A 121,896-nucleotide genomic window follows, 5' to 3' on the forward strand; every position below is an offset into this window, starting at 1 on the left:
TCTCTGCTGCCTCAAGGGCTCCCACTCAGCAGGGTTACAGGTTCTTTCCCTCCATCCCCATCTCCTTGATGAGTTCAGTGTTCCCTCAGAGTGTGGAAGCGAGCAGGCTGCTCTGGCTTCTGGCACCTTCCACAGATGCACCCTGTGCCCTGTTCCTCAGGGTTGCAGCAGTGGCATCTGGGTGCTGGAGCTGGGAGGTTTGGGAGCTGCTGGATATTTCTCTGGAAGTTTGTCAGCCCTGTGGCACAATGCCAGCCACTGGAACACGCCTGGAGACAGCAGAGTGGCCTGGTGACTATCTGGTGACTACCCCTGGTGCCTTTGGCTGGGCTGGGCTGCAGCAATGCCCAGGAGAGGAGGGTGGACACCCTTCTCACCCAGCCCTGTGTCCAGTCCTGGGGACAACACTGCCAGCCTGCCCAGGCAAATCCTTTAGCTTTCTGAACGGCTCTAGCAACACCTGGCACAGTAAATGAGGTTTGACTGGAATTTACTGCAGGAATCAGCAGTAGAAACCAAGTATAGCACTGTGAGCTGCAATACTGTAGGGCAAACCCTAATGCTCTTTGAAAGAACATTATGCATCCTCATGCAGAATGAATGTTCTCTTCTGTACATCCTAGTGCTGCAAATAGTTTCCTCCAAGTCTGATATGAAACAAATTGCATTTTTGGGTGATGAAGTGTGCAAGGACTCTTGGTAGCTTAGATAGTAAGAGACACAACACTTGTAGCTCTGACTTCAAACTAAGATGGGTGAAAGATGAGAAAGAGGACAAAAACTTGCTTCTATTGCTTTCTTTTCCACTAGGGAAAATTGAAATGTGTGGACAGAGCCACTGAACCCATTAGAATTCTGTGTGTCACTAGGAGCATGCTGAGACCTTGTCTCATGCCCACAGGTCCTTGCCCTGAAAGTAAGGTCAAAGCTGTTGCTGAGGAGCTCCTCTCATTCACATCATGCTTTGAAAATAAAGCAAAAGACAGATTAGGGAAATTGTAAGGGTTTAGATACGAGGCTACCCTCTCTAGACCCTCTTGTAGACTGCCCTAGATGATTGTTTAGTAGAAGTTTTCTTAAGTACACTCACTAAAACAGATCTCTCATCTGTGTAATAATCCTATTTTATTTCAGTTCTATTTTCTTATTTCCTATATTTCTTATTTCTTACTTAAAAAAACATGAAGCTGTAGGCTTTATGCTCTAGGTCACCTGTAGATTAAGGGCCTAATAGAGGCATTGGAGTGAAATTTTATGGCCCTTGTTTGTGATTGAAGGAGTTCATAAAATTTCCTCCATGTCTCTGAATATAATGTATCCTATAGTATCTTTCTAAAATATATGGTTTTCCCCTGAAAAATCTCTTTGAAGTTTGCTATCAGAGAAAAATCTCTCTGTTAGCTATTAAACATAAAATTGGCTACAATATCTCTCATCTATCAATTTATTGCATTGCTATTGATGGAACTGCTATTGTAATTAATAACTTCTGCCTTCCTTGTGTATTCCAGTGCATATTATAAATTAATATACAAAGAAGGAGCAGGCAAACTTTGCAGTTACATACAGCTGAGTGTAGCACTTTGGGATGTTACTTTGTGTGTTTTACTTACATGCAAATGTGACAGAAACTTAGAGTGGTTGGAAAATAATTCAACATTATATATATGGTGTGTCATATGTAATATTTATATATATATACACATATGTGTATATAGGCCTCTCTGGTTCATCTTGAAGGAAGGCTTGGGGCACAGAGGAAGAAAACTGTTCCAGTGAATTCCATGTTTTATTTTGGTAGGGATGTTTTTGGAGGTGCATATGCTCCATGTCAGAAAGAAGAAAAGATATTTCCCTTTACATCAGACAATTTTTCACAGGAAGTCTTTCACATTACTGTTTTTTTTCTTTACTGGATAAAACATGTGGGTTTATATTGTGGGAATGTCTCTGTATGTCTCATTTGAAAGAAATCAAATAATCACATTTGCAGCACCAGGAAACTAACAAAAACAGGTTGTGAAAATCTAAGTAGTCTGGAAAAAACACTGTTATCAGGAATACTCTTACATGTGAAAAGAGATAGCCTGTGTGTTCTAGTGGGTCTCTGTAGAGCTGATTGAAAAATTAAATTTCCATTTTACAAAAACTCTGAATATTTCAGCATTTTTTTTAACTTAGGGCAAAAGTTCTGCATATCACCACTTTTCATCAAAAAGCCACAGGCTGACATCTCTAATAAAATGGTTCATGCAGAAAGATGTTTCTGTATTTCTAGGTTTTGCAGCTGCATTTGGAGTCTCCTGTCACGATTGGGATGCTTATAATGAAAAATAGAGCCTGACATGAAGAAGCAGCAGAGTTTTGCATTAGACTTTTAGGATGCACTGGAAAATTATTTCAAGGAATGGAAAAAGAAGCAAGGTGTCAGTGAGATGGTTGTGATTCTGTTGCACTACAATAGCCCAGAAAACCCACAATTCTTACTCTACACTCAGCATTAAAGGAACTCCTTTTCTTCTCTGAAGTTTGTGTTGTTATTTGAGACCCTGACCATTCTCAGGATGCTTTTTAGGATCTTCCACTGCAAGAGTGGGATCTATTTATCAGTTGATTGATCTGCTGGTGGTGCTACCACATAGCAATCAAATTGAATTGAAAAATGTGATCTTTTTCTTACAGGTGAATTATTTGCATATGAATTTGAGAGCTAGTACTCTCTTTACTATGATCAGTCTTACATCTAGCTAAGTAATATCTTGCATAGCCATAGGGTTCTTCCTTAGTAATCAGCATTATTACTAAACATCAAAATTTCTACTTATTATCAGCTCACACTTAGACTGTTGCTCTGTAATAGCATTGCTGAGTTGTGTAGGTTTGGTTTAAAAGTACCTGTACAGTGCTGAGCTGGTTTTATATCTGAGGAACACCTTTAAAAGTACCTGTACAGTGCTGAGCTGGTTTTCTATCTGAGGAACACCTTTAAAAGTACCTGCACAGTGCTGAGCTGGTTTTCTATCTGAGGAACACCTTTAAAAGTACCTGCACAGTGCTGAGCTGGTTTTCTATCTGAGGAACATCTTTAAAATACCTGTACAGTGCTGAGCTGGTTTTCTATCTGAGGAACACCTTTAAAAGTACCTGCACAGTGCTGAGCTGGTTTTCTATCTGAGGAACACCTTAAGATGGTTGGGAGGTACTTGGAAGTAAGTACTGAGAGACTGAGGAGGTGAGGCAGAGAGTTAGTATTGGGGACAGGGAAAGGCAAGGTTCATTTTAGGATGTCAGGAGATACATAAGAACACAGAGATGGGGCAGATAGAATGGAGAGTGGATTTTTCAGATAGCACTGTGTGCAGTGTGCTTTCCTGCTTGATTACTTTTTTTAAAAGAGCCCCAAAGTTTATTTCTAGGCTTCACATAGGTCTTTGGTTGTTTTTTATCAACCTTCCTCTACTAGTGATGCTTGTGGTAGTCTCTCATACTGTTTTATGGTGTGCTTGGATGTCTAGTTCATGTTATGTAAACCATAAAGTCTCTTTTTTTTACCTAACAAGAAGTGAAACTCACAATGATACCCTAAAAAAAAATCATACAGAAGAATTATCACTTCATTAAACAGTCTGAAAAAATAACATTTGTTATGTCTTATTTAAACACAAAGAAGAAAATAGAAGAGAAAACAGCCTATCTTAAATGATGGGCTCGAGCACAGGTTTACCCTCTCACATATTGGATTGATCAGATCTCTGCTGTACACTGCTTCCAAGAGGATGTGATAGTATGAACAGGGGTGGCCAATGTTTCTGGTGTTGTAGCTTTTGTTCCTGTTTTGTTCTGTTTGGTTTTCCCCAATAAAGTCTATTTTGTAATGTTTTCATTGAATCTCTAAAATGAGCATTAAAGTGTTTTGAGGGTATTCATCTGTGGCTGAATGAATATATAAATATATGTAAATGTTCCTCCATTACAGCTTTTGATTGATAACATAGATGGCAAAGAAAGTTGATGAGGAAGTAAGAGATGTGTCTGTTAGATACAAAAATCTGGGAAGTCATTTTCCCAGCTCCCTGAAAACCAGCCCACTTTTCAGTGAAGCACTCCAAAGCAGTTTCACAAGCCTTGCATTTAATATGAATTACTGTGCTGTTTTATCTAAGCTGAGAAGTCAAGTAAAAGATTCATATGAAGTTTTATGGAACTAGTGAGTTTCTTCACTCTGGTTATGGAGCCAGTAAAATTCACCCTAGCAGGAAATATCAGTTTTGAAGCAAAATTGGTCAAGGTAGCCAGAAGTCTGGATTTCATTGCTATATTTTCCTTCCTCTTAGAAGTCATGCTGGCTATAAAATGGTTATACTATTTCTCCTGAACAGAAATGTAGGACATTGTTTACTCATTCCAACTGGCATTATAAAACTCCAAAATGGCCTTTCTTTAGATAAGAGGGTGTTATTGTAAATTATAAAAAATAATACATTGAGAGATGTATAATCATCTGTATTTCTGGCACTAATATTCACTTTCTACCTGCAAGGAGATTTGTTTTGCTGCCTCAAATTGTGTGTTAGGCACAAGTTTGCCATACTTATTATCTCACATGTAGTGAAGACTTTCAACTTGTGAACCATTCTTGTAGAATTTCTTCCTATTTCTGCAACAAACTCTGTGAAAAACTGAGGTCATTAGTCAAGCCACTACCTGGCAGACTATATCACCCCTTCCAAATCTTCTGTTGAGGTACTTAGATTTATTTTTTTGTGTGTCAGTGTAATCTCTAAAAAAGGGGCAAGCCTGTTTTGGGCTTTTGCTATGAGAACAGATCAAATTGCATAATAAAGGTGTTGAACCTACTAATTTGCACATCAGCATGAGCCTCAGATTGTAGAAAAGGCATTTCTGTCATCAGGGGGGTTTCCCCTCAAACCTCTGCTTGCAGTGTATTACAGCGGTTTTCTGGGGTTCCAGGATGAGGGAAGAGACGACAACGTTGACTCCATGTATCAGAAGGCTTTGATTTATTATGATATGATATATAAGATATAAAAACTATACTAAAAGAGTAAAGAGAAAGGTTTCACTACAAGGCTAAGCTAAGAATAGCAAAGAATGTGTAAACTGAAGTCTTCTCAGCCCGAGACGGGCCGAACAGGTGAATTGTGATAGGCTCTTAATTGCAAACAGTCTGACGGGGCCAATCACAGATTTTCCCGTTGCATTCCACAGCAGCAGATAAGAATTGTTTAGTTTGTTCCGAGGCTTCTCAGCTCCCAGGAAAGGAAAAAATCCCAAGTAAAGGATTTTCCATAAAATATGTTGGCAACATCTCACCCTTTTAATTTTAGTAAATTAAAAAGAAAATGCAATCAAAAGATCAATCAAATGCTGGTGTAGAACCATCAGGGAAATTCTTCACCTGCAAAACACCAAATTCCCATCACATCACCAAAACAATCTTAAAATAGAAGAAAATGCAAAAACAGTCCAAGGAAAGTTCATTGCTTCAAGTCCAAACAGCTGAGTTTCAGGAAAAAGTCCAAACTGAAGATGTTCCTCTTTGACAGTGCAGAAAAGTCCCTTTTGGTCCTGAAACAGGCTTGCGAAACTTTCTGAGCTGCTAGCTCGTTCAACCCTTTTTATTTAATTTATTTTTTTTTTTTTTTTTGAAAGAGCAGTAGCAGACAATGACCCACTGAGGCCCCAAACAGGCTGGTCCACCAGCCACCATTTGCGGGGGGCCCTGCACCCCGTGGAGGGAACAGGGACCCCAAACCCGGCTCACAGAACGGTGGCCCAGGTCCAGGCGGAGGGAAGAAGGCCCCCAAACCCAACAGGCGCTGGCCGGGAGGCCCTGGCCTGGGGAACCGAGCCAAACAGCCCAGACCCGGTCCACGGAGCGGGCTCTGTGTTCTCTCAATCCGGCACACAGCTGCCGATATCCGGGCAGCCCGAGTGACCGAACGCTTCATCCCCGCTGAACCGGCGCAGACCAGCAGCTGGGGAAGAAAAGCTTTCCAAGGGAACAACACCCCAGATCTGGGGGTGCTTTGTCCCCACAGCAGATGAGCGATGCTCACTTTGCACTGTGTCTCCTGCCTCTGCATCGCAAATGCAAAAGATGTTCCCACTTTCTGCCCCTCGGTACCACCCCCTGCGGGCTGGGGACCGGAGACAGAAGGCTCAGGAGCCTCCTCCCCCACGCCGCAAGGGCGCGCAGGGGGAGTCAGGCATTCCAACCCCCAGCGGGAAACCCCGAACCAGACCCGGGTCAGCCCGCGAAAAACACCGAGTTTGAAAGCAAGCAGGCGGCCCGATCTTGCTCTCAGCTGTCCAGCCACACCCCCCACATGGAGGGGCAAGCCTGAGTCCCCTTCCCCCGTCCCATCTCCCCTCGCAGGGGCAGCCTCGGGACAGCCCGAAAAGCTCAGGGGGAGGGTCCCGGCTGATGGCGGGCGCCGCGGCGGGCGCCGCGGTCGGGTCCGATGACGGTTCCGCTGGGAGTCTCTCAAGCCCAGCCCCCTCCACCGGCGCGGCAGGCGAGGGACCGACTCCCGCGGGAGAGGCTGCAGGTCCCGACTCCGGGACGGGCTGCTGTCCATCGTCGCTGCTGTTGAGTGTGTCGCCTAGCAACGCGGGCGAAGCCTCAGAGGGTGGTGCTTTCGTCCCGGAACTGCTGACAAGCTCTGTTGCAGGCGATGGATCCACCCCCGCCGGAGGCGGGCCCACGGGAGGAGCTGCAGGTCCCGGCCCCTCCTCTGGGGCGGGCAGGGGCGGGGCCCTTGGCCCCGGTTCTGGTGACAGAGCCAACCCACCTCCCCCCCGAGAGGAGCGAGGGGGGGGCGGTGCCGTCGGCGCGGAATCCAAGGTCGCAGAAAAAAACTTCTCTTCTGCCGCGGGCAAAGCGTCGCCCCCCCACTCCGATTCGGGGGGGCTGGAGACTTCCAGGCAACGGATTCGGACAGGCTTGCCTTTTTCCAGCTCCAGCGAGAAGGGAGACAAGCCCCGTGCATTTGCAATCCATTGATATGCAGACGCTTTCCGTTTCAAAACTGGGAAGAGAGTTCTGAAAGGCTGGTAGATCGAAGGAAAACCGAGTCCCCGGTAGAAAAGATCTCTGATAATGAATTCCATGCATTCCCAAACATATGAGTCAAAGGCATACAGCACATCAGAGAAAAAACCATGGTGTTTTGCCCACCGGAAAAACTCATAGAAATGTGTCGTTAGCATAGGAATGCTGTCCTCATCACCCCATTTTCGCCAGAGGTCAATAATTTTCTCCTCTGAGGGAGAGAATGGAACCTCCGTCTCCGTAGGCACCCTCTGCCATAACCGAATCTGCCTCACACGAAGGGCAGCATTTTCAGGAAAGGCAGTGGAAACAGTACCTTGCGACAGTGTGCTCTGGGCTTCAGCAGGCTGCTCTGTGCCGCGAAGACACCTGGACATCTTGTCTCGGAGACTTTCCAAAAGGTTCTCTCTGTGGCCAGCTTCGGCTGTGAACTCTGCCCAATTTCAGGATCTCTGGTTCTTCAGCTTCTGGCGAGAAGCCACTTCTGTGGCGATGTCCCTTTATTCAGTTGGGGTCACCATATATTTCAGTGGTTTTCTGGGGTCCCAGGATGAGGGAACAGACAAGACAGTTGACTCCATGTATCAGAAGGCTTTGATTTATTATGATATGATATATCAGATATAAAAACTATGCTAAAAGAATAAAGAGAAAGGTTTCGCTACAAGGCTAAGCTAAGAATAGCAAAGAATGTGTAAACTGAAGTCTTCTCAGCCCGAGACGGGCCGAACAGGTGAATTGTGATAGGCTCTTAATTGGAAACAGTCTGACGGGGCCAATCACAGATTTTCCCGTGGCATTCCACAGCAGCAGATAAGAATTGTTTAGTTTGTTCTGAGGCTTCTCAGCTCCCAGGAAAGGAAAAATCCCAAGTAAAGGATTTTTCATAAAATATGTTGGCAACAACAATGTGTCACTGTCTTAGGAGCAGTGCCCATTTGTGGTGGGTTAGGCTGTGATTTTAGTCACTGGTGGCAGTGGCCAAGCCCCAGTTTTGAAATGCACTGGAGTGAAAATTGATTGAAATTCAGCATGGTGAAAGAATGCTATATATAACATGGCACTGAGACAACCTGAACCTCCCTCTAATTTACCTGTGTCTGGCTATACCAAAACTGAATTCTTTTGCATAAAAAGGCAGATTTTGCTGTCTAGCTCTATTTCTCATTTTGATACCACAAGTCAGAACCATACTGGCAAAACTACCAAGGCAGGGGTATAGCTCTTCAGTATCACAAACATCAGTGTAATTGGGTGGCAAATGAAGTCACCTTTTTGTAGGTGAATAATCAATTAGAAGTGAAGTGAGTACTGACATTCAAAGTTCCCTTGCACCACATGAGCCTTGTTAAATGATCATGTGTGCACTCCAAAAACCAGGTGCAGTTGTTATGTGTGTATTAGCTACTGTCACTGTCATATTTTCTGAAAAATCCCCTTGCCCAGGATTCTCTCCTGGGGGGCTGAGAAGCCTCAAAGAAAAAGGAAAACCAATATTACCTCATTTTTCTCTCCTGTGTTTTGCTGCTTTGGAATGTGGTTGGAGATTGTTTATCCAAGATGTGAATTGTTTTTACTTAATGACCAATCCCAGTCCAGTTTGTCAGGACTTTGAAGAGTCAGTCACAAGTTTTTCATTAGTACCTTATTAACCCTTCTGTCTGTATCCTTTCTCTATTCTTTAGCATAGATAATATAATATAATATAATATAATATAATATAATATAATATAATATAATATAATATAATATAATATAATATAATAATATAATATATAATATAATATAATATAATATAATATAATATAATATAATATAATATAATATAATATAATATAATATAATATAATGATAAATTAGCTTTCAAGGAACATGGAGTCAGATTCTCAATTCCTCCTTCATCCTGGGGACCCAGCAAACACCAGAAGCTACAAGTAGTTTTTTCTGAGGTTGTTTGAGTTCATGCTTTCTAACTTCCATTTGCTGTGGGATAAGGGCATGCATTATTGTTGAGTGGTAAAGTACTGAGCTGTGTGCTTTGGTCACTTGCCCTTTAGAGAGATTTCATTTGCTGCCTGGTGTGGTGGTGGGCTTGATAGGTCACAGCCTGTGCTGATTAGTTTGCCTCCATGCCTTCTTTTCCTTTAAGCTCCTGTGTGTTTATCTTAGGTACTTTTCTTATAGAATCAGGTGCACAAATTCCTCCATTCTTCCAGCTTGAACTCAACCCCCATTTTTTTGGGTGCCTGTTAAGAACTGTCTTAAAGAGCTCTCTGGTTTAGAGATCATCTTATCAGAATCCTCTGAAAAAATGATTCCATAAAACTTGAGTCATAAAGGCTGGCTATGGCTAAAGGCTTGGAATTTTGATATGTAATACTTTAGTACTTGTATATAGTGAAGCATCACAGGTTTAGTATTGAATGCCAAAGTCTCTGTAAGAGTATTGGAAGGAAAAAAAAAAAAAGAAAGTTTAAGAATAACAACTAAAGATTCTTTCCTACTTGCAGATTCTGCATAGTTCCTTGACACTTAAATTGCTGTCATGCACAAGAGTTCAGGGAGATCTCATAAACACATTTTCATGTCAGATTTGGTGATATTTTTCATTTGCATAAAAAGATAGATAAGACTCTATGCAAGACAACCATGTGTAGAGCTATTTATATGTATGTCCAGGTTCTAATAGCAGAAGTAATTTGAATTATTCACTTTCATTGCCTTAATATCCTGAAAACATCTCAAAATTGTCATTTACCACTCCTTTGCTGCTCTATCCAGTGCCCTTACAATGAATATGTCTGTGTATGCAGAGAGAGCTCCACTAAAACACATGTATGCACATGCTGGGTAGACATTCATTTCTTTGAGTGTTAAGGCTTTTAGGTATCTGTTGTTTCCATTTTCATGTCTCCAAAGCTTTTATGTGAATTTTTCCAGCACATTTCTCATTATTCTCTCGACTTTTACTCTACTGAATGGCTGCAGCTTCCAGACATATAACCTGAAAAGTCCTGGGAGAATTTACATGAAGACAATAAAACCAAGGAAATGGAAACCACAGAATGTAATTTTTTTTCAGTCTTTGCTGAGAAACTCATTGGTTAATATTTACAAATGAATCTGATTTTCCATTTCAACATCCTTTTCACTGTGAAGCAAATGTGGGAGAGGAGACTGGGATGGTCAGAAACATTTTTGAAGTGAGGAGGAGCTTATATGTGAATCTCATTAAGGTTAAAAGATTTTACTTTTCTCCATCCCAGCATATCAAGAAGAACATCCCATTGAAAAAACAATATAAATGTGTGAATCAAGGAAATGTTTATGCAAATTTGAAGGGATTTTTCTTCCTGTTTAAGTGTTTTTTTGTTTGTTGGGTTATTTATGTAAACACATACAAGGGAATATTGGATTCTGTTATCTACACTCATATTGTTATCTAAAAGCAGATTATTAAATCTCATACAGCCACTTCTAGGATCAATAGTTCAGTAAAACCATTTTGGTTTCTGTTGAGAGCTGCTTGTTAATTGCAAGTTGTGGGCCTGTCTCAAAAATGCCTCGAGCAGTTTAAGTTTTTTTCCTAACTCCAGAGTTTTTAACTTAATGGTGTTCTTTAAGAAGTTTTTTTTCCACTTTTTTACTGAAAAAAAAGGTACTTAATTAGTAAAAAGGCCCAGAACCCCAAATGTTTGTACCTGTGGATGGGCTGAAGATGAATTTCTAGAACTAAAGGGAAATTCTAAAAGAAAAGTCTGATTTAGTAAAGGTTTTTTTTTCCTGTTGTTTTGTTTGTTTGTTTGTTTGTTTGTTTTTTGGGGGGGAAGTGTTTGTTATTAAAATGTAGCAGTAGCCCAGTATTAAACCTGAAAATAAAATTCATATTAATTGCATTTGTTATAACAAAAAATTGGAGCTTTTGTGTGTATCCAAAAAGCATGACAATATAGGGGACACATGGAGCACAAAATGCTAGTTCAGAGATGCTCTGGAAATGTTTGTACCTGTGGATGGGGTGATGGGTGAAGATGAATTCCTAGAGCTAAAGGAAAAGTCTAAAAGAAAACTCTGATTTAGTAAAAGGGTTTTTTTTCTGTTGTTTTGGGGTTTTTTTGGGAGGGGTGGTGTTTTTTATTTTTGGGGGTTTTTTGGTGTAAAAAAAGTAGCAGTGGCCCAGTATTAAACTGGGAATATTAAAATTCATATTACAATAAAAATAATAAAATTCATATTATAAATAATAAAATACTTAAATTCATATTGTAATAAAATAATAAAATTCATATTATTTCTACTTGTTATAGCAAAAAGAGAAAAAACTACTCTAAGTAGAAACTACTGTTGAAAGTATCATCATATTTCTTGGTATTCAATAACTTTTTGTATTTTGAGAAAAATATATCGGTAACTTCATCAAGGAATAATTACTCTCTCAGAAATGTACTTGAGTTTTTTATTCTGTGCAGAGAAAATGACATGAAACAATGAAAAATATTCTGTCTGATTTTCTCTCTGTGAAATGCTGATGCTCAGCAGCATTTGAAAGAGTGTGGGATTATGTTAAATGGCAATTTAGAACTCTTGGGGGCTGGAATTGGTAGAAGAATTGGAATTTGTAGAAAAGAATTGGATCTAATAGTTCTTAGAAAATGGACAATATGGATCAAACCTTCCAGACACAGCTTGCTGCTGCTGAGCTGCTCTACAGCACCTAAGGGAGTTGGGCACCTTGCCACAACAGCAAGGCAATGGGAAGCAGATGCCTTGAGAGCTCTTGGACATTTCTGCATTGAGAGAGATGTTTGTGTCCAGGTTAGGGATCCTCATTCATGCAGGGGGAGCATCCTGGGCATCTGGCAGCAGCCAGGATTGATGTGGGAAACTCAGCAGTTTGTAATCTGGGTGGGACTTGCCCAAATCCTGCAGTGAATGGATGCTGTGAACAGAAATGGTTTATCCAAGGAAATGGTCCAGAGCATGTCCAAGGCAGTAATCTGAGTAATTCTTTAATCTCAGAATACAGTTTGCTTCTATTTTTTTTGGTCTTTGCTATCAAAGCAGTGATTTCACTACAAATGAGAGGTTAGAATTTTCTATTAAAGGAAACTATGAAATAAAACTATTTGGGCTAAAACCAAAATGTTCATTAACATGAAATCAGTATGGTTTATCTATTCTATTCAAAGGACTTGGGAAAGAAAAAAGGTTGAGATCCATGGTTCAAAGCTACCATTTCTCTTGCTGGTGTGCAAAGAACCAGAGAAGACATGGAACTGGAAATGCAGAGACTGTCTGCTGGGATGCAGTGCTTCCTCAGAGAATAGGCTGATATTCAGAATAGAAAATGTTTCTTTCTCCTTTTGCTTGCCATATATTCAGGGTGTTTTGTTTATTTTTCTGGATTTCTAATAGCATTTTGTTCTTCCTAGTTTCCAAATCTTTGCTTTTACAGGTTTTGAAATCACTCCCATGGGAAAACTTTACAATGTGTGTATTTAGGCTTCATGGCAAGCATGTAAGGTTCAAGTTTTACAGAAATTATTGTTTCTAGGTAATTTGTGCTGTGAATTGATGCCTTTTGCCTGACTTGCTACTACAGCCAATGCATGTGTCTCAGACAACTTGAATTAACCAATACTTGGGAAGTACTGACAAAGATATTGGTGCAAAATAACAATATGGATCTTACTTAATTTTTAATTTTTTATTTTACATGTGGTTTACATTTCTAAGTTGCAAATAGTAACTTCAGTCCTGTTCCAAGCTTGTCTCAGTTATATTAATGGACATAAACACACATTTAATCCACAAGGTTTGGTCATGGATTTCCCACTAAATTTGTCTCCAAAGTCATTCAGCAGCCCAGTTCTTAACAGCTCACTGAACACACCCAGTGAGCTGTAACTGGTCTGCCACATTCAGCAAAATTAGTGGAATTGTGCCATTTCCCAGGGGAGGGTGATGTTCCACTTCAGAAAACTGGGAGACTCTGTAGCCTTTTACTTAATTTTTACCATATCTTTTCCAGGAAAGCTATTCCAGACTCTCTTTCTTGAAAATCTACCTGTTGTGAGTCTGACATTCTTTGTACTTGCTAAGGAGTGCAATTCTTTGTACTTTCAAAGAAATCTAACCTTTTGGTTTCAGTCACTTTTGAATTAATTCCCTTTTGAATTTCATTCATTTTTGAATTTGCTCTTGGTTTCGTTCACCTTTGGATTCATTCACTTTTGAATTTCATTCATTTTTGAATTTCCTTCATTTTTGAATTTGTTATGACCTGCCCCAGAAGAGAAGGGCAGCCCAGGTTCTTGTTACTCTCTCCCTTGGGGTGGATTAGAATGAAACCCTGAATGATCAGGTTTATTTACACATGTGTGTGTGTGTAGGGTTTATTTTAGCCCAATTTGAAAGGAGGTCTGTAGCTCTCTTGGTTATTATTGTCTATTGTAATACAGCAATATAAAAATAACACTTGAAAAGCTATAAAGGAAAAAAATGAAAGTATAAGAGAAGAAAGATACCCATGGATCCAGCAAAGATTGTTGCAATTTCATCCTGCCTTGGTCTGAGTGATCCTCACAGTCTGTACAGGGCTGGGGAGAGCCCATGGGACACAGAAGTTCAGTTGGTCACTGTGGGCTCAGATCCAGGTGGGAGTTTTCCCCTGGATGCTGTAGCACTGTGGAGCACAGGGCACTTTGGGGTCTCTGTTAGTTCAGGACACCTTTAGGACATGGCACTGCCTCTCCCATCAAAGGCATAAATCCATTCAGGTCTGCATGTCAATGCAGCAGCACTCCTTTCAGAGGGGAGTTTTCTCTCCTCAGCCAGTTATGTCAGGGATTGATGTGATACAAAGATTGGCATGATAAAAAGCACTGTCCCACCTTGAAGGACCTGCTTCTTATCAGCCTCTTCTCTTCTTTGGCAGTTTGTAGCTCCCAGCTTCTGCACCTCCTCTGCACCTGGGCAATTTCTTTCAGCATGTCTGCAAAAGCTTTGGAAAATGGCTGTTTTTTGAGTCATTAACTATTAACATTTCAGTCTCACAGCACTTCTTCTGATTTTCCTTTTATAGTAACTCATGCAGAAGCAGACAGTGAACTTAGCCTATTCATAGGATATAAAATATCATTATATCTTCTACTTAGGAAACCTATTTATTATTAGGTTAACAATCTAGTTTTTATTATGGAGTAATAAAAAATAAAGTAAGCCTAAGAACATTATAATTTTTATCTCAGTCCAGGAAGACTTCAGGTATGTTACAGCAGATGCATGTCACCAGTTATGCCATGGTAGAACATTGCATCCTTTTGTTTGCCATACATTTTTTCTGTAGATGAATATTTCACATCCATAGCTCTGAGGGTGGAAATGGAGGTCCTGATGATGGATTTAGACCCCAGCAGGTGTGTTTATCAAGATTGCAGTATTTCAGATTGCTGTTTTTCCTGTTGTTGTTGTTGTATGAAGCCTGAGGGCCACAAATGCACAGCACCATATCTGGTGGCAAATTCCATATGGAATTACCAACACCTCTGACTGTCATATTGTCACAGACATGTTTTATGAAAAATCCTTTTGTTAAGATTTTTCCTCCTGAGAAGCTGAGAGGCTTCAGAAAGGAAATGTAAACAATGATTATCTGCTGTTGTGGAATGCTACAGGTGCATCTGTGATTGGAATCATCTGGTTGTTTTTAATTAATGGCCAATCCCAGTCCAGCTGTCTCAGACTCTAGTTAGTCACAAGATTTTATTATCATTTCTTTCTGTCTCAGACTCTAGTTAGTCACAAGATTTTATTATCATTTCTTTCTATTGCTTGCTTGCCTTCTGATGAAATCTTTTCTTCTATTTGTTTGTATAGTTTTAACATATAATTTCCATTTAATATAATATATATAATAAAGTAATCAATCAGCCTTCTGAAACATGGAGTCAAGATTCTCATCTTTTCTCTCATGCTGGGACCCCTGCAAACCCCACCACATTATATCATTCAGATAATCATTCTAAATATTTAGTCTCACTTCTTTGGTTTATTTGGTTCCTATTTCTTTTTACTCATCAGACCTACAATATTTTGTGCAAGTATTTTTTTTTTTTACTAATAATTTGTTGAATTATTCATTTAATTAATTTGTGGGCTCTTTGCATGGAATTGTGGCAGGTGAAGAAATAGAAATGTCCTAAGTTTAAAGATCACACAAGATAAGTTTTAATACTGGAATTAGGACTCTGATTTTATTTGTAAGCATGGCTATAACATTCACAAAGTTGAAAAAACTAGCTTTCTGTCTCTTTCTCTCCTCATTATTGGTTTGGAGCATTTGATTTTAAAGTTTTTCTGCAATTTGATCTTACTAAAAGTTTCTCAATGCATTTCAGCAACATTTGTCATTATTGGGGGAGCTGGGTAACCAATCCCATCATTGCTTGTAATTCAGCCTGTGACAGGAGCAGGAATCAGAACAGCTTCAGGCAACCTCTGTTAGAAAAACATGCCCAAGGCATTTGGCTATAGCATTAAAAATGCATCAGGCTCTCCCACGAGGAATACTAAATGTGTGCACTGTTGAACAAAACCAACTCTTTATTTTGACCTTGGTAGGGTTAACAGAATAAGGAATCATTCCCAGTGAAGGAAAGGATAAAGTGGAAAAGGATGATCTGTGGATTGCAGGTGCTGAAGTAACACCCTAAAAATAGAAACACTAGGGTTTTGTCAGCAATTAGCTGTTCCCTAATCATCTCTCAGATTGTGACCCTGGGAATTCCCTCCTGAAGGAAAAGTGTCCTTACATGGGGTATAAAGTCATAGAGATGATTTTGCTATTGATCAACCTCTTCACAACGTGAATGCTTGTAAAAGAGGTAATACACTAAAAAAGTAATATTTTTAATTTGTTGACCCTTCAGTCTGTGACATCAAAATGTTTAATATTGCCTCACAACCCACATGGGGTATACTTGATAATCATGTTATAGATTATAACTCTGAAGCATCTGGAAGATTGAATAACTTTCCCTTAATAACTTAAATACTTTGAGATCACACACATATTTTTTGTTTTGGTATGACAGCAAGTGATAACCAGAGCCAGGATTATTCCCAAACCCCCTTATTTCCCTTCTCTATCAGCATTTTACCAGATATGTGGCTTGCAGGAGAAGGAAGAAGAAAAGAGAGAAGAGAAATAAGTGCAGGGTGCTTCTATAAATCAACTTAATAAATCAAGGCTATCTCTGTACAATTGTTGGTGTCCACTGGCATCAGACTTCTTTAGGAGATTATGTTTTATGGATGTCTATTCTACAGATGGGAAAATGAAAATAAAAAGTGCTTTAGCAAAACTGACAGAACAGATACATCTGCAGAGGTGGGAAAAGGAACTGAACCTCCCAACCTCACAAGACAGGAATAACTTATTAAATGAGCTGGCATTCACCCTGTTTCACTTGGCAGCATGGTGTGGTGCAGAGGGAATGGTGTTCTTTCCATTAGGAATGCTTTGATGATGACACTGTTAGGGAAGAATGAAAAGGAATGCTGGACCTGAAGCATTCCTTAAGGTACAGGATTGGTGCTTGAGCTGTGAGTTGGAAAAAAGGTCCTGGAAAAAACCAGCAATAGAGATAGTATGTCAACAATAGCTTCTGAGGAAGCTTAATTGGGAATGTTGGTGGAGAAAGTGTAGGGTTAAGGGATAAATGCTGAACAGCTGTGTCAGGAGCACCAGGAAAAGACTGGGAGATCTGTGAAGGCAGATTGGGAAGAAAGTCAGACTTGCAGAGACCTAAGCATGCACCTAACTTTCACCTGTAAGGACCCTCCTGCCTCTCTTCCTTTACATTGCTAGGAAGGAAATTTTTAATTTCCCTTTTACAAGGCAGGTTTATTACAAATTACACATTTTGGGACTGTGCTTTATCACTTTGAATAGGGTAGAATTTTTTGCTTCACAGACAAAGGAACGTGAGAAAAATAGAACTGAACTTGTGAGATAGCCAAAGCATCTTCTGATTTAAGGGGCTTTGATATGGAAACAGGATCCTAAATTGGACTGCAGAAGTTGTCCCAGGGACTGGGGTAGTGGAGTTTGATGAAATTGTTTTCATTAGGTAGTCAGTAGGGAAGAAAGACATGTTTGTCTCACATAAATACCTCTGAATGCCACCCATTTTCTTTGGGATTGACCTTAGCATTTTCATCTAGAGGTATCAGATCAGTACCTCTCCTGCTGAAATACATGATCCCCATTCAGTAAATGTTGAAATTGTGTCTCTGACAAGTATAGACTGCAGTGGTCTGGGAAAATACCAGTGTGGTTATGATGAAGCCAGGCAGACTTTGAATTGAGTCCATAAACTTCTCTGTAAGAAGAGATTTAAAACTATGTCTGGTTATGGTAATAAACATATATAATATAATATGGTTATCTGCAGTTCTTTCAGATTGGAATAACTGCTGATAATTTTGTTCTTAGGGACCAAGCTCAAAAAAAGCCTCATCTGGTTTTATTGATGGCTGTTTCACTGAAAGGGACAGAACTGGGACCTGGTTAACTATAAACCCAACAAGCTATTTTCATACAAAGCCCAGTAACAAAGGGAATAAGTTAAAGGGAAGAAAAATTAAAACAATGAATCTTGATGGCTAAAGGGAAATGTGGATCTGTGTCAAGAGAAGGAAGACATCCAAAATGAAAAGAAAAGGAAGGCAGGCAGGAATCTGACCAGCCAGGGGGGAAGTGGGTGGGCAGGCATTATTACTCTGTTAGAACATTTTCTATTGAAAATAATTGTTGAGTTCTTAAAAAACTGATTGGTCTTCTGCTACTCTTGGTCTGGAAATTTTGCAAGTTTCAAGAAACTGCAATATGTGCATCAGAACTCTTTGTGAATTACCTCTCAAGCACAGCATTCACCTGTTAATTCCTATGAAAATTAGTTTTTGTATTTTGATTCAGCTACTATAAAAGAAGGTGATAAAATTATTCCAAAACACTTACAAGAAGACGGTGTGGCAGTGATAGCTGTTTAGATTCTCTTTTTCTCACTGCTCTTCTTGTGTTAGCAGTTAAAATCCAGTGTTTCTATGTGACCTCACACAGCACCCTATTTTAATGGTTTGTCCATTCCAAGGAGAGACCAACCACAAAATCTAGATCTCATGGAAAATATAAGGAGGAGGCAGAGATGATCCCTTCATTTACATTTGGGCTGGTTCTGACAGATATCCCAGATTAAGTTGCTATGTCTTTATCACTTTCAATGGCTGCATTGTCTTGTGAGGAACACAGTGTAGTATGAGCTGTAGTTAAAAAAAACTAGAGTTCTGTATGTGAGGGTATCATTGATCTCACTCCTAGAAGGAAGGAGTTAGGAGTTAGGAGGCCTATCCAATAAATGTAGGGATTTAAATCACCTCTATCCATGTAGTAACTGAGGGTTTAAGAAAAAATTGATAATAACTGTCTGCTTCATTTCTATTTAAGGCACAGTTTGTTTAGGGACAGATTATTGTGCTTTGTCAGCCAGAACATATGTGGCCTGGTAATTCTTATGTAGTTGTGCATATCAACTGCATGCTCTTATAAATGACACTCAGCCAAATAATACCATTCTGTATAAATCAGAATGGTGAGCACTTATTCTACAATATTTGTCCCAGTGATGCTCATACCTGGATCTTCTGAGCAGTCTGTGTATGCTGGTGCACAGTCCATCAATCCAAACATCACAGAAATCTTATTTATTGCATCAAATTTCATCCAGGTGTTTTCTGTGACACTAATGAAGGTTACTCCAGAAGATTAGAAGTAGGTAGTAAATATGATGCAGAGGAAACAGTTGTATTTGGGCTTGAAATGATGAAAACTGGCTTCTCATAGATTACAACACTCAGTTTCATATTTAAGATTAAAACCAAAGTTTCATTAAAATGGTAATTGTTTTTAATTGTGTATAATTCTATAGATAGAAGCACAATTCTTGCATAATAAGTTTACAAGATGGAAGGACAAAACATACTGCTTTTATGGTAAAGGAGTAGCTTGAAGTTTGTTCATAGAGCTTTAACATGAGTGTTACAGTGCAGCTTGGATGAAAGTTCAGTTGGCTGTGAAGTCACTGTGTGTGTTGAACAGAATTATAAGAGGATGGAATTAACTTACAGCTTATTTTCATGGTAATGAAAATAGTAAAGGATGAACTGAAACAATTTTAAATTCTACCCATTTCATTTTTTTCCACTATTCCTAAAACTACCATGCAAAATTGCCACACATTCTGAGATTTTTACATAACATTCCAACTGTTTTAGGAAAAAAATTAAAAGAAGGTGTATCTGACACCAGTTAGTGCAATGTATTTCAGTGAGTTCCATAAAGTTGTATTTACTGATCTCAGGCCTGCAAAGCTATTGACTACTCTCCCTTTATTAAAAGTCAAGGAAAACATGGAAATCTGTGGCAAGGTAAGGACTATAACATTGCAGCAATACTGGATGATTTATAAAACACGTTCTGCACTCATTGTGGCTGCTCATATTCTAACAAGATGACTCAAGTACCAGCAGTTTTTAGTCACCTCTGAACTCTCTTTTTTGAATGCTAACTTCTGTGGCCTGTACTGAAAGAACTAAGCAAATCTATTTCTGCATTCCAAACTTATTTAATTTTCAGTTAAATGATTTAATTATATGGTCCCTTTAATGGCAAAAAAGCAAGAAAATGAGCAGGTGTGATATTCTCAACTCAATACAGACTTTATGCAGCATTCCTGCTACACAACTCAGTTGTTCCCTCCCATCTCTTCTCTCTTAGTTGACCAAGGTATGTCCTGTTTAATGTTTGTGCTTTAGGAGTTGATACTGAACTGGGCTTCCAGTGGTCAATTTCAATGTATCTGTTATATTTGGCTGATTTTCTCTGGTCAGTTGTGACACTGTCAATTGCACATGGAAGGAGGAGTGTTTGGGAAATCTGGAAAATTATCAGGAAAGTGGGATCAGCAGCTATGACAAGTCAGATGTGTGTATCTCTGCCTGCTGAGAACTTCATCCTCTGCTCTACTTTTACTTTTTATTCTACACCCTCCACTGTTTTTCTCTTGGCCTCTTTTCCTCCTCCCACTCAGGGACTGCTGCTTCAGCTCCCTGGGCATTGAGAAACCTTGATCTGGGTAATTTTTCTCTCCCATTTGTAAATGACCTGCAAGGTACCTTCATGAGAAAATCCTGATCATGTCACAGCACGATACAGCACTCACAGGTCATCAGAGGTGGGGATTATAAGACATTTTTTAGGAAAGGCTGAGGAACTACACAGATAAAATGAGCCATTGTGGTCATCCTTGCTGACTTTGTGCTCCAGAATTTAATCTCCAAATATCTATACATCAAGGTTTAGACATGCAACCAAGTGAATCTATCATAATCTTTAATCCTGAATTTTTGTCCTAAATCATAGGAAGCCCATGACATCTTTAGATAGAATTTGCTGCATCTCAGCCAATATTAATTAATATTAATTAATACACAGTATTATTTAATGCATCTCAGCCAGTATTAATTAATCAGTATTAATTCTCACACACACACTTATTATGAGAATTAATTTTAACAGTAGGAAAGGAATATAATCTAGATGACAAGATACAGAACCATTTTGTTGTGGTATTAACATTGTTCAGCTTTCCTACATGCACATATGACTTCCAAATATGCTTTGTCTTTCTCCCTCTCCTTTCCTCTGTCTGTCTTTAAATCACTGTTTATCCACATACCCATTCATCCTCTTATTTGTTTGGAAGTATGCTCTTAAGAGTATTGTCAGAACATTTGGACACAGGAGGGGTTGAAAGTGTGAGGAACTGAGATTAATTGTGTGGAGGATGAATGAAAATTTGGCTAGGAAATTTTGTGTATTTTCTCTGCAAAGGTAGGCAATGATGTTACTGAAATAACCTTATGCAGAAAATGTGTTTCTGTTGGGGCTCCAAAGTTACTGTATCAAATTTGAAAGCCAAATTCTAACATTAGAGGGTGGAAGAAGTGTGAATCTCAGCTCAGTCATAATTGTGCTGGTGCTCCTGAAGCTTCCACAGCATTCCCATGATGGACATTTCAGATGCATCCTTGGCACTGTGTTTCTGTCCCTCTGGCTGGAGTAAGATTTGATCTAACCCTCAGTTTTTGGTCTAACCCTCAGTTTTTGGTTTTTCTTGTACTGGATGTTACATACTGCTTGTGTACTATCAATCCTCAATACAAAAAGATACATAAAGTATCCATGAGAACTCTCCTATCCATGAGAACTCTCCTGCTATTGGATTATCCTGTGGTACAGACTGACCATGCAAAGGAGCACACAACCAACTTCAGCTTCAAAATCTTACAGCTGCCTTCCTACTGGTCCTATGGAAATGCTCACACAAGATTTCCTGCATGGGATCTGGAAAAGCCTCAGCTTCACTCCCTGTGCAGAATTGCTCCTCAGCTTCGCAGGAATCTTGGAACTTCAAGAGAACATGAACCATGAGAAGCTTCCAGTCAGGAGAATGTTTTTCAGCTTCTCTAGAAATTGGCAGGATTTTAAGTACAAGGGACATTTTAACAAAATTTGTCTTCTTGTCTCAAGGTGGTTCTTATATTGAGTTGACATAAATTGGATTTGAATTGCTGCTCCTTATTAAGTAACAAATAAAATCTTTCTCAAGGTCAGGTAAAAAATTGTAAGATAATCAAGTGGATGCAGGAATCTGCTCAGCAGCTCACCATCAGTTCCAACCCAGTGCATTTTTAGGATATATTTTTAGGGCTTTTTTTTCCTCCTTTTTTTTCCTGAGAGAAAAAAAAAAAAAAATTGGATGAGCCAATGAAAACAGTCATGCCCAGGGGCATTAAAATTTTGCTAAGTGGATCAAAACTAGGAAGTAAAAACTGGATCAAAACTAGGAACTGGATTATAGGAAGTAATTTAATTCTGTGCTGTTACTCACATGGTAGATGTCTAGAGCTCACCATAGTTAACTATATCAGCATGCTGATGAATGGCTCTTATTTAAGTAGCACTCATCACAGCAGTTAATAGTCCACCAGAAGAGCATAATAATAGTATAGGGATACAATAAATTACAAGAGAGCATTTGATTGGCCAGGAATGAATATCTATTATTCAGAGAATAGGAATTTGCTTGTAGGGCAATTATTGAGAAAAAGCCCAGCATTAATTACACAAATCAAGTTTTCCCAGCAGATCGGTGTACAAAGAAATGAATGTAAATAAAAATAAGGGTTAGTTTGATGGGCCTTTCAGCAATCAAGTTAAAACAATTCTTTCAGTATAATATACATGTGTTTTGGTCAGAACAATTGAATTAAGTGACTCTACACTGAAAAAGAAAAATAAGTGCAGTGCTCATCTGGAACACTCTTACTGAAAGTGATAGCATGATACCATTAGGAAACTCAACAAGACACTCTACATTCATGCATTAAGAGAAGTCTGAACATCTGTTTCCCACTATTGAATTCACAAAAGGGGCTTTGCTGGGCAGGGAATAAGTGAACAAACAATGGCTGGAGAAGGTTATCTCTGACATTTCACAAACTGTTGAAGCATCACAAAAATGACGTAACGTGAGAATGAAATGTCTGAAATAATGGTCTGCTAAAAGTTAGCTTGGCAAATGAAGCACAGATAGCAAGAACAAGCCAAACCTCTACCCATCACTCTTTAAAATGTGTGCAATGAATGATCAGTTTATGAACAGCATGCTTTTTTTATTGAAGACGTACAAGGTGGCATGAAATGGTTTTGGAGAAATATGCAATAAAGAAAGTTTCACCAAATATTTCTCTAGCCATTAAAAAAAAAAAGTGACAATTAAAAGATGTGTCTGTAAGTGTTAAAAAATTCCAGACATAATAGTCAAGTGAAAGAAAAAACAGGGTTTTATCTTGGATGTGACATTTTCTTTTCTTCTTTTCTTTCCATTTCCACAACCACGAGTCTTGGAAAGGGAGCAATAATAAAAGATAAATGGAAGCAAGAATCAACTCGCTGCCAAGGGCTGTAATACAATACCTCAGCATTTCAAGGGTAAATCAGTGTGAACTGCGTTTGTCGTCCCTCTGAAAAAACGAAATATTAAACTTCCGTTCAGTCAATGCGGATTGCTCAAGGGTAGGAAATCGGTGTCAGAGGGGGAAGAAAAAAAAAAAGGAAGGTGGGGGAAAATGAGCGGGGAGGAGGAAGTGTAAAAAAAAAAAAAAAAACCAACCAAACAAAAAAACGCCTAAAACAACAACGACACAAACAAACAAACAAAAACCCCAAACCAAAGCTAGGTTTCCCAAGGAGAGCATCGAGCAGAGCGGAGGAGGAGAGGCAGCGCAGCTGCTCCCAGCCCGCTCCGCCGCGCTCGGGGGACGGCGGCGGCTGCGGGAGGCGGGCGGGCAGCGAGCGCGGCCCCGGAGCCCTGCCTGGGCCAAGGGGAGAGCCCTGTCCGGGCCAAGGGGAGAGCCCTGCCCGCTTCCCCCGGGTCAGGAAGGGCAGCCCTGCCCGGGCCAAGGGGAGAGCCCTGCCCGCTTCCCCCGGGCCAGGAAGGGCAGCCCTGCCCGGGCCAAGGGAGGCAGCCCTGCCTGCTCCCCCCAGCCGAGGTGGGAGCTCTGCCTGCCTGCCCAGCCGATGTGGGAGCCCTGTTCATCCCCCCCAGCCAAGGTGGGAGCCCTACCTGACTGCCTAGCCAAGGTGGGAGCCCTGCCTGCCTGCCCAGCCGAGGTGGGAGCCCTGTTCATCCCCCCCCACCCGAGGTGGGAGCCCTGCCTGCCTGCCTGCCTAGCCAAGGTGGGAGCCCTGCTCATTCCCCCCTAGCCAAGGTGGGAGCCCTGGCTGCTTGCCCAGCCGAGGTGGGATCCCTGCCTGCCTGCCCAGCCGAGGTGGCATCCCTGCCTGTTCCCCCCCAGCCTAGGTGGGAGCTCTGCCTGCCTGCCAAGCCAAGGTGAGAAGCCCTGTTCATTCCCCCCCAGCCTAGGTGGGAGCCCTGCCTTCCTGCCCGCCCCAGCCCAAGCAGGAGCCCTGCCTGCCGGCTCCCCCCTCCCTTCCTCCCTACCAAGGTGGGAACTGTGCCTGTCTGCCTGCCCGCCCCGGCCAAGGTGGGAGCCCAGCCCTGCCTGCCCTGCGGCGGGCTCGCTGTCAGCCTTACGGCGGGGCTCGCCGCGCGGGCTCCTTTAAATTGAGGGCGTTTCGTGTGTCTCGCCGGCTGCTCTCGGGTTTAAAGAGAAAGGGGCCACGGCGAAGCGGGAAGGTGATCTTTGCCCGGCGGCTCTTCGGTGGGGAGTAGGTGCTTTTTGTTTCCTTCCCTCCCAGTCCTGGGCAGGCTGCGGGGGGTACTGGGGGAGCAGCAGGGCTCGGCTCGGCTCGGCACGGCGGGGGTGGCTGCAGCCGCTGGCTGCTTGGGGGGTTCGAGGGCTTTGGTGAGGGTTTTTTCCCTCCCGCTCTCTGCCGTGGGAGTGTGAAAGCATGGCGGAGGCGGAATGAGAGCGTGCGTGGGTGTGTGGCGGAGGTCCACGCGTGCCTCTCCCGGGGCTCAGCGCCGTGAGGATGCGGGTGGCTGGCGGTGAGCCCCGGGCATCCCACAGAGAGCCGGGGGCTGCGGCGGCTTTGCTTGGTCCTGCCCCCGAGGGGCAGAGCCGGGAGCAGCGCTTCCAGCACTCATGGCAAAGCCATTAGCTCAGCCCGGCTGCGGAGGGGCCCCGAGGAGGACAAACGCATCGGACTCCGCGGCGGGTGAGAGCGGGGCGGGCAGGGAGGGATGGGGGGTGGCTCTTACTCACTGTGCACTCACCCCCGGCCCCAAGCTCTGGTTTATCTTTATGGTTTCTCTAGGCAGCCCTGGGGTGCCGGTGGTGCGAGAGGAGGAGGGCGGGTTGGTGCGGGGCTGCGGCGGCGGCGGGCGGAGGCGGCCGAGCTCCGCCGGGCGCTCCCGGCCCCTCCGCCGCCCCCCGAGGCGGGAGAACGGGACCCGTCTTGTGCCAAAAGCCGCCCTTGCTTAGCCCAGGGCTCTTGGTTTGCTCTTCAGGCTCTAGAGTCAAATCTCCGGGGACGGAGTTTCACTTTTAAGAAGGCTCTGTTTCTTCTAGGTGTAAGCAATGGAGGCTGCTGTTATCTGGGATTGCTGTGCGCATCCCGGGGCAGTGGTGACATCTGAGCCTGCTGGCTCTACGCGCTCTGTTTCTTCACTAACGTTCTAGGTGTAAGCAATGGAGGCTGCTGTTATCTGGGATTGCTGTGCGCATCCCGGGGCAGTGGTGACATCTGAGCCTGCTGGCTCTGCGGGCTCTGTTTCTTCACTAACGTTCTAGGTGTAAGCAATGGAGGTTGCTGTTATCTGGGATTGCTGTGTGCATCCCGGGACAGTGGTGACATCTGAGCCTGCTGGCTCTGCGCGCTCCTGGGGGACTGCAGCTCCTGGGACAGGAGGACGGATGCATTGCAGGCTCCCAGTGCAGCTTCAGCATGCTTCTGCCATTACTTTGCCATGAAAAAGGAACGAATTATTATTGGTTTTCCATGTACATTATGTATTTTTTGTTTCATTGCACAGCAGATGCTGTGCCAAGTGTAACAGCTTTGTGAGGGTTTTGTGACATGGATTGTGATTTAATTGAAGTTTCTAAATAGGCCATTCCTGAATCCATGCTCTATGGTGCCATGGGCCATCTATCAGGATTATACTGCCCTTGCTGGAACCATGGTCAAACTTACATGGAGGTGGTGAAGTGCTGAAGAGTCAATGCTATCCTCAAGTTCTAGCTGCCACTTACTTTATCCTGCTGACTTATTTGGTCACTTTATTTATTTTACCTACAGTCTTATTTAAATTGGCACACTTACTATGCACAGTACCTCTTCAACTGCACTTTACACCTCTCAGTTAAACTTAACACTAATTTCAGGACAGGATTTAGAAATGGAACATCATAATTAAAAGCCAAGCTGATGATTGGAAGTCAGCTTGTAGTACTGTCTGCATAGTGTCCTTACAGCAAGAGGCACTTCTACTCCTTGTGAGATGTGATATGTCAGTTTAAATATGTATTTTATTTTCTGACAGGTGGAGGTTGAAACTTCTTTTGTACTAATTTTTAATGGCTATTTTGCTTAGACAATCAGAAAAACATATAGTAAGAGCCATGGAGAGAGGAATCAGCTTCAAAGGTTTTAGACAGTGTTAGGCTCATTTTCCAGAAGTTATAATTTTATGAGCAAGTAGACATTGAATGTTCCTAAAGTTTTGTTTTAGGAGCATTCAATTTGTCTGTGTGAGAAAGACTTTCTGCTTTCCTTTTGGTAAAGGAGACATTATCAGGGGAATAAAATTGTTTCTACTAGGCACAGTCCTGAGAATGTCTAGGCTTCAATGATTTGAGCAGATTTTTAAGTGCAGTTAACTTTGTTTTGGTCTGGCTTCAGACCAAGGTCCTTACAGGTATAAACTATTAGTAAGCTGTTTTGCCAAGCTCTCCATCCTCGCCTCAAAGTGCTGCACACACTTGTAATGTGTATTCATAATGTAAAGGACAAAGGCTTCTTGTGATTAAAACTTACTCTATCAGTGTAGATCACATTTTGATGCAAGCCATGAGAAATTCTAATTGATTAATGAGTTTCAGATGGTGGTTCCCCTTCAGTGCCCCTCCCCCTGCTCCTAATGTACAGCATGTTCCAAGTTAAAACTCAGAAACCTTGGGCTAAATTGGTTGTGGTATAGTTTATAAGGATAATAAAATATCTAGAAAATTTAAATTTCCTTATGAAGATATGCTGCTGTGTTTGTCAGCTTGTGTTTTATCTGCTTGTTTATAGCAGTGGGCAAAGTTAAGATGACATGTAAGGTACCTGTCTGATAATGCAGATAAGAATGACCTGTTGTTTCTTATAGAAGGGAAAGCTCTGCAAATAGCTCTCAAAGAGGAAATATGCAAGGTAGTGGCAGAACGACTTTAAAAATGATTGTGTTTGTTTTTATGTATGTGAAAGGACAAAAGGAGAGTGATTACTCTTTAGTAAACAGGAAATTGGAGGTGGTAAAGACTGACTAAGTAACATCTAACAGTGAGTGGCAAGTCTCTGGGTTCTTTCTTACTGTTTCTTTCAGTCCATTTTTAGCATTTCAAGAAAGGGAGCTTTCACAGTTTCATTTGGGAAAGTCATTCCACTGTCTAGCAGATCTCACCATGGGGAACAGTTTCCTGACATTCAAAAATGAAAAGTTTTCAGTTATTTTTGTGGCTCTCAAAGGAAGGCATTCATGTATCTTTTTTCCACCTCTTTCTGCATGTATGTGTGTATATACACATATGAATATATGTGTGGAAAAACAAGAGCAATCTTTAGTCTGTGAACTGATGTTATACTCTCCAATCTGACACAGGAAAACTGAAATAAGTTTTAAAATGTGAATGTATTTATCCTTGCTTCTGCCATGTCTATAAAACTGGCACTTGATGATGTGAAGGTGGTGATTGCAATATAGGTCCCAAGTTGTGGGCAGCTTCATTTCTGCTTGCACAATTATGCATTTTGTTCTGCAGCTCAATCTATTTATGAACACTGAGTCTCACCCCTTTTTTGCACTCAGCTTGCTGTTACAGTTAGTGAATGATGCACACAATCCACTTAAACTCTAGTAAAATTTCAAAAGTTCTGTTCTTTTCCATCTGCTTGAGGTGATTAGAGCTAGCAGGGAGATCCAGCAGAGACCCTTGCCAGATACACTCATGAGCTCTGTTCTGGCTTTTGATCCTGGGTCTCCTCTCCTTCCAGGCTGGCTGCTTTCCAGTAGCATTACCTTCTCTCTGAGACAGCAGGAGATTGTCTGTATTTATAGCTGATACCCCTCTGTCAAAGCCAATGTGCAGTCTGGTGCTCGAGTTCCAGCTCCTTCAGAGGAAAACGTGCTGCTCTTGTCTCAGTTGCTGTCTGTTTCCTCTATCACTGACACTAAAGCAGTTGCACAGTTGTGTGCTGGATGTTTAGTTTCTTCTACACCCAGTGGCTAATATGCTTCCTCAATCATGTAATAACAGATTTCATTGCACAAGGTCAAAGCCTGCCTTTAATCCTGATAAGATTTATGAAAAAGACTCTTTGAGCCCAGGGTCTGAGGCAGAGTTATGACATCTTCTGTTCCAGTTGTTCCAGCTTTGCAGAGCAGCTGGGCCACTGAGCTGGCATGTGTGCAGATGTTCAGTCCTGGATGGCTCTGGTTTGGCTGCCAGCTGCACAGAGCCAGTCCCTGACCTTGCCTGCTGGGCAAGAGTGCCTGGAGGGGCCAAACCCAATCTCAGTGTCCCTGTCAGCTCCTCTGCAAAGGGCACATCATGCAGCACCTTTGCATCAGAGCTGATCTGATTGGTCACTGTAGGGAAGTCTGCATTTGCTTTATATGATGGATCTTTCCCCTCCATAGACATTTTTAATTTGTTTTTATTCTTTTCTAACTGAATACAAAGAAAAAAAATGCTTGTTTCACTGAATGCTTCATTTCCATGCTAATTCTTAAGTCAAGCCATCAAGAGCAAGTGACTCAGCAAGACTTCTTCATTCCTGACCTGGAAGGATTGCATGTGGGAGCAAGCTGGGAGAAATGCTTCAAGCCCCTTTTTGCTTGAGAATTAATGCACATTTAATTGGGAACCAGGTTGAAGTGACAGTGAAACTCATGTGGTGCAGAGGGCCCTGCATGGCCAGCAGCTACTCAGTGTAAGCTATGCTGGAGCTGGATGGGTAATTTGGAGTAAAAACCTGTTGGTTTGCATGATTATCTAGCAGGCTGGAGCACATGTATTTTCTTTGGATGTATATCTATGCATACATGCAAGCTTTTATATATATACATATCTTTTTTCCTCCCTTTTCATACTTGGTTGAAGAAAATAATCACAATTTTACAGGTAGGGAGGGTGGTTGGAATAGGAAAGGGAATTGAATCTGGGGATCTGCAACTGTGAGTGCTTCATTGTGCATCCAGTTTTACTTTCTAGATCAAACAGTCTTTGCCTCCTGTGTGTTTTGAGTACAGTGTATCATTCTTGATTCCTTTTTTCCTACCCCTCAACCCCAACAAAAGCCAGTAGGAGCACAGAAGATCACTTGTTTGATTCTCATTGCTTTCACCTGATGATCACTGATAACAATCATCAGATAGTGTAAGGTTACACTGCTGGCAAAATACAAGCAATGAACTGCAATAAACAGATAACTAAATGCACTACTGTAAACCCAAATAAGAACTTCACTGTTCAGTGGGAGCAAGCAGAGAGAAACAGGACCTTTGAGTGTGTTGAATCTGATACACATTTCTGGGTGTACTGTAAACCATCCCACACTGAATTCTTCATCTAGACAATGAGGCTAAGAATTTGAGACATCATCCTCTTATTGAGAGAGGCTGAAAAAAGGGTTGTGCTACCTAAATATGAACTGTAACAAACCAGGATGAAAAGAAGTCAAAGACTGTTCCTCATCTACATTCTGAATGGTAGGGGGAAGCAGTTGCTTTAAAGCATTTAGAGGTAAGTTTTGAAAATGCTTCTGCATATCACGTCAGCCTCAGCAGTTTACAGAGAAGTGTAACATTCTATAAAATATTTGTCATGTTTGTGTTGGCTAGTTTTAAACAGCTGGATATATGGTGACTCGATGTTGCTGTTAGAAAATAGATGAGGAAACCCAATATTTTTTGGCTACTTGGTTCATACTTTGTCTGCCAAAAGGAAAGGATGAAATAGTTGTTGGGGCCAGAGCCTTGCCTCAGCTGTGGTGATGTGTCCTTGAAAGCTGCTGTCTACCTCTGGTGCAAGTTAGTCCATCCCTCTGGCCAGATTCCTCACTGAGAAATTATCAAAAACCTTTTCTTCAGTTCACTAAAAAAAATAAATCTATTAAGACATTTTAAGGAAGAGATTTGAAGGTGTCTGAGTGATGAAACAAGGGCCTGGCCTTCGCCACAGGGAGGATCTTCAAACAGATCTTGAAGGAGCTCAGTTCTGCATTGCTGTCACCTTCACAGAACTCTCACATTTTGGCTTCTTCCTGGACCCCAGCTACTGTGTGATGGAGTTCTAATCAGCATCTAATAAGTACAATTTGATGAAGTAGATGAACTTTTTATTGAAGCTTGGGTACTTCAGTACTGAGCTGTTGTGAAGGCTGAAGTTGAATTAAAGAGATTCAGTAGCAATGAGTGTTTGCATGAAGGATAATTCAGAGCTTGAAAGTTTCTGATGCTTGCTGTTTGATAACTGATTTCCAGTTTAACTTGGAGAGTTTGTGACAGGAGATGCTCTGCTCCTCGAAAGCTGAGTTTTAATTTTTTAATAATTAATTTTAAAGTCCAAGGGAGGAATTTTGTGGGTTTTACTGAAGTGTAGGGCAGTTTTTCTGAAAAGTAGTGGAGAAGTGAAAAATTTTGGAGTTTTTTTGGAAATGAAATCAAAGAAAATTTACACAGAGGTAAGGTTGGCTTGTATGTGATTTATCTGTGCTTTTTCAGGCTCTTCATCAGCATTAACTTTCTCATTCCTCAGACCTCACTTTGCATGCCCACTTCACAAATTAGTGCATACATAATTTTCATTCAGGACTTCAATTTCAAGCCCACTTAGTCCCAGTATAGAGATGCAATAATAATTTTCACCTTCTAGAGTGAAAATGATCGATGCATCTCTATATTTCTATCTCATTTTCACCTTCATTTTGTCACCTGTCTGTCTGGCTTTTGTTATCTTTCCAGTTTCTCATCCTGAGGAGGTGTCTGATGAAAGCTGCCCTTAACTCAGAATACCCTTCTTGTCCCTCTGTTTTCTTCTTACTTACCAGAGTTACTGAGGGACTCTTGCATCCTCCAAAATCTTTGTTCTCACACTTTTCTTCCTTAATGAGTCTCAAAATTTTCTTGGGACTTTACACAGCCTGATTGCCGAGTTAGGTCAATATGAAATACACTTAAAGACAATGCTGTATTTTAGAGGCAAACTGAAATAACATCCCTATTCCCCCAGTTCTCTACTCTGCATTTCCACAGAAAGAGGCCTGAAGTGTAAACAGACTGCAGTGCTTCTTCCACAGACTCTTGTGGAAACCCAGACTGCTTCCATGGAGCTGCCTAAGAAGCCTTCCTTCTGTTTTGTCTTGTCTTAAAGAGATGAGACCCTGGAGTTCCTTCAGCCCCAGCAGTGCCAGCAGCCTGTATTGTGTCTGGGTGACTGTCAGCCATCTCCTAATGCTGGGGATTAATTAGCCCCAGCTTCCCATGGAGCACTTCATATCCATGGTCCTGCAAGTGATGAAGTGGGGTGAAAGAAAAGGGTATTGCCTGATGTTTTCTTCTTTCTTCTTCACTGCCCAGCTCAGCGTGTGTGTGTGCACCAATTTTTACCCTTCTAGCAGGGCACACCCTGCGTGGAGTTTCCTGATTCATATTGCTCTGAGCATCCCTGAAATACAAATAACAATACATTTGGGTTGGAAGGCACCTCCAAGTGTCATCCAGCCCAGCTCCCTCCACAAAGCATGTATGACAGGTGAAATTATTCCCAGTGAAGAGATGCAGGGTATAACTGGCTCCTTTAGTGAAATAGTTCTGCTTTTTCTGTTGTATTTTTTCAATTTGTATGTAAAGAGAAACAAATTGCAGGATTTTCCCAAATATTTAGATACATCCACTTAGGAATGAGAACTTTCTTTTTCTTTTTTTCTTTTTTTACCACTGTCATTGCAGAAGTAATTCAAGAGAAAAAAGTTATTTCACTTCTGGCTCTCACTGTATCAGTGGAGGTTGTAGACCCCAGAAAATGGTCAAAATTATTTGAAGGCTCTTTCTGGAAAGCAAGTGTGTGATAGATACTTGGTCTTTCCCCTATAATCTTTGATGACAACTGGTGTCAGTTGTCTGTCTTGCCTCTGATTCTATCCAAAATGATTTGAAAGAGTAATTTACGTGGTTCTGAGTAAAGAAGAGAAACTTTAAATATGTTGTCATTGAAATTCCTTAGCTGTTGGTAGCTTCTAGTCTGAATCACTCTATTTTGAGAGTGACAGTCCAGATTGATTTTTGCAGAGCTAACAGTCCAGGCCTTTTCCCTCCCCTCCCTTGCAGCCTGCCCTAAATGAGCAGGTATGATTTGAGTTTAATTAACCAGGAAGCCATAAATCCAAGCTGACATTTTTACAAAGTCAGTTTCACAACAGAGCTGTGCATGAGTTAAGTACTTTGGTCTGCTTTAAAATCCTCTGCCTTCAAAGAAACTTTGATACATAAGGATTTTGTTTTGTTAGAAAAATGTAAAAACTACTCATAATTCAGAAATTTGTGTGTATAGAAGAGAATAAATCTTTGTTATGTATGTTTTTGCTTCTCCCCAACTGAAAAAAATTTGTCTAATTTCAGTAAGAAGTATATTTGTAGTGAAAGCTGTGCCTATCTCAAGGGCAAGCTAAACTCCAGGACTTGGGGTGAGGTACTGTCACAAAGAGCTTATGCAGACCTTTTGCAAACATGGAGTTTAGTTACACAGAGTAGGCTGAAAAATGCTGAAGTATTTTAGTACAAGTATTAAGATATCCCAAATACCATTACATACATTTGGAAAAATCAGTTACAGCACAGTTTTATGGAAGGGCAAATTGTTTTTTTTAACTTTTAGTAAATATTGTCTTTTCTGACATGGAAATTGGTTTCAGTATTTTTGTTATTCGGGCCATAATGGATAGGATAATAAATTGGTTTTTTTTTCTGATGTTGTTTTTAAGGTCACAAATATTTCTTACCTGGAATGAAAGGTACTCAAAGGACAGAGGGAAAATGTTTGCAGATTCATAAATTGAAGGCAGTTGACATGTCTTACTACAATTGGTGTGGAAAATAGCCAAAGGACTCTTCCTTGTGGGTCTCACAGTCACTAAATATCTGTCTGGTGCCACCTGTACGAGACCTTGTGTGGTGTTTGAGGGTTCCCAGGATGAGGGAAGAGATGAGAATCTTGACTCCATGGTTCAGGAGGCTGATTTATTATATTATGATATATATTATATTAAAAGAAAATAATATATTAAACTATACTAAAGAAAGAGAAAGGAGACATCAGAAAGCTGAAAAGGAATGAATAATAAAATCTCGTGACAGACTCAGAGTCCAACACAGCTGGCTGTGATTGGCCATTAATTAAAAACAATTCAGGTGCATCCAATCCAAGATGCACCAGTTGGTGAGCAACCTCCAGCCCACATTCCACAGCTATCAGATAATTATTGTTTACAGTTTGTTTCTGAGGCCTCTCAGCTCCTCAGGAGAAAAATCCTGGCAAAGGGATTTTCATAAAATGTGTCAGTGACAACCTTGTGTCTGCTGGTTGGTCTAGGCTACAGCCTCCAGGCAAGGAAGTATTTCAGCTCATTGCTCCAAGATCCTTTCAGAGAGGGAAAAACAGCCTTGCACACTTCTGTCCCAGGTGGAGAACAAACCCTTGAGACTCAGAGATAGGTCCAGCAGTGGCTCCTGCGACTGACACCCTTTAATACATCATGAGTTCAGAATTAGTTGTCTTAACCGAAAAGTTTCAGTAAATCATCAGTGAAGCAGAGGAGAATTTGGGAAGTGGCAAGTGTGAGTGCCCAACAGTAGCTGTTCTGCTGCTTTCTGAAGAAATAATGCTATTGAGTCAATATACTCAGTGTAGTTTTTTCTTGGATCATTTGGAAGCTGTAAATAGCCTCTTTCCATTTGGTTACAGCATTTATTAATTGTTAATAAGTTTGTTGTAGGAGCACAATTTGGTTGTTGCCATGTTTTTCCTGGGTATGATCCAAAAATCTCTGAAGCTCTCTAGTTAATCTGAATTGGTGTTGCGTGTTGGGTCAGGCACCATAGTGAGTTGTTAGCTTTGTGCAAAATGTTTATTTTCATTTGATTTTAATAATTCCTTGCAGAACATTATGTTGTGTTGGCAACATGTAGCTTGGTGAGTACAAATGAAGTTAACATTTATCTGTATGGTTTAATCACTTACAAAAAAATCCATTAACAAAACAAAGTTTTGGTCGCTGATGTGTGCAACCATGTATTAGATCCACCTCTGTTGTAGTGTGTTTTTATACTTTGTATTACTTTGAAGTAGTTTGGTTTTTGTATCCCTGTATTTTTCCCAAGTTTATCCCAGGCTGTACCCCCTTCCCTTTACCTATAGAATTCCTCTCCTTGATGAGATCATCCCCAAATCCCCACCCTGGCTCTCTGTCAATCACTCAGCATCCCATCCCCTCCATCTAGAAGCTTTGGTCCAAGACATTGAGTGATTAGCCAGAGGCCAGGGGTCAGCCCCCTGAGACTTGTTTTATACACTGAGTGTCCTGAGTGTCTGTCCCTTAGTGCCCATCCCTTGGGTCATCTATTGGTTGGTAAAACGTCATCTACTTTTGGTTTCCACCTCCCTTTAAATGTAACCTTGGCACATCTCCCCCTGGGCTCTCAGAGGAGGCCCCCCCCTAGAGGTGCAGGAGCTCCCCAGAGCTCCTCAATAAAACCTTGGATTTACCCCTGCTAAGAGTCAGCCCTTTCTTCCCCCGATGTCTCTGGTGTCTCCTCTGCTGCAAAGGTGACTGGCCCAGCCGCCCTCAGCACCCTCGGGGCACGAGAGATGTCTCCCCACTGTTGGCCATGTCGGGGTTGTCCCCCGGTGTCTGCCCACTCGGGGCTGGCTGGGGGTCCCTGCGAGGCTCCAGGGGGACAGAGACACATCTCTAGGCACACAATTACTGTTGGCATGATTGAATCACAGAATGGTTCAGCTTGGAAGGGACCTTAAAGACGCCTCATTCCAGCCCCTTCCCTACCACGGCTAGGACACCTTCCGTCGGCCCAGGCCGCTCAAAGGCCTGTCCAGCCTGGCCTCGAACCCTTCCAGAGACAGGGGCTGTGTTCTGGTTGGGATTATCTTCTACAATTCTGAACATGGAGCGCGTGAGACTTTAATTGGTGTAACGAAGAACTTTTTTTTATTTCTTTTGGCATGGTTTTGTGACCAGGGGACGACAGGCTGAGCCATGTGCACTGCCCTGAGCCCGAAGGCGCGCGGGCCCGGCCTCTCCGACATGCACCAGTACAGTCAGTGGCTCGCCAGCAGACACGAGGCCAACCTGCTGCCAATGAAGGAGGATTTGGCCCTCTGGCTCACAAACCTACTGGGTAAGGTACAAAAGGATGGAATGCACGTGCTGGGCACTGTGAGCTGGGAATTCACATTTCTTTGTGTTTCAAAAATGAAGTTATGGTTACTTATTATAACACAAATATTAGCAAGGTTAGAAAAGCTGATGAGTCATTTGCCTCCACTGTGTTTCTGTCAGAAGCATAACTGAACATTATACATTCTGTGTTTAGTTTTCTTTCAAATTTCATTGTAATTTTATTTTTTTTGCAAGTTTTTTCTGTACCTGTACCACGAAGCTGAATGATACTAATTGCTGCCTTCACCTATGCCTTCTGTTTTTATGATGGGCCTGCTGAAGAGCATGGGGTAGTGACTTGGGCAGAAGGAACCTTTTAATAGCTCTTCTCTGACCAAGAGGTCTAGTAATTATTATTGCTGCCCAAGGCAGTGCATGCTGAAACTTGTGGTAGCCTGTGCATAGAGGAGTTTGGAGATTTACTGCTGTGCATCTTGGTGTATGAAGACAAAGCTTGCTGTTGTCAGAAGAGAGTGCAAACCAAAATTGAGGGGAAAAAAAAAATCAGGTGCATATAAAAAAGAGCAAATGAGATTGTCCCTTTCCTTCCTGCCAGGGACAATACTTTGAGATGTGCAAATTACTCAAGAAGGTGGAATTTGGAAATTATGAGCTGGGAAATAGTTTGTTGTTTGCTGAGAACACTCAGGGAAAAAGTCTTTCATATGATCTCTGTAAATACAGAGGATACTACCAAAGAAATAGATGACTTAGAGAATACCTCGTCCTAAGGGAGACATGCCTGTAACTCCTCTCATTAAATAAAGGCAAGAAAAATATTTCAGAAGCTCTGTTTACATGAAACTTTAGTTGATGGGATTTTGGAAGAAAACTTGGTGTGCATGGTTTGGGAGGGTTTATTTAATTTTTAAAAAACAATTCTGAAAATCTGTTCTGGTGAGACGTGGGCAGTGTCTTGCCATGGCAAATGCTGTAGTTAAACCATCTCAGTGATATCACACAGTAACAGAGTGTATCCAGTGTCTTTCATCAGCACATTCTATATTGCTCTATTTCCTCTTTTTTAAGAGAAAGAAAAGGAAATATCACTTATGTCATGACAGATGTGATCAATAAGCACAATGTCAACAGAACACAATATTTTGCAGGTAGACAATACCAATTTTTGAATTGAGTTATGAACCCACAGCTGCAAAAGTGGCAGGTGTTTTAAATGACTTATTTGTATGGTACTTCCATTTAAATTAGTGTGTTTTGAATATAAATTTGTCTATGCAAAACCAGAACAAAATTCAGAACTTTTACATTCCAGTTACCACAAGACAGCCATCCAAGGGACTTTTTTGAATTGGAAGCAGCACATTCCATTAAGGATTCAATATATTGTTTAAATGTTTTGAACAATGAAGTTTTAAGTGATCCACTCTAAAACAAATAGAAGATTGCTTGCAGTTTGTAACAGAGTTCTCCCAGTGATAAGTTTAGGAATGAGGTCACTCTTTGAGCAAGAAAGGAGCAACCAGCAGGAGGTTCTGAAATGCCAACTGTAATTAAATATCTGATTTTTCATATGGACACCAAGACTAAATGGGCACAACCTTCTTTTTTTTAATTAAGCAGCATATACAGTTCATTTGCTTAATGCATTCCCCCACACCTTCTTGCACCAAGCTCTCCTCTTCTCAGAGTTTGTGCTGATGAATTGAAATTCTAGGGTTTTGTTAGAGTGCTTTGAATTCCTATGTGGACATTGTTATTCAAATTAATAATTCAATTCAATTAAAATTCACATTCAAAATAAATGAAGTGTGAATTAAAATAATTATTATTCATAAGAGTATATCAACTCAGAATTCAAATTTGGTTTAATTACTGCATAATTTGGATAAACTTTAAATAGAGGAGGTGTGTGTGAGGCTGCTGCTGTACAGTAAAATAGAAATTAATATACAGCATGCATTTTCCAGCATCCAAAAGGATAGAAGAATATGGAAGGCTTTTTTTGTTTGTTTTGGGTTTTTTCCTGTCTACATGGAAGAAATAATGTATTTTGAATTAATGGGCAGTAGATCTTTACATGCATGGATGTGCAAGTAACACGGAGCAGATAATACTGTGTGTATCCACATCCTAGCTTGCTCTGTCTGTGTCTTGTGTGGCTTCATTGTAAGTGGCCTTATTGCAGTTTTCATGCAACAAGATTACTCAATTTAAAAGGGAAATTATTATGTATTTCATTTATCTTTTGCCATTTTGTTTCATTTATATTTTTGTCATTCATCTGCACTAGGACTTAAAAAGGATTAATTTCTTTTCAAAGAAATATAGCTTAAAAAATAGTATTTTAAGGAAATACAGGGCTGAAACTCTTTGAGGCAGTTTGATCAAGTGATGTTTTTTAGGAGATTTTTGTGGAGAGACAGTCATGTTCTATGCAGTGTAACTGGAATTTGGAATGGTGATGGTTTTGCAGCAGCATAGCCTGATGTGTTTCAAAACCCACAAAAACCATTATTGGGATATTGCACTTTATAGTATGAATGGAGTGTTCTGTTATCAGATAGAAAGTAGGAATAGCTAGAATTTGACCTTACCCAGTTGATAAATTTAGAAAAGTGAGATACATGGTGCGGCTGGAAAATAACATTGGAAGAATTTTTTAATCCTGAGACTTTGCATATTTAATTTACCATGGACATTGTTGTGGGGGTTTTTGTTTAGTAATCACCAGTACTTTTGTGTGCACTTTGCTAATTATTTTTTGGAACCATGTCAGAGAAACTCAGAGCTTCTGAGAGGACAGTTCATCTTTACAGCTCCATTGCTGAATGGATTTTAGCTGTCTGTACTCTGGGGGATGGAAAAAGGACATTGCAGATGAAATCCATGTGTCAGATAGGATTAAATCATATGATATTGTACATTAGAGCATTTTCAAAGTGGGACATGTGGTTTGTCTGCTGGAAAGGGAGAGTGCAGCCATAGATGTTGTGTCTCCCGTCCTCGCTTCTCTCCATTGAGCTTTGGTGTCTCAGTCAAGTGGCAGTGACAAAGCCAACAAGATGTGTTAATCTAGCTGACTTGCAAGTCAGAATGATCTCTGAGCCTTGTTTCTATTGGGTATAGAGCTTATGAAGCATTTGGGAATGCTTTCACTTCTGACAGACTCCAAATTTGGTAGATTTCTTACTTTAGTAGAATGTTCTTGTGGACACTGAAGAGGATTCAGAGTCACAATGCTGCAGAAATTAAATTCTGCATATTCTGCATCTGGACACTGCAGTGCTTCTACAATTACACAGCCACCAGAAGAGCTCAACTACTGACTGATGAGAGATGAGAGAAGCTCCCCACACTATAAAAGCAGTGTAACAGCAGGCAGCCAAACACACAAAGTCATGTTACATCAGTGACCTCAATAAAAAGGTGTTCACTGTATCACTGTACACTGAAAATCACGGCAAGATAACCCAGGGCAGCAAGTCTGCAAGAAAACCTTTCATGTGGTTTTGGTTTGTACATGTAATAACTGAAGATTCCAATAGTTCCCATCTAAATCCCCCTCTTCAACCTTTCTGCTTGAATTAAGAAATGCTAGTTATCCTTAAACTCACTGGCTCTGTGAAGCAGGCTCCAGATTTCATAATTTCAGTTCTCTTTCACCCTGAGCAAGGTGCATATGGGAATTAGCACCCTTGGGCCACAGAACTCTTCCAGTAGAGGCAAAATGGCCATTTGAAAGATTTGCTTGTCTGCTTTACTCTCTAGTATTGTCTTGTTTTCTTTTGTGTGTCTGCAGAAGCAGATTGGCTGACATGAGGAGGAGTGGGGCTCCTCTCCAGCCTGTAGGACAGGTACAGAGAGATGGCTTCCTTGTTTCCTCTTGGACAGTTTGGTTTTGTGGACCTCTAATCTTTTTCCCCATTCCCAGAGTTTATTTACAAGCTGCAGAGGGTTATATTGTCTTTTTATTCCATCCAGCTTCATTTAGCACGTGGGACTGACTACACCTCGGGCATATGTTGGGTTCCAAGGTGTCAGTCCTGTTCAGGGCTTCAGAAGCTCAGAGGTGAGGGCCCAGGGAATGCAGGATGCTGAGAAATCTGACATGTAAACACTGACCATTCTTTGATGCATGTAAAAGTTTCTTGGGTGCAAAAGTGAAGGAGACTTGGAGGAAAGGAACAGAGGTGAGGATGTTAGGAGAGGCATCAAGTTGAAGACAAGGCTGAGTATTTAAAAGGTTGAAGGAATGTACAGTTTGAAGTTGGAGAATAGTGAGTCTTCTGCAAGGGAACTGTTTTTCTTTGATTCTGAATTGAATCTGTGTCAGCCTAGTGTCCTTGCTCACCTTGTTGCCTGAGAGCATTCTGTAGCAGAACATTTTCAACATCAGTTTGTTCAGATTGATCCAGTGGGAAATTCGGGTTTAATTGTGTGAGTATCAAGGTATTTACAGTACTGATACCTCCAGTGATTCTCTGGCACTGATATAGTTTCTTACTTAGCTGAGTTATTTTATAATTTTCTTTATAATCAGCATGCCTTTGGAATTTTTTATATGTCCCATTTCAAGTAAGTACTAATGTCTCAGTGCTTTCAAAATTATTTCTCCTGCTGTCAGCTATTGTAGAGAACAGAGCAGTGTTGTCAGAAAAGAACCAGTTTTGCATATGCTTAGTCACTGACCTTGGTTTTCTTTATTTTTATCACATTTTGTTGTCTTGCATTTATATGTGAATTGAGAGGGTCAGGAGCAATTGTTTCAGTAGGTCCTCAGTATTGTAGATGTTTCAGAGATTCCCTTGAGTGCAATATTTCTGTTTGTAAATGACTGGTTTTGTGTTACTACACAAAATATACAATTAAAATAGTCCATCAGCAAGTTGTGAGGCTGGAGTCAGTCTTGCCCTGTAGTTATCACACCAAGTGTGATGGAGGAATTGACCAGATTTGGGTTCCTGGGTCTTTAAGCCCATCTCTTCTTCTGAAGGCTCTGGGTGTTTGAGACCCATAGGGAAAACTTCATCCTCTTAAGCACACACCTAAGGCAAGAACTCTCTTCTATTATTTCTTCATGAACCTCCAGTCTGGTTTTATTAGGTCCCCCAGCCCTGGGTGACCTTAGAGATAGATGCTCACAGTTTGCAAGTGGTAGGAGTTCAGGTGCAGCTGTTTGACTTTTTGAGGGGACTTTTTCTGGTGGTTGTGGTGAGAGGGAGGGTAGGCAGCCCTTGAGAGGTTTCTGAAAAAATATTCCTGGATTTTCTTCTCATACTTGCAGTGTTGTTTTTTTATTATACTTAATGTTATTACCATTCTGTAAAAACATTGCAACTGCTTTCTGGTAATTACAGGGGGAGTTGTACATTTTTAATGGAGTTTGATGTTTTTTCCATACAAATACACGGAGCAGTTTTTTTCCTCAGGTTATGAACATTACTCTTACTTGAATCAATCCATTTCTACTGTTAAATATGTCAGCGTGTCTGTTTCAGCAAAGAAATGCCACCTTATGAAGCCATAAAATACAGTGAACTGAAAGCTGACACCTAATACACTTTTCATTGGAGACAGATGTTCGATGCAAAACTCATTCTTTCAGATTTCATAAAGGCAAATAGAACTCAAATAATCCAGTTTAGTGCACAGTATGCAGTGACCAAACTGCTAATGCAAGTCAGCACTTAAAATAATATAAATAGATTGTTAAATAGCAGAAGAAGATAAAATTAATGATATTTTGTTTTTTACAAAGATGTAAAAAAATTTGGTTAAGGGTTTTATAACATTCTGTTATTATGAAATGGTGCATCTGTATAGCATAGGAAAGAAGAGATGTAGAATGTGTGTGGGGGGTTGTTTGTGTTTGTGAAAATTTTGCATTGCAAAGCAAAATAAAAATTTTTAGTCTGTTAAAGATACTTAAAATTAGTTAAAGACACTTAAAATAAATTTTTTAGAAGAGAAGGAGTGTATTATAAAAAGTAATACTCAAGCAGTTTCTGAAGCATTGTTATTTTTAAAATTTATCTTTCTGGTGGCTTTAGAGTATTTTATAAAAATGCTGATGGGGCAAATGGGAAAATATGTCGGCTAGAATGGTGGCAAAGTCTTTTGAGATGCTGGGCTGTTCAGTTTTTTTTTGTGTCTGGGCTATTATAGTTTCGTTCCTGGCTTCATTTGATCTGGAGATATGGCAAAAATATTATCAGTTAGGCATAAGCTAACTCTGCATGTCTGCAGTGCTGCTGCTGCTCTTTTGCCTGGAGAAGTCATTTATGCACACAGGAGCTATAAAGTGGGCTGCATGGCAAATAGAAACAAGTGGGAATAAAACAGGGAAATTCTTCATGTTAAAAAGATATTTCTGAAGTAAAATGTGTTAGGAAAAAAACAAGTTTAGCTTCAATGAAAAACAGAAGTGTGCTGTATCTGATGGTTTGCTGCAACAATCTTTATCATTTTTATCTTAACCTACCGAACTGAAAGAACTCACATTTTGGGTTTTGCCCAAAAGATGCTAAAGTATCTCAAAATTCTCAGACAAGGGCCTAGAGCAATCAGCTTTCCTGTAGCATTTTTAAAATCTTACTGCTTTATGATGCTGCTATCTTCAGTATTGTGACATGGAGTATCAATGGTTACAATGTATCAGCAAGAAGTTCAGTACTAATGCATATACTTCATTTTTGTTACTTTTGAATGTTATTTTCCCCCTCTCTTCTTAGCAAAAAGATATGGGAAAGCTTTTCCTCTTTTGTTTGACAAAAACTTGCAGTGAACCTATTCTAAACAGGTTAATATTTTCAATTCCAGACATCTCATGGAAGCAGGAGTGGATGTGGATGGGATGAGGAACCAGTCTCACTTCAGTTTTTAAATATTCTTCTTTTTTCTTTTTTGGCACTCTAGACTATTGTTGCTAATGCATGCTGTGTAACAGCCTATGAAAAATGAGTTAGTAGTGTTATTTCCTAAATGGCATATTTAAATACTGGAGGGAAAAAAAAATGCTGTCATAATTGGAAGAACAAGAATTATTCCTTGATGTTCTCTGGATATGAATATAAGTTAAAAGGGCTGAAAAATACAGCAGCTTGTCAACATAGTGTCCAAAGTAAAGGGAAATTTTTGGTAGAAATGTGAAAATGAAAAACTCTGAATAGGAAATGGGAATATTTTTACTGAAGATTGTGTTAAGATCCTGGATGTTTGGTCTGGGGTGGTAAATGATTCCCTTCCCATCTGGGGTCGGCATGCAATCTCCTCATGGCACAGGTGATTCCCTCTTCCAGGGGGATGTGATTTCATTGCTGTGTGAGCTTGTCTGCAGAAGAGAGGACAGCTCCTGGCAGCTGAAGCGCTGTCATGTAGCCTGATGTGAGAATTGATGTAGTTTATAAGCAGGGGATTTTAGGTTTGTGCTTTTAGTGCAAGTTTTGATCTGTGTGGCAAGTAGATGTATAATGTGAAATTTTATTCTCTATTATTTTGTTATGTACCTAACTGTACTTCTGAAAAAGAACATTCATAGGATCATTGCAGTCACTGTCTTCTCTACTTCTTGCAGGATCAAGATGTAAGAGTCTACTAAAAATACACCACCCTTTCCTTTTTGAGATGGTTTTCTACTTCTCTAACAAAATCAACTCTTAACAATTCATGCTATAACTGCACATGCACACTGGTGTAAACCATTTTCCTGCTGTACTCTCTCTTTTAAAACATAAGTAAAGTGAAATGCACAGGGTTGGATATGCTGGAACTATTTTTCAAATATCACATGCCTTCCCAAAAAGAGCATGTTTTTTTTCATAATTTTCTGTATATCTGCCAGTAAAGTAGTATTGAGGTTATTCCTAAAATATTCAAAGTAATGCAAGTTTTTCAGTTAAAGTTTTTTCATTTTTTTAAATTTTATTTCTCTTTTTACATAAATGCAGTCTATATCATTGCATGCTTTCTGCCATGCTAACTTTCTGTTTAATGTTCAGGTAGAGAAATAACAGCAGAAACCTTTATGGAGAAATTGGATAATGGTGCCTTGCTTTGCCGGCTAGCTGAGACCCTGCAGGAGAAATTTAAGGAAAACAGCTTTGATGCAAACAAGCCTGGCAAAGTAAGTGTTGATCAACACTCTAGCATTTAATATCAGTCTCTGATGTATCCCACCATTTTGGTAATGAGGGTTTTTTTGAACAGTTTTATATGTGGAGATTCTGCAAATGGGTGGGGAGGAAATTGCTCTGTGTAGAAAAGTTGCAGTATGAAATGGATGGAAATAATGTTTATTTGGTATTTATTGAAGTATCTATGCAAAGCAGTTACTCAAAAAGTACTTGTAATATGTGGGCAATAAGAATAAACCAGATCTAGCAGTGGAATGTGGTAGGCAATAGTAAAAATATGATCCTTGTGTTTATTTTCAAGGGGAATATTAAGTAGCTGTGGGAGGTGTCTTCTCCTCCAAGAACAGCTCTAGGGAGACCAATAATAAAACTCTACTGTTAGTTTTGGTGCCTTGAGTTTAAAGATTCTGTTGATGTACTGGGAGAGGTTTCAGTAAAGAGTTGAAGGAATTGTATGGAAAACTTAGAAAATACTTACGAGTTTTGGAAGGATCCATTTAAGGACTTGTTTGAACACAACCTTGCTTTAATTTAAACTATTCTCCTGGGAGAATCTTACTGGGAAACATTCAAGAGTGCAGCAGGTTCTTTTATTGGAGAAGTAGAATCAAATGGTTGACACATTAACACAATCAATGTGAAACTGTTCTTACATTGTTTGGTTGCATTCAGGTGCATCTTCCTTGAAAGCTAAACCAGGCAAATAGAGAACAGGCAAAAAAGAGCCCAAGAAGAGAAATCACATAATGCGTTTTCTGCTCTTGATGTTTCATAACTTGTCTGTAGCAGGAATTAGGGCATGGCATAAATTTTGTCAGCTGATCTGAGAACTGACAGCCTTGTGTCAGTTGCACCTGTGTAAGTTGTTTTTCTTGGTTCCAAGTTCATAATTGCTGTTGTAGAAGAAATTGTCTGCCATATTTCCTACTTCAAATCATAATCAGGTCTTCTTTAATAGAAGTATTGGGTGGCTTTGGAGTTCCTCTTCATAATATGGTCTGGCTTGTCTTCACCCAAGTGTCATAGTAGCTTTCAAGTGAGAAAACACACAGGGCAGTCTTTATGATTGAGCCTAGGAACTAGCTAAGCAGAAGGAAGGGTTACTTGTACTGTTTTTTTGTGTTCTAAGTTACATTAGAAGACAATTGGACATTTGCAGTCCCATATGGTCATTATTTGTGGTCATTATTTGGATTTGTTGGTCTTTATTTATCAGGCCAGTACAACTGACAATGCATTTAAAGGGAAAAAAAATGTACCTCACTGCTATTTTCTCAATGTTTGTTATTTCATGCTTAGTAAGAATTCAAAGAAATGGCAGAATAATAGATTTGCATCATTGTATACTATTAGGGAGCTATTTATCCCTTCAGATTTTGATTCCCTGTATAGCACTCTTGGGCAATAGGACTGGTTTTCACGGTGAGAAATCTGACTTTGCAGTGCCAAGAACATTTCTGAGGAGATAATGCTGTATGAAATTTAGCATAGAAAGGATTCCACGATCCTCCCCGAATCATTTTTATGCATTTCATTAATAGTAGATGTGGAATCTCGAAGCCATTTGACCCTTGCTCTGCACAGGATAACAGAAACATGTTCTTTCCCCAGGGTGCCCTGATGGCTTCACTGGCAGCTGGGAGAAGCCACTGATTTCTGTGCAGTTCAGCCTCTGTCAAAATAGATAACTAACTTTTCTAACCATATATGTAACTTGGAATTTTTTTAGATAGAAGCAGCTGTATAATGATAATGACATAAAATGAGCCAGAAGGATCAGTTTGCCTGCTGCAGGAGTGAGGAAGTCATGATAAGGATATGGTTCATGGAGGGAGTGTGTGTCATCCTAACCAAGGCCTTCCACAAGCTTGAAGATCTGGTCAGCTTTCATAAGCAAAGCTTTACCTTCTATGGGAACTTGTTCCTATGGAAAAGCTTCATGTAATATTTTGGGTTTAGTTTTAGATGATATATTCTGCTCTGATTGATATGTACTACTGATCATGAATTCATTGTGAAGCTCTTTGGGGCTGTCTGGCCAGTTTAGCAACAATAGCAACAGATTAAAAAGGCATTAAAAGCTAATATTACAAGCACTGAGTCATCAGGTTTTTTGCCATAATTCCCTAAATTCATATTGCAGTACTCTACAAAATAGCAGAGCTTAAATCGTATTGCTTCTGGTTTAATAGCTTGTGCAATAAGTTTCAAGTCAATGTCAGTTTTTCAGTTGGTTTGTTAACCAAACTGTATCATTCCCTTTCTTATTAGTGAGCATTAACCTTCCTTCAGATTTCAGGAATCCCCTAGGCCAGCATCAGCTATTTTGAGTGTGGAGTAAATTGGGAAAACAGACGTCAAAAAAGTTCCCAAAATATTGTGTTTTCCAAATCTGGAAGGACGATTGTCATGTTGATATCAACACTTTTTTGTCATGTGGAAACACTTGTGGATACTGGGGACATTTTCAAAATACACAGGAAACTACTGGAAATGTGACTTTGGGGATAGAGCTTGAAGAGGCTGTAAAGGAGATTAAATGGATGGTGATGAAGAAGTAGTCTTCTTTCCTTAAGACTCAGAGGCAGGCAAAAAAGGCATAACTTTTTATGCATGAAGGAAATAATGGAGTTGCTTTTTGTGAGTGATTGGATAGGTTAGGATTGAGTGTGGAAAGAGGGGCACGTGATGGAGCTGGCAAAATCAGGAATGGTGTGGTAAATGGTCAGTTTCTGTACAAAAACTATGGGACATTGAATGGAGCTGATGGAAGCCAAACAAGAAAAAGGGAGACCTTGTTTACATACAAATGGGAAAATTCTTGTCAAGGAGTCACCATGATATTTTCTGAAAAATCCCTTTGCCAGGATTTTCTCCTGGGAAGCTGAGAAGCCTCAGAGAGGAATGAAAACAATAATTATCTGCTTGCTGCTCCTGTGTTTGCTGCTTTGGAATGTGGCTTGGACATTGTTTACCAACAGGTGAATGTTTGGTTGTTTCCATGTGAATTGTTTTAATTCAGTGACCAATCACATCCAGCTGTGCCAGACTCTCTGACTCAGTCATGAGTTTTTACTATTCATTTTTTTCTAGCCTTCTGATGTATTCCTTCTCTTTCTTTAGTATAGCATTCATTAATATAATATCATAAAATAATAAATCAGCCTTCTGAGGACCTGGAGTCAAAATTCTCATCTCTGACCTCATCCTGGGGATCCTTACAAACACCACAGCAAGGAATGTTTAAATTGAATAAATGTAAAAGTACATACTAAATAAGGTATGGGAAGAGAGATCTTTTGGAAGGCTGAATGCACAGAAACCCCACCCAGAGGAGGAAGTCCCTATAGCTGAAAAGTATTAGAATAAGGGTCACTCATAGGTTCTGTGTGTTATTGTTTCTTGGGCATGGGTATCCTGCTGGCTGTGCCAGTGGACAAAGGGAAATTATCACAAGAGTCAAACTTCTAAGAAATTACTTTGAATTATATTTGGATTTTTTGTTTACGTAGAAAGCCTTTTTAGGACTGAATCCCTGCATCTAAAAATACCACCTGGGCCAAAGTCCTCTTTGATATTCGTTTTTCAGGAGAGTGATGTGGAATGTAGAGCACAGGGGTTTGGCAGCCTCTGGTGCTGTTCAGGCAGTCTCTGCACGCTGCTGTTGTGAGCCTAATGCCATAATAAGCACCCTTAGATATCATAATGACTCTGGCTGCTTTGCAGTTTGAGTGGTTCATGTTCAGTAATAAGAATATTAAAAACATTTCAGTTTCTAGAGAGGAAGCATTTAAAAATTCTTCATTTCAGAAGATGTTAGGTCCTAGGATTCTTTTGCAAATCCCAGAATGTGGCATTCATATTTTCTGGAAAAATCCCTTCACCGAGGATAATTCTCCTGGGAAGCTGAGAGGCTTCAGAGAAAAAGGAAAACAATAATTAACTGATTTGCTCCTCCTGTGTTTTGCTGCTTTGGAATGTGGTTGGAGTTTGTTTACACACAGGTGATTGTTCCATTGGTTTCATGTGAGCTGTTTTCACTCTTTGGCCCATCAGGGCCAAGCTGTATTGGGACTCTGGAAAGAGTCACAAGTTTTCATTATGATCTTTTTAGCCTTCTGTCAGTATCCTTTCTCTATTCTTTAGTACAGTTTAGTTTAGCATTCTTTAATATAATGTAATATCATAAAATAATAAATCAGCCTTCTGAGAGCATGGAGTCAGATCCATCATTCCTTCCTGCACAGGGCACCCCACAAGTACAGTCCCAGAAGACAATGTTCTTCATTGTTAAGCAGCTAAACCATGCTTCAAAAGCTGATAATTCTGAAAGCATTGATGTTGTATCTGATCCTTTGCTACAAACAGACAAAAGTTTTGAGTCTTAGATGAAAAAGGGTTTTTTTAACAGGGAAGTCAGTTTGACTATATAATGTATTTCCTAAGAAGTAATTTTTTTCCTCTTTCTAGAGATTTTTAGAGTAATCATTCTAATAATGTACATTTATAAAATGACAAGGAGATAACTGGCATCAATCTTAATAAATGCTCAAGATTTGTGTAGTAGTAAGTTGTTGAAACTACCTGTGCTGGTGCTAATGGAAGACTGTCTTGAAACTACAGACTTGTTATAGCAGCAGCTATTCCATGAGAGTAATTAATGTTGCACTAGGCCATTTTCTAATTTTCTCCCACTGACTTGCATTTCTTCTCCACAGTTTCCTGTCAGTATTTTACTTTTTCTGACAGATAGTTAAGTTGAGAATTTCACAGCTGCACAAATAAATCCAAAGCATCAAGACATATGCAATATGCACAGAGCCCACATTTGATTTGGTTTGGCTTAGTTCAGTAAGACCAGTAAAAAATATTTAAAAATAAGCATAAATAAACTGTGTTAATTGTTGTCACCATTTTTGTTGGCAGGGCACAGTAGTGTGCCCACCATCCTTGATATATTTACAAATACTCCACTTAAAACTATGTCTTCATGGAGCAGGTTGGAGGTGAATTATCTTTGAGAGTCATGTTATGCATTTTAAGAGTTACAATTAAAAGAAATATTCAGAATTAGATCTGGAATCTGGATCTTGCTCTTAGACCCCAGATGGCCAAAGTCTGATCTAATCAACATGGTGGTTTTATTTAGACTGAAGGCTTCAGTTTTTTAAGATTATCTGTGTCCTATAGGTGGGATGAATGTGTGGTGTTCTGTAAACTTGGTGCCTCGAACCTGTCTGCCCAGTGCAAAAGGCTTCAGCTGCATCAGTGATGTCAGGTCCCCTCTGTAAGTTACAGATCTGACTCTCCAGTTGAAGATTTCATGAATAGGGCTGCATCCATTGTTAAACTGTGAACAGATCCTTTGTGGTCTGGAGCAGCAATCTGCTTTCCTGGACTTATTTTGCAATACAAGCTCATGGAGCCAACTTCTAATCATATACATGATGGATATGACTCTCAGTTACTTGGGAGGATTGAAAAACAACAGCGTTGTCCTTTTGTGTATTAATCTTTCTAGTGGCAGACTGATGTGGAGGTGAGAGGGAAAGAATGATCTTGCAAAATGATTCACAAGTGCTGATCCATCTAGAAGGAATGATTTCCACAAGACTGTAAAGCTGCTTTTTGGAGGACTCTGTATGTTTCTCAGACATGTCAATAGCTTGCTCCTTCAGCTGGTTTCTTGCAGATATTGAAGGATTTGTCTGCAGTAGGTCACATGCACAAACCTTCTGTGCCTCAGCTAATACTCCTGCTAATAATAAACTAAAGTTTATGCTTGCAGGAGGATTGCATAGTACAGTAGACTGGTGCTGCTCATCAGACTACGAAAGCAGATTTCTGAACAATCCCAGGATATTGTGTGTTTGTCTGCTTGGCATGTTCCAGGTGAATCCACTGAAGAACTACTTAAAAAGGTTTTAAATGCACTTCAAGCCATGCACTGTGTTGGAAGCAGAGCTGTGCAATCCTGGAGGCAGCACCAAGACATCTGGATTGTTCTTCTCATTGATATTTGTCCTTGGGAAGGCATGCTTTGTTCCCTGGTTTGGCTGAAGAGCAGTGGATGTGAACTGGCCTTGCTCTTTTCAGTGATTCTCCTGCATCCCCCTTTCTCTGCTCCTGTTTAGCATTGCAGAAATAACAAGAATTTGCATCACAAGCTAATTGTCAGGGAAAAAGCAGGGCAGATTTAAGTATTTAACTACTTGGTAATCCAACTTTGGAAAATATAATGATTTGGACTGCAAATCAGGCCATGAGGACCAAATTTTGATTTCCAGTAATATAATTTAACAGCAGAACACAGGGTTTTTATCCCAGAGAGTTTTAATTTACATTGACTTTATATGGAATGCTAATACTTAAACACTTCATAACATTTATGTTAAACCTTGATGTTTTCATAACATTTTTGCCATTACTTCAATACATGTATTAAATCTAGGGATGGCATATTTTCTGAGGGAAATTTATAAAAAGCCATTTTTAGATTTTCTGGATTCTGCCTCTTATATGAAATGCATTGTTATGTTCCTGTTACTTATTTAATTATTTAAAGCAAACTAGAGACATCTTTGTAACAGATCTTTCTATTTGGCTTTTTATTTAGACTACTAGGAATAGTCTGGAAGAGAAATGTAACAGACACTTGTGTGGAAATTACCTTATAACTTGAGAAAACAACATAATTTAGACCAACTGCCTTCAGTTTACAGTGCAATTCTTAAGTCTAAGTTAGTGGTAGCAGTTCTCTGGGAATAATGAATAAGGAAGAGCTACAGAATTTGATGCAATTACCAATAGTGACTCCTGAACCAAGAAAAGCCAAAAATTCTGAAGCAATGGGAACATAAGTAATTACTGCAATGCAGAAGAAGAAAACAAAGTCCCTTTGAGGCACAGACATCAATTTATAGCTGCCATAATTATGTTTGTTTATTTAAATAAATATTCAAATTTGTGTTTCTTTATGTAAATCAGCCCCAAAGGCTTCAAGGATGCAGTAAAGCTTTGCTCTTAACTTGAGGCTGATTTAAGGCTGATTTAGAAATTTTGTTGTATAGATAAAAGCTCCACCATGTTTTTCTAATCAGGAAAGTTTTTAAGTTCCACACCTGTTTAGAATTCCCTGGGCTCTAGCAGTTTCCTTGTGGTTTTTAATGGGAAAACATACAGGAATTCAGATTCTTTATCATAAAGACAAATATGCATTTTTTTTTTTCAAAAATTACCATCCAGGGCTTTGGAGCATCAGATTTACCTGCAGGGAGGTTCATGCTAAATTCTTCCTGAAGGTTTTCAGCATCTGCATGAACATTCCATCTTTGTTAAACATCTGAAAATTCAGAAATCAAACAGATAAAGCATCTCAAAAAATTCTCTATTTCTTTAGCCTGTCTAGATATTTCAGAGTCTTTCTTGACACTTGCCTCATGGGAGTGCACAAGTGCACCATTTGGAACTAATCTTGCAGCAAAGGGCTGGAAAACCCTCATCTTGTTTTGCACTCAGAGTGTCATAAAATGTGAGATTGATCATTGGGAGAAAACCAGGTGGAAGAGGAGGCATAATGATAATACCCACCATTATCAAGGAATCTGAATAGCTTCTTACATTTTTTATTTAGACTGACAGTGAAAGGCTATTCACTACAATTCCATAGATCAAAGTAATATTTGTTATTTGACCACACTGTCAGTGAAAATGTGGAAACCTTCTTCCATAAGAAATTTTAGAACCTGTAATGTGTTTTGATGAACTTCAACCATGTAGTAAGAATTTTTTGGAAGCATTTTCCTTAGCTTGGGTTTTTCTGGAATAATTAAGGGATAAAATTATTTTGAAATTGCTATTACTAAAATTAGATGCTTTTGCCAAAATTTAGTGGGTTTTATGCTTTATTTTGAGAGAATCATGTCCCCTTTAGGAATGTGATATTTGATAAAACATAATTTGATAATGCATAAGATGCTTTTAAAAATATGTCCCATGAAAATCCACATGATTTACAGATGTCACCATTTATATCTCATGGAAATACTTTCACATCTCATGGAATAATTGGTGCTTATAGGCATGTTCATTCACAAGTTGTGCTGTGTGACATTGCCACGCAGAAATGTGATTCTCCTGTTAATTGCAATCCTCCAATTTTTTTCTCATTTAGTTGTAATAAAAATGAGGCAAATTCAGAAACTAGGATTTCTTTTGTGTCCTTCAACTACTCTTCGCTAATTCAGCTCTGACTTCTGAGGTTGTGATGGGGAAAAGCTCAGGATCATCTACCAAGGATAAGGTGTAATTGCCCTCTGAAGGAGCAACTGTGAGAATTGCCACATTCTGTTCTAATCAAATGCTTTGGAAGAAGCCCATTATGAAATGCCAATTTAAAAAATCCTCATCTAAATGTTCATTTTGAAACCCAGAGATCTGAGGAAAAAACATTTATTGAATGTGGTTGAACTACTGAGCCCCTGTTTTCATGGATACTGTAGGGAGGTCTTTGCCATGGCTTACCCTTGTGCCTCTCTCTTATTGTCTCTGTTTATAAAATCTTAATACACTTAGAAAAAAAATTAATTCAAGTCTCTTTCTTGAATGCTATCTCATTTTAGTCACTATTTAATGCTATTATAGCATTAGGAAAAAATCAAACCACCACTGATTTTTGCATTTAGCATGCTAGCATTTTCAGAGAGTAGCAGTAATGGCTTTTAATTTTTGGTTTGCCAATTTGCAAACCCCATGCATGTCTGGAGTTTGCAAATTATTCCTTCAAGCTTTTGGAAGACTGTTGATAAAAGTGAACTTGTCAGTAGGCATGGATGTGTTACAGATGTAGATGTCTAGAAGTTTTAAAAGACAATTTATCAACCTCCCATATTGTATTTGCAGGGAGGAATGATGGCTCTGATTCCATGTGCTCAGAAGGCTCATTTATTACTTTATGATATTATATTATAATAAAGAATGCTATACTAACTATACTAAAGAATACAGAAAGGACACTTACTGAAGGCTGAAAAGATAATAATGAAAACTCCTGACTCTTTCCAGAGTCCTGACACAGCTTGGCCCTGGTTGGCCAAAGAGTGAAAACAACTCCCAGCAGAATGCAATGGAACAATCACCTGTGTGTGAACAATCTCCAAACACATTCCACATGAGCAAAACACAGGAGAAGCAAATGAGATAAGAGTTGTTTTCCTTTTCTCTGAGGCTTCTCAGCTTCCCTGGAGAACAATGCTGGGCAAAGGGATTTTTTCCAGACAATGTGGATGCTGCACTCCCCAAGTCTTTGGACCAGAGTGGCCGAATCCCACCCTCAGTTACACAGGTGGAGTGGGAAGGAGCAGTGTCTGACCTCTGCTGAGGTGGGCTCTGTTGTGATGCTCCATGAGCTGTGCTCTGCAGTGCAGGACCCCTGGCTGTGATCTCTGTGCTCCCCAGGGTGAGCCAGCCCCTGGGGGTGGCCTTTCGGCTCTGACAGACCTGGGGATTTGGCCTCAAGGTGTTGAAATGCACACATCCTTAGACTACATTTAAATTACTTATTAGTCAACTAATGAAACGTGCTGTAGCTGGTGAATGAAGCTTCTGCCGTGCTGCTTTCTGACATTATTTACTTCTGGATATTCATTGCCTGTGGGTTGAATAGTCTCTTGTATTCCTTGGATTTCTGGCACACTGCTAGAAGTAAAAGCTGCATTGTTTCTGTGAAACTAGTTTTTCATTGCTGTTAACACTATCTTTTTTGATTAACCAATTATTTGCTTTTGTGTGATGAGTATCTTTGTCTTGGACAGAGAACTTAGAAGAAAAAAGACACTAAAAATGCTTAACTTTTAAAATTATATTGTTAAATTAAGTTTTTTTCCATATATGATTACTCTTAAAAAATTAACACTAATGCCACATGGAAGAATGTGTTCTACTTTGACTCTTAATAACGTGGTTAAAGCATTAATTTAGCCCTGCAGTTATTTCAGTGTTGAAGTCTGTATATTTCTATCAAGCCTTGATGATGTTAATTATTTTTATTGACATATTGTAAATACGTTAGGGATTCCAAAGTATTCACAACTGTTGCCTTAGAATCTAGAAAGTTGATAATGACTGATTTTTGGCTTTTGATGAACTCTGTGGTTATTATATAGGGTAAAAGTCTGGTCAACACATCATCTGTAAACTTGAAATCCAATTTCTTATTCCTATTCCATTAAAATGACATGATATGACAATGTAAATACCGTGTTTCACTGAAGGACAATGGTTTACTGCTTGTTAAGTGAATTGCTTAGGGGTGCTTGCTTTGTTGAATCTTCAAAGTTATTTTTCATCAGTCTAGAAGTTGTTCTTAGTTCTAAGTCTGTGAAAAAGTTTGGCTTTTTTTTTTTTTTTTGTCTCCTAAACCTTCAGAACTTCCATGTTGAGTTTTCATATTCTAAATTTGCGCTGGGGTTTAAATTCTATTTTGCAGCTTTAGGAGGGCTGAGGGGTTTATATTTCTTTTCTTAATTGTTTATTTTAGTGAGAAGTGTTTAATTTTAAATTCTATTTCCACATTCTGTTTTACATGTGCATTTAGCATATTCTTTTGACTGTTGGTCCAGTTGATTAAGAACACTTGAGCAAAATGAGGAAAGAATTGAAGGATGAAAAGGATTGGTACTGGCCACAGAGCTATGTGAAAAGGCAAATGGTAGAAAGTTTTGAAATAATACATGTTCTATCTTGCTGATATAATCACATTTCAGTAGGAATTTATGATCACATAACACTGAATGGCCTAGCAAGACACCAGAGCAGTTAGTACTGCATAGCCTAATTTCCCCCCCAAACCCCCATGTTGGTTAATGTAGGTCATCAGGAGATAAAAGCAAATTTTTCCTGTGAGTACCTAGTGACTGTAACCCTCTTTCATAGCAGACACATGCCTCATAATTTTCTTTTTATTCAAGCATAAATGATAGTTCAAAATGTCCTGAAATCATATGTTCAAAGAGGGAAATATGGTGAACAACTTCAAAATATGGGTCAAGTCTAAGTCTGCCATAAGTAAATGGGGATTTGAGCATGTGTTGGTGAACTCATTTTGAAAAAGCAGTACAAAAAATCCATTTTTCCATGTGATTTCAGAGCATCCATGTAAGAGAGTCCCTTTTGGATTTAGAAGTGAACCTGACAGCATTTTTCCAGGATTGCATCATATGTTTCACTCTCACTTTCACATCCTGTATTAAACCACATGCATGCACGTCAACAAGACAAGATTGTAAAAGGAGTGTGACTGGGGAATTGTTTTCCTGATACTTGATAGGAGTAATTGCAGCCACTGCTGCTTCAAAGCAACTGTGGTCATACTATACTATGTCAACAAAAGTCAGTTTTGCCATGTGGAAACCTAATTATTTCAGAATGATCTGTTAGAAAGCACTTTTGAAATAGTCAGGCCATTTATACAACTCAGTAAAAAATATTTGTGCATGAAACTTTTCTTGAATAAAAGCTTTCATGTGTTATGGTTTGAACAGTGCAGTGACAGTTTTGGAAATATTCAAAAAGTAGACTTCTGTTTAAGAGGTGGTAGGAAAATTTAGTAGGTGATTAGAAAATATGAGTATTTCCCTATAATTTGTGTGATAAACCTGGTAGGGCTATTGCTGAATAGAAAAGAGGGTGGGATTTTGTGCTGTTCTCTTCAGCAAGACCATAATACTATGGAAAGGGGATGAAACTTATATATTTTAGTGAAATCATGCAATGTCTGGGATATTTGTCTGTGTAGTATTTGCTCCAGAAAACGACTCGAAGCTTTTTTGGTCATTAAATTGTGTAGCTGTTGTTCACAACAATATCTTTGTTTTTACATGTGGCTGGTTGTCACTTCTGAGCTGTTCAGGACATCTGTTAATCAAACTTTTTTTCTGTCACTATGAAATTAAGAATATTTCACATTTGCTTAGTGAAGTGTGATGTTCTGTACCTACACTCTTACTGTTTGCTGTAAGTACCTTTTACTACCAGAAAGGTGCTTTTGAAAGACACTGTGAAAGAATGCTGTAAGTTTCATGAGTGTCTAAGCTTCATAGTGAAGCTGGGTCAAATGATGTGTTTAAAAGTCTTAGTTGTCAAGGCATAGAATTTTAATTTATGTGTATGAAATTTCAGGTGATTACTGACACATAAACCATCTGTTCTGAATTGCTCTTCTTGAAAGAAATTCCATGTTCAGTCCCTGCAATATACACAAATCAAAAGATACAAAACATTTAGAACCAGATTTATCCATGTGCTGTTAGTCCTGGGGAGCAGCAGTGACCCAAGGGTCTCTGAGGGGTTTCTGCATTCCTGCCACTGCAATGCCTTCCCAGTGGCTCCTTGGGAGTGAGGCAGTGCAGGCTCTCCTGGCTGTCTCCTCACTCCTTCTCCAGGCTGCTCTGCTCCTGCTGTGGGCTCTGTGCTGCCCCACAGCAGCTCCTGCTCTCCAGGACCATGCTGAAGGCTCAGGGCCAAGGAGAGCAGATGGGCTGTGCCCACACTGAGCCTGAATCCCCACTGGATGCCAGATGGCAGCCACCAGGCACACACACAAGAATTTCTTTGTTGTGTTGTTTACTTTGGGTTTTTTTTGTTGTTGTTCTGGGGTTTTTTTGTTGTTCAGTAGTTCTAAGGTAATCTAAGTGGTTTATTACAGACTTCCAGAGCAGTGTTCAGTATCCTTAGCAGGATTTCAAAGAACATAGGCTATTTGTTATGGTTGTCTCAGGACAAAGCAGATGAAGGTACAGAACTGTCTAGAGCTGTGTGGAAGCAAACAAACCCAGTATGATGTCACTAGCCCTTCTGAGCTGTTCCTGGCATCAGAAACAGAATTTTCTTTTCTTGGAGAAGACTTACTTGTTTTCTGGAAAGGTAAACCTGAGAACATGGACACTGTGGAAAAATCCAGAGATGAGAACTGAAGAGGGAACTGAGAGGTGACAAGATTTGACACTGCAGGTCTGCTCTTACACATACTTTAATTATATCCTTTTCTCCTTTCCCTTCTCTCTGAAGTTCTCATGCACAACTCTGCCAGTGCCAGGAATACTGGAGCTGGCTTCTTGGCATCTTGTTCCTGTCACAGTGCTGTTCATCCATAATGGAACATCCAGAATTCTTGCTTTTAATTTGATGTAATAAACCAAAAATTACAAAGAGTAGAATAGTTTCAGATATCATTTATTTGTCTCCTTATGTTGACTTTTAAATCAGTTGATTCAACATCCCTGTATCACTTCAGATAATCTGGTCCAAGCAGAGATTATATGGGAAAAGAATTTCATTCTGTTTGATTTTCTTATTTTTAAACCAATTTAGAGCTGCTGATAATTTGATTCAGTGAGAATATGATCAAGTATGATGTATGTACAGTGGATGTTTTGTGTAACTGGATTGATAGAGGGCTATGAAATGTCATCTCTTTGTACCTACTGACAAGATGGAGTTAAAGTACCGAGTATTTCTGACTCCACTGAAGCACTAAAACACACAGAATAATTTTCAAGACTTGAGGGAATCAAAATACTTTAATAATTGTGACCAGCCTCCCTGGGACCCTGACCTGCACCTTCTGCCCATGGCCCAGAACCTTCCTTTTGGCTCAGCCCCTCTTCTTGCCAGAGCTGTGTTGTGAGCAGACATTCTCCAGCCTGCCTGCCTGCTTGGTTCCATGGCCAGGTCAGCGGAACCCATCCTGGTTTCATGGCCAGGTCAGTGGAACCCAGCCTGGTTTCATGGTTAGATCAGTGGAGCCCAGCCTGGTTTCATGGCTGGGGCAGTGGAACCCGGCCTGGTTTCATGGCCAGGTCAGTGGAACCCAGCCTGGTTTCATGGTTAGATCAGTGGAGCCCAGCCTGGTTTCATGGCCGGGTCAGTGGAGCCCAGCCTGGTTTCATGGCCAGGTCAGTGGAACCCAGCCTGGTTTTATGGTTAGATCTGTGGAGCCCAGCCTGGTTTCATGGCCGGGTCAGTGGAACCTTACCTGGTTTCATGGCCGGGTCAGTGTCTCCTGCAGCCCTGAGCCCAGCCTTGCCTCCTGCTGTTTCTCACTTGCCTTCCCTGGGCTCACTCAACCTGACTTGGCTGTCCCTGCTCCAACAGAACAATTGTCTAAAGCTCCTATATTCCCAAGCACTTCCTTATTGGGGTGCTCTGGGACTGCACCACTGCCACTGCCTGTGCTGGGGTCACCCTTGGACCCTGGATGATCTTCCCTTGTGGAGCAGCCCGGCTCTTGCTGCTCCCTGCCTTTTCCCCGTTTTGCGTTGCGCCAGCCCAGTATCCTTGCCCCCTTTGCTTGTTCCTCTTTTGCACTGAAAGAGGCACGGTTGGGTTGAACCTTCTCTGGGAGATCATTTTGAAGAAAGGGTTTAAAGAAACTTTAAAGTTTTAGAAGAAACTCTTTAAAGTTTCTGCAATGTTTTAGTGAAAAGTCATGGAATGGGAGTCCTGTTTTGACAGCTTTCCTCTGCAGCCTGAATTAGCTGACCTGCTTCCACCAGGCTGCCAGAGACTTGAGGGACTCCTTTTAAAAGAAGTGGTTGTACTTCTAAGACTATTATATTACATTTGTCCAGTTAAAGTCTCGTGGGAAAGGGTAGGGAGAGACAGAGGTGGACAAGTGCTGCATTACTGCTTCCTAAAGACTAAGACACCAAGAGGAAATTCAATGGGAGGAACTGCCTGGAAAGTTTGTCTCAGAAGACATACTCATTGTTTCTTTGAAGAAATTAGTGTAATATGAAAAGAGTGCTAGCCTGAAATATGTGTCTAGTGCTGACAGCTTTTTATTACCTTTTTTTTTTTTTTTTTTTTTTAGGAAAAAAAAATCACTGATAGGTAAGGAACTGAGCATTTATTTCCATTTTTTTTCTTTTTTTCTCATTCTAGAAGAATGGAAAGGGACAGAAATAATGTTTTGAAACTTCATTGTGTTCTGATCTATAAGATTGTTCCATATCTAGAGCCCCTTGAAAGAATTAATGTTGTATAGTTTTTTTAATTTATTCTGGATTAGAGAAGAGCTGTTTTTACTTCCCTGCTTCCTTCTTGCTTTCCCCTCCTTGTTCAAGGATGGTCCAGGAGGTGACATGGTATCTGTGCCATAAGATAAGATTTTTTGTTTAAAATAACATGCAAAATCAGTCAGTATTTTATATAAATTGTAGAAAAATAATGATATCTCCTTGAACATAGCTTGAACCATAAGTTAATTTTTCCAAAACAAGGAAACGTAAATTGAGTAATTGGAGTAAGAGTCGTGGGGGAATGAAAGCTAGATGGTGATTTGAGGAATAGATTTAATTGCATGAAGCTCTGAGACATATTTATCTAAGACAACCTGTTAGTCCCTATTGACATGCTGATAAGTACAGTGGTGATTGTGCCTGCAGTTGTGCTATTTTCAGTTTATTTGGCTTATTGGGTAGATAGCTCAGTGCATGTAGGCATATTCTGCCATTACATTGCTGCTGTCATTTGTATAATATGTATAATATTTAAACTCCTTCTAGGCTGTGTTTAATACTGGTAATATTATACTGCTGTTGTAAGGGGAAGCCTACTCCTGTGTCTTTTTTTCCCCCTGCTCTCCCCATTTCCAACAATTTTAGGCTAGGAATGCGTAGAGACATCATATTTGAGTTTTCTACCTCTTAGCTCACTTTAGATTGAGTAACTACTGACTCCAGGCAGAAGTAAAAATTGCATAAATCAGCACTGGACAAACAGTGCATTCAAATCGACATAAGGTCTGAATTCCTCCAATGATTTAGAGATCCCTAAAGTTACATGGCAGTAATGTTTCATTTTCTGTCTTCACTTGGCCATGTAGTACAGCTACTTTTCATTGGAGGAAAAGAAGCCTTAAGTGAGAACTAAATGCTAAGGACTCCTTTTTTGTGCGTGTCAGTAGATGTGCCAGTGCAGGCAGCAGGACTGCTGTGGTCATTGCTCTGTTTGGTGCAGGTATTGATGCTGTATCAGTAGCATCCTTTCTGATATGAAATCATGTGAATGGAGCTGCTCTGGTGCAGTGAGAGCCTGTCTCTGTAGGCCTTGACTTGGTACCTGCTGGATTTACAGCCCTGTGTTGTGCACTGGTGTCTTGGTTTGGAAAGACAGGTGCCTGCTAAGGAAGGCAGGAGCCTCCCCTGAAATGGAGAATGCAAACCCTCCCCACCCCTCTGAATTGCTATAAATTTTAAATTAACGAGCTCTCAGGCAAAAAATATGGGAGCAGGAAATAACAGTTCTTTATTAGGAAAGAAATAAAAGGATAAAATAAACAATGCAGTACACGAGAACAACACTGACAGAGTCAGAACATAACCTGACACCCTGTTGGTCAGGGTGTTGGTAGCAGTCCAGTTGGAATTGTGGCTGCAGCTCTCCTGGAGTGTCAGGTTGGTTCTGCTGGAGTAGGGATCCTATAGGAAAGGGTGTAGTCCTCCTCCAAAGATCCAGTGGAAGAAGAGGCAGCTGCTGTTCCTCTGGGGAATCCAGTGGAGAAGCTGTGGAGTTATTCCAGAATCTCCAGATTATATCCGGGTAGAAATGTTTGGCTCCGCCCTCTGGGCTCACATCTCCCAATGGGATGTTATAGTTCTTATCAGCCATGCAGGGACATTCAATGGCCTGTTATCAGCAGATGTCCCCTGCTGAGGGAAGAGTGATTGTGATCACTCAGAGAGAGATAAAGAGAATTGCCCACTCAACGAAAGACACCTGCCATGCAGATGGTAATAGAATACATTTTGCCTTGCAATCTGGAACAACTGGGTACTTCTGGGTGTTGTTAAACAGGAGACAGTGACCTTTCTGAAGTGTTTGTAGCCTTTGGGCCTCAAGACCCATTCCTTTACACTATGATTTCCTCCTGACATAGAACTGAAAGTAACTCACCTTTAATTGTGAGAAAGTTCAGCTCCTAGTTTAAAGTCTGTCTTTATAATCTTTTTTTTTTTTTTTAAATTCAGTGAGCTGGGCCAAACACTAAATCCAAAGCCTATAGTTACTAATATTCCTAAGAAGTAACTAATGTTGGTTTGGCTCTCAACTTCCTTGTGTGGACTTTTGGAAAGACTTTTTGGTTGAGAACTTCATGCCAATAAATTCATTTCTTGTGCTTCTCTGCTCGGAATTCTTTAATGACCAAGGAAACAAGTTGGTGGGAGTTACCCATCTATGCAAAACTTGCATAGTGATTTCTTAATATTTAAGTATTATGATAGCATGTGTCATTTAGCTAAATAAAGAATTCCTGTTTTTCAGACCTTACCAGTTCGGAAAATTCCATGCAAAGCCAATGCTCCTTCAGGGTCTTTTTTTGCACGGGACAACACAGCAAATTTCTTATCCTGGTGCAGAGATGTAGGTGTGGATGATACCTGCCTGTTTGAATCAGAAGGTTTGGGTATGTATTTCTTTATTCTTCATGTAGTAGTTGGTAATTTAAAGTAACTTTTCATTTGTGTTTAGCCTTGAAATACAGAAAGGCTTTTAATAGGTCCTGACTCCAAATCTGACCTTTGTTTGACTGTGCTAATTCTGCTGCTTGTCTGTAGAATGAGCAAATGAAGTACATATCACATACTACTCATTTAAGTCAATTTTAAGAGGAACTTAAATGAGGGAAAGCTCTTGCTATGTTTTCTTGCACACATATGATTTTTCACCCCACCCATACTTTTGTGAGCATGGAATGCTGTTCCTTAGTTCAGTGTATAAGATGGTGCTTTTCTGTTTTTGGAGAGCAGGATACAAGTGCATGCTCAGTTCTGTCTGCAGACATTTGGCTAGTTGTGGAGATTTAATGCATTGCACAGGAGGTGAGAAGATACAAAACTTTTCTGTTTCCCATGCTGACCATTTTTCCCAGCTGGTTCCCTTGTGCAGTTCTGGACAAAAATTATCCAATGCTGCTGCTTTACAGTGTTTCATGAAAAGAATTGTACTGCTCAGGAAATCACTGCTCTAATACTACACAGTCTTTGTTGTTTTAGCTCTTCCTTCTTTGAAGGAAATCTTATGAATCTTGACTTCACAGTTTTTCAGCCAAATCTCATGAAATGAAGAGAGTCCAATGTTTGTTGTCTGAAATCAGATAAAAGTGTAAAGCAGTCATGGTGACAGATCAATTTCAGTGCAAGACAAATGAACACACTGTGCTGAAGCCTCTTTGTTCTCAAAAAAGCCTTTGCCCTGTTGAAGCTCTTACATGTGTTGTCACTGATCTAATCCCATTCTTTTACAGTCTTGTTCTGCTTCTGTAGTCTAGCACAGATATTTCTGAGAGAGGTGTTCTTTTTCATTTGTCTGTTCTTTTATCCTGGGAAGTTTCTTAATTACATTATTTTATATGTCTGTGAGAAAATGCTTGGCAGAGGACAGTATCTCAAAGGTGACAAATAGTAAGTTGAATATATGTATTGGCTCTGTTTTGTTAATTAAATCTTAAAGATGAAATTCTTATTTGATATGGTAAATCATGTGGAAAATGAGCAATAATTGTAGTTTCAATGATTTGAAATGGTGAAGAAGTTGGACATTTACCTAGGACCAAGAAGCTTGTAAACACCAGGAGATGCAGACCTCCAGTGCCTGAGACAGGCAGGAGAACCTCTGGAAGTATTAATGGAATACTTCAAGGTGTTTGGAGGTTGTATTGCTGTGGCAAGCCCAGCTGTTTGCCATTGTTCCACCAATCTCTTGTGCATTTTTAAGAAACTAGATATTGCTTAGGGATGGAATTGGCATAGCTGGAATATTGATATTTCCTGATAATTAATGCACAGTGCCTTGCCTGCCATAGTAAAACAGAGGGCAAATCCTCCTGGAAAGGTGTGTTCCAGAGGATTTCCTCTCTCAAAAAAGGGAAGTGAGTGTGCAAACCTGTCCTCTATTTTGCTTGATTCGTGACTGATTAAAAACTAGGTTCTGAGGTTTATTCCCTTCTTGTATAATGCACTAGTAGAAGAGATTTATGTTGCTGGAAGTAGGATTAGGTCTTGATAACATTTTTGACCCATTTTTCCGAACTTGAGGAGGAGGTGGTAATCATGCCTTCAAAAAATAAAAAAGGGTAAAACCAGTAGTTGTTATTCTCCTTCAGTTAATCATTGACTCAAAGTTTTGCTTTTTTGAGATTTTCCTAATGCATTAGAAATAATGATAAATCTTAACAGTTGCCAATCTAAAGCTTTTATGTTCCTCTCTTTCCCACAAATCACTTCTCCAATGCATAGGAAGCAAATACTCAGCAAAGGTAAGTAATATCAAAGGTTCTTTTCAAAGTAGTGAGAAATGTTTGTGAATGACATCTGTCTTTGCACTGCCTCATTGAATTCTACATTTTTTTTTTTTTGTTATTAATTGAGGTGAAATTATGGTTACAGAGGTAACTGTTTTCTGTATTTTTTTCTGTTTCTCCCCATGGCTAATAAACTCAGTAAATTGACGTGTAAATTGATAGTGATAATGAAGATTTTTTTCTGTCTGTATTGGAGAATTTATTGTATCAATGTTCTCAATCAAGTGGATTTTTATCCTCATTTTTAACTCTTATTCTGTGTGCTTTATGGTATGCAAATACTGTGTTATTTAATGAAAGGCACATAGTAACATTTTCATCATGCTACTGTATAATTTAAAACATTCCTGAGGTCTTTTTCTGGCAAATATGTATTCTAGAATTATAAGAGTGATTTTGAAGATGTAGTGCACTGAAATACTTGAATGATGGATTTATGGCACTGATTTAAAAAAAAAAAAGTACCAAGTATATTATAGATCAGCAAAAAGAAGTCTATGCTGGCTAAGAAATTGTTAATTGGCATTATTTCTCATTACTTAAAAGCACTATCTCATTGTTATAAGTTCTGAAGAAGTCTGAAATCATGCAAGTATAACTGCACACAAATGCAGCCACCACTCCTGACTTTTTAGCATTGTGGCACAAAGGCATTCCTCACTGGAATGGAGCAGAGCAGATAGGGGCAGGTAAGTGATGTTAATGGCACCCTTGAGGGTTCTTAGAGGCTGATCTGCAAAGGGTTAACATTGCAGGGCTGAGCCACACAGGCAGCTGAGCACACCTACACCACAGTCCTTCACTTGTGGTAAATTTAGCAATTTGTTTAATTATTTAAAGTTAAGCACAGTTTCAAGTGCTTTGTTGGATTTGGGCTGTTCAGCTGAGCTAAACAAGGAAACAAGACTGGAGTCTTCAAAATAAATAGAAGGAAAAGTAAATATGAAAAAAATGAATGAAATACATGAAAAAGTGAAGAAATAAAAACCAGAGGGCTTGATATACTAATATATATGATTGTGCTGTCTAATCACTAGTTTCTTTAAATGTCATTGGGAGAGAACAGTTGAGAGCTCAAAAGTTTGAAGACTTGTACTGTTAATTTGTTGGTGGTCTAGAATATGATGTAGTTTGTCTTGCTGAATGTTATCATGCTTTAACATAGGTTAAAATGCAAACAATTTGGAAACACAGTTTCCTGTTAAGGTTTGTAACACAACCAGAGCTGACTGATAGCAATTTATCCCTAAGTGCAGAGACATGGCAGGAAAGTCTCCAAGTTAATGCCATTGCAAAGAAAAGGTGACTGGGGCTACCTGATGGATGAGCTACATTTGTAAAAAATTATTGCAACGCAGAATGTAGGATAATAAAAATAAATTTTAAAAAATTTGCTAAAAATAGCAACACAGTACATAGGGATAGTAACAATAAATTTCAAATAATTGATAAAAATAGCAACACAGTACATAGGGATAGTAACAATAAATTTTAAAAAATTGATAAAAATAGCAACACCGTACATAGGGATAGTAACAATAAATTTTTAAAAATTGATAAAAATAGCAACACAGTACATAGGGATAATCTTGAGTGCTGCAAAATAGAGGGACACCATGTGTGCTCCCTGCACTCATTGTCAAATTTAGCATGCTTGTCATATTTTTACTTTTAAAGTTAGTGTATTTAAAGAAGGAATTAGCTTTGTTAATACCAAAAATTAGGATCCAAAATCCAAATTTTGATCATCTGTGCAAATCTTGAGGTACAGTGCCATTGAATGGTCTTCTTAGATGTATCAGACTATGTGGGACTCTGAACATGATGTGCTAACTCTCTCATGCAGTGTAAGGATATCAATACTGCCTTTAACTCCTCTGTTCCCATAAATATACATTGTAAATTGCCCTGTAGGGCTTTAGGGCAGCAGATCCCCACAGCTCTGGTGATTTTCTTTATGGAACCACACTAGGTGGAGATATTTGTAATTTTGCTCATGCCTGAAGAGTAAATACTCAAAGAAAACTCCTCTTGGCCAGACAAGAATGGTAAGATTTTCTGTGATGGCTTTAGTTCAGTGAACATAAAGCATAAGTTCTGAGCTCTTTGTGGTAATGGAGTGTTGTTGGATGATTGTAGGATTTGGAACCAAGGAATATTCTGCATCTCTTCCCTGATAAAGTCAACCCAGCAAGAAAAGGGTTTGCCACTGAGTGTGCCAGCATGCTGATGTGCCATCTGCTTTGGGAGGTGTTGGGTGCTGTTGATGGTTGATGTTTTGTGCTTGGATGTTCTATGTGTATCTGCACTCAGTATGTGACATGGACTTCTTTTGATGCAACTGATTGATTTGAGTTTCATGGACAGGTTTCCTAAATAAATGCATTTAGTATTTTAGGGGAAGTAGTAAACTGAAACACAAACACCTCTGATCTTTCTTCTAACATTGTTGGTTTAAAGGTTATTTTAAAAAAATACTCAAATGTTGCTTGTTTAAAAATGTTTTATACATGGGGAATATTATTTTTTAATTATTAATGTAGTTTATCTGATTATCAGATTTCAAGATGGAAGTTTTTTCTGTTCTTTTATACTGAAACATCTACATATTGTAACACCATGGTAAAATTTACTTGAAGTTGCATCAGAAAAAGATTCTGTCCCATCTCTCACAACTCTTTACTAAACTACTCATAATATTACTGAATATGTTTCATTTTGAGGACTATAGAAGCATCCTAGACTCTTTGTTGTTACCACTGGATTTGCATGTTAAGCTAATGAATTTCAGTAAATTATTAGTGTTCAGATGATCTCTATATCCCCTCTACATTAATTCTTATCTACTGTCTTTAGATCTAGTATGTTTGACACCTGAATTCTTTTGAGATTTCCATAAGTGATGGAGCTGAAATGGGGCAGGGACTGTAGGGGAAGCACAAGTGTGTCAGAGCATAACTCTGATGCAGAACAAGGGTAAGTTTGTTATAAATTAACAGAAAACAATATTTTTTTTTTTTTTAAGAACAAAAAGTCTTCTGTAGGATCAGAGTAAAAATTAAAGGAAAATGTGAGAGACAATAGGAAGAAGGACCAAAGGACCATTCTTTTGGAAAACTTTCCCTAAACTAGTGTGAGTTCTGATGGCAGTTGGAAGCCTGTGATAATAAATACTAAGGCACTTGGTAAAAATCTTTGCTTCTAGTGGGATAAGGAATGCATTAGAAACAGAAATCATATTTACTTTTTATGATTCAGCTATGCCTGATATCTTAATCTCTAAAACAAAAAAAAGTTTATGTTAGAAGGAAGACTGACTTCATTAAAAATGGTTTATAAAAGTGTTAGGAGCCAAGATTTGAAACTTGGCAGGAAGTTGTGAGAAGTTTATTTCTGTATTGGATATTCCATATTTATTTCTGTAATTGGATATTCTACTCATTTAAAACAAACACAGAACCACAAACAAAACAAACCCCCTGAATGTTATTGTGAACTTTCAGTTTAAACCTGCTCAGTAAAGACACAGACTCCATGTGCATTGTGTGTTCTGTCTCCTCACAGTCACAGGTTCTGATAATGCTGGAAGCAGAGGCTGCTCCTCCTCTGATTCTCCTGGTGGCATCCAGGCACTGTCAGAACCCAGGACATCCCTCTGGGTGTCCTGGAGGACTCCAGACCCTGGCAGGGGCTCAGAGACCTTGGCAGGGAGTCAAACACACCTGTGCCTTGGATTTTAGCCCATGGAAACAATTCCCAACTTTGTGTGAGGAGTTGAGTAGAATGACAGTGAATTTGTCACAGGGTGAAAAAGTAGAATTTTGGGGATTTAGAATGGGGGTTAAAGAGGCAAGAGGGAGGGATTTTGGCATGTCCTGTCCTCCTCCTCCTCCTCCTCCTCCTCCTCCTCCTCCTCCTCCTCCTCTTCTCCTTCTTCTTGTCCTCCACCTTCTGCTGTGATGGTGACACTTCTGGATTGCTTTAGAGCACAGACAGACTAACACAGGTGATAGGGATTGGAAAATTATTGTAAATAAAGCACAGGTAGTTCTTAGTATAAAAAGCCAACAGCACCCCAAGGGCAGGGACTGTGCCCCAACCCGACCTGCTGGACAGAGCTCAGCAGGGCAGGGAAGGAATGGAACAGATAAGGGAAAATAAACAACCTTGAAAAGCAGAACTGACAAATCTCAACTTCTTTTTTGGTCATGAGGCTGGGAAAAAAGAAACTTTTTAATACCTCAGGAGCCATTTCAGCCACAGAAACCTGAGAAGGTGAGGACCTCTGGGGAAGCACAAAGGTTGAGTGAACAAAAGAGGAATATCTGTAAAAAGAGAATGGGACAGCAACAAGATGGGAGCAGTGTGAAGAAATGTTATTGCAAGGATAAAAACTTCCAGGAACTGAAAAGGAATTATTGTAAACAAAGAGTGGCTGGAGGTAGCATGGAAAGATGCAGGCAGTGAGGACAGCAGATAAGGGGCATTTAAAGAGTTGAGATGAAAAGGCAGGACACCTAAAATAAGCCAGACTTGCTTGTACTATTTCTCTATCCTCTCATTGCATTCTTGTCAAGCTAATGCCATCAGTGAGATTCTCTAGAAAGATGGATATTTCCATTCATTTTCTGCAGGGGATCTGCACAAAATGACATTTATTGGTCTCTGAAGTCCCCAGATACATATGCTGTATAGTCCTCAGGAATGCTGGTATTCTCTCATCAGAAGCACTGTCTTATGAGATGCCCTGGTGTTTGTTTTCATGGTTGGTTATTGCCTGCACACGTCTCCATGCTCTAACAATGATGTCACTGTGCCACATTGTTCTGTGTGAATTGCATGAAAATGTGTCTAGATTATGTTGAGTCAGACTTGCTAAAGGTCTATGAATTTTGTTTGGGTAGATAATTTTTTTACTTTCTTAATCAAATTTTTTTTCCAGCTATATTTATGGATCTTTTTGCAAATAGTGGTAGTTGAACCTCTCCTTTTCTTCCATTCCAAAGTCATTCAGATGTACATATGGATGAATTGCAATTTGCTTGGTTTGACTATTTCAAATCCAGTTTATTCTATTTATATTTTGGGGTATGCCTTACTTCTTAAAATCAAGTTTCATTCTGGGGCTGTCACAACCAGTTTAAAACCAAAATAGCAGAATATAGTTCTAGGGTCACGAATGTAACACTTTAAAAGTACTGATTACTAGCAAATGTAAATATTTAATGTAATTACTATGTAGTGGGAAGGAAGAATATTGAAAATAGCTGAATGTCCAAGTGTTCATCATTTATATTCTTAGTAACAGATGGCTGAAGAATAAATATGTTTTTCCTAGTGCAGTGCCTGTTTAGTTTTCATGCTCTGCAGTTTCACTTCTGGAAATACATTTGGATGGGATTAGAGGATAAATGCATGCCTCTCAAAGGGCTGCACAGACACTGGGGAGAAATGTTGGGATGAGCATTCAGCTCACCCCATTTACACTTATCCATGTCAGAGGAGCTCCAGTTGAAGGCACTGGAGGTCTGCCTTGGAGATGTTCAAGGCTCTGGGGTCTCCTTTTGGGCCTCATACATACACAGAACTAAGTGATGGCTTTCAGAGATGGCTTCAACTAGACATTAAAATATCTTTTTCAGGTATGGTGTTTTTAATTCGTGCATTTGAGTTAGGTGAGTCTTTAGATTACCAAAAGTTTATATAGCTGTTTTCTGGACCTTAACTCAGTAAAACAAATTTATTTTGATGATGTTCTGGTTTTTTCTGATTTATACAAAGAGTCACACAATTAGGTTTTGGTCTCAATTCAATCTGGAATGTAAGGTGCAAATTTTTTTAATATTGTGGAAATTTTTAAAACCTGATTTTTTACTCACAACAACATCAGGGCTTTAGTAGGTATTTCTGAAGAGTAGATTACAATTACTATTTTCTCTTTTCTTCTTCTTGAAGTTTTGGGTAGTTGATTATACAAACAGCCACAGACCTTTCTTGATTTACTGATTTTGGATTTTGCTTGTATGCTTTGCTGAACTTCTTTACAGAACATTACCTATTCTGAATCATGGAGAAAAAAAACAATGTAATGGTTTATGGTGGTATTTGATAATTTCTATAACTCACCCCTGAAGGCAAAGGTAACTGAGGTTCTGGTTAATAGATTTCTTTGGGCAGGGGAAACCACACTGAGTTTACATATATATATGCATATGGCAGGTTTATTTTAGATCAGGTTGGTTTCAATGTAAAGGAGGCATGTAGCCATTTTGGCTGTTATCATCTACAGAAATGCAGCAAAATATAAAAATACCACTTGAGAAAATATAGAGGGAGAAGAGAGAAAGGATAAGAAGTGAGTGAAGTGAGACTTAATTGCTGCAATTTCCATGTCTCTTGTTGAAAGTGATGTTGAGGGTGGGGTGAGCCCATGAAGGGATGGATGCCTGCAGGCCCATGGCAGTGTCCCAATACCTTCCACAGAGGGGAGATTTACACCTGAGCCACTTCTGTAAGGGAGGAGATTACCATGATAAAAAGCACTATTGCACTAAAAAGCAGAATCTGCTTCTCATGAGTCTTTTCCCTAATTTAACTCAAAACTCAATTTGTTGGTTGGTTGTGGTGGGTGCACAGCACCTCTGTGCCTGGACTGCTCTTACACAGCTGAGATATTTCACCCCCACACACCCCAAAACTCTTCCCCCTCTCTTTCCAGTCAGGAGTGCAAACCTGGCCTCAGCAAAGCACCTGCTGCTTTTGCAAATGGATGGTTGGGACATTAACCCCTAACATTTCAATCTCTCACAAAAATGAGATCATGCTGTGTCACAACTACTTCTGAATCATAAAAAACTTACTTTTTGTGGAATCCAGGCATGCAGACTTACATTTTATGTATGTATGAAGAAACTCTTTTTTCTCTGTTGGGGATTTTTATACTGTGAAGAACTGATGCCTAAAGCATTCTAGTTTCATATTTACTCTGGGAGTAGATGTGGAAAAAAAAATCAGGACCAAATATTTAGTGAGGTATGTCTTTCTTAATGCAACTTTGTTTTTTTATTAAATTAAATTGGCTAAGAAAAATAGTGATCTAAAATATATGAATTCTCTTAGTTTTTAGAAAGAAAAGCATCACTCTAATTTTATTATTATTGATTTTCTACTAATTAAAGTGTTTTCAATCTGCCAGATCTCTTGATTATTTTTAAATAGTTATGAACTGCTTGCAGATAACCAATTACCCCAAATAATTATTCAGTGATTTAGATAATTAAATGGAGCTTCTGAACTCTGAAAACCACTCATCAATCCCATCTTTTTTTATTCCAATAAAACTCCACTGCAAGCCAAAGAAAACAAAGGTTTATCGGAGTCAAGAGTAACAGATGTTGATGATTAGGTTCCATTCCATCACTAAGATCTTTAAAATAGCTTTTATCAATGTTTTCCCATCTTCATTTTGCTTTTCCAGTACTCCACAAGCAGCCAAGAGAGGTGTGCCTTTGTTTGCTGGAACTTGGAAGAATTGCAGCAAGGTAGGTGAAAATCAAAGACTGTTGAAAAATTTGCATTCTTGACAGCAGGGGCTATTGACAGACATATTGAATCAGCACATCTCAAGCTAACTTTTGTGCTCGTTAGGTTCAAATAGAATGTTTGTCTTGATGTCACTCTTGAGGGCAATTGTTAGCAAATATTACAAAATATCAGTACCTCAGTGAAGATATTTGTAGGCTGTTCTTCTATTAGGAGAGGAAGGGTTTGAGAATTATTTTTTTTTTTCTGTAAAGCTTTGAGCCATTTCTCCTTCTAAAGTCAGATCTCTCTGTAAACAACTGCAATTTAATGAAGTTTGCTGGTATAACATGATCTTCACTTGATCTAAATCTGACCAAGATGATTTTAGCTGTGCTGGACGTTCAGTACATTGTAATGTTATCTTTGACATCAAGGCAGACTTTTGCTGAGCAATCAAAATGACAGTAATTAGAATGATTTTATCCCCCTTTTTGCAGATGCAGATTTAACCAGCATAGTGCATAAGATTCAGTGAAAAATACATGAGCAGCAGCACTGCTGCCCAGTCTTGCATGTAAATTGCAGTTGCACTCATTGATGTGTGTAAAGTTGGAGTATCTTGCTGTTCAGATAGTTCCATTAATTTCAGAAGAATTCCTTGTGGTAACAATCAAGGTGAGGGAGACCCCTGTTTGTTCCTAGTTTTAGAACTAGTATTGGCTGTGTTAAAATGCATCATGTGTATTCATGTTTTATGAATGGAAAACTAGAAATTTGTCTCATGGTCAAGTTTCAGGAAAACCCTTGCTGTCAGTGGAAGCTTGCATGGGAACAGCAATGATCAAAAAAATAGTGATTTTAGGTTTTCACTTATTTTGCTGTCTCTGGAACTTGAGTTCAAATGGCAAACTGTTTTCACTTCCCACAAAGAGGGAAGTATTTTGATCTGCAGGTGCATAATGAAATTAAAATTAATGAATCTTAATTTACCTGAGCAAACAAACTGTGCTTTCAAGACCAGCTTGGAGATGGATCTGCCAGCACCCAAAGCCCCTGTGCTGGGGCAGAACTGGCAGGGCTATCAGCCCCAGCTGGTTATTTATAGTACCAGCTGGGGCTGATAACCCCCTAACTGGGGTTAGGCAGTGTTGGACTCTGCTAAACTTGAGTTAGATTTACCTCATTTTGCAGTGAGAGTTGATGTCTCAATAGATCTACAAGGGAATGAAAAGAGAATCTTATCCTTTATATTTGTCTTAAGCTTCCATGTCGCAGATGCTTTCTGTTCCAGACATGAAAAGAAGTACTGAACAAATAAATAAACCATTCTTTCATTTATTATGCATATCTCTCCCTTTACCCTTAAAATATTTCTGTTGTATTTGCTATTTATAATGCATGAATATTACCATGTATAATTAATATTATTTTATATATTGTATTTCTGTTTCTGTATTTGTTTCTTTATTTTAATTTTATTTATAGCTTAGGGGTCAAATAACATGTCTCTCTGCTTTTCCCTGCTCTCCTATCTCTTCAAAACCAAACCAATCCCCATTTATAATCTTGTACACTTCCAAGGTACACAAAAACTGAACTGGAAAGTCAGGTTAATACAACTGAAAATCAAATATTTGATGCCTGTTTTGCCTGAGCTGTGATAAACTAGAGCTGTATGGAAAAGGAGAATGATAATTGCCTTCTTTAAGTGTAGGAAAGAGCACATTAAAGGGAGGATGTTGTGCTGCTTTAAACAAGACAGAATGGATGGATGCTTTGTTGGCAGTCTTAGGGATCAGCTTTCCAGAACAGGAGCTCTGGAGATCTTTGAAAAAGTGCCTCAGTCTGTTTTTAAAGAACAAAAAGTGTCAGAGACACTGAGTAATTTTAGAAGCAGAAAGATATGTTCAGAGAGGCTTACTCATCATGAGGCCTCAGCTTTTGGCACACTTTGCCCAGCTAGGTTACTGTCAGTCCTCAGCTCTGTAACTCCCCAAAGTCAACCTGAGCTTTTTTATTTAATGCCAATGGACTTGTGATTGAGGCACAAGTGAGGAAGAATGAGGATTGCTTGAGGAGGAGTTAAATTGAGCTCTGTTCTGCTGAACTTGAACTTGTGTTCAGAAGATCCTCTCTGGAGGAGGGGAGGCAGGTGATAATTTACCTTTGCTTTAGCAATGCTTTTATCATGTTGTGTCAGTGTCCTGTTAGACAAATCAGGGACAGATTGTCTTGATGGATGGACTGCACAGTGAGTGGGAAACTGGTGTCACCACTTGGCTCAAAGAGTGGCAGATCAAAGTTGTATTTTTATATAAATAAAAATACAATTGCCTGATAAATTATCCTGAATTTCAGCTTTTTATGAAAACAAAGTTCTGAGATTGTCTGCAAAACTTCAATAGTTAGAAGGAGGCCTTGTGTCACTGGCAGATGTTATGTCAACACAGTGAGATTTATGAGAGAGGGAAGTGTCCTACAGGGTGGAATTGACCTCTGAAATTGCACAGGACTATTGCAGTAGGTTGCACAGGTCCAACATTCTCCTAAGTATTTGAAATTCAGAGATTATACAGTGGAAAACAGCTAAATTATTTTTTCTGCACAAAGGATGAAGTTCTTGTGTTGCCGTTAAACTCTGCAGGGTTAAACAACCCTCACAGCTCTTTGGGAATTACTGTTGAGCAATTTCAAGGTCTTTCTGCTATTGTATTCAATTTTACCTTGATAAAAATGGAAAGTGGTGCTCTGAGGAGTCGAGCAGAGATCATGTTACAGTGCACTGCTGCTTCACGTGGAGCTGTGAGCAGCCAGGCTAGAAAGGAGCAGAAAAGGAAATGCTCAGCATACCTTCCCAGAATTTGCACCTCTACCCCTCTCAGAAAAGATGTGGCTTTTTACAATTTCAGCTTTCCAGCAACTTTGCTTCAGGTTCATACAGCATGTGGGGGAAAAAAAAAGGGGGTGTGTTTGTTTGAGCGTTGATTTTATTTTCCAGTTGTTCATCAGAGGAATTCAGAATACTGGAAGTACAGGAAACTTTAAAAATCTGTCACAAAGACAAAATTTAGAAACCATGAAAAGTATCAGAAGCAAAGAAGCAACATTTCTTAGAGTGGAAGAGTTTTGTTTGATGAGTAAGGCTGTATGCAGAAGTAGGCTTAGAGCCCGGGGGAATTCCATGATTTACAGCCTGTCAGCATCTGCAGACAGACAGGAAGTAAATAGATTGTATATAAGTGCTTGCTTCAGTGTTGGCTGACTTTTCATTACTCAGACTGCACCAGTTAGAAGCCAATACAAGCACAGATTTGGTTCTTGCTTTGCTTTCTATTAATTTACTAGGCAGCAGTATGACTAAATTAAACATTATCAGAAAAATGCAAAAGCTAGTATGTGTGCTTATATCTTTTCTCTGTGCACTTCTAAGATCATTATGGTATTTAGCTTTCATTTTCATGGTATGTATTTGTTAATGCTCAATATTTTAGTGTCCAGGTCTTTATCTAGGTAAGTCAGCATAGTTCTGCATTTGGATTATGGACTTTTCTGCTGCAGAGAAAAATATAATTTCATTTTTACAAGTAGTTTGCTATGAGAAGTCCACCTGGTGTGATAACTTTTCCAAGCTGAAGTCATTCTCTGAAAAAGGAGCTCTGGTGTGGTATTTGCTGGGTCTCCAGGACGAAGGAGGAATTGAGAATTTCACTCTATGTTTTTAGAAGGTTAATTTATTATTTTATGTGCTTATATTAAAGAATGCTATACTAAACTATACCAATGGAATAGAGGAAGGATACTTAATAGAAGGTTTAACAAAGACACTAATTAAAACCTGTGACTGGCTTCAGAGTCTTGACACACTTGGACTGGGATTGGTCATTAAGTAAAACAATTCACCTGTTGGATAAACCATCTCCAACCACATTCCAAAGCAGCAAAACACAGCAGAAGCAAATTAGATAATATTGTTTTCATTTTTCTCTAAAGCTTCTCAGCTTCCCAAGAGAAGAAATCCTGGGCAAAGAGGATTTTTCAGAAAATATAACCATGACATGACACTTTGGATGTTTTTCTGGGTTTTGTTCAGTGTTGGCAGACAAAAAACCCCAAAACCAGAAGGGGATTATCAGTTAGAAAAATGGGATGGGCTTTTACATTTTTGACTTCTGTCCAAGCTCTGCTGCTTGCTGTGAGATACTGACTCAATCACTTGCCATAAAGCTTTCAGAAGGTCTTTCCAAAAGAACCTTGCTCTTCAAGTGCTCTGGTTTGAGTCTGTCCATTCATTTTGTTCTAGCTGGAGCTACAAGTGTGTTGCCCCTGTGAGCAGAGATCTGAAGGCTGGATGTCAAAAATCAATTAGCAGAATTGAAGAGTAGTGGCCATGTCTCAGTTTACTCATCTATAAATTCAGTGCAATAGCTGAAACCAGGAAAGCCCTTAATCCCTTTGCATTTGCATTTCTTCAGAAAATACTAACCTAAAATATAAGTTGTTAAGTAATTTGAAAAGATGCTGTTTGGTAATAAAAAAAAAAATAGAAATAAGTGCAAATGTACTGAACTTGATTCTGTCTTGCATGATATTGCAATTTTTGATGTCTAGTGTTGTTGATAAATTATTCACCAACGTATATAATATCAGACAGAGAAGCTGAAAAAGTCCCTGTATTTTCTGTAAATTTGATTAACTGAGAGGCTGCTTCTAAATTTTTTTTTCTATTAATTTGAAATGATGGCAGTATGGGTTGGTGTATTTTAAACATGTCTATTAGTGTGTGTATCATTCTGTTATTGTACACAAAGTAGAAATTCTTTCCACTGTTTTGTTTGAAAGTATATAATACTTCATATGGATTAGTAATTTCTTATGTGCACATTTCCAAAAGGTGTGGAGTGGAACCTCCTGGATTAATAAAATTGGAAAAAGAGATTGAACAAGAGGAAACACTTTCAGCTCCCCTTCCATCTCCTTCACCATCACCCACAAAGTCTCCTGGGAAAAAGAGCACAGGGAAACTGTTGGATGATGCTGTAAGTTGTGGGAGGAAGCTTCTTCCTACCTTATTGATTCTGACATGCACTCACTTGCAAAACACACACAAGCCTGAGTTTAACATCTCACTCTATTTTAAACATTTGTAGACTTAGAGTATTTGCTTTTTGACCACAATTATTTATGTCTGAAGCTTAGGGGAAAAAAAAAGTCACACTGTGTAGGAGCTCTGCAGCTTAGCTTAGCTTTGTGCTTAGGGCCACATTCCCTTCTTATTACTCTTTTATCCTTATTCACCAACTCCCACTTGGTGCTTTGTCTGAGGAAGGACTGAGTCAGGACAAGATTTGGCTCCTACTGACTTGTACTGAATGTTAACAAACACTTCTGAGATATTTCAGCCTAATTTTTATGCTGTTCTGCATGATTCTCACATAGTAAAAAACAAGCATTGTTTTCCTCATTGTTAGAATCCTGCTTTGAATTTCATTAAATTGTTGCAGCGTATTGTGTGTTCATGTTTCTGGTGCAGACCCACAGGGGTTCATTTGAAATAGCTGGAGCCAGATGAAAAGGACACATTTTGAGACCATGAAGAGGTTAAACTGGAAAAGTACAAATCTAGCCTGTAAAAAGAGGCAGTTACCATAGTAACTACTACAGTGCAAGGTAGATGTGCCACCTGGGAGTTACAAAGCACTTCTTGAAAAATCCATGTGCCACTTTCCTGTTACAAAGAGCAGATGGAATATAATGTTCCTTCATTTTATTGAAACACTCCTTTTTTGTTTTTATTTGATGACTATAATTACATTTAAAAATTTCTGGTTTGTATTTCTTCCTTAACTTTGCAAAAGCACTTGTGTTTCAGCAGAATTGAGAAAGAACAGTTCTGTGTGGAAGGAGGCTGGTGGTTGCATATCATGTAGAAATTGAACAGAGAGAATGTAGGTTTTCTCTAGCCACCTCCTTTAATTTAGAAAGCAGTATGGATAGAAACAGAATGGAATTCATCCAGCTAGAGCCCTGACCTGCACTGCCCCAGACACTCACACCATAAAATAGCAGCAGTTTCTCATATAGTCCAGACTTAAAGTAAAATAGAATATAATTCCTCCCTCTGCTTCCTTATTTGATTTCCAAATTCCACTCAATACTTCTGTGTCCTTTGGGACAGCAAGGCAATGGAACCCAGAACAGCAGGATCAGCACTGAAGATCTTATTATCCTCTGTTTTACACGAGAAAAGATCTGTGGCTTTCATTCTCCACAGGCAGAAGATGGGTCTGTTTTGGTCTTACACAGTTCAAAACAACCTTGAACTTGTTTAGGCCCAGTAACTCTGGGTTTTGATTCCTTCTATGAACTCTGCTGGACAAAGCATTAAGTTCCATTTCCAGCAGTCAGGGGGATAATGCCAGAGGATATTATGTCAGGAATCCCTCATGAATTCATGGCCAAAAAGCTCCCCAAGCACGATCCAGTCTTGGTACCACCTTCCAAGAAATACAGGAACACACCTTTTTCATCCTCAGCAAGCTGCACTTGGATTTAAGTCATCAGCCACTGATTTAATGTAAATTATTCCTATTGTACATTAACTACCTAAATAGTTTATTCACCAGAAATGGAGGCTAAGTCTCATCCATGTTGATAAAAATAATTTGAGTAACTGATCTTAAAATTCAAAACATGATTCATTCAAACTGAGGACAACTCATCTGATACTTGAGAAATATTTTTTGTGTGTACAATACATGTAGAGTTCCTCTGTTTAGTGTTATTTTAGTTATTTTTCTTCATAAAAATATTATACCCTGATTAAAAATAAACAAGTCCTAAGAATACTTATAAAAATTACTTATACTTCCCCTCCACAGGGTAATGAAGTTATTCAGGTAAAGGCATTGAACCATTTCAGAAATAATTGGAAAGCCTTTAAATCACTCAACAGGGCTGTTTTCAAAAATATAGAAACAATAATTGGTTGCCTTAAAAGTTCTTTTTGGCTTATTTAACATCCTATAACTTAATTCTTCAAGCAGATATGAAAAAGTTTGTACTTCAGAAGCCTTATATATTCATGATAAACAAAACACTCATTAGAGTGTTACAGTTTCGGCCAAGCATTTTTTATTTTTATGAAACAATTTAAGACCTTAATTTGTTTGCTATTCTGAAAATAGCCTTTCATGGGCCTCAGACCATTTTTGCAGGCCTTGGTTTACAAACTGGACATGAAAATGTCTTTGGAATATTGAAGTGGACAAACATCTACAAGTTCCTCTGGCATTTTGCATTGTTTGATGTTGACACACTAGGTATGTATTTTGTCCAAGAAAATTACAGTTATGGAAATGCTGCACTTGTTCTTGCTGTTCCTATGCACAAGTGCACTTGGAATGCCAAGGAGGAGTTTCACAGCCAGACCTGCTGTCTTGGTGTTGATGCCTTTGCTACTTTCCCATCTTTGAAGAGTACAAAGTGTTCTTTTACTGATGTCACTGTCTTTGGTAGCATGTGACAGAGCAAGGAGGCCAAAGTCAAACTGATGCAGCCAATAACATGCAGGAAGGAGGTTTTCATCTGGTTTTTTATCAGCCCTTATTTTTTGGGGTTATGTAGTTAGGTTTGGCAGTGATAGTGTTGTTGAGGTCCCTTTAAATTAACTGAGACTGAACCAGCCATGACAAGGAGATCATCAAATGGCACTTGAAACTACTGGGGAGTGTCTTGGCATTAATTTTTAATCATGTCACAGTATTTTCTGTGTGCTTTTTCCCTAAGGTGTTTGAGCACAATTTTAAAGAGGCAGAGCCTCTTACTGGTAAGGAAGATACCTCTGTTTTTTCTATATTTAGAAGGCAGGATGCATCTCATGACATCTTCATTTTGCCTGTTAGCTGTATTAGCACTGTGAGCTGATTCATCATGAAACACTGAGAACACACTTACAAAAGTTTGGTGCTAACCTCCATGTAACAAACTGCTTGACTTCAGATAAAGAGTGCAAATTTGATGCTGGACTGTGTAACATTTTTAACTCAGCTACTAAATCAGTGCTATTGGAAGCACCACAGGGTGCTTTTTGGGGTTACAGAAATAAGCAAAACCAAGAACAATATCATCAATTAAGACTTGTACTAAATGATATGACAGTCTTATGTTGCTATCCATGCTATTTTAAACAGTTCCTATGAATAACTTCTTGTTTTACAGGTTAAACACATTTCTGAAGATCCACCTTGTAAATGCCCTAATAAGTTCTGTGTGGAGCGTCTTTCACAGGGAAGATACAGAGTTGGAGAGAAGATCCTTTTTATTAGGGTAAAGATTTTATTTTTACTTTGTTTTTACTTTACTGCTGCCTTCCACTTTGAAAATTACATCACTGATTAACAGGAAAAAATATTTTCTGGTTAACCAGCACTGACTCATTTTTATGACACTGTTGGAGAATAAATAACCTGCAGTGTGTTAAGTGGCCCAAGGAATTATTAATGGGATAAATATTCCTTCTGACTTTGGGTCATTGAATTTGCTCTCTCTTTAATCAATTGCAACTGAAAGAAAAGTCTTCAGAAATAGACCTGGTGACTTCTCAGTTTGGCTTGAAAGAATATCCCCTGCATTAGAACAGCCTTTCTGCCACTCTGTTTTACCTGATACTATTTAGCAGGTCAGGAAACAGATCAAAGGCTTCATGATCATTGAATTGCCAAGGCATGACTAAGATATATTGCTGAAGCAGCCTGAGCAAACCATTAAAATCCATAGAATGTCATTTGATGAGCAGGTATTTCCAAAGCCAGAGCTGTATTTGTATGTAGATTATTAACTCCCACAGCACAAAGTTAATCAGTATCAATATTTGCTAGCATTATTATATGGCTGAATTTAGCACATCTATACTTTCAAAGATTAATTCTTCTGATCCACTTAATCCTCTCTATATATGGCTATGGTAATAACAATTGAAAATATGCTAATCTTTTTGTTCTGTAGTTGTATGTTAATCTGATTCATACTGTGCTTTTTCTCATTTTCTTCTCCACATGCACTATCCTTGAGTCATGACAAAATTATAGGGCTTGCTCTCAAATAACTGTTATCCCTATTGTGCTAAAGGCACATAACTGTGACCTGATCAAACTGAGCACTTGTAAACAGAAGAGGTCAGAGGGATCCCTTCTTATCTGCAGAAGTCAAGTTCCTGGTTGAACAAAATACCAGAGCTATTATTCAGTCACTAACTTGTGCTTAGCATAGCTCCCAGTGAAGTCAGTGAAGCCAGAGAAGGGTCTGGGTTTTTTGGGGAGTGTGAGGTTGGGAACGTGTGCAAGTATTGTGCTGAATAAGTACTGAGAACTCCTAATTAATTCAGTAATAGGTCATAAAGAAGAAGAAATTAGGGATTTGTTAAACCTCAGATCATGCTGGTATGAAGGATTAATAGCTTTTCTGGTTTGTAGCCAGGAAGAGATCTTTTTTTAAATTCTGCTGTATATTTAGGTAGCAGCTTTATTACTGGTTTCATACCACTTTAAAAAGGTAATGATTATTAACCAAAGACCTCAGTAATCTGGCACAGTTTAACATTTACATTTTCTTCCTTTTGGTTTTCATTTTAAAAACAGTATCAAAGTATTTTTAATATTTTTGTTTTGAGAAACTTGAGTTCTGCCAGGATGGTGAGTGTCAAATTCCCTTTTGCTGGCTTCTTTATTATGCAATCTAGTCCAAGCCAGATTTCATTCCAAGTTTGCAAACAAAAATCCCTTTTCATATCACACTTGCTGCCTTGCTGCATTCCAAGTTGAACTGTGCAAAAAAATAACAGTAATATAGATTAGGGATTAAACAGCAGTATTAAAGATCATTCCTACAAAACTTATGTCAGTGGAAACTTGCCATGCATTTCAGTGGGAACAAGTTCATTTTCCTAGGTTTTAAAAGTCAGTTGTCTTTTGGGTCTGGTTGGTTTGAGCTTCACTTTGGAACACTTCACTGGATCACAGTAAGTTTTTACTCTTCACTCTACATGTTCTTGGGTACATAACTAGATATTTTAGCCTTTCTTTGGAATCCTTTGCACAGTTGTGAAAAAGCACATTCGGGGTGTGGAGCTGATTTTAATTTTGTTGGTATTTTTGATGCCATGAGGTAGTTCCTCCTGGGCTGTGTGCTCTTTACACAGTGTGACACAGCCAAATTCTGTTTGTTTTCAACCCATTGGGTTCTAGTTGAATTGAGATCAACAGTTTCATTGTTTTAAGATGGTTTAGTATACCCACTACTGTATTAGCCTGTTGGCTTTATCCAGGAACCTCTATAGAATTTAAAACCTTTATCATTTCAGTAATGCCATGTGCTAGGAGTTAACTCCTATTAATTTATGGCTAAAATTATTTTTTTAGAAATTATTTAATAATATCTGTAATTTTTTTCCTAATTCTGCAAGTTCTGTTAGGAAAAAAATACCCCAAACCAGCATTCAAAGTGTGCCAAGTTCCTCTTTTTATTAATTTATATCTATATATGAAATAAGTGAACAAGGAATAGCAAAGCAAAATAAAACATGGCAGAGCATAGATTTAATGAAAAAGATCACAGAAACAAAGTACATGAGTCAATTTAAAGTAATTCAAAGGAAAGGAAATCCTTTGGAATATGTAGCAAAAAGTGGTCCCGTTAAAGTTAGAGTAATTTTTTTCTTTTAAGGTGAGAAAATATTTAAATTCCTAATGGAAGTTTTAAATCCATGAAATAAGGGAAATTTCAAAACTTCATAAAAACATTAAGATACTTAAATCTCCTGATAAAATTGCATGCCTCCAAAGCAGTTTTTTATGCAGACCAGTGGATAAGCATGTGATTGCTCTTAAATATCTGACTCTGTATCCTTAATAATTAATATCATGGAACATAATTTTGGTATAGCAATAATAATAATAAAAAAATGTTTATTTAATACTTTCTTCTTCTAAATCCCAGGGATGGAAAGGTGTTGTTTACCTGCTACAGCACTTGTGTAGAAATTTTATTTTTAGATTCACTAATATAATATATGTGTGAATGTGTTCATATACATATGCTTTATATACAAGCATATATGTTTATATATAATCATAGGCATTTATATATAACATATATATAAACATTTTTGTTGCTATTTAAATATATAAATGTATAAACATATATGTTTATGTATAAATATAAACATATAAACATATAAGTTTCTACTTAAATATATAAATATATAAACATATCATTTTAGATATGTTTATATATGTTTTATATATATGTTTTGATATAAAAATATGGTTATATATGTTTATATGTTTAATATATGTTTATAAATAAACCTCCATATGGTTTTTTATATATATATATATCATTCTGCAGACAGTCTAGTGGGCTCTATTGCCTCTTCCTGGTGAGAAAAATGTCCTTGTGTGTAAATATAGAAGTACATTTGACTCCAAACCATCCAGGTATCATATACCATGGAAGAACTGGAAAGAAGGAGAAATAGAAAGCAGACTGATTCTACAGATCTCAAGACTCAAATGCTTTGCTCTGCCTTTCCAGTTCAAATGCATCATTTGTACTCACAGCTTTTGTATGCTGTGTTTCTGTCTTTTGTTTTTCCTTCAGCATAATTTTCCAAGCTTTTTTTGTCTTCCTTATTCCAAAGATTTTCAGAGTTGTTCTGCTTTTCCCAGAACTGTTCACTTCCAATCTGTGAAAGAGTTTATGTGTTTAGCAGTGGAAATCCTTTCCTAAGCTTTATCCCTAAGAAATAACTTTCCAGGGTGTTTAAAATGTCAAAATCATGGGCACATCAGGAGTTTTCATGACCCTAACTCCAAAGGAGATTCAGTGGGATGCCTGGGATTTTTGAGTGAATTCTGAAAGCACCTCTTGGGCCTCAGGGCAGCAACAGTCATTGTTCTCTTTGGGCTTCTCATCTTCTTTGTGTTTGTAGCCAACTGCAGTAATTCCCAACTGGAGACTGCAGAAGTGGGGGAAGGCTTCTCTGCAGGGCAGCCCCAGTTTGTCCCCAGGTACAAGGTGGTTTTGGAGACCTTTCAGCTGGACACTTCTTTCCTTTGAACCAATTCCTCTCCATCAGCTTTACAACCACAGGAAAGATGACATTTCAGTGCTACTGAAGGTGGAATTCTTCTCAGCCTTCTCAGGTTGCATTTATTGTTTAAAACAACAACAACAAAAAAGTCCTTAAAGAGCCAGTAAAATTCAGTCCACAAGACTCAGAAGCTCTTGGACAAAGAGTGATCCTGGAGGTGTCAGTGGGGTGGCTGGACCTGTGGAACTGTCAGGAAGTCCATTTTGTTCTATTGTTCTACCTATTAATCTCAATAGATAATGTGCTCCACCATTATCTATTGAGATTAAGGCAGAACCCAGCTGAAGTTGCAGCTCGCTTCTTCTTTTAGTTACCCTTTCTCTCCTGCCTCTCCCTTTATTCTTTATTTTCCCCCCTCCCTTATTTAGGCCTGGATGTCTCCATGGAGCCAGAAGCCCATCACATCTCTCTCTCCACTCTGTACCTGATGGGGCTGGTTTTGCACTCAATAAAAAAGCAGCTACAGCTCCACTATCTGGTCCTTTGGAGAACTGACATTTTCAGTTAAACAGTTGATTCTCACTGAGGGTTGTCCAAACTCACAAAGCATGAGAAATTAAATACATATTTTTTTGCTCCTCTTGGTTTGATTTGCTACCTTTTTTCACTGACACACTGCATTTGTGCAGCCATTCATGTTAATTTTGTGTCTAGAACTTTGAAAGGGTTCATCAGAAACTTCTTTACAAAAAAACCCTTTGTAAGTCAAATTATTAGCTCCTAATTTAATGGAAAACTGTTGAAATTACTCCTTTTTACTTTCACCCAATGAAGTTCTTGTTAGACTTGGTGGAAACTTTTTTACAGAATATATCTTTGATGCAATATTCAGATTCAGTGGAACTGACAGGCTCTGCAGTTTAGCTCAGACTGGTTTGCCTCAGTCACCTCCTTCTGTAGACAATCAAATACCATCTCTTCTTTAATTCCAAGTGTCTCTCTGTATGAATTATTGCACAATGAGAACTCCATTTGGAGATAACAAACATTTTTAGCAAATCATATTGTGCTTTTTTAGGGTGTAGAGCATCTTTAAGAAGAGTAACATTCTAGTTCTAGAAATTACTAATACACCTGTGGTCATTTTCTGCCATAGTATTTATAATTTAGGCTTCCAGAACTGAAGTTATAACAGTATTACACTACCTGAAATTAGTAGAAAGAGAATCCTTCTCAGGGGGAGGCTAGGATAGAGTATTCTGAAGCTTTGTGTCTAAGAGTATCACCCTAAAATTGAGCTGATTTCCTTAGCAAGAGCTAAAGATGGCAAAGCAAGACATTCCCCAGGTGTCATGGGGAGTTTCCTTTTCTGGCAAGAACAAATTGGGTTCAAGTTGTTAGAAATACACACAAGTCAAGGGATAAAACTCCTTTCCTAATGTGGAATTTAGAGTTAAACTGAATATGCAGTTGCCATTATTTATCCCCTTCTGAAAACAATCTAGTTCATCATGTCTTCTAGCAATGAACTATTTCATTGAGGGTGAGCTGTACACAAAAGCAAACCTTCCCCTATATTTGATTTTTAAAATGGTGAATGCTCAAATTTCTAAAACTTTATTAATAATTTTTTTACAGTTTGTTTTCCAAATCTCATTGAGATCTAACAGATCTGCTCAGACACTTAAAGATGGTTTTGCATGCTTTAATGGGCATTTAGGAGCATTCCTTTTACTCTTTTTGTTGGCACTGATTTTTGAAACTCAGAACAAAACAAGAGTATGTTGCTATAAGGAAGTTTTAAACACAGAAAGCATTTTCTTTGCCAAAGATGAGTAAACTTGGAAGATCCCAGAGTCAACTGTTATTTTAAGTGTATTTACCAAAAACCAGCAACTACTAAAATGCAGACCAGCTATAGATTGCTTGTCAAGTGTTTAATCAGCATCACTAATTGCTTAATGGTGTCTTGTCATGAGCACACCATTTGCCTTCAACTCATCAAAACTGGATTTACCTAAAGGTTTAAAATACAACTCAAGCTCCCCCCAGTTCTACCCCCACAAAATTCCACAGACCAGGTCACTGAAATTGCCTTATTTTATTAAGAGAGTATTTCAGTCATGGCAGCAGATACTGAAGTGCTTTAGTTGTGATAAACACTCTATTTAGATGAACATATGCTGTGGAATTTATTAGATATTTTGCTAGATACTTTAGGTTTTGCAGTCCTAAGAATACACTTCTCTAACCAACCAGCTGCAACTCCATCTGAAGCCTTTAATATTCAGAAGAGAGCCAGAACTGGTACCCAAAACATGCCATTTGTGATGCTTACTAGGTTGTGATCACTTTGTAAATAATACTGAGGTGAAGTTAAGTAATTTTTATATTTGCATGAAGGTTTTATCATCCATAGAATCAGAGGGTTTGGTTTGGAAGGGATCCTTAGAGCTCATCCAGTCCAGCCCCCAGGGTTATCTTCAACTAGACCAGATTGCTCACCCATCCAACCTGGCCTTGGATGTTTCCAGGGATGGGACATGATTGTATTTGTGTTGCCCTCAGAAGAAGGAAGGAGTGATGGATCTGACTCCATGTGCTCAGAAGGCTAATTTATTATTTTATGCTACTATATTATATTAAAGAATGCTATACTAAGCTATATACTAAAGAATACAGAAAGGACACTTACAGAAGGCTCAAAAGATAATAATGAAAACTCCTGACTCTCTCCAGAGCCCTGACACAGCTTGGCCCTGATTGACCAAAGAATGAAAACAACTCACAGCAGAATGCAATGAAACAATCTCCAAACACATTCCACATGAGCACAACACAGGAGAAGCAAATGAGATAATTATTGTTTTCCTTTTCTCTGAGGCTTCTCAGCTTCCCAGGAGAACAATCCTGGGAGAAGGGATTTTCCAGAGAATATAAATGTGACAGGACATCCACAATCTCTCTGGGAAACCTGTGCCATGGCCTCACCACCCCTTTTGTAAAACACTTTTTCCTAATATCTAATTAAATCAACTCTCCCATCAGTTTAAAACCATTACCTCTAGCCATGTCTTGTCACAGAAGGAAGTTTTATGTCACAGCAGAAGAAAAAATGCTGCTTCCTCTGCTGTGGTTACTGCCTTTGACAGTCTTGCTTTTCTCAACCTTTAACATAATACCAAGTTAGATTAACATGAACTTCAATGTATTTAAGAGTAATTATTTATTCATATGGAGAGATGTTTATAACAATCTGGCAAATGCATGACCATGATTATTTTCTGTCTCATTTGGAGTAAGTTTTAATAATCTCAAAGACTTTTTTTAATACTCTCAAAGACTCTCTTTAATAATCTCAAAGATTTTTTTAAATATGAGGGAAATGGGTTCCTGCCTCTGTGTTCAAGTTTTTCATGTTTTAGACTACCTGTAAAGGAACTGGTTTCTACCTCATCTGTATTCTGTCCCTGCAACTCCCCATCTTAAATCCTTCCTTTTCCTGAATTTTGAATTTTTGTATTTCCTTTTGAATGAAGATGTCAAGGAATATTTGATCTCTACACCCTGCATTTGGATCTGGAGCCCAGACACAATTTTGAATCTTTCCATGAGAATAACAATGGATCTGGGCTGGTGCAGGTGGCTCTGGTGTGGCAGGGAGATTCAAAGACAGGTGGAGCCAAGGCCTTTGGGCTTGGCAGCCAACTGATGGCATCCTGGCCCTGTTCTGCTCGTGTGATTTTACATGGAACATCTCAACAGCTCACTTAAAGGTGGCCCAGCTAAGTCCCAAAATGAGTTTTTATTAGAATTTATTTTTTTTAACTGACACAGATATTTCACCTTCTGATACCATTTTGCTTCTGATAACATTTAGCATGTTGCTTTCCCTAGAAGGTATTTGAATTCAACTAAACTGGTGTTGCTTTAGGTTCCAAAATACCTCCTGGTTTCCATCAAGGGAACACTAAAAAAATTGTTGAAGCAGTTATTCTTTGAAATTATTCTTTTTATAGTTCAGATTTTGCTTCCCATATCAGACCTGAGAAACATGTTGCCATTAGCTAGCCTATTATGAACCCAGTTAAACTGATATAGCTCACTTATTTTAAGACATTGTACTTGAAGATAATACTTAAATATTGTTTTGAACAATGAATTGAATTCTTTAAATGATATGGCTTAAAAATTCCTAACCTAAAACGTTTCCCAGTCAAAATGTATGTATTTTAAATGTATTTTAATATTTTTAATTTTTCTTTTTAAAATGTATTTCTCCTGTGTCTAAGGTGTAGAACCACAGTAGTATTCAGAATTTGTGTAGAAATTTCAAACCCAACTCACATAAATCAAATAAAATGGTAGGCTGCAAAAAACTCAATTTTTCAGAAATTTCAGTGGTGCTCATGCAAATTTCTTTTACTTACCTTCCTCATGATTTACTGACAGGCAAGAGGGAGAAGGAAAATTTAGCATTTCATAAGGGTTCAAAGAACCCTGTTTCTGTTTCATTCTCTCCTCTCCATCCCACTTTCTCAAAGTATTGGCAAGCCAAAGAATGATATCATGGCAATTCCATGCTGAAAGTGTACATTGTTCTCATATCCCTCCTTCTCTTTAGTCTTTGCTAGAGTGGTAGGATTTTTTTTCCTGTTTTGTTTCTAAATTTAATATAGTGTTTGCACAAGACACTATAGAAAGTCCTACTTAACAATTCTTAGCAATAAACCCAGATTTTGAAGGAGGCCATGAAAACCTGGTCTGCATGTATTGATAATTGTGTGTAATTTTGTCACAGATTCAGCTATAATGTAGCTAATTTATTCAGGGTTACAGTCTTACTGGCCTACTTTTAAAACACATTTCCAACTTAGAAAAAGTAATAGCAAAGGGGATGTGCTTTTGTTCAGGGGTTTTTTTTTATCAGCTATTATTATTTTAGTATTCAGTCTTGACCTCCCCCCGAGTCCCTTGCAAACAGCACCAAAAAAATTCAATCTCTGAGAAGTAAAGCTGGTTCTCAGTGCTTCAGGAAACCCCATCAGTACAAAAAAGTGTTGAGGGCAAGTAAGCAAACAGTGCTTTTGGAGTATCTCAGTATAAATGGAATAGCAGGGCAAAGGCTTTTTGTTAAATGTGCAGGGCATCCCCATACCTTCCTTCAGAAAAGCAATATGTCTGTGACACACTGACCAGGCTGTGATGGTGCTTCTCTATCTCTGTCTGTTCTCTCCTGTTCTTTCCATTTAGTCCACAAACTGGCCTGAGGTTTGAGCCAGAGGGGATGCCTTACAGCTCAAAGCTTTGTGCTGTATGCCATGGTGTCTGTGGCATGAAATCTGCTGTAGGAAATATGGAGATCAGGTGTTTGATTCAGGTCTGGCAGTGTGTGTATATGTATATCTAAAAGGGTCATCAATGAGGATTTTTTGAAGCCAAGACTCTGGCTGTATTTGACTTCAAGCCATCAAGTAATTTTTTGCAGATTCTAGTGAATGTGAATGTATTGACATTTAATAGTTCAGGAATTTTTATGCAATATTCCCTTTTTGTTAATACTGAAGCAAACAGTCCAGTTCAAAAAGTAAGAGTATCCTGATGATGAGAGATTATATTGATGTGAAAATAGACAAAATTACATTTTACACTATGATCTTCACATTCAGGTTTCTTTAACTGTTCAAAATTCATAATAACTGCTTAGGACAGGAAGGTTACATGGAGAGAATTTCTCAGCCCTGGTGCTTAGCATTAGTAAAGCTTGTCTAAGGGAAAGATCCCTGTAGTTTTATCTCCATTTAGAGCTACTGCTTAGGGCTATCCATGATGCAATTAGAACTAAAAGTTATCAATTAATTAACCAACAATTAGTTTTTACTTTCAAGATGAACATAATAACAAAAACTGTTTAAAAAGCAAAGTCATTTTAGAAAAAAAGCTAATACTAACTTAATAGATTCTCCAGTCTGAAGAAGCTTTGTTTTACAACACACATTCATTTGCTTTATGCATGATACAGAAGTGGAAAAATGTTATGAAGGTCTATTATGAGCTACCAACTTAACACATCTGTTTCAATTTAGGAACTCTTGTCTGCTTTGTACCCCATCTTACCTGTGCACAGGGTGCTTCATGTCTTTTATGTGAGTGTGTTTGGGTGTGAACACAGTTATACATGTGCCACACTACTGTCTCTGAAACCATAGTCCTTTGAATAAAAATTAAAGAATTTAGGTGATGTCACCTCAAAATACATCAAGGAGGGTTATTATGTTAGCTGGGTGATTTTTAGACATCCAGGTGAGTTACAGGTGAGAACTGTACCCTTTAAGTATGGCAAGGAAGGAAATGTTGATTTAACCTTTTCTGGTTTGGCCCTGAGTTTAAAATATTTACGTCTGCATGCTAATTTTTAATCTAGTCAAAGTGTTTTGCAGAACAAATTCACTCTAATGAAAAGTATCTACTAAACTTCATATAGGGAGAGACACTGTGAAGGCAGAGATCAGTGCACAAAGATTGTGTGGAAATCACTTTCCTCAGTGCCAGCTGGGAAACTGGCTCCTCAATAAAAATGGAAAAAAGCTTTAAAGCTTGAACAGACCTGTAGAAGTCAACTGAAATTTTCAGAAACTGCAGCAGTGGTTCCTAGTCAGGTCTGTGTTTAGAATATGAAGTAGATATGATATGATTTTGGACACACAGGGCTTTTTAAATGTTCAGATGGAGCATACAGCCTCTTCTGTGATAACCTGAAAATAGGAGGAGAGGTAAGGGTAAAATAAAATCTTGCCTTCTCATGGGTTAAGGTATGGCCAGGGCACACCATCCAGGTGTGGAGCAGAGGAAGGCACTGTCTGCTGCACAGTTCAGAAGCAGCAGCAATGAACCACAGACAATATTTGAGAAGGCATTTCACTCAGGAATGTTTCTATTGCTTTTTCAGGCTTTACCAAAGCATCACCTGATCACCCTATCAAAGGAAAATCTGTTATAAAGAAGAGACAGACTTTATCCTTTTTTAAGGATAAAGTATTGCAGTTCGCAAGGATACTTGCATGCTTGATGCATACATACTGGATTTGTCTAAACATAGCTCTTCTTTTTGTTACATTTTTTAAAATGAGTTTTACATAATTCTTGCTATTGCAATCATGATTTAAAAGCATACATGCAATGGAAGTACTGCTTCTGTTCCTCTTATGTGTGCTCACTCTGCCTTCCTGCCCTGAAATGCAGGGCTAAATGTTATAGAATTTATTCATGCTTCTGAGTAAGTGAAAAGTGGTTTGTGTTCTTTAAGATGAGAGTCAACACAGAGCCTTGCTATCCACAAAGGAGCACTGAGGAAAACACCTCTGCCAGGAATCAGTTCTAAATCAGAAACAAGTTTGCATATTAAAAGGGAAAGGATAGACACTCTGGGCTACTCTGTTAGAGTAATCAGTGTCTTTTTGGCAACCAGCACCTTTTCCCTTTCCAAGATCTTTGCCAGAACCTAGAACGATGTTTCTTCTGGTATTTGCAGAAAGATATAAAACTGATGAGTGCAAAGAGATCCAGCATGCTAGAATATATACAACAGGGAATTTCCATGTGACTGAACTGAAGTGCTGTCAGGTTACAGCTAGCAGCTATCAAAACTAAACTGAATTACTAATACTAACTTTAAATAATTCATTCCAGTGTCAAGAGAGTTACCAGAGTCCTAAAATTATTAAATAGCCCACAGAAAAATAGCACAATATGAAAAATCTGTGCATTCTTTAAGTCTGATTGCTTCTCCTTCTAACCCCATCAATTTTTTATCTTTAAAATGTCATGCCAAGGAAGTGTGGTTTTTTGGGAACATTTACTGCACTTGAAATGGATTTCAGGGCTTGGCACCTGGTCAGCCACTCACAAGTGTCATGAAAGTACAGTAAACTCCTGGAAAGCATTCCAAAGATAAACTTGGAATTCCACAGAACAGAAGTGATAGTATTACCATGATTTTTCCTGGATCTGTCTCATGGAAAAGTGAGGATTATGAACAAAGTTAGTATCAGATGGGCTGTCAAAGTAGGGCTGTGGAGAACAAGAACATCAGCATTTTGTCTTTTACTGCCCAAATTTACCAAACTGGTGAGTTCTGGCAGTTTCCTGTCCATGTAAAATATCTTGTCTTGGGTCAAGGCAGTTAAAAATTCAACATTAACACACCAAATTAGATGAGACTGATTTCAGCTGAAATTTATTTTGTGCTAAACTGTTTAGAATAAAGGCCTGAATAAATTAAAGTTCTGAAGCGATTTATATGTGTACAGTTTAGGACATTCGTAATATTTTTTAATGTGGCTGAGAAATAAAATACTTCTCATTTGTATGTTTAGTTATGTTCAGTATTAAGGGAGTAATAGTGTAGTGTAGATCTGGAAGGAGATTCAAAAAATGGGTGTAATGACTGTGGCAAAGCAGTGATGTGTATGAAATGAAATGAAATAGTTGACTTCAACACCTGAAACTCACACAAATGTGTGAAAGCTGAAATCCAATCCTTGATTTCTCTATGGCAATACAATACAGAGCAAACCCATTGTAAGTTGAAATATCTTAGAAATTTGCTTCAGGATGATGGCAAGTGCAAATCTGGGCCCAGAAAGAAAAGAAAGAGGAGTAGCAAGAAAAGTTGGTCTCAGTGAAATAGCATGCAGCCATGCTGTCACATGTTAACTTCTGCTCGTGCTCTCCTCATAAATGCAACTGATTCACCTCTGACTTGCATTTGGATGGCTATTTTTAGAAGCTGGGAGAGTGACCAGTTGTGGATTTCCTGCTTTCACATGGCAGCAAGAGTAAATTTTGTCCACTTGGTATGCTAGTTTCCATTTTCCAGCCATTTGTACTCTTCTCCAGTTGATGTGCCTGGTGTGTAATTCCCAGTATTTTACTTATACTCTGGTCAAATTTGGCCCAAAGATTTCCATGCCAGTCAAGTCATTTGAGATCTGGTAGATTTGAAATATGTAAAATGCTACAGATGGCATTGGATTAGATTTGACTCCCTAGCCAAATATATATGTGTGTTTGGATCTATAGTCAAAACCAATGACTGCACTCTTGGATAAATAGTTTGCAATCTGCAATACCTTAATTTTATTTAAAGTTTTTCATTCCATTCAGATGATTTGCACTTTTTAAAACCACATTAGTATAGCTTTGGTTCATTACTGACAATGCTGGTTTCATGGATTTGCAGTGACATCATTTCATTCCAGCTCTGTAACATCATGCCCCACAGACTCACACTGACATCATTTTGAAAACTTTGAGAGAATGCTTTGTACTATTTAAAGAAAATTAAGCCTAAGGATAAACATTATTGAAATTATGCCACCCTTGTTCTCCCCTCATAACCCAGTGTAAATTAGAAGGCATTTTAATGAAACCCATGGAGTTAAATAAATTTATTGCAGGCCTGTTCATTTAAAATAACCTCTAGTCTAAATTCAAGCAAGATCTAATAAAACAATCTGCCTCTAGATACTTTCCAAATGTAATTTTCTTGCTTATGCATGTAGTTCTGTTGATTTAAAAACCAGGAGATGGAGGTAGGAGACAATTTCCAGATTTCTCTGTAACTGTTTTCATCATTTTGGTGTTGCCCTTAACTGTTCCTATATAAGACTGGAAAACATACCTTGAGACTTTTCTGTTCTTTGCCTGTTAGATTTTATCTAAAAGCACATGGACCAGAGTTTCCAGCATAACGAGGAATCATAAAACAGAAGGAATCTGAGGCACTCTCTAGGCTGCCAACCCGAATCATGGCTTATCTGGGCTTTGCACAGGTTTTCTGAAGTACCTTACAGAGTCCTGACAATTCTCATGAATAAAATTGGTGTTGGTTGAAGGAATATTATCTGAATATTGCCAGCTCGCTGGTATTTTTCTGTGAAATAATTCTCCCATGAAAGCTGCTCCTCCTCCAGTGGCAGGTCAATGGGAGCAGTGATACTGCAGGGCAGAGCTGGCAGGGCACTCACTCCTTGGGACCTTGGGTTTCTCAGCTATTTCCTTCAATTTGCATGGAACTGTAAAGATTGCTTTCATTTATAATGTACCCTGTATGGAAAGGCAAATTGAGCTGGAAATTGAGCTGGAAATTGGCCACAGTGAGAACACAGTTTTGTTAAAAGATATAAGGGTTTTTTTTGTAGGTCGTGTTTTTTTGTTTGTTTGTTTTTTGAGGTTTTTTTTGTGAATTGACATTATAGTGAGGCCAAAGGACAATGTTAGCAGAGACTTGCTGGTGCTCAGGGCTATGATGAGGAGTTAATGGGAAAAATTATAATTAGTGAAAAATGAATAATGAAAAATAATATTTGAGTGATGCATTTTTCAAAGGTAACTGCTCTACAAGTTAAAAAAAAATTGTTTATTACTGTCTGTTCATGAGACATACAACAAATAATGGAGCAAATACAGATTATACACATTATTACCTTTAATCTTAAATGTTGGTCAGCTCATGTTTTTAACCTTACCATGGTCCACCTGCAGGCTTATGAAAGTACAGGGTAACAAATCTAGGAGAGCTTTTTTCAAAAGAAGAAAAGGACTTCAAGTAGAATGAAGCTAGAAAAAGGACATCAAGTAGAATTGTATAAAGATGAGGTGATGGGAGGGAGTATTTTTCATTTCTGAAGTCTTCTGCCCATTTTTTGATCTTCTGTCCATGTACTCTTCCTACTTTAAAAGTATACATGATATAGTGCAGGATAAAGAGTGGCATTGGTCCTGCATCCAGAGTTCCTCACTGCTTGTTATAAATGGGAAGGGTGGTAGGTGCAGCTCACCAAGGCAAGGAGGTGGAGTCTGGAGTGATGGAAAGCTGGGAACTCAGAGCAGAGTCTTGGTGGGAAGAGATGGGACTGCAGCTACATCTGCACCTACACAATGAGGAGGAGCAACTGGAGGCCAAGCCTTCACACCATGGTCCAGAACTTTTTGGAAGACAGACCAGAAAATCTCTTTCAGTATATTGGAAATTAATTTACATTTCTGTAGAACTAGACTGTAACTTAGGTTTTTGGGCAAATTAAGCAAATTACTTTTAGGGATGTGAGTTAGCAGCTACTGCTACTCTGCAGCAAATGTTCATATGCAGAGTTTCACCTTAATGTAAATGTTCAGCAATAGCTCCTGCTGGACTGATACTAAAATTGTACCGCAGCTCTTTGAGGAATATTCTGGCCTCAGAATACAAGACAGCTAGGAGATTGGAGCAAGAACAGCTCCCTGTTTTCTCCTTGCCCTTCTGGAGTACTGGATTGCCGTGGGGCATTTGTAAGCATAAGGTTTGCACTCCTCTCTGTTTCAGTGCTCGTTCCTTTGTGCTTCTGTTCCTTAGGAGGTTATCATTTTCTCTCACCTGGAATCCAGACTTCCATGAAGCCTGTGGGTTAGGTTATGGAAAGTACAAGAAATAAATATCCTGTAGAGGAAAGATGGGGGAAAAGTAGGTGGATTAAATTACTGAAGTATACCCCATGCTTGAAAACAATAGATGTGTCTCAATTTATTTATTAATTGGTGATGCTATTAGAAAGGATTCTTGTAAGCAATTTCCTCAATATAGCCACATTTTAATGAGTCTTTTTGGAGAGGATTGTATAAATGATAGTTTCCTTCTAAAGGACCATAAGTATATTTATGATGATTAGACAATAGAATATAATTTTGAATTACTCAGAAATAAAGGCTGGATGAATTTATTTGCATCTCTATTCTAGGATTGCTAAGCAACCAAGGACAAATGGCTTTATGTCTGGCTAGTATATTGTATTGCTTTAAAAAGCTTTTTAAAAGAACATTAATTCTTTGGCACAGGGATAAACTGATTGTAAACATATTGTAGCTTCTCTTGGACAACTTCTGGATTATAGTATATGATCTCCACAGGCCAGTGTAGTCATATGAATGAAACTTCCCCAGTTTTACATGTCTCACTTCAATTAAACTTCATAACTGCCATCATTGCCATGAATAATGTTAGTGGTGTTCTTTTGTGCTTGTTTCTTTATTTTTATATGTTTCTTTTAATAAGCTGCAGTCACAGTAAGGCAGGGGCTAGTGCACTTTGAAATTGTGCACTATAGGTCTTTCATCTTCAGGAGCATACAGACAGCTCAATAATCTTGAGCACAGACCAATTTCATCTGCAAGCATTCAGTGAGGAGTTATGTTATGCATCTGTTAAATCTTAAAAACCTAATTTCAGCTATAGCTACCCTCTGACTGGTTTTATCTCAGTTATCAGAAACTGTACTTTTTAATGTTGCTATTTTATCCACACATATTCACAGTTCCTACCTTTGATAGCCTGTACACAGAGGAACTGGAACAAGTCAGTCTTGTTATGCCAAGCCTAGAGACTTGAAGTACAGAATTACAACATATTTACTTCCTGAAGGACATGTGAGAGCTTCTAATTAAACCTCCATCTCATAAATTTGAGAAAGTGAAATAGTATTATAGTCATTACATAATTTTTTCTCTTATGGGTTGTATCAGACACCTCAGCACTTTGCCATTCCTGAAAGAGATACCATGAAGAAGTAAAAAGCCTGAGTAGCAAAGGCATTATTGAACTTTTCATGCAAAAATATGTAGGCAGTTTCTGCATCTGAAAGTGTAAAGACAGTTCTTAGAATGTCCAGAAAAATTCAAATCTTTCTGGTTTTCTTTTGTTGGGACCCTCACTTTAAAACTATTGAATTTCCTTTTGCTTACTTGAGAGTGCCAAACCAAATGAGGCAGCTGCTAATCCTGAATAAATTCAAAGAAGGCAGAAAACTATCTAAAACTATCTGAAAGTATTTGTGACACTGACTTGTAGTGCAGAAGACCTCTACAGTGCCCATATATTTTTTAGTTCTTCCCAAAGATAAACCTGCAAGCATAAAATACACAGCATTCAGTTCCTTGTTAAGGTATCCAAAAATGTTTCATTTTTATTAGTTTTTATTGCATGAGGAAATGAAAAAGTGCTACCTATCCTTTTGGAGATCTTCATTTCTCTGGAGTGTACTTTTTTATTCTTATTTCTCATGCTTTTCATTGATTGTGATGTTTGCCTGCCTCCTTGTGATTTTCCTTATTACTGCAGTCCTGACTTCATGTGTTCAGTGATTTTGGCTTTGTGGGGGTTTTTTGATTTTTTTTTGATTTTTTATTGGTTGCTTGGTTTTAGTTTGGAGTTATGTTTTTTAATAGGCTATACTAAGCTACTGAATTGAATTGTGATGACTCTAGACATGCTATTTGTTTGTTTGTTTGTTTGTTTTAGACTTCACATATTAAACTGAAATGCTGTGGTCAATTTGAGGATGTTACCATACCTATCTCAACTAAACTTAATTTTGAATGTTGGGTAAATCAAAGTACCTTAAACATAATTTTAAAGTTTATGGCTCATGGTTTTAACCACTTAAGGTCTGGCAGTGTCTTTATTTAAAGTTGGTGATCTGGGGAAAGTGACCAACAATCACTTTTGTGACAAACATTACAAAGATCACAGCTACAGAGAAGGTATTTTTGGGTTTGCTGTACTGGTATCCCAGAGGATGGGGATGCATGATGAAAGAAACAAGTAACCATTTTAACTCCAGCTTCTGCATTAATTGAAAAGTAGCTGTTTGAAGCAATTTGGAAGGTTAAAAATACATAAAACACATAGATTGCTGCAGTTGGATGGATGTGGTAACTGAAATCAGTCTGTGCTGGACCTAAAACATCTGTCACTTACCACATGCACATCACTTCCAGAGGCAGGGAGAAGAATTCTGTAGGTGAAGATGTGCAGGTTTTTGTTTAGTTGCAGGAGGTACTTTCTTTTATTTGGCTGTTTTGAGGCAGAAAATTAGAAGAGACAGAATGAGTCTTGCTAAAACAGCTCGAGAACAGATGGCACTTTAGGATTCAGAAGAACATTTTCATGTCCTTCTGCAATCCTGTAGCACAAGCATGTTCACATGCAGCCCACACACATTTGTGTGATGGAACCCCAGATCAGCTGAATTCAGAGGCAAAATCTAAACAGATGATCACTCTGCAGGAATGCACTCTGTAAGTGACTCAACATCCTTTTAGGAGAATCTTGATAATCTGGGCAAAATTAATTCCTTTTTGTATTCAGTGGGGGTTCTGTTTTAAATTTATGCACAGTTTATAGACAGAACTCATATTTTTATTTCTTATTCAATTCTGCCTCTAACTTATTCTGAAGAGTACCTCACTGCTCTAATACCTTATTTTAGAGGTATTTCTTGAGGGGTAAAAACTTAGTTGACTTTAGAAAGTGAGAGAGAATTGTCTTTAGCTATTTGGGTTTCTTTAACAGAAATTTTCAATGTTAATAAAAACAATAATCATTGCAATTAAGAAAATTAGTTGTTTGTTTGGGTTTTTATTCAAAGGTAAGAGTAAAGTAGTTTTCTTCTTTTTAAGAAATCTCTCATAAATTCATTTTAGCAGCCTCATGCTAATGTTTTTTTAATTTTTTTTCTTAAATCCAGTCTTCCCCTACCCCTATTATTTGATTTTAGTACATGTGGTTTTCCATAACTCCATCCAGACATACCATTTGCAAGTTGACACTTTCACTTACTCTCATAAACTCTGTCTGATTTCTTTTTATGTATTTCATCTGTTTGCCATATCATCTCTTCTGCTGAGTGTTGCATAAAATATTTCTTGTGACTCAGTGTTGCAGCTAAAAGCACCTAGATTTCTGCTCAATATCAAACATTTCAGCTGATAGGGACAAGGTCCTCCTTGTGGCTGGCCCAGACATTTGTGTCTAGAGAATAAGGAACAAAAAAGTGTCACCTTAATTGCCCTCACAGCTCAATGCACCAGATGTCACCCAAATGCTTGGAAATGCACTTGCAAATACCATTCTGAACATGAATCCCATAGAAATAATTTTCCTTGCCATTATTAATCTTTGTCCAAGGCATAAATGCCTTCACTTGTCAGAAATACACTTGTTCTTACTGAACAGGAATTGTGTTTACTTCTGCATCTGTGTTATTTCTTGCACACCTATGCTGGATGCTGCTTTCAAACAGTAAAGCAAGAGCTAGTGTTAGACATGAAGCATATGCCATTTCCAAATTCTATAAAATAGTTTCAGACAGAAGCCAAATGTAAGGTTTGAGGGAAAATTAATTCAAGAATAGGAATTTCAAATGTCCAAACTGTCATGTTATTTTTATCAGTACAAAAATGTATCTCAGTTTCAGTTAGTTAGGCAGGAATACTTGGAATAATTATTTCAATGAGGCTGCTGTTGTCTGGAAACAGAAATAAGCAGCTTTATTAAGTGCAATGTCTTTGCTACAGTCAGTCCCAGTGTCTTCCCTTTGTAGAAATGTTTAATGCAACTGTTCATTCAATAGCTGTCTGTGCCATACAGCATTTACCTGGCTGTGGTTTCAACCTCTAAAACAATTCCTGGCTGCTTCAGGTATACAAATAGCAGAACTCCTGTGCATTAGGGGTTTTGCCATTATACCAGGCATACTCACTTCATCTCTTGCCTTGCACAAATGGACAAAGGATGTTGCATTTTTGCAATGTGAAAAGGGAAAAATTTCCATTTCCTCACTTGCCTTGAGGAAAGATGTTGTTTCATGACTTCTGAGAATCTGTGGAAGTATCTAAGTATTCTGTGTGTCTGATGATACACAGAGTGACTGCAGAATACTGATCCTCAGTCAGGCTTCTACACTAATCAAAGGATTGTTCTTCAATGTCTCAGGCTTCCTAAAATCTTTCCATTCACTCCACTGTGCTAGTGCATCTTTCATGGTTCCTATCCCATTCCTGTAAATTTCTCAGTTTCCCAGGCCCAGCTTTCCATATGGGTCTTTGCAAATATCTCAGGTCCTGAGGTCAGGTTTCATGTGGAATTTTCTTTATCACTGAAACTATGGAACAATCTCTACTATCTCTTCAGCAGGCTGTGTATCAGCTAAAAATCACAGCTGTGCTGGATCCCATACTTTATGAGCCAGTGTTGACAGTCCCACTTCCAGTTTGTCCTTTCAGTCTTTTAGGATGTAATTACTGTGAGTTGCCCTGAGAGTTCCCTCTCTATCCTTTATTATCCCATGTGCTGCATCAGTTCAGGATTTCAGTGGGCTGCTCGATTCTTGCTTACTCTTAGATGCCTGTTGAAAAGAAATTTTCTTTCCCTTGTCTCTTGGTTTGAGACAATTCAATTGAGAACATTCTAGAATGAGTTGTCTCCCTTTAAGAGTTCATACAATCCCTTTCCACTAATAAGGAAAAAATATGAGTAGATCAAAGTGAAAAAAAAACTACAAAAATTTATTAACAAACAGAATGCCAACAGGCAGGAGAGAAAAAAAAAAAAGTAGTAAATAACTGCTAGTTACTAAACTGCAAGACCTCACAACCCTGTGAGAACAAAGAGAGGCCCGAAATGCCACTCCCAAAATGGACGAAGGACATGGCAGGAGATGGCATCACACCCTTCACTTCTAAAATGGTGTAAGTCTCTGTCCAGAGTTTCCCTCATCTGCCTCACAATTGTCATGAGAGAGACAGAGACTGGGGACCACTGAAGGAAAAGGATCCTTGTCTGAAATTCGGGCCCTGCTGGAGAAAGTCGCTTCCCAAGGCCTGGAAAAGTCGCTTCCCAAGCCCCTGGCATTGCTAAGCTATTGTTCACAGGTGTGTTTGTGTATGCTACACTGAGCCTGGTGAAAGGAGAAAAGGGGCACTTTGCCCTTTTACAACAATAGCCTTGGAATTTTCTCCACCTCTCAGCTTGGCTGGACTTCTCCTGAGGTTTGGGTGGTCCCCACAGAAGACCTCTCACCTGTTCTACAACCACTGTGACAGACAGACTGAGATGGAAGAAACCTCTCCATCAAGGACCAAGACATGAAATCCCAATGTAAAAAGGCCCCCCCCCCCCTCTTTCCAAGGACTGGGACTGAAATCCCCAACCCAGGGGAAGGTGTGCAGGAGGAGGCAAGCTGACCAAAGCAAGATGGATGTTGCAGGTGTGAGCAGTGGACCAAGAAGACAATGGCTCTCACCCACTGCTGAGAGCATGGACTGTGTGTACCCTTCTTGTAATACCATTTTTCCCCAGGAAATACAATAGACTACTTTTGATTCGATTTCAAGATTCATCCCCTTCCCCCATCAAAAAAGAGTATAATTAGAGTTTGAATGAACTGGAACCTCTGAGATCTCCCCAGACATGACCTGGTGAACTCCATCAGCTGCACACTGAAGGACTTTGCCATTCTACGTTTCTATATACTCTTTTCTTCTTCCTCCCTCTTTTCCTTGTTCTTCCCTTTTCCCCCAATTGCTCCCCAGCACATTTTGCAGTGGTCAGTTCAAGAAAGGTGCATTTGTTTATGATTATCACTGCAAACCCCCCTGTGCCGTGTCGGTTCTTTTTGCATTCTGAGATCAACCCACGAACCATCACAAAACCCGTTCGTAAGGATGGATCGTGACAAATGGCAACCCTGTGGCCCCAGGAAGAAGAGTTTGGATGGAGACAGCCCCTGCAGGGAAGGCAGGAGCTGCAGAGCCATTCCAGAGGCAGATGGAAACCTGCAAGCTCCTGTGGGATCCACGCCACTGCTGCCGCGCTCGGCACTGCAGGGGTGAGATGGCAGCAGGAGGAGCAGGCCAAGGGGGACACGGCCTGTCCCAGCCCCAGCACCTCACTTGCTTTTTGTTTCCACTGCTGGCAGAGTTTGCAAAGTTCACTTTGAAACATTTTCCAATTGGGAAATGCACTTTTTACGAATGGCTTTGTGTTTCCAACTGTAGCCGTCACAAAAGAGCGAGAGCTCTGCTCCCAGCTTCTCTCCTGGAGCAGAGTTGCCAGCAGGGACATGTGGAACTCCCCCAAAGGAAGCTCAAAGCTGATAACTCTCTCCAAGACAAGGGGGAAAAGGTTAAAAAAGGAAAAAACCAAAATCTTTCCCTGAGCAAAGACTGAGCAGCCTGTGAGCAAACACCACAGCAAAGCACCCCTGGGCAGGGAGATTTTAAAAATGCCCATGATCACAACCCCACGTACACAAGGGTCCTGGATGCAGGGTGATGCCTTATGTTTTAGGTTTCATATTTTTCAGGCTTTGTGCTGCCTAGCTGTGTAGTTCTGAACTTCATATTAAGTGTTAGCAAGTTCTCTTCACAGGGTTGGCAAACAAAACAATTCCTTTTCTAGCTAGGGACCAAGGACAACTGTTAACAAGTTTCAGGCCCAAGAGCATGGAAGGAGAGAAAACAAGAAGGATGGGACTTCACAACTTAAAGCTGTAATTGGACAGTTGACTCCAATATGCAAATGGACCAAACCTTATAGAAGTGTGAGACCCTGTGATCTGTTGTTCATTTTGTGACCATTTTGGTTCATCTTGGATGTAGCCCTGGCCAGGATCTTGTGCTGCCCAAGGTGGATCCATGGAGGCTTTTTAATAAATCCCTACTTTATTCTTTAACTCTGTTCTATGTCAGCCTTCTCAAGGCATCAGGGTCTAAAAGAGAGAGTAACAGATTTTTGGCCCAGACAGATGTGGAAGACAATCACAGTATGAATCACCCCAGGACGCCTTGGCTCTCAAGTATTATTGTCTCCAACATTCCAGTGGGTACTTCTGGGCCACCTGTTTGTTATCATTTTGCTCATTCCCACATCCTGTTCTACTTCCTTATTCTGTCACCACCCTGCTGTTGATGTACTTCTCCCAACCCTCAGCTGGCTGATCTTCAGTGATCCCCTGTTAGATTTATCAGAGTACTGTTTTCAGCAATTGATGTTGCCCCTTTTGGGAGGCTGTGCTGCTGTCCTAGTTTATGTTCTGCTGATCCATCAAATGGAAGATTTGTCTGGTACTTTGTTCCTGATACCACTGCAAACATGCCTTTAACCTGCTCTCTGCTATAAAGGGAGGCTTGTGAAACTATTTATTTCTCTTATATCACATAGGGTTTTAATAATTTAGCATCCTATTCATTTTTAGACACACTGTGTCTTCATGATCAAATATGTGTTTCCTAGCTTCTTTCAGGCCTTTAAACCCAGGTGTAAGTAAGCCATCAGCTTTTCCACATCTGTACCTCTCCTAGGGGAACTCTCTAGGAACAATTTACAAACTTTTTCCCCATGGTGTTGGCTTTCTGATTACATGCTACTTTCCTGAGCTGTGACTAAATCTCAGTCGATTTTTGTTTTCATTTCCTATTGCTGTCAGGCTTGGTGGAGATTTGCTTTCTGCACAAACCAAAAGAGTGGAGCAGATTTACCTCTGTGTAATGGTGAAAGGCACAGGGTTGAGATACTTGGGAGCACTGTTCCCAGATTTTTAAACCATTTTACAGGTTCCACTTGCCTTCCTGCTAGGAGTAATTTGCAATCATGGATGAATCATAAGTTGCTTAAGCAGTGTTTTACCATAATACAGGCCATACCAACAAGGTATAGTAATAAATGGAGTGTTGTTTTTGAGCTACAGCAGTCTGATTGCAGTGGAATCACTAGCCACTTGCTTTTCTGCCTGTCTTCAGCACAGATGTTTTCTATTCCCAGTTGTGTTACCAGTGCTGCACCAAAAACACATCTTCTATTAGCATAATATATATATATTCCATAAGCACTGTAAAAAACAAGATTTTTGGCTGATAAGGTAGTTTAACAAGTTGTGCAATTATTGCAAAAATAAATTGGAGAGTCGTGAGGTAGAAATCTCAAAGGAGGCCCTAATCTCTGAGGCACTTACAAATGGAATACAAAAAGGCTGGACAAGAAACTAAATCCCAAAAGACAAAAGGCAGTCTCATTTTAACTCCACTTCACTTACCCTTGTTAGCTTGTTAAGTTTTTCAAAGGAAGGAGTGGCTTTGGAAATGGAGGCAGTTGCCAAGTGGACAGTAAGAGCAGTTTAGAAAAAGGAGGAATCAACACACAAGCAAAGTGACTAATCAGTTGTTGCAGTGAAATGTAACACCAATTAAGTAAACACAATTAAGTAAAGAGGAGTTTGATGGAAGCAGTTCACTTCCTATTCTAAATGACAAGAGCTCTCTGCAATGTGCTTTAGTGAAATAAAACTGCTGATGTTGTTATACATCTAGAAATATCTGTGAGATTCAAAGGAGAAGGAGAAGGCTGCTTGGAATGGAGTGGATTTAATTAACAATGGATATAGTGGTTAGGGTTTTAAAACCTTTATCCTAGGGGCCTTTTCAAAAAAGAAAAAAAATCTTATTTTAGCAAAAGGGTCTGGCTCAGATTTCCAAAAAACATGACCCAAAATACACTTTGAAGAATTGGACTTCCTGTTGACTTCAGTGGGAAATACATTACCCATTTCTTGAAAATGTGTCACTAGTTTCACTTGGTAAAAAAGTCTATCTGTTACTAAATAAGTGTCCAGCAAGGAGTAGATCTTCACTTTATTTATATATTTAAACATTTCCATCTCTACTCTATTTCAAAATGTATTACTAGGTTAAAGTGTAAAAAATAGGCTAAATCTATTTAATAATATAATACAATATTATATTACACTGACAAGTTATAGTACCTAATATTGTATTTTATAGTGATACTATAAGCTGCTATCACTTTACAAGACTCAACTGTGAAATAGAAAAATGTCAAAATATGGGTAGGGAAGAATATGTAATGAAAACACAATTATAATTTAAAAATTCTGTCCTAGAATAGGGACTGTTAGGAGTGTCTGTGGCCCACTAATTTTATGAGTCTCTCATTATGTCTTAATTGAAGAGAAATGGATTTTTTTAAAGATAAGTCTTTTTGGAGATACAGTGGTATCTGTGATAGATCCCAATAAAAATACCATCTCGTTCTTACTGCCAAAAAAAAGCCCTCACTATTAATTTGTGTCTGCTGCAGGTATCTCAAGCAGTTTGGAGTTGAATATGGAAAATGGTACAAAAATATGAAATTGAACCCTAAATTCTTCATTGGGCAGATGAGGTATCTTGCCATATATTAAGTAAAAGATAGTGTTTGTCTTAAAGATGCCACTAAATATAATATACCACTCTGCTGCCATTACTTTTTTTATATTTGAGTACTCTTATTATCATTAGAGTTTTTGCCTGGGATGATTACATGGCATTTAGTACTCAGTATAGTTTTGCAGAAAACCTCACTTTTAACTTCAAAAGGATAAGGGTTTGCTTAAAACCACTGTTTTTACTGAAGCTGACCTCCTCAATGTCCTGCATGCAGAGAGATGTCTGCAGTCCTGTTTGATGAATTTTGTTTGCAGAGTGAAGTGGCAGCTAAATTTTGAAAATAATAAAAATGGATAATTACACTGGCCATTTTCTGTTTAATACTTTTAATGCTTAAATAGCCCTTTGAGTATTTACATATCTGAATAAATATTTAGATGCATTTGGTGTTTATGTAAACAATGTTTGGTTTTTTTTGATCTGAAACAAAGGTTGTTTCAATGAATTAAGTGGATACCTGTTGATGTGTTTGATGCAGCCCAAGATGTAACATTAAAATAAAATTCTTTATAATTCAGAAAGTATGTTAATTCTTAAACCAGACTGTAGCATAGCTAGAAATGTTGTGACAAGTAATTAACATATGTTCTTGACATATTTTTTTTAGTCTGAGCCTTTTTATGACCTTTTTTCCAACTAAGAGAGATTGGTTTAGTGTGATTTACAACATACAGCTCCCCAAAAATGAGAGGGAGATGTTAATCCAGAGAGCCATCTATTTTCCATGTCATTATCATAGTGTCTGAAGAGAGAGGAAGTGCAGGCTGTTTTATTGGGGTTTTAGAATGACAGCAAAGTCAGAGCTGCTCCTTAAACAAATCCATATGTAATGGCTGAGGTTGCATCATCTGGAACTTTTAAAACTAGAAGACATTTTTATACAAACCATTTTTGTATAATCCTATATAAAGAGGGGAGCTAGGCAAAAAGTGACTTAATGAGGGATGACAAGGGAAAACGAGGAGTGCGTATTTCCTGGTTTTCAGGTGGAGAAAGACTTATTTTTACTTATTTTTAGGATAATTTAGGTTGGAAGGGACTAATAAATTATCATCTGCCAAAATATACATTAATAGACTGCAAATAGATTACTTCAGTATGGATGAATAATTAGCACCTGGAATGGGCTCCATAATTTGCACTTGTTCAGATTTGTAGAGGTGAGGTTTAGTTTTAATCCCTTGGACGTGCACTCAGGCACATAAATGACTCCTTAAAAGTCTAAAATAAGCTTTATTGTTTTATTAAACTAAAAGATTTCTCTAAGAAGACACAAATTCTGTGAGGAAAGGGGAATGAAAGCCAAGAGAGAGTCTAGTTGGAGGGAAGCTTTCCCACTGGAAGCTGATTTTCTTCCATATTCTGCTGGAATTACTCCCACGATTCCTTGTGTGTAAGGAACTCCTCTGTGTGTAAGAGCAGCACTGCCTTTTATAATATTTATGCTACAGCGTCTATAAACTTTTTTAAATAGGACTGTATCTAAATAGAACCTGGCTGATGATTAAATCAGACCATACTCCAGGATTTTGCTATAAATTTTATGAGGAATTCTAGTGATGAAGTTGCATAATCTTTGCTAACGAGATATTTTTAATGTCTACATTTGGCTTGAAAGCAAATAATAAGGAGCCTGTTACACACTCAGGTGTTTTCAGGCCATTGAATTCTCAGAGAAGTACTAAAAATTCATGTAGCAGCAAACAGTTACCTATAAATTTTTGGAAATTTGCATGTTTGAATGAATTTAGAAAACTTCTAATTTTGTATAAATGCCTTCTGCCATGTACTGTGGTGGAGACCAATTCTTGGGCAGCCTGCAGTCATCCTGTTTGAATGGACTGTTAGCATGGACTGTTAGCAGGAAGTTTTGTATGTTTTGGTGACTGTCAGGGGTGTTGAGGCACTGTCCTCAGAGCCTCTGGGGAGGCACACAGCTGGACAGACTTTTCTGCACACTGCCAGTCTTCCAGAGTCTTTCTCAGGGCTTCCCCCAGCTAGACCTGCTTCCACATGAAGTGACACATGTGAGATTTTCACTGGCCACCTTCAAGCAGACCTGGGTAACTGCCAAGCTTTGCAATCTCTGGGGATTCTGGAGACTGATTTTGCTGGCCCTGTTTCCTGAAGCAGTAGTGTCTCAAATCTGCAGATAATAATTTTTCATTTCCATACAGATGTGGACATCAAATTCCAAGACTTCTCCTTTTGCCAGAACCAAACATCAGTTCTCATCACAACTGGGAAGAGACAGACCACAGTCTCTTGTATGGAAGGGATGTCCTACTCCATGACAATGTCCACATGAGCTGTGCCCTGCAGAATAATTTGTCATTGCTTGACAATAACATATTCTAGATAGAGGCCCAGAGACTCACTGGGGCAGGCTAACAGCCTAGATCTGGGTCCCATTCCTGCTCTGAGATTTGTATCCTGCTCCCACTTTGTGGTTTTTTTTTTACTAAGAGTGGTTAGTGAATGCTGAACGCTGCTGAGATTTGAGAAAGTCATTTATTTTTCATAGACAGGAGGGTAGATCATCAAAAGTGGTATGGACAAGCTGGAGCAAAATGATTCCTAAATGGCATCAGCAGGGCTTGCAGCAGAGCCATCACCTAGAGGTACCATATCTGAGGGTGCCTGGTGGGTGGGTGGGTGTGTGAACCTCCCAGTGGAGGCAGCAAAGCCTTCAAGCTTGCTGTGGGCAGCAGTCTGATGCAGAAATGCACATCAGTCTTCAGAACAGTGGTATTTCCTTAGTGCTGGCCTTGATGTTTCTGGGGTTACTGTGAAATCTATTGATCTGGAAGGCCATTTCATGGTGTTGTTCTGAATGCCACTCCAAGAAGGATCCTTAAGTCCTAAGATACAAGCAACAAGATACATCTATTGATGACAATAAGTCTAAGTGGTTTATAGTCAGTGAAATGTGATTTCTTCTCATCAGCAATCTCATTAATATCTCACGTTTGTGAGTGTGAAATTTTCCTTGCACAGCCCCTGGTGTGATGCTCTGCATTATTTTGCCAAACACCTCCAATTTTTACAGTCAATATTCTCACAGTATGTAGCCTACACTGTTTCTGAAGCTGGTCTAAGTCATACCAGCTAACTCTGTTTGCCTTAGGTTTTTAGCTTCCAGAGCCCAGCCCAAGGGCTCTTCCTTTTGAGCCAGCATGGGTTTTTGTGTTGGCTTTTGTAGTACTTGGATCAGATCTATTGTGTGTAATTCCTCCTTCTTCTTCTGCCCCTCACCTCCTGAAATATTCTGTAAGAAAGTAATAATCTGAAGGGTGTCACCAATGAGTCAGGAGTGGGAATGAACACATGCATTTTCAGAAGGAATAAAAGCTACTTTATTACAAAACTTCATGTTTTTATAAGAACCTGATTGGTTCTTAATAACACCTGTCACCCCACTGGTTAATTAGGAGCAACACCTCTTTGTAAATGTCTTTTCATACCATCATGGATAACATGTTCCACATGCTCACAAACAGCTGCAGAGACAGATAAGAATTAATTCTTTCTCTGAGCTTCTCAGGATGATGCCTGGGAAGGTTATCTGTTTCTTTTTCTGACTAAACTGTCAGCATCCACAGATGTGTAACTATATTGGGCCAGACTTTTAGTTCCTATAAAACAGAATAGATTTTTTTTCAAGTCAGTAAAATGCTGCTTATTTAGATGACCTTACTGTCTTTACATACAGCCTAATATATCTTTAATTAGGCATCAAACTCACCAAATTATTTCCCTTGTTACCTCTGGATGCAGCCTTGGTGCCTGCCAAAGCAATCTATCATTTCTTCCTCTGTAATGCCATTTTCTGGTCCTCTGGTTTGTTCTATGTTTGGTTCACTGTAGATTCAGGGACAGATTCAAGAGAGAAGAGCTTTGGTGACAGCCCTGCTTCAGACACAAGTGAAATAATGGAATTCATGGCCATCACAAACATATGTTGGATTTCATTTTCAGAAAGGATTTTCTTAGTTTTAGTTGGCTGGATAGCAGTGTTAAAATACATGTACACCATGAATGTATTCAAATTGGTACTGATAAACTTTATTATTGTAGAATCCAGCTTTTTTCTTCTCAGGAATCCCATGCAATTGAAAATGTGAATTGGATGGAATATGACATCTCAGAAGTTTCATCTTCAGCTGAAGTATTTTGGGGAGAAAACTGCTTTTTGAGTTAGAAAGTAGAGCAAGTTGTTGGTATTTTTTTTCCATGCTAACAACTCTTTCATACTTCTGTATGAAATTCTGAAACTAGCAGAATTATTTTGGATTCATGCTAATGTTACTAATATCAAAATGTGACTGTAGGAGTAAAATGGTGCATTTGTGACACAGCACAGCATAAACAGTTGCTACATTTAGGATGCAGGAAAACTCAGCCTGTAGAAAGCACTCAATGAATTTTGTAATAGTTTAACAACACAAGATAAAGAGCAAAGAGGGGAAAGACAAAAGATGTGCATTTAACCTAAGCACCAGGAAATAGTGTGTTTATGGTGTGTTTGCACAGTAATCAGCATGGGAAACTGAACCAAATACACTTTTTGCTAACTTTGCATCCTAATCAAAAGCCCAGGTACTAACTGCTCTGGGAATGTGAATGCCCCTGTGATAATACAGGGAAGCTGAAATTCAGGCACAATCAACACCCACCCCATGGTGTATTGCACCAGTTTGGCTGAAGTTGTTTTAATGTTAAAAGTTTTTGGGGCACTTCTCAAAACTTTTGAAGACATTCAAAGAGAAAAAAGTTGCTAAATAAAATTCTCTTGACTGTTTTAAGGCTCTGTCTCCATTTGAACTTCAATTTTCAAACTTGATGCAAAAACCATTTGCTTCTTTCACGATATATTGTCCAGACTAAAGACATGATTCAAATCTCATCTCCTTGTCAGCTGAAATCAAAGTCTTGAAACTAAAATACAAACCTTGAGAGAAAAAGTCTGATTCTGTTCTCAATCCAGAGGAAAACCTCATTTGTGTGCAGCTATTGTCGAAGAGAACACTCACACAACCCTGGAGATACTCATGAAACTGAGAGTGCTTGAGCACCTCTTTGTGAGGGATCTTAGCAGGGTTTTAAATGAAAACTGTCAAATGAGATTTCATCTGCAGCTGCTTATTCTAATGAAGAGTTCCATTCCTTATAAACCTGATTTTCAGACTTCAGTAAGGTGGACAGCTGGCCATGCTTTCTTCACTCCAGGTGAATCTCCTTATGTCACAGAATTCAAAGCATAGGTTGAGGTGAGGGGTTCTTTGGTTGAGGGGTTTTTTTTTGTTAATTTTTTGCCTTCTTGTCACCAATCCAGAGGAAAACCTCATTTGTGTGCAGCTATTGTAGAACATTCACACAACCCTGGAGATACTGATTAAACTGAGAGTGCTTGAGCACCTCTTTGCAATGGATCAGAAGTAACTTTAGTTTCCAGAATTCATAATTGCTGCACAGTGTGCTTCACATAAAAACCAAAGTGCACAAGCAAGAATTTCCTTATGTAGCAGGGTTTTAAATGAAAACTGTCAAATGTCTTCTAGACACCTCTTACTGGACCAGTTTTGGTTTTCTGGTACTACAGCTAAATGTTGTTCAGCATTTCATGAGATATCCTGATCAAAGCATTTTTCAATGTGGTATTCACACTGGTTAAAAAATAAACCAATAAAATATAGAATGTGCTGCTTTCTGATACCTCACTGGTATGTATTTTACTGTTCTGCATGGAGAAACAAAAGGGAGAAATGAGTAAAATCACCAACTGAATTCAAGGGTAAGCAAGGGAGAAGGTGCACTGGCACTTGGAGAAAAATTTTATTCTAATTAAGGCAGAAAATTCAGGTGTTTCCAAACCCAGATAAATTACTTCTGATGTACCTCGTGGATATTTTAATTACAGCATTAAACTAGTTTATTAGAATGTATTGTCAGCAAAACTTAATTGTTAAAATAAATGTAACTTCATTTTCTTAAAAATTGTTTTTCTAAATTTTTCAGATATAGGAGAAATTGTTTTGGTTGTTTGCCCTTCACTACTCCTGTAAAGAAAACCCAGTTTCAATTCAATATAAAACAGTATCTTTACTAATATATTTTAAAAAATATAATTTTGAAGTATTCATATTTCTACTAAACTCATGAAGAACAGATAGACTCCATGCTATAGGACTAGAAGAACATGTAGCATTTATTTACATAAAAAATGAAAATCTTTAGTTTAAAATACCAGCTCATTTTCTTACAGTTTTTTTTTTATTTACTTTTAAAATGTGTAAGAGCCTGAGTGAGGGATGTGGGACTCCAGGGGCTCTCCAAAATGCAGTTTATTCCATCCCAGAGTCACAGCAGTCCAGGGCCGTGGGTGACAGAGCTGTGCCCACAGCTGTCAGCTCCAGCTGCAGCAGGCCTGGAGACCCTTTGGCTTTGGTTACATTGCATTATTTACTTTTCTTTGCTGAGCATCTTCATACAGCAGAACCAATCTATACCTTAACTGTTATCTATAGCCTATCATAACTCCTGTAATTCCCATATTCATGGTAATGTTCTCCAATCACTCACAGTCAGTACATTACAGTTTCAGCCAGAAGTTGTTTTTCAATTTTCTTGCAGTGGAAAATTCTTTTTTCTACTTGCCACATTGGCTGCCTTGTTTGCCTGTGCTCTCTTCCTGCTTGGTAAAAACATCTTCTGGTTTGGGGTGGGTTTATCCTTTGCCCTAAGCCATAAAACCCCTTCTAACCAACACACCCTTTGCCTCCTTGGTATCCAGTCAGGCTGGCTCAGCAATTCTTTCCTTCTCTATCAAAACTTGCTTCCATCTCTATTCCTTCTTCAGATTCTACATGTAAAAATCTTTCTGCCAATCACACCTATCTGTGAGACTTTCTTGTCAAACTTTCATCCTTCCCAACAGAAATGCAAATAAAAACCACTCCACTATTTCTTTTCCTTTCCTTTTATTGTACAGTATTTCCTTTCCTTTTTTGTACTACCATCATATGTTTTTTGGCTTTCAATTAAAGCAAGCAGGTTTTTACAGCAAAAAAATCCTGATTTCTTAGTGAATGGCTGCCTCTCAAGAGTGTTTGTGTTTTTTCCTGCCTCTGCCATTTCAGATGCTGCACAACAAACACGTGATGGTTCGTGTTGGAGGAGGCTGGGAGACTTTTGCAGGTTACCTGCTGAAGCACGACCCATGCCGAATGCTCCAGATCTCCCGGGTAGATGGGAAAACCTCTCCAATCCAGAGCAAGTCTCCAAACATCAGGGACATCAACCCAGACAATTATCTGGTTGTTTCTGCCCATTACAAAACCAAGAAGGAAATTAAGTGAAATAAACTTCTCATGTGAGAGTGACTTCATGTAGGTAGGTCCAAATTATTCTTCCAAGTGTAGTGAATTTAGTTAATGCTTTAAAAGGACTTGGGAAGATTTAACACAGACTGGAAATGACACCCCATTTTGAAGATCTTTGAATTTAGAACTATTTATTTCTAGTACTGTATCTTTTATAGCAAATTACCCTTGGTAGGCAAATTACTACAATGGGATAATAAACAGACATATCTTTTTAGCCAAATTATTACTCTCTATTATGTGAATGTATACTTAGAGCTACATAAAGGAGTGGATCCTGTAAACAGAAGAAAATACACAATGAAATATATTTGTACCAAAATCTTATAACTTTGTAACAAAATCTTATCCCTGTAAGGTTTGTAACAAAATCTTATCCCTGACTGTTAGTCTAGTTGAAATATATATATGCAGGTTGAAATTGGGTATTTGGAGAAATTATTTGGTAATGTCTCTTGAAATGAAATAAAAATTGACTATTTGTATGTTTTACCATCTTTTCTTAATTAGTAGATCATAATGGCTTATTGCATGCCAAACAACTTCTCAAAGCCATTCCTTAAAAAGCCCAAGAAACCCCTTCACACCATTTTACTATTTAAGGCTGGAGACAATGCTGAGTGTTTGATGTATGTGCAGATCCTTTCTGCTCTTCCCAAAGCTGCCCCATATGGAAGCAGGGGGAAGTGGAGAGGTTGTCCCTCCCTGTGCCAGGCAGTAGAGCTGGTTGGTCACACCAGGTGATGTTCTGCAGCCCATGGGGGAAGCAGTAACAGGTGCACAGCCCTCAGAGCCAAGGAGGAGCTTCAGAAAATGAAAGTCCCTCTGGAGTCACAAAACATGGCTCTGTTCTTGGATGTGAACTTTTCCTTCCCCTTCTTTTTAATGTTGTTGGTTATTGTTAAATGTGAAATATTCATTACCCTGTAAATAGAGTGATTCACATTCTCAAAAATCATTCACACACCTCTAACATAGCTAAAGGTGTATGTGGGCTTATTTCATTATTTTGGCTACTTCTCTATGTTTATATTTGGTAATTTATGTGCCTTGTAACATCCTAGAAAAATCATTTTATAGGATTGTTTCACTGACTGTACAAATTTAAAAATGAAATAAAATTTTTAAAACACTCATTCATTTTGAATCTCTTATTATTTGTAGTCACTTATCTCTACTTTGCTTTTGTAAATGAAAGGTGACTCTGACAAAGGGGAGAGAATGATGAGAAGGACTCCATGGATATCAGACGGCTAATTAATTACTATTATATTATAATATATTATAATATATTATAATATATTATATGATAATATATTAGAATATATTATATTATATTATATTATATGATATTATATTATATTATATTGATGATATTATATTATTATATTATATTATATTATATTATATTATATTATATTATATTATATTATATTATATTATATTATATTATATTATATTAATTATACATTTCATCAAAACTGAATCTGCCAGGCACTCACTCTGCCCACACCTGCTCACACACAGAGCTGGCTCTGACAGGCCAAGGACACAAAACATTTCATCCCTTTGGGTAAACAATCTCCATGTTCCATTCTGCTGTGGCACAACCCAGGCACAGCAAGTGACCAGAATTGTGTTTTCCCTTTCTCTGAGGTTCAGAGAATGTGAAACCCAGAAATCCTTGGGAAGAATTGTGCCTTGCTTTTCTCTGTGAAGGGAAATGTGGCAACACTTTGCTGCTGCTGACTGGATGCCTGCAATGCACAGCATTGCTTGCTGCCTTAATAATGAGTTGCACAAACAAAGCTATTTCTGCACACAGAAATACCCATATTTTTTCAAAACTAATTTTTCTTTGCAGGAAAAAAAATTCAAAAGCATCCTGGAAATATTTTTTTTAGTCCTGACTAGTATTTTTCTCTATTTTCTGATGTTAAATTTTTTAAAATGGTCTCATGATCTGCTCCTGTGGCCTTTAACAGCAAAATGTCTGTGGGCTAGGAAGGGTCAAGACCACCTTTCATGTTCCATGCCTTATTAAAGTCAGCACGTTGGATCTCACTTCTGTGGGAAAGTCTCACCATCTAAAAAAACCTGCTGAATACAAACAGTTCCCAATTGCTTGGTGCAGCAGACAAAGCAGCAGGACATAATTCCAAAGTTGCAGCCTTTTATTCTTATTTTTAAACACTTTCTAGGAAGATGAAACACATATGCAGCAATGAATCTTTTGAAAAGCCATAGGAAGTCTCAGTTGTCACAGAAGTTGTCATATGTCCTCCATAAGGGGGCAGAAAGCAGACCACAAACAGCATCATTTTATAAAAAATGTGGCATAGCTGGAAAAAAATCATGATATTAATATAAGCACTGAGAGATCTGTTTTCAAATGAAAAGGGAAGGAAAAAAAAAATCACTCGTGGAAATGTGAGATGTTTATTTAGAAATAAAGGCTAGGTTTTTAATTGATTTCACAGAATCATTGAGGTTGAAAAGATTTCCAAGATCTTCCAGTTCAATCTTTATTTCCATCATGCAAGACTAAGTTTGTGTTGTTAATAGGATGTTGTTTTTTTAAAATCTTTGAAATTGTTTACATATTAATAAATCAGAGCAGATAATTATAAAAAAAGGTATTTGTAAGTTTATTTTAATAGTAAACTTCAATAGTCCCAGTAAATGCAAATCAGAATTTTAAACTGAACAGGAATCCCTTTTTGTGCTTGGACTGTACATGTTAAAATAATATTTGTTTTGTTTTGAGGTACTCAAATATCTTTAAAAAAATCACATTAAAACACTTCCCAACTTAAAACTTCAACTTTGCCAGTTCCAGAATGGGAGAATATAGGATTTTATTTTAAAGTATTGCCAGTATCACCTGATGTAAAAAACATGCAGGTGGGACTTACTGCTTCTGACTGCATTGATGTGGGTGTGAATAAGAGGAGGAAATGAAAGCATCAATAAAACAACCAACCAAAGACATGCAGGAAGCTGGTTAGTCTGGAAGAGGGGGCTGGAGGTAAGTGCTGCTAATCTGATAAATAATATTTTCATTGTGGATTAGGTCCTGTAGCAATGCAGGAATTGGGAAATTTATTAGGAACCTGTGGCTCAATTTATAAAGGTAAAGCTGAGCAGCAGAATCTTGCTCAAAGGCGTCCAGCCCTTGTTGCAGTGACAGGGGCAGAACAAATTGAGGTCATTTTCCATGATGTAGTGGCTTTAACTATCTTGCTGTGTAAATTGGCTGAATGGGAATATTGAGGAGGTTGAAGTCCTAAAAACTTTCAGTGGTAGGAGCTACAACAAAGCCTTTTCTCAAAGTCCTCACAGACCAAACCCCACGGGAGATGCCTGTGAATAAACTGTGCCTAATCTTAAAATGGATAAATGATGTAAAATTATTTAGAAAGAACATTATTATTGTATAATGTCAAATATGACTCATCATGCTGGAAGCCATTCAAAGCTGGTTTGGAAATGTAACTGTGATATCTGTTATTGCTCTTTATAGGAAGTGCATTCTGTCACCTTGCTATTCATGCATTACCTGGAGATTTTTTCCTAAGCAGGATTATTTACATCACTGATTGAGGATAGGGGTTTTCCCATCTTTATTAGAGGGATAATTGCTCCTTCCTTTGCAGTACCACCTTTTTTTCCAACGGCAATTTAGAGGTGATATGGAAAATCTCTGGCAGCTACTTAAAGGATTGTTGGTGGGGATGAGTGAAATGAGAAAGCAATCTATGTGTGGGAAGGTACAGCAAGTTTCTTGTGACTGAAGGCTCAATCCTGAATTTATTTCACATATTTACTTCAGATCTGGAAGATGAGCTGTTTGCTACACCACAGAGGTACAGAAGCATCTCCTTGGGTTCTTTTTGGGCTTACACATTGTACTGCTCATTGGCAGCAGCCTGAGAGTACCTGACAAGGGAAGGAGGCACAGTGCTGTGCTTTGCTCTGCCTGTGGTGTGTCAGCTAAGGCAAGGTGGGAACACACAAATGGTGATGGGGCTGGACAGGCTCTCCCAGACTCTGGAAAAACTGCTTGTGCCTGATGAGCTGTGTCTCAAGTAGTCTTGCCACTGTGCCAAATCCACATGCTGAAGTCATCTGTGTTCCTCAGGGCCCGCTGTGATGCTGCCCATCCTTGTGGAGACATTGCTTCTGTGTCTTCCCAAATTTCAGGAATTTCCTGCAACAAACATTCTAGCATAATCTTTGTATTTTAACCTTATGGAGCAGCAAATTGTTTCACTTTGTTACTGCAACAAAGATGATGCCATCACAGTCATGGAGAGTCAGCTTTTCAGCCCAGGGTACCAGCACTGGGCTCTGGCCTGCCAGCTTTTGAAATATAAGACTGCACTTTCATAAGATGAAGGAAAAAAAAAAAAAGAGTTGTACTGATGTAAACAAAATATCAACCATCTAGATAACCTATGTGAAAAGGTGCATTTTAACAGCCTCTGAGGTGAAGTAAATATCCAGGATTGAGGGATAAGAGACAGGAAAGGAGAGAGAACTCTCATCTGCGTGGCTCTCAGCCTTGCTGTTTAGTGGTACAAGGCAGGTTGCTATCAGCTGTGCACTGCTGATCTGCAGTGCTTTCTGCTCTCACTGTCAACTGACACAAAACTTAAACCAACAGTGAGTGGCTTTATTTACTCAAATGTTTGCCCAGTCAGTTAAGCCTGGCCATTTGGACAATTGGTATAGGAACATCTTTTGGAACAGCTTTGTAGGGGATTGATAACCTAGACCTAAACACTCCCACATCCTCTGATGTGGTTCCTTAGCCATAGAATAAATCCACCATTCAAAACTAGGTCTCTTAAGAAGCACAGACAGCTCTGGCTTTTACATGAAGGATGGAGAGAGAGAAGAATGTGATTGGTTTCCCAGGTTCTTCCAATGGCTTTAAATGGGTGTTCATGGCACTAATGCCAGCAGAGGCTTGGATGACAAGAGACATGGTTATTTGCTCCTCTTGCAATTTCAAAGGAGCATTTGACAGAGAATGAAGAAGAAAATGTTTAAAGTTTTAAATACCCCAAGTGACCAACAAAGTGTAAGTGCTGCTTAAGTGTCTTGTAGGACACCTACTCATTTCAAATTAATGTCTGAAATACCTTTTTATAACTCAATGCATTTTCACTAGACTTTAGAATTATTATGAACAGTTAATAGACTGAAGAGAGCAACTGCCAGCAATCAAAGGAAACTGAAGGCAGCCTTCAGCTAAGTATCCTGCTTTTTTCAGCCCAAACACCATTATGTTAAAATTGAAAGTTGTCCCTTCTCAACTCAATTCTGAAGGCTAAGCTCGGAAACTGTGTCAAGACCGCACTCTTGGGACAACATTGGGCAGTACTGAGATGTGAAAGACAAAATACATAGTTCAAGGGGAGGGAAAAAAGCCTTTATGTCCTGAGGAGGTCAGAAATGCAGCAATTGCAGTACTGAGCCCATTTATAATGTGCATAATGCTCTCTGGGGAAAAGAAAAGGTTTTTGCACTGGAAGTAGTCCACCTAAATAGATACCACAAACTTTTGGAAGTGAACAAGGTGATGGCATAGTAGCTGTTTTCCTGTTTGCTTTTCAGAATCCTGAGGTTAGCATTGCCCTCTTGTGGTAATAAATGAATACAACTAAGAACAGGATTTTTAATTTCATGTTTTAACTTTCAGTGTTCATTATAAATACTTACAGACTCAAAAGAAACCCACATGAGAAAACGAGAACAATTATTACACACATCATAAAATGGCATTCTTGAGCTAAGTACACAGGATTTATAAAGGTTTCTATTTCTTCTTTTACTAGTCACAAAATTATTCCATTTGTAAGGACCTGCCATGACTCTACTTTTCTTTTTTCAAAAAGGCACTAAATTCCTAAGCAGTGCAAGAGTCAATAGGAAACTGAAAAGAAATGCTGTCATCTGCATATTTAAATACATACATATGTGAAAAACTTTCTACATGAGGACTTGGGGAAAAGTTTAATTGTAGAGCTTGAAATAAGCATCAAAACCAACAGGTGGGCACCTGAGCTTGCTCAGGTCAGTCTTACACAGACAGACAGACATCAACTGGCCAGACAGTATACACATATTGGCTGACTACACGTAAGGTGGCCACTTCCAGCTGACAGGAAGTCTTGACACGGAAGCAATAAAACATGCATGGAAACAAACAAACGAAATTGGCAAAACCATAGTGTTCAGAATTAGTTCTTAGGCTTCTTTGTGAATGTTTCCACATCCATTGTCCCACAATGGCAAAGTACTGCTGAGTCTTCAGAGGTAAACAGCAAAAGCCACATGATGAGTAAGTGCCACTGGGCTGCAGAAACTGACAAGTTACTGGCAGTAAACATCAATCATCTTCTCTTCAGAACTCATGTGTTATCCAACCTGCCACTGAAGAAAGAAACAAAGCACACCACAGGTTTGTATGAAGATAAGGAAAAGAAAGGAAGAAATCCCAAAGCAAACAAACACTGTAAGGCTGTCGAACTACAATAAACTCTCCATTCACCTTTAAATTCTCAATAATCTTTTATCCCAGCAAGTGAAGGACATGCAGTGTATCAGTGGCAACTTATACAAACTCCTGCCTCCTGGATCATGTACGGTCATGAGGGCAAAAGATGAAGGCTTAGGAAGGCTGAGTTTCAATGATCAGATACATCTATTGTTTGGGAAAGTTGTAATTCTTTGTTCACTCTCTGCCTGGCCTTCTGAGGTAAAGGTCACATTACAATAGCAACAGTAGTAGTTTTATGCCAACACTGTTTCTTTTGTGATGAGAGACACATAAAGCCAAAACCATTTCCCTACTCAGTTCAGATGTTTTCTATAAGCTCTGAAGGAAGAGAGACAATCTCAGCTGCACTGAAAAGGAACCCTGAGCACAGGGTAACACAGTGATGAGGGCCCCAGTGCTGAGAGACTGTAAAACTCAGGTATCATGTATGCAGAAATTGGGAAGAAGTGATGAAGTCTCATTAAGAGCACTCCATGACAATGACACATGCTTCCATTTCTATTCCATTTCCCTTCCTCTTGGTTTTTCCCCAAGTTATTCAATCTTCTACATGACAAAACAGATTTTCACAGCGAATATATGGATGGTTGAATCACATTGTTGCTTTTTTAAACTTACTCTCAGTCCTCCTTCTCCCCCAGGACGTGAAGCTGCCATTCTTCTTTCTATTTCCTCCTGCTTCTTTTTCTTCTGCTCTACAGAGGAAACATTCTTAATACCTCGAGAGGAAGCCTGGGAGAAAACAGATTTGAGTAAGACCAAGGTAGCTATTTTTCTGGAGAGAAACCAAACTACAAGTGTTGGCAACACTATTTTATGAACTGTGGTTTGCATGAAAAGACTGAAGCACTTAGGAATGCTAATATTCCATCAAGGTAGCCCTTGCAGGATATTTCCTCATTCTGCAAACTTTAGGTAAGTGAGGGTGTTTTTGTTTCCCTTTGTTTTTACATCCAGGTGAAGATATTTAATTCTCAGATGCAGGACCAGAACTTCCCAAAAGCCCACAAATTTTTAGTCTGTTTTTTTCAGTGTCAGGGCCTACTTTTACCCTCGTGAACAGGGGAGAAAAGACCTGTGTTAGTAGTGCTAGCCCAGGCTGTGAAGAAGTTAAACTTTTCAGCTGTGATCTGTGAGAAATACCCTGCATGATAGTCCACCCTTCAAAATGTCACAGGGTGTGTGGGAAGCAGAATGAAATGAAAAATCTGCACGCTTCATATCCTTGTGGAACTGTTTAATGGCAATCTGGACTAGATGGCAGGAGCATCTCAATTACAGTTAACACCACGAAATAGAGCAAAAAAAAAAAAAAGGGAAATGTTTTAAAAACTGATTCTTATCTAAGTTTAGGGTTATAATAACATAGCAGAACTTATACAAAAGATGCTAAAATCTATCAAGGCAAACCAGCAACGTTCTCACCTGAATTTCAAGGTCCTGACAACAAGCTCAATTCTCAGTGGGGTACCAAGACAAATCTTACCAGCAAATAACAACATAACACCCTACTTAGTCCATATGTTCTCTGCCTCTTTGGAAACTGGGAAGGCCAAACTTTCTACAGCACCCCAAAAGGAAGAACAGCTCATATGATGTCAGGAGGGATAATGAGCAGCTAAGAAACATGTACAAGGAAACACTAAGCAGAGAAGGAAGGACATCTCATCTACTCTCTTGTCCCCTCACAAGGGTGAAACTAAGTAGGGCTGCTTGCAAGACATCTCCATCACCCAACATTCAGAGGCTAAAATGACCTCAAACACTGTCCTGAAAAATCCTGGTAGATGCTTTATCTCTTTGTCTTCCAAAAAACAAAAAGCAAGAGTGATACCTCCATTTTTCTTTGTCAGCATAATGGGTCCCACAAAGCTTCAAGGACATCCACGACCCTAACTGCTTCATTTCTCCTCCCTCTCAGGAAAGCTTTTTACCCACTTAAGAGCTAGCTATTTCCTACACTAATGCTCAAAAATCTCTTTGTGACTGAAACCCATTTGTGGTTGAAGAACAACATGTGGATTGCTTTCAGTACATAGAATGACACAAAATCAAAGGGTTTAAGGAGTCTCATGCATCACTCAGCTGTTGCTCCAATTATTTACTGAACTCCCTTCAAACCAGGTCAGCGTGGCCCCCTTGCATAATGACCAATCCATAATTCAATATGTAATGTCACTGACAGTCACACAAATAACAATCCTGGCTCTTCACAGTTCAGCTGTGGTCTCCAAGACACACCACCCCAAATCTACAATAAGAGTATGTGCTAGAAGTGCTTTTACAGGTATGTAAGGAAAAAAAAAAACAGGTTGGCTGTTCTGCTACAACATTTGTATCCTACCTCTTCTAGCTTTAAAGAGATCTAAGCAGTTAAAGCTTGGCAACCTTAAAAAGACAAAAGACTTAAGTTAATGCTACATCTTTGCTGGAATCTGAGCTTATAAACATGTTCAAACTGTTGCCTTGTTGATAAAGAAGAACTGCAAGTGCACAGAACCTGCATTTTTAAGAAAAGTACAAGGGCAGTACCACTTGAAATTGCCACTGCAACAAGGGTTTGACCCCTCTGGTTTGAATATTTCTCCATCTCTTGTTTCAAGTCTTAGAACATAGAAAAAATAATGTTGAAGTTGCTCTTCCAGTTCTTAGGTTGTTTTATAAACTACTGCACAATATCTCCCATCCAAACAAGCTCAGTTACTTTGCAATGGTCTTAGAGCACCTACCTGTGAAATTCTTAATAGATATAAAAAAGGTATAAATGTACAACATTAATAATACCTGGAAAGCACTACCCAACAATTCCCACAATCCAAACATGATACCCAGTGTCACCAGAGAAGCCACAGCCATTCTCCCCATAAACCAGTCATCTAAAACTAATTTCAACAAATGACATTTTATCAGACATTACCTCCATCTGCCTCTTTTCTGCGGCTTCTGCTAGTTGTCTTCTTTTTACTTCCTAGATAAAATGTTAAAGACAGTGAAATTCTACTTCAGTATAGACTTTGCATTCTTTTTCAAGTCTTAATTTTTAAGTACAACTCAAATCTGCGGCACTAACTCCCGCAAAATGACAACTTCAAGGTAATTAGCATCATCTTTCCCTGCACAGCCAGCCTGCAAGAACCAAGTGTTTTTAGAGACTAATATGCCAGAAGAGCAGCTGCTGGCACAGATACAGCCAAACCCCACCAGAAATCACTCTTCAGCTGCTCTGCACCTTCACTCCAAAAATCCAGCCTGGGCTGAAATGGCACGCAGTGTATGAAACATCCTTTTAGAGTCTGGAAAGGGGAATGCTTCCTCTCCCAGAAATCCTCAGCTCAGGGTACGAACACAGACAGGGGCTCTTACTCACCTAGGAAAAACGTCACGTAGTGGAGGCTAGTTAGAAGTGAGCATCGCTATCCACCAGGGAAAAAAAGCACAGCTTTTCCTATTTCTTGTAAAAGTGAACTAGGAAAAGCTCGCCTTGGCTACAATTATGCACTGACACGTCTGAGGGGAACCCCGGTCCCCACAGAGCCCCGGTGCCCACGGGTGAGCGCGGCGCCGAGCAGCGGGAGGTTCCAGGGCGCCAGGCCCCGACCTGCGGGCTGCCCCGGGTGTCCCGGCCCACAGCTGTCCCCAGCCCAGCCCGGGGGCCAAGGAGCGGCTCCCTGTGCCCGGCACAGCCCCTGCCTGCCGGGGCACCGCGGCCTGGCCTCCATGTTGGCGAGGAAGGAAGGAAGGAAAGAGACCGCCCCCCGCGCTCCCCTCAGCGCGGCCGCGCCGGGCGTCGCTAACACACAGCGGGCAAGGCCGGGGCAGCCCCGCCGTCCCTCACTCACCGGGTCCGGCGTCTCCACCACGTCCTTGACGGCGCCCCCCATGCAGGGCAGGCACTGCCCCATGGCGAGCCCCGGCAGGCACAGGCCCCGCGGAGGAAGCGCCGGCAGTGCCCGCCCCGGCCTGGGCCCGGCGGGGGCGGGCGGCGCCGGGGCGGAGGCTGGAACGGGGAGGCGCGGGTGGCCCCGGTAGTGAATTGAGCGGACGGTGTTCCATAGGGAATTCTCCCTGTGACGGCACGGGGAGAGCAGAGCGGTCGGGTTCGCGGGCGGTATCGGGCTCAGGGCCCGCCGGCAGCCCGCGGTTCCATGCCGTGCCCGCCCGGGCTGCCCCTGCTCAGCTCTGAGGCCGCCGCAGATCTGTTTCGGCCCGGTGATTGAAGGTGTCGCTTTCTGGCTCTTCTGCTCTTTCTCCCGTTTTTTCTTAAGAGAAAAGGAAGAAACCTTCTCTCCTGGTTATTTACAGTAGACTCCAGCATTGCCGTACTGCCCGAGTTTGAGTGTTGGTGCATACATCAGCCCCCAAGGATTGCGCCAGGAGTGTGAAATGTGTGAAAAACGACAGTCG

At 39.1% G+C, this 121,896-nt stretch overlaps 2 protein-coding genes across 3 annotated transcripts; one reads left to right on the top strand and one right to left on the bottom strand.

The window, feature by feature from the left end:
• The first annotated feature begins 24,324 nt into the window (after positions 1-24,324).
• Positions 24,325-111,779, top strand: GAS2 (growth arrest specific 2). 2 transcript variants are annotated; one of them, XM_050974869.1, is made up of 8 exons: positions 24,325-24,431; positions 35,181-35,340; positions 43,340-43,464; positions 60,797-60,938; positions 70,312-70,375; positions 75,250-75,394; positions 78,576-78,683; positions 110,682-111,779. In XM_050974869.1, exons 2-8 carry the CDS (start codon positions 35,199-35,201, stop codon positions 110,898-110,900), a joined length of 945 nt encoding a protein of 314 aa, XP_050830826.1. In that variant the 5' UTR covers positions 24,325-24,431; positions 35,181-35,198; the 3' UTR covers positions 110,901-111,779. The 2 variants fall into 2 exon arrangements, with proteins under 2 accessions (XP_050830826.1, XP_009096962.1); XM_009098714.4 differs by lacking the exon at positions 24,325-24,431 and adding an exon at positions 24,755-24,881.
• Positions 111,780-116,601: 4,822 nt separating this feature from the next.
• SVIP (small VCP interacting protein) lies at positions 116,602-121,464 on the bottom strand. The gene is made up of 4 exons (XM_009098713.4): positions 121,332-121,464; positions 120,410-120,460; positions 118,111-118,224; positions 116,602-117,365 (listed from the first exon to the last, which is right to left on the bottom strand). The coding sequence occupies exons 1-4, from the start codon at positions 121,392-121,394 to the stop codon at positions 117,351-117,353; spliced, it is 243 nt and encodes an 80-aa protein (XP_009096961.1). The 5' UTR covers positions 121,395-121,464; the 3' UTR covers positions 116,602-117,350.
• Positions 121,465-121,896: the final 432 nt, after the last annotated feature.

Source organism: Serinus canaria, chromosome 5, assembly GCF_022539315.1.
Source record: "Serinus canaria isolate serCan28SL12 chromosome 5, serCan2020, whole genome shotgun sequence".
Classification (NCBI taxonomy): domain Eukaryota; kingdom Metazoa; phylum Chordata; class Aves; order Passeriformes; family Fringillidae; genus Serinus; species Serinus canaria.

Coding starts and splice junctions, on each gene's coding strand:
- SVIP (XM_009098713.4), bottom strand. CDS start 121,394: ATGGGGCAGTGCCTGCCCTGCATGGGGGGCGCCGTCAAGGACGTGGTG. Junction 120,461..121,331: donor TGGTGGAGACGCCGGACCCG/GTGAGTGAGGGA, acceptor CATTTTATCTAG/GAAGTAAAAAGAAGACAACT. Junction 118,225..120,409: donor CAGAAAAGAGGCAGATGGAG/GTAATGTCTGAT, acceptor GTTTTCTCCCAG/GCTTCCTCTCGAGGTATTAA.
- GAS2 (XM_050974869.1), top strand. CDS start 35,199: ATGTGCACTGCCCTGAGCCCGAAGGCGCGCGGGCCCGGCCTCTCCGAC. Junction 43,465..60,796: donor ATGCAAACAAGCCTGGCAAA/GTAAGTGTTGAT, acceptor CCTGTTTTTCAG/ACCTTACCAGTTCGGAAAAT. Junction 75,395..78,575: donor GGAAACTGTTGGATGATGCT/GTAAGTTGTGGG, acceptor CTTGTTTTACAG/GTTAAACACATTTCTGAAGA.